At 39.2% G+C, this 109,539-nt stretch overlaps 5 protein-coding genes across 10 annotated transcripts; 2 read left to right on the top strand and 3 right to left on the bottom strand.

Moving 5' to 3' along the window:
• Positions 1-24,659: 24,659 nt before the first annotated feature.
• Positions 24,660-34,268, bottom strand: amfra (autocrine motility factor receptor a). Its single transcript, XM_036575963.1, has 13 exons — positions 33,232-34,268; positions 33,040-33,132; positions 32,569-32,733; positions 32,165-32,317; positions 32,022-32,062; positions 31,741-31,873; positions 30,286-30,419; positions 30,042-30,152; positions 29,606-29,796; positions 29,385-29,488; positions 29,139-29,273; positions 27,601-27,791; positions 24,660-27,249 (listed from the first exon to the last, which is right to left on the bottom strand). Exons 1-13 carry the CDS (start codon positions 33,481-33,483, stop codon positions 27,051-27,053), a joined length of 1,902 nt encoding a protein of 633 aa, XP_036431856.1. The 5' UTR covers positions 33,484-34,268; the 3' UTR covers positions 24,660-27,050.
• Positions 34,269-35,569: 1,301 nt separating this feature from the next.
• nfatc3b (nuclear factor of activated T cells 3b) lies at positions 35,570-49,527 on the bottom strand. Of its 2 annotated transcripts, none has more exons than XM_036575961.1 (10): positions 49,072-49,527; positions 45,448-46,606; positions 44,640-44,802; positions 43,203-43,402; positions 42,835-43,007; positions 41,533-41,673; positions 41,341-41,396; positions 41,035-41,161; positions 39,845-40,645; positions 35,570-36,345 (listed from the first exon to the last, which is right to left on the bottom strand). In XM_036575961.1, exons 1-10 carry the CDS (start codon positions 49,157-49,159, stop codon positions 36,275-36,277), a joined length of 2,979 nt encoding a protein of 992 aa, XP_036431854.1. In that variant the 5' UTR covers positions 49,160-49,527; the 3' UTR covers positions 35,570-36,274. The 2 variants fall into 2 exon arrangements, with proteins under 2 accessions (XP_036431854.1, XP_036431855.1); XM_036575962.1 differs by having other exon boundaries at positions 39,845-40,642.
• Positions 49,528-50,338: 811 nt separating this feature from the next.
• Positions 50,339-62,060, bottom strand: dus2 (dihydrouridine synthase 2). Of its 4 annotated transcripts, none has more exons than XM_036575956.1 (17): positions 61,986-62,060; positions 60,907-60,976; positions 60,478-60,623; positions 60,207-60,252; positions 58,710-58,801; positions 58,517-58,560; positions 58,298-58,358; positions 58,074-58,121; positions 57,863-57,928; positions 57,638-57,708; positions 56,460-56,546; positions 55,856-56,024; positions 55,590-55,711; positions 53,300-53,446; positions 53,027-53,114; positions 51,805-51,878; positions 50,339-51,716 (listed from the first exon to the last, which is right to left on the bottom strand). In XM_036575956.1, exons 3-17 carry the CDS (start codon positions 60,601-60,603, stop codon positions 51,446-51,448), a joined length of 1,512 nt encoding a protein of 503 aa, XP_036431849.1. In that variant the 5' UTR covers positions 60,604-60,623; positions 60,907-60,976; positions 61,986-62,060; the 3' UTR covers positions 50,339-51,445. The 4 variants fall into 4 exon arrangements, with proteins under 4 accessions (XP_036431849.1, XP_036431851.1, XP_036431852.1 ...); XM_036575958.1 differs by having other exon boundaries at positions 61,972-62,036; XM_036575959.1 differs by lacking the exon at positions 61,986-62,060 and adding an exon at positions 61,237-61,287.
• Positions 62,061-76,576: 14,516 nt separating this feature from the next.
• On the top strand, positions 76,577-88,781 carry LOC118811618 (cAMP-dependent protein kinase type II-beta regulatory subunit). Its single transcript, XM_036575955.1, has 11 exons — positions 76,577-77,139; positions 78,430-78,465; positions 83,256-83,308; positions 83,484-83,567; positions 84,717-84,823; positions 84,920-85,073; positions 85,398-85,499; positions 85,587-85,661; positions 85,841-85,909; positions 86,571-86,706; positions 86,935-88,781. The coding sequence occupies exons 1-11, from the start codon at positions 76,878-76,880 to the stop codon at positions 87,066-87,068; spliced, it is 1,212 nt and encodes a 403-aa protein (XP_036431848.1). The 5' UTR covers positions 76,577-76,877; the 3' UTR covers positions 87,069-88,781.
• Positions 88,782-89,140: 359 nt separating this feature from the next.
• hbp1 (HMG-box transcription factor 1) lies at positions 89,141-95,271 on the top strand. Of its 2 annotated transcripts, none has more exons than XM_036575953.1 (11): positions 89,141-89,192; positions 90,713-90,893; positions 91,012-91,222; positions 91,501-91,624; positions 91,883-91,994; positions 92,766-92,881; positions 93,133-93,289; positions 93,433-93,577; positions 93,822-94,109; positions 94,455-94,596; positions 95,100-95,271. In XM_036575953.1, the coding sequence occupies exons 1-11, from the start codon at positions 89,178-89,180 to the stop codon at positions 95,115-95,117; spliced, it is 1,509 nt and encodes a 502-aa protein (XP_036431846.1). In that variant the 5' UTR covers positions 89,141-89,177; the 3' UTR covers positions 95,118-95,271. The 2 variants fall into 2 exon arrangements, with proteins under 2 accessions (XP_036431846.1, XP_036431847.1); XM_036575954.1 differs by having other exon boundaries at positions 89,182-89,347.
• The last annotated feature ends 14,268 nt before the right edge of the window (positions 95,272-109,539 follow it).

Genomic DNA, 109,539 nt, shown 5'->3' with positions numbered 1-109,539 from the left:
TAAATGATCGACATCAAGGAAACTAAATAAATAATTCTACAAAGAAACAAAGTACCTGACACACAAACTTGGATACAATTTTATTAAAATTATTTTCTGAAGGTTTAAATTACTGGGGTCATATTAACCCCAATGATAAAGATATTAGTAAATCTGAAGATAAAAGGGGGGCTATTATAACAAAATTTAATAATTTCAATCTATAGTTCACATTCATCAAGTATGGATGATGTACACTCTCAGAAAAAGTCACTCGGTAAATAACCTCAAGGGTACATCTTCAGTACCTTTAGTTAGGGAGCATAACTGTTGTGTTATATTCTATAGCAATTATTTTCTAAGGTTCATTGATTGATATCCCCTGTTCTGACTCCAGGCTTTTTATTGTACTTTTCTATTTAAAAAGAGCTATGAAAAGGAGCACCTGAAGTAAAAACTGAATGTAGTGTACCTTTCACATTTATGGTGCAGAATTGGACCTTAATACCATTGTTGTACCTTTGAAGGTATATTTTCATTGTTTGTACCTGTACAGTACCCTTTTGCTCACAGTGTAACTTAGACAGTATTCCAGTGCAAACTCACCAAGTCTAAGAAAAACCTGTCCAAACTATTGTTTTCTAGGTGCACAGGTCATAAAAATTTAATTGGATTTAGTCCAGAAGAGGCCCACACACTAATCATAAAAACCTGAAAACAGTTTAAGCAAGATATTTTATAGAGATATATAATCACGAAAAAACAGTGCAAACATTTCAACCACACAAGACCAGTTTTTTTATTTGTGTGATGGCATTTTCTGAAATCCAGTCTGGCAGTATCTTAGCCATTACAGTCAGGTCAGATTGTATGAGGTATTAAATTGTATGAGGTGGGGTCTGTTCCAGTGTTCTGGAGGGAACCTGGGCATTTTTGGAATATGTCTTATGAAAGTGATGTCATGAAAGAGCAAGTCGAATTGAGAACCGAATTGTAAGACCAGACAGAGGACAAAGCACTCAAAAGCTATTTTCAGCACCACCGGCAGCATGACTTTGACATGAATTTATCATTTTCTTCTAAGGTTTTGTCTGTATCACAGGAAAGTCAATGTGATAAAGACCAATTATGAGACATTAAGCAACATTTTACAAGAGAGAAATATACACAGTTAATGGAAACGGCTATTCTGGCCAGTGAAAAATAACGAGAGAATGGCAGAATGAGTGTGAGAAAAGCGCAGTCTGTCTCTCTCTCTCTCTCTCTCTCTCTCTCTCTCTCTCTCTCTCACACACACTCTCTGTCTCTCTCTCTCTCCTCTCATCACCTCCTCCTCCTAATCAATATGGCCAGGTCAGAGCACAACATGCACGCTTTTGCTCGTAACTAAAGAGTGTGTAAGGCTTTTAAAAGCATTGATTCTTGGCCGATCGATGGGGACTAAGGAGAGTTTTCCTGCATAGTGAGAAGGCACTAACGGCCAGCTGATGGGCAGGAGGGCTGAATTGCAAAGGTGTTGTTTATATTAACACTCTTGATTCATCAGCTTGAGGTCAAGGCGTAGGGAAGAGGCTCTCTGTGATTACCCAGAAATCTCCCTTAGATCTAATATGTTAAGTATGGAGAAGGATTAGGGCTTAAGAAATCCTATTTTCTTTATATATATATATATCTTTAAATAATCTAAAATCAAGTCAGCTTAAGGGACGTCTTCATTCTTGATGTCATTACTGAACAAGATTTTTCAACTCTTAACTAATAACGAGCCCTCCTCCCGTGTATCCTCCATAACCAGCCTCACTGCATCAAACGCACACCTCCTCCAGGCATTAGCAAATAGATTTCATTTAAGGCCCAAAATGTCCAGAGACACTGATGGCTCAATTTACTCAATAATAGATGGGGAGGCAGTCTGTAAAATAATATTGACTCAAATGCCGCCGCACAGTGCGGCGGCCCAGACAGGCGTTAAGAGACGTAGGTGTTTTAAACAGGCAGCTGGGCGAGCGCCTCAGGGCTCCTCTCTAATTGAAAGGATCATTAGAAGCAGGAGTTGCCTCAGCGTCCCTCAGCAGCGCTCCTCTTCAGCGCGCAAATATGCTGTGCGCCGCCAAGCCACTCCAACTAAATATGAGACTGCCGTTGTCACACGCCACGTTCTATAAGGCTGCACGGAGCAGGGACAACAGTGCAGCCAAGGATGATTGGCTAATTAAGAGCTGCCATCTTGGATTGTCTGTTGGTGCCTTGGTGCCAGATCTCGTTTTAGTCCTTTGCAGGGAAATGTCTGGTCTAAATGAACAGGTACACTAGGAAGCAGGACATAATCAGGCTCACTTCTGCACAGAGAGAGGGAAAAATGATAAGCTTGTCCTGATGATCTGTCACGTCATCCTGATGATCTGTCACCCAGAGCGTCATGGAGATTACTGCTTACACTAAGACATATCTGGAGAATAATAGAGGCGTAATCACTGTGCTACATGCCAGCTTGTCATTGGTTTGCTTTGTTTTGGTTCCTGCTGAAGCTGAAAAATACAATTCCAGCATCCACTTTTCACATCAGACAGGAGCCCCTAATTCCCAGCTTATTGTGTTACTCCAAATGTGCATGTTGGAATATATGAGAGTTTTTTTAGGCATTGCATATTTCGTGTGGCGATAAGGCATCGGCTGTGTGTGCTAATGTCATCTCATCGCTGAGGCACTTGGTTGAGGTCAAGGCTAGTGAAATTGGAATAGAGTTGGAACAGCAGTGCTGGAAGGCTTAATAGTCCTGTATCACACAGTGCTCCTAATCTTTAATGTACTGCACCCTCTGAAAACAATTGACAAAGAGCGCTTCTGTATTCACAGGGGCAGCCTTGAGTTATCATATTAAAAATACATTTATTCTAAGTCAATTTTCAGGATTGTTTGGCAGCACTGGAAACAATAACATCACAGAGGACTGCATATTCCTGCCAACACCCTGGGGTGGCACTATATTTCTTTTTGATGTGATTAAAAGACAATGATGAATATGTTTTGTTTGCCACTTGAATAATGTCTAGGAAAACAGAAGCATGGCAAATAGTGCATTTGTGAATGGATTCCCTCATCCTAAATGGAAAGCCGCAAATATACAGAATTGCCTTTTTTTCCTACTTTGAGTATTTTTTACAAATTTATTGTATGTCTTATACAGGAAGGTCATATTAATATCTGTGCACAGGCGTCCTGTTCTGCATAGGCTTGTTTCTAAGATTAAAACCAAGGTATTACCGTAATTACAGAACAGTGTGGCATAATAAATTACGCTTACTCTTTTTTCTCATCAGGTAAATCCATAAATCACCGGATGGTCTTCCCTCTCCCCGCACGTCCCCACATGCGTTGGCTGTTTGTGTGTGTACTATGCGGAGGTGACAAGGAGAGCCTACTTAGCAAACAAACCTGGCAAGAACCCACAATGAATAAATAATCAAAAGCTATTGTAAGCAGTCAGAGTGATGTTGCCACACTAGTGACAGCTTTGCCGTTTACTTTGAAAACGCTTCCTACATAAAAAGCAAGGAAGTGCAGAAGGAAGGCATGTCACCTCTACCCCAGTGAACTTGGATGGAAAGCAGGGAGGTGGCACCCTCAAAGGCTGGTTTTGCCTCAGGAGCTCGAGTGGGACCCACTTCTCCTACAGAAACCCGAACAAAGGAAGCAGAAAGTCAAGGTTCAGCCGCAAAAAAAACAGTGTGTCTGTATGTGTGCCGCACTTTATTCAGTGCTCACTGAAGACTATAATAGATGACATGATTCGAAGAAAGCCTTAAAACTGTATGGATTTTTTTCAAATGCACAGTAGCCCACTGAGGCGTCAGAAATGCATAATATAGCAAGAGAGTGCTGTGTAAACATCACCGCTGTCATATAAAAACCTTGTAACTCCATTTTATTATTATTTTTTACATTGTTTGAAAATGACAGCTAATCTTTATGCTATGTAAACAAATTTCACAGCAAATGGCTCAAAACAAATACTATAACCTACTATTGGTCCATATTCATTATGCTACCTTAACAGATGTTAAGTTAGGGATGTTTCTCATTGTATAAAGTTACCATTTGAGACAACATACATGTCATTTTGGCTGCATGTTCTTCATGTTGTGTCAACATTGCATTCTAAATGGATTAATAGAAATACTGAAAATTTAAACCTGTCTGTTCAGTTACTTAAACAAATGCTATGTTATGGATATTTTTCCTTCTATAAAGTTGCAGTTTCAGATGTTTCATAAGCCATTTCCTTACAATAGTTAAAATATCCATGTTATGTTATCTGTATCTGTATGTAAGTTAAAAGCAATTTTCTTTCTGAAAACTTCTGATTCCTGTAAGAGAAATTTTCTATATATTATACGAGAAGAACATCTACCAGTACCCATTTCATTTTTTTTATTGCATGAAAATTACATTTTCATACTTTTATTCACATCATATTTGGATCTTCTTTTGTTTTGCTACACTTAGTACTCATAAGTGAGATTTAATATAATAAGTGATAAAAAAAAATCATTTTTAGCCATATGGTTTGATCAATTAAAAAAAATCAGATTTGTACTCAGTGAACATATGGACCTCAGGACATTCAGATACAGACAATAATGAAATAGTCATCTTTATTTTTTATACATTGAAAAATATGTATATAAATGCATAGCAACATTATATTCATGTTATTTTGGACGTAAACATGTATCCGTTTTTTTCTAAAAATCTGAAACTGATGTGAAATGATTCCTGTAAAGGGAATGTTCCTCCATCTACAGTGGATCTGGAGCCTGCTGGCTGTTAGTAGTACCTGCCTCATATCTGTGTGTTGCTCCTGCTGAGGAGAGCCTGAGGTCCTACAGCTGTCAGGATCAGTGTTCTGGCACCCAACCCTTCCACTTCACCCCCTCTCCTGCTCCTTATTGGCCCTTTAATCCTCCTAAACTACACTGTCTACACCCCTGTTGCCTGCTTCACCTCCTCCAGCAACCATCAGACTGAAAAATACACACACACACACACACACACACACACACACATACAATATCATACACACGTAACCTCCAACAAACCTCTGAGAACTGCTGCCACTCAGGTTGTTAAAACACTGACACAAACACAGGCTCAAAAATGACACTGCTTTGATGTTGTTTTAATCAGTTTCTCCCATTATGTTACTTAACAAATGCATGTCAGTGAAAATGAGTCAGCTGTGTTGTTTCAATAAAATTAAGTGAGTTGTTAGATTTCCTTCGTAAGTGTTTGTTTGGTCAATGTAATCTTGTTGAGTAAAGCACAAAATTTTTCTCATTGGCTCCTAGCGTCATCTATTGGCATAGTGCTTTTCTTGTTTTTTTTTTTTCTCAAGCTTTTTCATGTTGTCTTTCCTCTGGCCTACCTTCCATTGTGTGTGCATCTTTCTATTATACTCCATAATTAACCAACCAGTCACAATGTTGTTGACTGTGGTGTCATGTAATCTACTGCTGAGCGTAATTCTTCAGCAGATCAGTAGCATAGTGATAACCAAACAGTGTAGATCTAACTTGAGTTTATGAACTTATGCTCTTTTTCTACTTTCATTAGTAAAACATGACCATTTTAAGGTGAGCATATACTACACAATTTCTACACAAATATAAATGTTTTCTTCCTTTTTCTTGATGCTGAAAAAAAAGGAAAAACCTGTACTTAATGCTCATTTAAACTGGAAATTAAATAAAAGGTGATCTCTGACTTTTGTATTGTGTATGCATACACACACACATACACACCTACACCTCTCCATGCCCCCTGCCATGCCACCCCACGCCTCCATCCAACTCTCTCCAGGTGTCTCATAGTGGCATATGTTCTCTCTCCACTGTTTGTCCAACAGACTAACCCCAACACACTCACATGCATGTATTCACACACACACACACACACGCACACATACATAGTTCACAAATCCGACGCCAAAATTGGTGCGAAGATCAAGGGACATTACCCTTTCAAACACTATCAACATAGCAGTCCCAGACTGACCATATGTGCTCATGCAAATGGATGTTTGTTTGTTTTTAATTCACAGCTAAAACAATCTTTCAAGCAACCATTCACTCTCATCTAGAGGATCTTGAGTGAGATTAGCAGTATTATTTGAAAAATTAAGCTAACATGGTGGTAAAACAGAGAGACCCTAAAAGACCACCAAATGACCTTCATTAGCCTGTAATAAGACATTAATTATCATTTAGTTGTGGTCATAACAAAACTTCACATAGCTGAAATAGTAACTGTAGAGACAAAGGAAAGAAACATTCTTAACTTGAATGTTGGTGTAACAAGGACAACACAGGGCCATTGCTGTGAAGTACTGTTCATATGAAGCATGAAAAGCTATCTGATTGCTAGCGGCACCCCTTGTGGAGAATCATAAGCCTACTAAACGTGAGTGAGTGAGTTACAAGCCAGGTCCAGGGGGTGCTTCACATCTAAAAATAATTTATTCAGAGTCATTTTGGATCTTTTTTTTTGGTCCATATGAAAACTATTACACAATGTAAAGGACAGTTGGCTTTATGAATTAGTGTAAAAATAATTAACACAAAAAAAGAGCTTTTCATACAATAGTAACCATGTGTCAGTATTTTTGTCTGTTGCTTCTTCAGCTGGACAAGTCACCAGAACTCAGCCACGGAAGCAGCAGTTTTGCAGCCTTCCTCTCCTCACTCTCTTTCTCCTCTCAGGCCTTCGGGTTTAAAGCATTCAAAGTGACAGAGAGAGCGTGTGGGTGTTACCCTGTAACAGCTCCCTTGACTCCTCATATTTACATCTAAAAAGTGAATCCTTAATAAGGAATATCAAAGAGGTGTGGATCAAAAAGATTTTAATAATGTACTACCTGCACTTGGGATGGGAGTCTTCATGTCATCGAGCTCATAAATTCCGAATGAAGAAAGGTAGACATCTATCAGCACACATTCACTGCAACAGTGTAAAACTCCTCATATGCTTTGATATAAGCAGGAAGTATTTTAAGAAATCAAGCATTTTTAGCTGTACCCATACAGCCAGTGACACTCACTAGTGGCGTCTTTGAAGAACTGACTTTTGGGAAATAAAGGTAGGTCATGGTTTATGTTTTTTCCTCCAGTAAATTCTGCTCCGCCGAGTCTTTTTCAGTCTAAAGCATTATGTTGATCATTATACTGATGCATCTCCAAACCCCTGGCAGTGTAAACGCTGAGCTGCAGTGTTTGCAGGGACAGACACTGAGTGGTCCGTCTCTACTGAAGATCACGCAGCGGGGACACACTGCCACAGGCAGCAGAAGGGTGGCACACTGCAGTGCAGGCTGTTTGAGCCTAACACTGTCTGCTGATACCTCCATCCCTGCGGATCTCAAACCTTTATCATCAGGAAAGTAACAGTGCATTTTTTCAGAAGGCCTAATAGCCGCAGGAACATCAACAGAGAAAGAGAGGCAGACAGAGAGGTTCATGAAGAGATGCTGATCTAAAATTTCGAAGTGTGAAGGAGACATACTGCGACGCCGCTCATAAAGGGCTGAAAAATCATGATGACTGAGAAAAAATCGTTCATGGCGGCAAAATTATCTGCCAGTAGCATGAGATTCTTGATAAGATTACATGGACTAAGCAAAAATATCTTGAAATAAGATTAACAGGAATTGCTTGGTAAGATAAGTAATTTCATGTTGAAAAAGTATGTCTTTAAATAGATGCCTATACTCAAGGTATATAAAAGTGGTAAAGAAAAAGGTAAATAAAAGGGTTTGATGCAGGATGTAAATATCATTAAAGGGCCCAAATTATGGAAGATTTTCCTCTCTTTTTTGAAAGAAAGGAGTCTGATGTAGTATGTAAAGTTAAAAACATACCCTATTTCACAGAGTCCATATATATGTAAACTAAGCTGCAAAAACAGTCCATTTCAAATTTGCTGTGTTTGTGATGTCACAAAGCAAGGACATTTACATATATCCACTTGCTCAGTCAACAGCTGTCTAGCCCACCCATTCACGTGGGAGTTATAAGGAGGATTCAGACTTCATAAGGCGATCAGAAAAAAAAATATCAAAATGGTAGAATATTGGACCTTTAAAAAATGAGCCACTTACTCCCTGTCCCCAAAAAGACAGGCTGTTTAAAATTCACTGCCATGAAAATCAACTCATTTAGATGTATCTTCCTGTTCAGCCTACAGCAGTTTAGCCCCGCCCATTCACACTGAAGTTATAAAGGGTGCTTCCGTGTGAACTGCTTTTTAAATGAGGCATAATACAGGGCAGCCAATATTACTCTAATGTAATGTCACTCTATGGGCATGGTAACAAAAACAGACTGTTTAATTCTAAAGAATAAAGAGAGGTTGGAAAATGGTCATGTAAAAATGAATCATGACCATTTCTGTAGCAAAACCTACATAAATGTCACAAAGGTGACCTCATTGAAAACAATAACATACAAAAAATATAGGTTATGGGCCTTATATTATTCTATTATTGCCTGGGATGCACATTGAGTATTTAAAAAACAAACATGATGGTCTGGAAGAAAACTCCACCTGTTACTCCAGCCTACATGCACATTTAGTAAAGCAAATATGCTAACACTACATTCTTTAGTCTACAATGAAAATATGCACTAAGTTAATTGAAAATAAATTGCACGTTAATGTTTAATCATCATTCCAAGAAGTGTCATCTAGAGCGGAAACACAACCAACATCGTCCCTCTCTGGACTCAATTAGTATTGTCTGATGGGCTGATCTGTCCAAAGGTTCAGATGCAAATAGACCAGAGCAGACGAGCCCAGACTGGGCACAGGTGTTACTTAGCATGGGGTCTGTCATGCACATCAAAAGGACACCCCTGACACTCCACATAACTTACAGATCCTTATGCTGCCACCAGAAAGAGAGAACAAAAGAACGGGCTTGAAAGAGAAATCAATAAGCATATGGCAATTAATAAAACATTTTCCAACTGAATCAACTACAAAGGCTTTTTCTTTGTTCTTCGACTTTTCCAAAAGCCACGGGCTGTAGAATGGGAGACAGGACCGGAAGGATCAATTGAACGTTGGTTAAAAATGTCACTTTCCTGTTCAATCAAATTCCTTTTCATGACTATCAAAAGAAAGGTCTGCAGCGACAATACTGTGGGTTTGGTATACCATCGCTTACGACATTTAAATGTTACAGAGACCAAAAGAGACCATTTGAATGGTGAGGAACGATGATGTTAAGAGACTAAGGACATGAATAATGGTCACAAACATTTGATTCCAACAACTAACTGCTCCACAAAGCATCCATGTCCCAAGACTTTGAGCGACCCTCCACGTAAAGGTGCCCGCAACCTCACCAACCTCATCATGTGTTTTCTCTCTCTCACGTATACTTACATTCATGCCTGTCTCTTATCCAGGATGAGTCTCTGCTATGGGGAAAGAGCTTAGGATAAAGCTAATCATGCATATAATTGAGTTTTGACTCTTGTGTCCATGGGGGCCTGACCCGTGGTTATCAGGATGACTGGGCCATCACCTGTGTGATTAATGCATGTAAATGAACACTGCTTTGTAATTATTGGGGACCTTCATTCCATCCATCACGAGATGTTGAGTTTGGGCTCTTGATGGACAGACGCTAGTCACTGATAAACATCGGACCACAGACTGTATGGAGAAGAAGGCCTAGAGGAGTATTCATGCGAGGTTACCAAGGTGCACGCTTAGCTGAAGGAAAGTACCCGAGGAAAGTACAAGAACAATAGGTGTGTGAGCAACAGCTGGAAAACGTCAAGGCCAAGTAACACTCAAAGGGAGGGAAATCAATGCGGTGTGTTTGGGTTTTAGACAAGGGCACACTGTCACAGCTTTCATATTCGAGCAAAGGCTTCACAAGCAGTTTAATTATGAATCACAAGCTTGGGCCATACAGGAGCACGACAGCTTCAGCAGCACAGCAGCCTGAGTACCTCCTGCATAATTTAGCACTTAAACAATGCATGGCTAGAGTCTCTGCTCAAGCAAAGTCTGCAGTGTCAGATGGGTTATAGGGTTACTGCCCTGTTCTAGAGGCCGCTTTCAATGATTATATTCTTTTTTATTCTTTAGTGGGATAATGATGTCTAAGATGTACAGCAGGGGTTCAGACACTGTTTCCACAAACGTCCATCTTAGAGACTGCATGTGCACGGATAGACATTTAAACAAATGACAACAAATGTGGTGCACAAAAAGCCATGAAACTCTGTCCTAGGTCAAAGTGTCCAATTACAAAGTGGGTTATGAACTAAAGTACCCTTAATTTGAAATCATTACAATAAAAAAAAAATTATGACAATGAACCTGTGCTGTTTTGTTTAGCACATCATAATGTATTCATTGGACATACATATTTGAAGAGACCAAAATTATTCTTGTATTTTGTGGTCCACTTACAATGTTTGTGTGGGTTTACCACAAGCATATTCCATTTTATATGACCATTTTCCAGCCTCTCTTTAACCCATAGATAAAACCTAGACTGCTTTTTTATGGTGCCTTGCACATTGAAATATACAGTAGAGGATGTGTTCACATATCCAACAACAAAACATGGAATTTGACCAAACTTTTGCATACAGTTGTATGTAAATGAGCTCTGTTCTAATTGGCTGTGCTGTATTGGGGCTCATTCAAAAAGCAGGCTGGGTTCAAATACTGGGCAGGGCTAAACTGCTGTAGGCTGAAAAGGTTGATGTATATAAATGTGATGCTTTGTGTGACATCACAAAAACAGTGAATTCAAAACAGGCTGTTTTTCGCAGCTTGGTGTATATATATGGACTATATGAATGCTACATCAAACTATTATTTTAAAAAAATCAGGAAATTACATGAGTCCTTTAATGTAAGTATTACGTAGAAGCCACAATTAAAGGACACAATCAAGCATCAAAGAACCCAAAGGTAGCCTAACTGACTTTGAGGCAACAAATGCTCTCAATGTGGCATATAGAGATGGGTGATACTTATTTTCTTTTCGATCAGAAACCAAGTAATAACAAAGCTAACATCCCAACCGACACTGGTACTTTTAAAAATGCACATTAAAACTTACATTTGAAAGCCTTTGCATTAGTCTTAAATGAGAGGACACTCAAACTGTCTGTTTAGGGCAGGATTGCCCAGTCGTATCTGCAAAGGGCCGGGGTGGCTGCCGGTTTTCAGTCCAACAAAGCAGGAGCACACATGATCAACAGTTTGAAGACTGAGCAATTGATTGAACAAGTAGAATCGACATTCCTGCGCGTTTGGAATGACAATCTGCAACCACACCGTCCCTTTGTGTGTGAGATTGGTCACCTCTGGTTTAAGGAAATAACTCCAAATGATTTGTCATTATAGAAAATTCACTGTATCTCATGTGGTTGTCTGTGCCTGTGGGTGTTTGTCTGTGTGTGTGTGTGTGTCTGTGTGTGTGTGTGTGTGTGTGTCTGTGTGTGTGTGTGTGTGTGTGTCTGTGTGTGTGTGTGTGTGTGTGTGTGTGAAGTAGAAAGCGGAAGGAAAAGTATTTCCTGTCCTACACGTTTCTTAACTATTATCATTTTTATTACCATCAGTTTACTGCTAAATGAATTCTCAGAAAGAAATGTTGGATCTGACGTATTGATATCTCAGTATCAATCTGCACACCCTTACTCAAATAGTTTAATATTATAAAACATGAAGTGAGAGAAAACACTAAATGGTGAAGGGCAGTGGTAATTCAGTACTGAAAAATACTGTTCTAAAACACTGAAGAAAGGAGCCGGCAGAATGCTGCCTTCCTCAGATTCACACAAAGCTGAGTGATACGTAAAGCTCCCCTTCTATTATTTGGGCTCACACTGAGGATATAATAGTTGTATTTGCAACACAAGCCATTTAAAGGGTTCTCATTTTAAAAAATAAATAAAAATATATGTCATATATAAACATAAATGTTTCACAAATCTCTATTTGATGCTTTAACAAGGAGGAGATACTGATATATTATTACTGTCTTAGAATCAAATGACATTTTCTCAGAATTCAGCTTCTCAGACACCAGATCAGAAGAGTGGAAAAATGTAATCCAGTGATTTTTTTGGGGAATTAAGCTGGGCTCAGTGGGCTTTCATTAGAATCCCCTCATTGACCACTTGATACCATCCAAATTAGATTCAAGTACAGATTAGAGACTGCATTACTGAGACCATTCAGGGTGTGCTGGAAACCTCTCAAGATTTGTAGCCTTGTTATAAGGCTACAAACTTTGACATATGGTAAGCTTCACAGTTAGCTAGTAAACCTGTCTAGCATGGTGGTCTATGAAGGTCTTTCAGAGTGTTATAAAAATGGCAGAGAACACATTCATTAACACAGTTAGATGAAAAGGCTATATGCCAGCAACACTGGTTTGTCATAGTCACTTTACTGGCTAAAAACTCATCTAAGACTAATTTTATCCTTACCTCTTTTCCCAAGGCAGGAAGAAAGCTAATTGTACATGATAACATAAATTAGATTTGAACCACAGCCCACCCAACACCTCTCTGCAGCCCACAGTTTGGGAGCCACTGATGTAGACTGACACTACTGAAGGGGGGGAGCTACTTTAGCTCTCTATTGAAATCTTTTTGCATACATAAATAAAACACGTCTCTAATCAACCCAAGCTTTGGTTCGAACATATGGCAAACACAAAATACCCAGTGAAAAAAAAGACACGTGACTGATTGCCACACCGTGAACAAACCAAAACCGAATCCTCGATTACACTGAACAAGCTCAGAAATCTTTCATCGCCTCATAATTGCCGGCAGCGTAGCCGCATCCTTTATGAGATGTAAATCCTGCCACCCTCTTGTCATGGAGGGAGCTAAAGGAGCAGCACAATCTGTTTGTTGTCCTGTTCCCGTCTGGCGAGCTTGACATTTCCCCCTTCTGCTTTTGTCCCTCGCGCCTCTCGGAGGGCCCAGCTCCCCTGGCCCTGCTCGGGGCCTGTATTAACTATGCATCTCTCCCAGCACTCCCCAGCTAATCTCATCAGAGCACAGGATGCTGGAAATGTATGTAAATCTACATCTGTTGTGTCCTCAGCAGGGAGAGGCTGCTGGAGCACCCACTGAGTACAATCTCCCAGCCCACTGCCAGCAAGCAAGCAGAGACCATGACCTCGCTCGGTGTGTAAACATGCATGCGTCCACACGCGCACACACGCCTACCCACCTCTGTCTCCTGTGCCCCTTTCCCCAATTAATTAGTCAACATCTTTGGTAGCCCAGTGGAGTCCTCTGACACAAATCGCAGAGCAGTTGGATAGTTCTGTCACCTACATGAACAAGCAGGCCACGATCTCCAAACATCTTCAGATTTTCAGCACAAGACTCTTGCTAACACTTCACAGTTGGCCTTCGCCTCACTTAAAATCAGTACTAACTATATATCAGCCAGCATAACAACTAGTGCTGGGAGACATATTGTCAACACCAGTTTGCTGGCATTGGTCTAATCAGTTTTAGCAGTACTAACTAATACTAACTAACAAGTATTATAACCATGCTAACATTTTATTCCATAAAATAGCGGCATTCCATAGAAAAGATGAAGCCATTTTTTTCAAAGGCCTGTATACTACTTTTTGGTTTTTTTTGCATTTATTTTTTTCACTGAGGTTCACTTCTCAACTAACTTTTGTCTGGTTTTGTGTACCATAATAAAAACAGTCATAATTAATTTTAACACGACCAGTTTTTAATCTCTCTTTATCCTTAGAATTAAACAGGCTGCTTTTCTTACTGTGCCTTTAAGACTGATGTATGCAAATTGCCATGCCTCTGATTGGCTATACTGTATTGTACCTTATGCAAAAAAGCAATCCAAGCTGAAACACTCCTTATAACTTCAGCATGAACTGTCAGAACTGAACTGCTGTAGGCTGAATAGGCAGATACGTAAGTGAGTTAATTTTTGAGAAAAAAAATAGTGAATTCAGAAAGGACTGTTTTTGCAGTTTACTAACCACATATAGACTGTAAGAACTGAGGAGTAAATGCTACATTTTGAAACTTTAACAATGTTTATATACTATATCAAACTCTTTTATTTTAAACCAGCAAGGGAAATTTAGTTTTCCATGATATGGGCCCTTTAATCATTTTTGTGCACTTGAATGCATGTAATTCGCTGGCTCTGGAAATCAATAATATTGTGTAAAGTTCTTTTTGATGTAGTTTTAAGAGAAGATGGAACAAAACGCAAAACAGTCCAGTGAAAACAAGCTATGTCAGGTTTTTAAGACATTTTTAATTTAGAGCAGCAGTTCCTAACCCTTGTCCTGGGGTACCTTTTGCCCTGGATATATTAGTGTTTTCCCTGCTCCCAAAACACCTGATCAGCTAATCAGCTAATATGGGTGTGTTTTATGTGGGTGTGTTACAGCAGGAAAACACAATAATGTACAAGACAGGGGGGATCAGGATCAGGGTTTACTGTGGTCTACAGCAGTGGTGACTTCATCTGATACTAACATGGCACAATACCTCTTTTTCTCCTACGATATTGTTATTGGCTGACACCCAGACCAGTGCAGTATTTTTTCAATAAAAGCTACTAAGCTTTAAAATGAGCTAATTTTGATTGAGGCATTCACATAAAGGGGAATTCCAGTGATTTTTATACATTTCTGTATAATTGCATCATAAAATTATACAGAAAGTAATTCAGAGTATTTTGATGTTAAATACTTTTGTTTTCAGTTGTGGTGATAGGAACCAGACATCTGAAGAATTTAATGCCAACAGCTACCACTCAGAAAGTTATTATATGAAATGGTTATGAATGAGCCGCCTGATGCCTGAGACTGTTTTATGATATTTCTGCAATAAGATTTAAGATAAAAACAGAAGGCACGTGTAGGTTCACTGGTTGTTTTGGACAGTAAATAAAATGGCTATATTTGTGTTGTCAGCGTTGAGACCGCTGGTTCCTATCACCACCACTGTAAAGAAATCTGAGTCTGTAAGTTTCTCTAGAATTAATCATTTGAAATTAAACCACTTTGAATGATTTTGTGTACATCTCAATAACTGTGTTACGCAGTACTTGTAAAAATCGGTGGAATTCCTCTTTTAGATAAGCATTTAAAATTAAGCTATCACGTTCAAACTACTCAAACACTCCACTACCCCATAGAAAGAAATACACAGCTAACAACATCACATCATACAATGTCAGTATATTTCAGAATAAAGTTGTTCCAGGGTTGGATCAGATTCATTCATTTCCCTCCAATACCTAATCCAGTATTTTCTGCTTATAGCAGCCCAATACTGATACCCACTGATACTGATATACCTTCTCTGTCTTTGATATATTTGTAAAACATGATGTTGAATTTTATTAGTAACTCTCAGCACCACCTAAAACTAACTATTTGCTTTTACTTGCTTTTTATTAATCACTCCAAGAAGACCAGAAAAGCACTGAAACGCTTTTCAAACGCATTTAAAAATTTTCAAATTCAGCCTGTCTGTCACTACACAGTAAACTGAACTCATCAAACTTATTGTAGCTATCGTGCCACACTGTTAACCAAACACTCAACCCAGATTAAACCATTAGATCGCGTTTTACACTTCAGAGAGGAGAGTCAGGGATTACCTCTCTATCGACTTCATTCTGCTCTTGAACATGAAATAATGATTTTCTGCCAGTCTAATTACAAAGCCAACATCTGATCTCTGCAGCATCCGATGGGGATTAGCTCTAGCACAGGCATTAGAGCTCATTACCAGCTTGAGTGCAGAATTATTACATCTTGTAATTGGATGGAGTTTGGATGTGGTTTCTCAAATAATATTGTGACTGCAAGCTCGGACAGAGAGTTTATCGGTCAGTACATGAGATAGAGGGAGAAGTCGAAAGGAGGAGGAGGATTTCATTAACATTTGACCTACAGAGAACTAAATTTGCTGCTGCTGCTGCGTTGGAGGGAGGAAATGATTAAGATAACAGATGAAATCACAGACAGATTCAGCCCTCAGCAAAAGAGAGTTAACTAGCAGTGTTATGATTCATTAACTGAATTGACACATCAGTCAGAATTCCCAATAATTTACACACATCACTTCTCAGCTCACAGTCTATCAAGTCAGTCTTATCTTGATCCTGTATCAGTTTGAAATCCAATCAATCTAGCAACATTTTTTCTTTCAAAGAGACCAAAGTTATATTCTGTACCATGTTCAGAACTAGGTCATTTGAGGGTGAAAGAATGATGAAGCTAGCAGGTTAGCACCTCTCTAACTTAGCATACTTTTTCAGCTCCACAAGACACACAGTGTCAATCACACACACACAAACCTCACAAACCTAACCAATGACACCGTTTGAAGCAGTGATTTCTGAAAGATTCTAACAAATATTAAACATGCTATTTAAAGTCTTATCTAACATCTTGGAAAACCAAATTTTCTTTTTGTTTTTGTTTTTTAGAGCCTTATTCAGTATGCAAACATTGTTAATACTCTCTTTTCAGTCCATATAATCTATATATGCAAACTAAGTTTCAAAACAGCTAGTTTTGGATTCTGTTTTTGTGATGTCACAAAAACTGGTGCATTTACACATATTTGCTTATGCAGCCTACAGCAGTTTAGCTCCGCCCATTCATGCTGAAGTTATAATGGGTGTTTCAGCCTGGACTGCTTTTAGAATGAGGCACAATACAAGGCAGCCAATCAGAACAGAGGTCATTTACATATGTCAGTCTTAAAGGCACAGTAACAGAAACAACCATTTTAATTCTGCGGGATAAAGAGAAGTTGGAAAATGTTAATGTAACATTAATTACAGCTGTTTTGCTGCATAAACCTACACAAACTTTACAACTGGACATCGGGGGGAAAGAATGAAATGCAAGAAAACTGTGGCGTAACAGCCTGTATACTTCAAGGGGATAAAGAGAGGCTGGACAATGGCCATGTACAAATGAATCATAGGTGGGCCTCAAGAACTGAATAAAATACAAGAAAATTATGATATGATCCCATCAATGTCACTGTCTGATCCCATTTTTTACCCCACAGATAAGTTAGACAGAACAGACAGGTTCAGTACTGACCTGATCTTCAACTCACCGTGATGAACACAGCTATAATGAGGCCTGCAGTGGATTCAGTACAGTCTGATCAGCTGCACAAACAGGCCTGCTGAGTGTAAATACAGACACACTGCAGTACTGAGGCAGGCAGGCCTACATGGCTACACCTCCGAACTGGTGATGCTTTCCTTTAAGTGAAAAGTAAGTGTGTCCACGCTGGTCTACTGCAGGGTTTGAGTACATAAAACGTTTGTTGTCAGTTTCTTCTAGACTGGTTTCGTGCCCATCTTCAGAGCCGTTGACGTTGGCTTCCAGAAAAGCGAGAGAAATCAGGGAGAAAAAGTGTAGACATGATTTGTGATGATTCTTCCTCTCAATCTCGAGAGAGAGAGAGAGAGAGATGGTTGAAGTGGTCCGTGTTGGGGGCCGTATTGATTTCCTCCGTGTAAAAGCCCTCCGGGGAGCCGTTTTAAAAGTCGCCGAGCGCAGCCCGAACATCTCTAACTGACGGGACAGATGCAGCTCACGCCACATAAACATGAATTTTTCAGCAGTCTGTCTGTTTTGAACTGGGGGAAAATCATGAAGGTAGAAGAAAATGAAGTTAACCGGAGTGAATTGCACGTTTCCACAGCAGTCTGCTCTGATTCTGGACCAGAACCGCAGCGCCTCATCACACAGGGCGAGCTAATACTTTTATATCTGCGACAGGACTGTGGAGACCTCCAGTGACTCAGTTCACCCATATTACAGGACAGTACAGTCAAATAACACTACACACGGACAGGCTATCCCTCACTCTCAGCACGAACTGTTCTTTACTACCAGAAAAAAGGTTCTGTGGCCTCTAACGACAGCAGAACCCCTTTTGGTGCTACATACTAGGGGGCAAATTCGGTCTGACAAGTGCGGGGGAACATTAGGAGGCTAAAGCTTACATTATAGCAATTCTACCCTAAAACTGAGTGCACAAATTAAGGCTACAATAGGACTTATCATATTGATATCCCATGCTTTAGGCCTATATGTCAATGATACAAAACAAAAAAATAAATTACGTAAATAAAAAATAAATTATTAACACACTCTCAGAAATAAAGGTAGTAAACTGTCACTGAGGCAGTACCCCTTGTCATTGAGGTGGTACCCTCAATGGTACATCTCAGTACCTTTGATCTGGGAACATAATTGTACCATAATCCATTAAAATTATATTTTCTAAGCTCACTTCACACACCCCGTCTCGTCTCCACACTTTTTATTTTATTGTTCTGTTTTAAAACATTAGGTAATGAAAAGGTACAAATACAAACTTTTTACCTGGAAAAAACTTATTTAAGGGTCACAGTTGGACCTTAAAACCACTGTTGTACTTTTGAGGGAACATTTACATTGTTTGTACCTTGATGAACAAAAAAATGCACCTGCACAGAACCTTTATTTCTAACAGTGCACAAATAATAACACTGTACATATTCAGTACACAGATTCAATTTTGTTGCCTATTAAAATGGTATTTTTGTTCTTCCATTTAGCCACTGAAACTCTTAGTCTGATCTGCATGTTGCTATAAACATTTTAGCAAAATACCCCAAAAGTGATGAATATGATGATGATTAAGAAGAAAATGGAACAGCTTTTATTAACTGTTAAGCTTTAAGTCAACAAATGATGATAGGACAGTAAATAAGTGCAGTAAACAATTCCAGGACAGGTTAGTGCTGTGTTACTAAACAAATCAATAATCCATTTTAAGTTTAATCAAAGTTTTAAACTGTAATCGATATCTATGAAACGATTGACTTCTAACAGCTCTGTTGCAAATCAGCTGCGCACTTTTGTTGACAAACATCCCACAGCCCCCAAAATTACACGTCATTTCAAAAAGTGCAGGAGACATGTCCCCTCCACCCCCTAAATTTGCAGCAGTGGTTGTACAGAAGCATAAAAGGTTTTTCAAAGAAGCACATACAGCAGGTATATAGATATACATCAAGAACCATTCGACCATGTAAAGAACAATTTAAGCATTGAAATGGTTACTTCAGTTGTCATGGTTCTATGTACAGGCATTGCCTTTACTAAAGAACCCTTGAAGAACCCCCTATTTAAGGGTGTAGTTAGTTTAGGTTTTTGGACAGGTCATCCTACCACGTCTCCTCATCCTGTTGCTAATATTGTTACTCACTGTAAGCTTGTCTATTTCAAGTGCAGAAAGCTGGATAAAATGATTATTGATTAAACAATTAAACTGCTCTCCTGATCTTCAAGGGAAATGGAGAAAACCATTATCTGTAACATGCAGATGAGAGTAAAACACTTAACCTTGTATAAATCTATCTTTTGTCCTTGGTCAGTCTTTATTTGCACTGAAGGTAGACAATCTACAATTTGGAGTAAGAGGATAATTACAAACATTACAAGTGAAGCATCTAGCGCTAGTTAAGAGACCACTGTTTTATTACATTAAAGGAAGTGAAGGCTGTGTTAATAAGGTTTCCACAGTGGTTTGTATCAAACATGTTTGCATTTGTGGTTCAACAGCACCCAAAGTCATACTTGTCATGATACATTTCAGCACTTTAAACCTTTTAACTCGTCATTGTGGATGTAAAAGTAATAGGAAATCAATGGAAGTGGCAGATATAATACATGCATATGAAAAACAGGGACTAAATGATATAGATTTCCAATGCATCCAGATGATGTCCACTTTAATTTGAATTGCAAATATTAGTTGCTGCACATAAGCCCTTTTAACAGTATGTCCATATTGATTGGCTAAAACAAGCAATGAGATTGTTAATTTGATTCTCTCTCTCTCTCTCTCTCTCTCTCTCTCTCTCTCTCTCTCTCTCTCTCTCTCTCTCTCTCTCTCTCTCTCTCTCTCTCTCTCTCTCTCTCTCTCTCTGTGTGTGTGTGTATGTGTGTGTCTTCTCCTTTTAAAGTTTTAATTCCAAAATTTACTGAACATCTCGAAGCCCGAGAAGTCGGTCCTCATTTTAAAATGAAATGGAAAAAGTACAATCTAATACTGCACCAGCATTAGCAATAGGCTCCTAAAATTTCTCTCTTGACTGTGTACTGGTGTTGAATTTAGTGATGCAGTGTCTTTTATTAGTCTTTTCTTAGATATTGAAAATAATCAGTAGGCCTCTTGATGTATGACACAGATGAAAAATGGATACAGTGAAGGTAAAAGGAAACAATGAGTAAAAATAAGAAAATACAGTATATATACCTTAATATAAATGTATGTGTCATGGAGAGCAGGAGATACACTGCAATAAGAAAAGTGGAGTGTCTTTTCTACTACACACATCTTACTATCAGTTTATGAGTGTGTTTAAAATATCAACAGATAGAATAATAGAAGAAAACATATTAAAAAGCTTTACATTTTTCAAGTTTTCAAACAGCTGCTCCATTCTTTTTTTCAAAATATCAGTTTTATACCAATATATTATGAGGTTACAAAAAAAAAAGATTGTAGCCTTACGAAAAAGCAAAATGTTACTTGATGTTATTTGTGTTATATTACTATAAATATTTACAATCCTTAGACTGGAGGATATGGGCAGTGCGACTTCTACCTGTGACATCTACATTCGTTTACTCTTTCTCCTTTTCATCTCAGAAAGTCCATCCTGAGCACTTTTGCAGCTCACCACTGGCCTGCTCTGCTCATTTAGGTTGGCTAAATTCCTGCACCTGTAATCACCATGTATGGATCTGTATCGCCCTCTATTGGCCATCATCATTAAACACAGCACAGGCTGGAGGGAGTGAGGCCTACTCAGGGCTCTGTCTGATGGAGGAAACTCTTTATCCTGACTCACTAGTACATTTTATTATACCCATCTGCATGTTTGTGGTAATTTTCTTCAAAATTATGTTAGGGGGAAAAGCCCTGGGCTTCACCACAATTACTGCTACAGAAATGAATGTGACAGAATCCTGACATTTACAGTCCAAACTGAAGAACAGGGTAAAAGGGGGCTAACAAAGTATGCAGAGAAACAGATGGACTACAGTCTGTAATTGTAGAACTACAAAGTACACCTATATAGTAAGTGGAGCTGATAAAATGGACAATGAGCGTAGAAACGAGGTGGTCATAATGTTATGCCTGATCGTGTATATTATGATACATATATAATACAGTGTTGATATGTATGTTTGTTAAAACCTACTCCCAACAACTTATACCATAAATGGGGGCATTAAAGAGAAATCCAGAATCATCTATAAATGGTTATAAACAGTTTGCTTAGGTGCCTAAAACTTTTGCACATATATATATATATATATATAGAGAGAGAGAGAGAGAGAGAGAGAGAGAGAGAGAGAGAGAGAGAGAGATATGTATGTATCGCCTGTGGCCCTTCACATTGTGTGTAAATTTCATGATAAATGGACGAAAATAGTCCAAAATTACTTGGGATAACATCTGATTACATTGTCCTGCATTAAAAGTAAAGTATGCTTTTTCCTTCTCCTGTAAAGTTACCATTTTGGAAATATGTTTTGTTCCGACAGCAGCGATGGCCTGGTTGACCTTAATTCTATTGTTACATTCTCTGAAAGAGGCTGAGTGGCTATGTGGCGTACACCATGTGAGCAGTACAGGCCTGAATGGTTTACTCCTACAGTGAGGGGGATTGGTGGCCCTGTTAACCTGTGGGGTATTTTGCTGGCATAATTTTTGATCCACCTGCACCCATAGAGGGAATAGACACTGCAAATCAGTACAAAGTTATTCTGACTAATTGCCATGTTTCTATAGTAAAACGTTTCTATTTTGATGGGAGTGGTCACTTTCAGGAGGCCAAATGTCCCCATCTACAGGGCACAAGAGGTCACTTAATAGTTTGATGAGTGTGAAAATAATATAAATGAAATGCTATAGACTTCGCAGCTACTAGGTCTCAACCTAATCAATCACTTATGGGAGATTTTAGACTGACATGACATCCTCTCCATCACCATCATCAATTTGGAAGAATTGTGTTTCATCCCACCAGTACAGTTCCCCAGAAGGAACACTGAAGCTGTTCTGGTGACTAAGACACTTTGTTTTTCTTTTTTCATCAGAGATAGCACAATACTGTGAACAGACACACAGGATCACTAACATACAAACAGTTCCTGGAATAAGTAATCAGTATCCTGTTACAAAGATAACAAAGTGGGTCGAAAAGTCTGATCTTATGTGTGAAGCATTACTACATTCTACACCCCAAAAGCAATCATGCAGCTAGATTACGCCATTTCTTCTTTAAGCCTATTGGGAGAAGACTGGTATAAACAGTGCGGTGCCAAAGATTAATCTTAAACATGCACATATGGTTAAGAAGATACTGTATGTTTTAGAGAACTGGATTAAGCTTGCGTAGGCCGTATGTAACCTCCTAATCTAAATGTACAGGATTTAAAAAGATGAAATAGATTAAACAGATTAAATATACTTCCAGGAAGTGTTTTTTTAGGACACATCAGTAAAAACAGAAGCTGTCACTTTACTTACTTAATCTGCCAAAACATTCCAAGATGTTTTGAAAGCAGTTCAAAAATTAATATAAAGAAAGCAAACCCATTTAATGGCCCTGATTAAGTAAGTCAACAACATCCTGGCCTCTTGATTTATATAAGGATGCTGCTAAGAAGTAATTTTGTTAAAATATTCAATATAAAATTGCTGTTGTTATTTTTATTCAGTGTCTTTTAACTATCCAGAAATGAATGACAAATTGTTTAAGTTCACCTTAGAAGGGAAACAAAATTGGTAGAACACAGCAAAAAAGATATCTTTCCAAATAAAATCACCTTGCTAGTCAATGTACTCTCTATGGCCAAATCTGGTGTTTCAGCCACACTGTTGCTAACAGGTATATAACAATCAGGCACACAGCCATACACTCTTCATAGACAAACACTGGCAGTAGAATGCATCGTACTGAAGAGCTCACTGACTTTAAACATGGCACTGTCATACGATATCACTTTCGCCACAAGTCAGTCAAATGGAAGCCGAGTGCTGAAGCACCTTGAGCATAAAATAGGCCTGTCCTCTGTTGCATCACTCAATACAGAGTTCCAAACTGCCTCTGAAAGCAACATCAGCACAAGAACTGCGCATCAGAATTTTTGTGATATGGGTTTACATGGCCGAGCTGCTGCACACAAGCCTAGGGCACGATACGCAATGCCTAGTGTCAACTGGAGTGGTGTAAAGCATGCCACCACTGGAGCAGTGGGAACGTGTTCTCTGGAGTGATAAATCACCCTTTACTACCTGGCAGTCTAATGAACAAATCTGAACCACTACCTACCGGAAAGCATAGTACCAACAGTAAAGTTTGGTGGAGGAGGGATAATGTTCTGGGGCTCTGTTTCAGTTTGAGCTCACTCTCTTAGTTCCATTGAAGGGAAATAACATAAATTACATTATGGGTAATGTTACAACATACAAAGACATTTTAGATAATCATATGCATCCAACTTTGAGGCAACAGCTCAACTCCACTGAACACCTGCTGGACTGGAACATCGAGCCAGGCCTTCTTGTCCATCATCAGTGCCTGACCTCACAAATGCTTGACTGAACGGACACAAATTCCCAAAGACATACTCCAAAATCTTGTGGAAAGCCTTCCTAGAAGAGTGAAGAGTGATATTAATGCCCATATTCATAGTTTTGGAAAGGGATGTCCAGTACAGGTAAGTGTGACGGTCAGGTGTCAACAAACATTTGACCATATAGTGTATCTGACATTTTTATTGTTTTCTGTAAAAAAAAAAAACAAAGCTTTTTTTAGACCTTTTGAAATTGTGTTGTTTTACCTAGTGAAATTCTCTTGTTCCACTAGCAGATAATTTAGCTTGTTTCAAGCACTAGTTCATCAAACAAGCAAAATGACCTGTATGAAATCATGAGATCATTTTATTAGATAAAATTACATAACACATGGAAAACACACCTGGATAATCTTACTGCATTCTTACAACAGAAGAACAATATTTCATATATTAACAGGGCTGTTTTCACCTGCCATTATTGCTGTGTAGAAGGGCAGAAATCAGTAGTCATCTGGTCCTAAGTCAACATCTCTAGGTGCAAGCAGCAGGTGTTCTGAAGTTCACAGAATGGCAGCAGGCCAGCTGATAAGATAACTTTATGTACTTAACATTTTATGCAGTATATCAACTCCCCTATAAAGAGGCCTTATCAAGCCTGTTTGTGGAAATGTAATTCCACACTGGATCCACCAGATGTCTCCGTGAATGAACCTGACGACCTGCAAATACTAAAAAGTATACATGCTTGACTGTATGGCTTAAAAACATAGTATGTTTCAAGGAAAGATTCCTCTGAAGGCTGTTCAGGATAACAGGCATGATGTTTGGGTTCAGCAGATTTTAGAAAGGCTATTCATCCAGGTATAGCAAGTTTATGGACAATATTTCATGCATAAAGACCTGTCTGCTAGGCAGGCACGGACAGGCAATGACTTGACAATGACACACAAGAGACTTCATTAAAAGCCTCTATAGTAGCTCTGAATTTTATTTTGTACAGGGTCATTTCACAATTACTATACAGTCTTTATTACAAAATTATTTACACAATTCAAACAATCCTTGATCCACTGTTGAATTTAGGCACAAATGAAAAAATCATGTATACAAAAAGCATTCAGATAGTTCATTCAGATTTAGAATAGACAGCCAGAAGTGAATCACATTTTTCTTAACTGTGATAAAGTGAATCATCTAAATCAGTTACAGAAATACTGATCTAAGGTGCAGCTGTGCAACCACAGCAAAGAGCCCCAGAACTGACCCAGGGTTAGAGAAAAAGCTGTATATGTTAAGAATACTTATCACAATCTTGAACCTCAGGTAACAATCACCTGTAGCTCAGTCTTTGGGAATACTTGGTTAGGAAATTTAAGACAGATACATCACAAACAGTGACTTCATGCATAGAGAGAGGCAGCAAGAAGACCATAAAAGAAAGACAGAACATAAAATGGTTGGTAGTTGTGAAATGAAATGAGAAAAAACATCTGATAAATAGGTTCACAGTGTAAAACAGTAGTGACAGCACATCACTACATAGACAAGACCAGTTTAAAGACCTCCAACTCTTAACTGAGGTCGAAAAAATGCTGTAGTATCAACGCTTTTCTAGTTAGGCATACCTGGTTAATAGCTTGCTACTAGCATCTTGCACCACCTTGTAAATATTTTTGTTCACTCCAAAAGTTAGCTTAAAAACAAGTGATTTATTATTATCATCATCATCATCATCATTATTATTATTATTATTATGAACACTGGGACTTTCTGCCTTGAGCTGCACTCGGAAAGTCAGACTGCAGAACTCCCCACGCTGCGACTGCTGGCATGCAAAATGACCCTAGAGTAAACCTTCAGCTTGATGTAATTTAAGATTCTGTATTGCTTAAAGTTCATTAATTAAAATAATTAAACAAATGCTCTGAACTAACAAGCAAAAAAGAAAGCATCTTTGTGGCATGTTGAATTAGAAATCTGCCAAACATAAAGCAATCGAAGTATAACTCAAAACGGAGTTAAAATATATACTAAAGCTTTCCTGTTTTCCATCTTAACTCATATCTCCCAACACCCCAATCAACTGTGTGCACCTCACTTCCTCTCTACACGTACCACAAAACAGAGAGCACTAACATGGCACACAGTAACATTCCACCCCATCAAGTCTACAGTAATAATCATCGAAGATAACCGAATGCAAATATGAAAGTTGAAATATTAGCCTAGTGTAAAAACACTGACAAGAAATGATAAGACAAAATAAAGACAAACAATATATAAACTCTCTCCAATTTTGTTTGCACACTTTTCCAAAGAGACACTGAGCAAAGCTGATCGAGGCTATGGGCCTCAGCTGGCTACAACTGCCAGCTTGTCGTCTTCACAACACCATAAACACGGACTGAGATCAGACGACAGGCATTCAAATCATTTGAGCAGTCTCCGATTGCTTTAAAAAGATACACCAAAGCCTACAGCACTATCCTGCGCTGTCAGATATTGTGACATTAAAACCATGAAGCAAATTAGGTCTCAATTTTTAGCCCAGATTTTTTTTTTTCTGAGTCCATGAAGTTTCATCTAAGCCAGAAGAGCATCTGTTCGTGGAGATGGAGCAATAGATAATTTTAGAATGCACGCAACCATGGAAGAAGCTGATTACTGGCCACAGCCCATGCTTAACAAAGGTCCTAAAATGTTAGCAAATGACATTTAGATTAAAATCATCAAAACTAGATTTCATAAACTGATTCTAAAAATCACATTTTACAGAACAAAACAGTGTCTACACAAGACCTAAATGAAACATTCCCAAACTAAAATCAATAAAAAGTATGCTTGCATTGCTATGGTCCTGAACGGACCTACAATAAATGATGCTCGTGCTGCGTCGGTTTCTGACAGCCCATTTTAACACTAAAAAGGACTCTGAAGAACCACCAGGCTTTAGATTTGTAATTCTGTCCCGAGGTTCTCCAGGTTCCTTTATGAACTATAGTGGCAAGCCCATTATTCTTCAGACAGATGAGAGACTTCAGGTAAAAATGACACATGCATAGACTTTTCCGCAGAGCACAGCCAAGCTGGTGCGTCACATATTAACATTGTGCAATAGATAAGGGTTAAGACTGAGTAGACACTGAAACTTTTCTGAGACACACCCGAGCTGCTAGAGACACCTGTTAGACACGGCTGTACCACAGCACAGGCAAGTGTCATGCACAATTTTGTTTGACTTAAGATGAGCGTGACCAGAAGATAATTCCCTGTTGTCACAGAAACAACCATGGGAAGGTTTGGAGGGGGCGTAGCTGGATGTGCACATATTGGCTGTCCCGCCTCAGAGGGGTGCGTCTGGCTGTCTCTGCATGCGGCGCTCAGCTGCAGCTGCTAGCATCCTGCGACGCACGGTCATAGAGTCCGAGCTAGAACGTTCATCCTCCAGAGAGGGCACAGTATCATCGCTCTCAGGCATAGCAATTGCAGCTGCAGCAAAGGATGAAGCAGCTCCTTCTCCAGAACTTTTGTTCAGATAGCGTCTGACAGAGAGAAGGTGAACCAAGATTAAGAAAAAGTGCCAAAGATAGCATACAATTACTTTGGCATTAAAGACACCTAAATTAAATTACAATGGAATTACATCACTTAACCCCTGAATCTCCAGGAACCTGGCCACATAATACAAAACACCTATCTGCTGTTTAAGTAATGTAACACGGTAAACAACAGTTCTGCTTATTAAGAGTTTGGTTTCATTCATACACATACTGGATAAATAGTCCAGTCCATTTATTAATGTAAATAAATGAATAATGAGCTTAGACTTTAAGGGGTTAAAGTCAAAGTCAGTTAGGTAAGAAATTAAAGACCATTAAAGACTACAAGCAGACCTGCGTGCTCTCTGCAACAGCTCCTCCTTCCTCTGCAACAGCATCCTCTGTCTCTCTTCTGCAGACTTTGAGAAGCGACTGCCCCGGACCTCAAAGTCCTCCGTCTCTGCAGCAGAGACCTCTGGACCACCGCTGGCTCCCGCTGGCTCCTCTGGGGTAGGGTTCACTTGTATGGGTGTGCGGTCTACAGGCTGAAAGCAACAGTATAAAGAGATAACTGAATTCTAAGATATAAGTGATGTCTGGTACGATAGTACAACATTACATTAGCATATTCTCTTAGCTTGGGGTGCAATTAATTAGGTCTTATTCTCTCTCCAGTGTAATTCATGCCTTTGTTAGCACTTGATCACATCTCCTCATTATTCTGGCACACGACAGATGGTACTGTCAACTCTTCTCCTCAGTTCAATTATTATTTTAAAATGTAAGGCATTTAGCAAAAAAAAATAATAATCATAATAATAATTGATCTGTTTTTCCCTCACTAACACTAACTGAAACTGGGGGTAGCTAAAAGTTGTCAGAGGAATAGAAATGCATCCCTCCAACTGAAAAGTGTAATGGTGTCCACCAGGTATCTCACACCTCTACCAGGATGAGGCACTGCTTTATGGTGCTGCAAGCTGGCTACATCTTTGCAGTCTTCTTTGTTCTTACACTGTCGCTTAAACAATGTACTTCATGAATACTGAGCCAAATCCTTCATTTAATTCCCATGCATAAATTACCAATTTCAGAATATGTTGTAATATGTACTGTTAGTTCATGTGGATGATAAGGAAAGTGATTTTCACTGCTTTTTACAGTTCACTCATTCTTGGCCTGACAAAATTATAAGAGCATAAAGTATTCTGAAATCCACCATACACAGGCTCTTGTACACAAGATACTTAGTATAAGGGATTCACAATCAGAATTAGCCAAGATTGGAGTCTGCAGACGTTTGCTCAAAAACGAAATCAGTAATCAGCAATTTTGCTTTTATTTTGGTAGATAATGAGACAGTGAGTAAGAGCACTTGCTCTGTATTTGAATGCTGCTGCTGCTACACCTACAACAAAATCCAATACCATACTTAAATAATTCTTTGCGCTAAATAGCCAGTTGTTTCTTACTTTCAATGTAGCACTTGTGTTTGATTCACATTAATTAAAAAAAGCATCTGAATTAAAATAAATTTTTAAATGCCAGCTTGGCAAAATAAAGGGCAACTAATGTTGTTTATACAAGAAGCTTGGCTAATAAAAATGTACAGCAAATGTGCAAGCGTTCATCTGACCCACACGGTGTGAGCGTCTGATTTAAAACAAGCTACACAAAAATCTACCGATGTGACTAACAAAACTGGCATCGGAATCGGCCATAAAAATTCATGCTTGGTGCGTCCCTACTTATTACAGGGCAAGGGGAATACACAAAGGTTAGGGTTTATGATCTCCCATCTGCAAAGACTAGAACTCCTACTGCAATTCCTGCATTGCATTATGAGTCTCTCTCACGCTGCAAGCTGTGCTCTAATAAAGTGTGGGGATTACCTGAGCAGGGAAAGGCACCTGGATCCTGCCCTCCAGGATGTTATCAGTGGTGACTTCCACAGAGCGAGTGAGCTGCAGATCCTGTAGGACCAGGTGGTAAGGAACCTGGGGAAACATCTCCTGGATCTGATGCGCCTAAAGGAACCAAGAAAGAACAGACAGAACAAATATCTTAATTTTAACAAGTTGAAAATGATGGAACAGAAGTCACAACATGACTGCAACTATTCAAATGTGATGTCTCACCATCGCGTTGAGCTGAGAGTTGTTGGCCTGTGCAATGCTCAGGATGTTGGGTGTATGCATGACCTCCACGGAAAAGCTTGGGAGCCAGCTAGCAATTCGGGAGCCTAGAAGACATCAGAAACACTTTGTCTACCAGGCGGACAGCAAGCCAAAAACAGGCAAATATTCAGTACATTAAGATTGTTTTAATAATCAAAACTGTCATGAACGACTGCTTTTACCATCAAAGTGAAAGAAGTGGTTATGTTGGTTGAGGTGAGGTCTGGCATCAGCCCCGGGACCTGCAGCCATGTTGTCATCCATTGGTGCCCTCTGGCCCTCCTCCCTCTCTCTCCCACCTTCATTGATGTTCAGTGACATACGACACGTTGGACAAGAGGTATCCTGCTCCAGCCATGAGCGCAGGCAAGAACTGGACATATACAAAGATATATACAGATCAAAAAAATGTACATAAGAAGGACAAAAGGCACACAAGCATACATAAAACCGTTAGGATAAACATTCCATTAGTTCAAAAATAAGCTACAAGAAAACACACAAATTACAACAAGTATATCCGGTCATTGTGGATTATGCACCATATCATCACTGTAGGAAAAAACACTGTATAAGCCACTACTATTTTAACTCCCTGCAATGCTGCATATGGCTTACTTGTGGAAGAGGTGTCCACAGGGTAGTTTCCTTGCTGAGGTCATTGAATCCCAGCAGATTGCACAGTCATCGTTATTGGCAACCAGCTCATCTGGGGTTGCTACTGCAAATCTATACCACGATGAAAAAGGGAAAACACACACTTCAGTTCAAGGACTATACATTTTGCGTTCATGTCAGTGTTTTTCCAAACTGAAAACACAGCACAGACTACATCATGTGCATTGGAAAAAAATGGCCTGACCTGGACTCCATGTTGTCAATGACACGCAAGTAGTTCTTGTGACGACGGATTCTCCGCTGCACCTCATGGAAGAGATAACGCAGCTGCATAAAAATCACCAGACTTGCCATGGACAGCCAGATATTCCCAAAGAGCTGAGAAGAGAGATCAGAGGTCACATGTCACGTTTTCATATGACTGAGTGCAGCATCTGCACAAACTGAGAAAAGTGAAGGGAAAAAAAATAAATAATGCAACAGCTCTTTCAGAGCATACATAAAAATCCAACCCTAAGGCTAAGAAAAGAAAGAACGGTCATAAGTACCACACTATGCATGTGCTATATGCCACATTAATGATGAATGTTTATAACTGAGCTGAAACAGAATGACTATCGTACATGAAAACAAGGCCATAATTGTAAGCCTTATCTGCTCGATTAGAGGCCATTTATGGAGTTATTCAATCCAGCCCTCTAACTCAGACTAGCATATGAGTCTAATCTGTCCAATTATATCAGCCTCTAACTCTTCTGAGCAAGCATACAGCTAAAGCTGGAGCACTTAAGAGCAGTTCCAAGAGTGAATTTTGATGGCCTTAGTCTTAAACTGATAAAGAAACTCAATTTATGTACATTCACACATACATACACACATACACCTGGGCAAAAAAAAAGGGTCAAGCCCAAAATAAAACGATTTTTACTGATAGCTTTGGCCTGGTCAGAGTCCAGATTTATACTCTTTACACAAACTAGCTTGGCTACAGTTTGAAGTCAACAATGCTGACTCTTATTTCTGTAAAAGGTTGTCTGCAAATTCACACTCAAATCTTTAATGAAATCAAAGGGAAAAGCTATCCCAAATTACCAATACCAAGTTACTTTATATATTTGTTCAATGATTTGTCATTGAGCCCAGTTAAGCTTAATGTTGTGCCATTTTGGGCTTGGCTCTTTTTTTGCCCAAGAGTGTATGCATGTATCTTATATATATATATATATATGTTAGTTCATCATACATTCTATTTTATGATGTTACCTTCGAAATAAAGGGTAACACTACTGTAGGGTGCTGCATGTAAGGCTATATGACACATATGCTTGTCCTATAAATGCTTAACCCCGTCATCGGTCATAAAGGCAGATCAAAACTAACAATAAGCTTTATTAAACATTTATGTAGGATTTATGTCAGTTGTCACGGCAAGCTTATGTAGGAGTCATGCAGCCTTATGGACAATACCCTACAGTAAAGTGTTACCAAATAATGCAACTGGACTTCACAGCACATTAAGATGTCATTACGCAACAGCTTCGCACAGGTGTTGAATTTCACTAGATGTGCTTTAATCTTAATTTATGCTAAACATAGTCCAACAAGCTCAAGTGTCCATCAGACTATGAATATGATTAAATCATAATGTTTAGCATTCTATAAAATGAACTGCTTTCACATCACTGGACATGTCACTCACCAGCATGTGGATGTGATGCATCAGGTCAAGGCAGAGGAGGGCAAGCTCCATAATGAAATCTGTGTAGTAGACATAGGAGCCTTTGCTCTCCCAGGTCCCTTCATGATTCAGGTCCCACAAGTGAATAGAGTACCTACAAAAACAGTACTAAGGCCTCAGCGCTGTATTTCTGCATGCACAGAAATCTGAGAGAGAGCTACACAGCTCAGATTTCATAGTCAACAAATGACATAACATAAACGGTATGCTCGTAATGGATACTGCGCTGACAAAATGCTTACCTTATGATAACATGTCCAGTACGCACCGTAACAAGTAAACACTGGAAAACAGACAAAGATTAAGGTTTTTTTACGTACAAAAACAACTTTATAGATTACAGCATTATAGCGTCACAGAGCATCTCAGAAACCGGAGTCCTTACCTCAGCCGCCATAAACGCCACCGTATGCATGCCATGAAGATGCCCAACCAGGCCACAGAGAGTAGCTAGGACTCCACAGCAGAGCAGCATGGACACTAGCAGGGCCAGTACTCGCACATGACTGGTCATGGGAGTGGTTGGCGAGAAAGAAAGCTAAGAAACAGAAATAGAATGAAAGTAGGTCCAGATCAGGCGCATTTCTGTTAACTTCATAATTCCAAATAAAACAGCAGCAAGGGTTTTACTACTCTTGTGCCAAATAATTTCATACAGGTGTTTGTGCTAAAGTTTCTAAAACACTACAGTCTAAATGGAGTCCAAAGGAAACTCTCTGACTTTTCCAATGCATTTTGAAAGGTATTTCCAGCCAACCATCATTTCAAAGTGACTCTAGAGTTACTCACATATTCAAACCGATCTTTACAGAGCTGAACCATGAGATGGAGAAAGATGAGCACAGCGAACCACAAACACCATAGCACTACCTCCTCCACTGTCTGCACATTCAGCACCCCAAAAATAAAGATGAATTTATAGAAGATGAAGTTCCAGAACTTGTCCTTCAAATGCTGTTGGGACAAAGCAAGCAGAGAGGCACAGGAGATCAAGTGAGAACAAAGGCTTTTTGTAAAACCCCTCCAAAATATACATTTCCCAGCACAAAAACTTTGTCTTTAGACACTGGGACATCAAGGTGTAGGCAGAAGCAAATGATGCAAGCTACCTGAATCAGTGAATGCAATAACATGTTCAACAGTAGCACTAGGCCTAATGCAATTCTGCCTTCATTATTACTAGTGCATTAACATTATTTATTAACTGGGCACCCATATTCCCACAAGTCCTATGCCATGCACATGGGGTTTCGCTCCTACCTGTTTCTCGCTGACCCGCAGTGGGCCAAAAACGATGCACTGGATCATCTTGGCGATGAGCATGAGGATACAGCAAGCTGTGTTCACCATCACCTGAGGAAGATAGACAGTTCAGTATGTTTACCCCTCTGTTCTTCACCGAGACAGAAAGAAAGCAAAGAAACGCTTTCAAAGACAGACCAATACACATACCCAAACAAATAAGCTGTCCGATATGAGATACAGCAGCACACTGGAGGCTACATTTTCAAAGCTATCGGCTTGGTCCACTTTAATGTCCTCGATGGTGGCGCTCTGAGAGTCTTCCGCCGCTGAAGGCGAAGGCTCGGGCTGTGTTACGGCTGTGTAGGCACTTAGGATCGACCCGGCCAGCAGAACCGCGCTCAGCGCAGTGTAGGTCTGCAGGCTAGGCCAGGGAAACCTCTCCAAAAACAACAGAGGCATAGCGACACCGTCCAGTGTGCAACGAGTCACTTCCAAATACAAGTTTCTTTTGTGTTTACTGAACAAAGATGGTGAAAACTGAGCTCTCCTCTCTTGTGACAAGCTCTCGGATTAGGGTCACGGCACGAAACCCAGGACGGCTGGCCAGACACGCCGAACAGGGAGAATAATACGGCTGTTCACAGCTTTCTTTTTGCACGTTACTGTCACGATTGTAAGTCACTGAACTACACGAATCCACCTTACCATGTCAGGTGACGGAAAGCTATGCTAGTCAGTCACCTAGCCAGCCAGCTAGCGCGCTCCGTCTGTCTGCCCTGTCTAGTCTTGTCTACGTGCAAACGACGGACCCGCTCACAAACACACGGAACATACCCACATTTACTCTGCTGCTCTTGTCCGTTTTAAAGCCCATCACTACAGGTTAACACTTGTTGGTTCAGTACCGGTGACAGTTTAAAACAGTTGACGGTTCAGTGGTAGGTTAGGGAGTCCGTGTTGTTGGTTAGCTGGTTAGCTGCTGTCAGGCTAACCGCTCCAGCTCCGCGGCCGAAATCGTTCATGTGTTTTAAGCGGATTAATCCAAACTGTGCTGGTCGGACAGAGGACTCGTTATTCACACCGATCTTCGGTGAAGACTCTCGGGCTGTGAGCCGTGGGCCGAGCTCTCCAGAGCAGCTGTCTGTCTATCTGTCTGTCTGTCTCTTTGCCTGTCTGCGGGTTATTTCTCTTCCAGTTGTTTCTCGGACCTTCTCTCTGTCTCTCCTACCTTTTCCGGCGCTGCTGACGTCACGAAAGCCTCTTCCGCTGGTTACGCAAGAACGCAGAGCTGCGTGTCACTTGGCTTTCAGTTCAAACTTCAGAAGTTTTTCAGCCATTTTCAGGGTGTGTTCATATTCGTATTTCAGACACTTTGACATTTTCAGACACGTGCAGTGTGGTTTTAGGTGTGAAAAAATCACTAATCAATAAACAAGACTTAAAGACAGAAATAAATAGCCCCGCTACGACATCCAGGCTACAGAGAAGCTCATTCACATGAGCCATCACTCTCTTCAACAGTTAATCATTACACATGCACTATATTCCTACGTCTGAACTGCACTTCTAAATATACTGGTTTATAGTATCACACTCAACTTTCCATCCTCTGCAACTACCATCTCAGACCAGTTTCTTCTAGCAACTCACTTACCTGCCTTATTACCCCACTTACCTGACTGTTACCTCACTGATCCCGTTCTTTGCCACTATACCTTTAACTGCTGCTGCACTCAGCAAATTAACTTAAGACAAATTAACTTAAGACAACTTTGTACAATGTAAGGTTAACAGGTATGACTGTGTGTGTGTGAGAGAGAGAGAGAGTGAGTGATGGCCTGAGTGTATGGTAGGAATGCATGTTTTATTGTTTTTATTTAATACTGTAAAATGTTTGTCAGATACTGTGCACTGTGAGCTCTTGTAACCAAAACCAAATTCCTTGTATGTGTGTAAGCATACCTGGTCAATAAACCTTGATTCTGATCAGCAACGACCAGCTGGCTGATTACCAGCATAACCAGCATATGTTATGTTTTGGATGCTGGTATGCTGGTCAATCCACATGACTATGCTGGGTGACCAGCTAAAACAGCACCAGGTCAGCGTAAGCCAGCATAGGTCAGTTTAGACCAGCTGGTCTCTGCTGTCCTTTTTTCCTCAGCAGGGAAGACACAAGTTTGGATGTTATGGCTGATGGAACTACCCCTTATAAAATTTGTTTTTTAAAACAGAGACCATAATAAAGGCTTAGGATTGACTTGTTTTGCCTTACACACCACTGGATCATTCGATCAAGCTCCTGACATCAAAATTTGCTTCCAGTTATTAAAACTCGTCTGAAGGAGCAAATAGGGCTTACAAATGGGCTAAAAATTGTGTAGTGTAGGCTTCACACAGTATAAATCGGGTCTGTTTGAGTTGAGCTACCGTAGAATTGTAATTTTTACTGTAATCTTATCTATTCAATGCCTACAGTGAGTTTGTTTTGGCATCAGTACAATATGCCTTTTCATTTTTAAAATTAAGAATAAAGAACCAGAGAAAGTGGCAAAATAAGCCTTTATGTTCAATGAACAGTTGAAAAAATATTTTACATCAAAGCTGCAAGGCATTGTGAATTTCTGTGCATAGTAAAATGTCACATACCTTGATGTTTCATCACAATTCATAAATAGAAATCTGCAATCTGAAAAACTCTCAGATAATAAGTGTCTATCAGTTAAAGAGCTGTGTATCAGAAAACGTCACAAATTCATGTACTCTTTGCCAATCATAACTAACCCATGCCAAATTAAACAATAATTCCAAAGATATAATAAACAATCACAACCTGGTTACACTTTAACAGTGTAAGATCTCCTTTGCAGCTATCTTAGAACATTATGATTACAAAACCTTATTGCATAGAGTTGAGTCATAAATACCCTTAACAGTCAACATTTAGTGAAGAGTTAAACATTTTATACTGAATGTCATATTTAAGGCACCTCAACAAAAGGCACATCTAGTCTCAGGTCTCAGCTGGAACATTCACATTTTCCACAAGTCCAGTTCAAAACACATCATATTGCTAACAAACAAAAGAACCCATAATATATAGCGCTGCTTATAAACAAGTTTATATGGCTAATAAAAAAGTTATTACATTCTATTCAAGAGGTCCTTTGAAAGGCAGGCAGAGTATATAGGCACAGTATGTACAGTACAGTTTGATCACGTCAGAGCAACCGATTCGGTAACAGTGCAGCTATGGCACGCTATGAGCATCCCCTGCAGGGTCCGGACTCTGGAACCAGTCTCTGACAATGATCTCACTCACTGAAAGAAAAAAAAAAAAAGAGAAGTTAAAAATAAATATTTCCTCTTCACTTTGGCTATTTGACCATGTATAGTTAATAAGATAAAAATACACAGAGAACATGGCTTAAAGATACTCTTACTCTCTCTACAAATGCTGAATAAAAATGGCTTTGGAGAAACATCTGCAACGTTTTAAGGCACTTACCTCAAAATGCTCAAAGCTCATAAGGACAGTTTTCTGAGCATGGATTAAAGTAAGCCCAAGACTGTAAAGTATATATACTGACAATAAACATCTAGAAATTCAATGCCTGGCTTAAAGGGCGACTTTTCTGATTTTTTTCAAGGTCCTGCATAATTAAATAGTTCAAATGTAAACAAAGTTATTTAGAGTGGTTTGACGTGAGATGCACCACTCTAGAGAAACTTCCCAAATCAGAATTCAAAGTGGTGGTGATAGGAACTAGATGTCCAAAACATTCAAAACACTACCTCACAAAGTTTTTACATTAGTTGGTTACGAATACGCTGTCAGATGCCTAAAGTCACTGTTTTATGATAGTTTTGAAAAGGTTTTGGCCTAAAACTTTTTTTCTCTAATCTAATCATGTTGGAGAGGTAAATGCAGGGCACTGTAAAGCAAAATAGTGTCCAAAGAAAACTGTTTTCAGATTTACCACTATACAACATTATATATAAAAACTTGCATGTGTAGTTTCACTGGTAGTTTTGAAGTGTAAATATAATGGCTGTATTTACATTGTATAAATCACAAACCCCGATTCCTATCACCACCCCTGCAAAGAAATCAGTCTGTATGTTTCTCTATAGTGAACCATTTCACATCAAACCACTCCAAATGACTATTTTACATCTCGAAGACTAAACTCTGCTGAATTTTTGAAAAATCGATAGAATCCCCCTTTAACATGTATATGGAAGTTCTGCTGTTCTTGTCTGTATGTTTTCTGCAGTATTTTAGGACCATCCGAGGGCAGTGTTGTTCCTGCAGTTGGTCTGGTTACCTCTGTATGACTTCCTGTAATTCTGTGCAAGCCCCTGTGAAGCCTCTGTGAATCTTTGTACAACCACAGCTTGTATGTGTGGTGTGAAAACACAACTGTTTGAGTTATGGGACACTATGAGATGTTACTTTGCTACACTTGTGTCCTTACAGTTGATTTGCACAGATCTGCTCAGATCAAATGTCAGACAGATAAACTCAGACTGTGGTGGTTCTAAAATGAAAATTCACAAGGGTCTATATATAACATCAAACAAAACGCCTACACAGAATTGACAACGCAGCACGAATGTTGGTATCTTTATATCTTATCTCATTCCTACCAAGGGTTTTAGACATCTCCTGAAAACGGAAAACCTTCCCCCAGCATAATACATTATAATTACACTATAATCCATTTCAATAAATACTAAATACATTTCTAGCAACAGTAAATGTACATCTTCAGTAAGATCTGTTCACGAGAAAACAAAAGACAACATACACGCAGGTTAACACATACGCCTGCTGGCAATGAAAGGGACTATGATGAGGAACAACGGTACTCAGTCATCAGGGGGGCATAGCAGTCCACTGCACCTGTCCTCTCCAACACACAAAAGTGGAGCTGAGACATGGTGGCGGAAAGCCAGGTTGGGTGGGCGTATGTGCTCTTTTGCAAACACAACAGTAGGACAGAGTAGGGAGTACAAGAATACACTTCATATGATTATATTTGCAGTAATTAGACTAAAGTGACAGATTGAAAGTGATTATCTGAAGAATCCTCAGTCAAAATGTAACAATTTTAATCAAATTGTGGATCAAGGTCAAATTCCAGGGTAAAAGATTAGAAAACCAATCTCATATCTGCCTTAGAGGTGCTTGTCAGGAGATCTTTCATAGTGAATGTGTAGTTTCATGAAAATGCACATGAACAGAAAACAACAGTATAAACAAAGGTCAAATCAGTGAAGGCCAGTATTGACAGGCTATCCAGTAGGGGGCCAATATCCTCTGCTATGTGAGGATCTCGTTCAGTGCTAAGCGCAGGAATGTCTTGTCCGAACCATGCACGTCTATCACTACAGTGGCTTAACAGCTGTGCACTAGTAACTACAGAAGATTAAGCTCCACGGTATATATAGCTCTCTCACTGACTCGATGCAATGCTACATACAAGCCCGTATCCTCTTTCCCACCATGCTGCAGGACTGTAGACTATAATTAGGCCCAAACCAAACAGGTTTCCAAACACTCGGGGTGGCAACTGCTGGACTCTGCTTGAGAGTAAACAAAAGTCACAAGCATATGGCTTGTCCTTTATACCATTGAGTTGGGTCTGAATTTATATGAACACACGGCCCAGTAATTACTGTCTTAAACACCTGTCACAAATATACCTTTAATTGGAAAGAAGACCAGAAAAAGTAACAGTAAACTGGCAGGAAGGGGTATAACAGCATGCATATTATTAATCCCTTTCATTAATTCAGGGGCTGTGAGACAATACATGATTTACAATTTATGCTATATGTGATAAAGTGTCATGGTGCAAGAACATCAATACATATCATATTCTGAAATTTGTGTATGGTTACACCTAGACTTGTGCCTGGTGGTGGTAATGGTCCCCAGTAATGGTAAAAAACAGTTTATTGCCAGTTTAAACACCTGTCATTCTTTTACTTACGTATTTCATACAATCCCCAGGAAAACACTAGTATTCCCACATAATTTAACTTTGAATCGTTTTGGGTGGTATCCTACATTAATACTATTTGTTGTACCTAACATAAATGAGTCTGTTGTAGAAATGTGGCTGTTGAGCTGCGCTGCTTGTGCTCTGTTCTGCGGGCAGATATCATGTCTGTATAAAATAATGCCTCGATACTGCGGTGTGTTTCAGGCCATTCTCAGGAAACAGCTTCTCAGGAAAACACACAAATAAAAAAATTTCTCAGCTTTCATAAATCAAGAAAATAAAAGAAAAACAGGCCGTTTACAAACAGCTTTGGGTGAAATGGCATCAGAGGAGAAGGCTTCAGGCTAAGCTAAGCAGCCTTGAATGGTAGAGTTTGTATGACATTTGCAATTCCATACTTTATCACTAGAATTGAATATGAATTAGTTTTGTTGCCAAATTAAATATGACACTATACTACAACACAATTTTTACTGAACTGTGTTTTTATTATTACTCATATGCTATTATTGTTTGCTATAAATGCTATAACTCATCACTGTTTTCAGGGCCAGGGGCTGTCTCAACATTAACAGACGAAAAGTGTTGCATTTATTCATTTTTTGTTCAAATTTTTTTATTTTATAGTCGTTATAACTGTTAATATCTTTATTATGGATACAACCCGTTCCCCAAACCCCCAACACAGAAAAACTGCTTACCCAGGTTATTGTCCACACGGTTACTTGACCAAGAGGCCTAGTTACACCCGTAATCTTCCCCTTACTACAACATCTACTACAAGAAACAAGGATCATTTAGGCTCTTACCGTCATCAAGAGTTATATCCTGTAGCCCAATGGACTGGAAAGTAAGCTCCTTCTCTTCCGCTGGTTCTTGTTTAATGTTAAGCATCTTTCCATCCAAGGAGTGATCTTGTGAAGCTCCAGGACCCAAAGAGGTCTCGGGCCCGCTTGTCCCAGCTGCCTGAGGAGACGGAGTTTTGGTAGACTTCAGGTTTATAAGGGCTTCTCTGTTTAAGGGTGAGGTAGAAGGCACTACTGTAGAAGCTAAAGGTGGATGGGAGACAGGAGACTCTAGGGAGGAGGATGACTTTGGCAGCCCATCCAGATCCACAGGATTGGATATATAATGGTTGGGGCTACTTAGGTCAGGCTGGTTTGAACCTGAGGAAGGGCTAAGGTAGCCCTCGTTATATCTTGGGGCAGAGACTTGATTCACAGGATGAACACCTCCAGTAGAACCATGATGTCCAATTCCCAAGAAAGACGCTGCATGCTCTGACATAAGGGGTGACAATTTACCCCCACTGGCAAGATCACTGGGAAGACTGGACTGTCCATTGTAGGATAGGTTCTGTTGAGGTCCCTGGTATGAGGGCTTGGAGAAATCCAGAGATGGTGGGTTGAATATTGAGTGAAACCCAGGTCCAGTGCTAAGGCTACCATCTGGAGGATGTCGATCAAGATAGGAGGAGCCCATTGGAGAGTAGCTCAATTGAGTTGAGGATGGAACACAAACTGGACCTCCAGAGTAAAGCCACTGCTCCAGAGGGTTGACATGGTCCTCTACATCATCTCCAACATCACATTCCTGCTTTACCTGCACTGCTTTAAAAGACAAAGCTTAATTAATCCAAGTGTTTGCACAACAGTATGGTTATTTGTAGAGCAATTAATCTCTTAAACTCTATTTTAGGTGTGTTTTGAGTCAATGGGTTTGCTGTCAAAACTACTATCTGTAGTAATCAACCATGTGCTACAGATTGGGCAAGAAATGCTGCAGTATAGACAAATAACCCCTTAAACTCTTTATTTAGGTTCAGTAATCGCTGATACTGCCGGCTATGTTAACATTAGACGCCTTATTCAAAAACAATGCTACAAGACTTTAGCAATATGTTCAGCATGCTCCCTGCTGGGAATCTCACTACCATAATGCCAACCGTGCAAGTAAAACATGTGACTTGCACTGGCTATACCTTTTAGTGGGTCTTTACCTGAGACATAGTGGAATTGCTGAGCAGGGCTCCTCTTTCTCTTGCCATTGCTGATGTAAAATTGTACCTGAGTGGAGGCCGTTAAGATCCTCTTATAATACGGAGGGATCTTCACCACAATGCTCGTCTGCAAAGGTCAATAATTATGGTTAAATTTCCATCCTTATTTTACCTGACTTAATAGACAGACTGTATATTAACATAACCTATTTTAACAATTATACTTAAATTCTGTTTTAGTGATACTAAAAAGGCAAAAGCAAAAAAGAAATTGCTAAATAGTTCAATTAAAGTAAAGAGCCTTACATCTGTACTCTTTTCACAAACTATTTTTGCATCCACCTCCCACTGAGTTTTGCCATCTGGAATGGATAAAAGGAATATCAAGGCTTTTTTAAAAGAGACATAGGCCTTGTTTTGAAAACAGCACTTGAATAGGAGCAGAAAAACAATTCATATTTTATGATTTAAGAAGGGAGCTCTGTGGAAGCCTCTTACCAGGGCCCTTTTCTAAGAAGATGACCTTCGACTCTGGGGTGATATTTGGGCCTTTGATCAGCATCTCCTGACCTCCAGTCACAGAGCCAGAGGTAGGGCTGAACTGCTCTATCTGAGGCAGTTCCTGGGCTGACCGCTGGGCTAAAGATTGAAGAGAACCAGCAGCAAGTGAGTGGGACACAGCTACATGTTACTGTGACCTTTCTTACACAGGTACTACACAGGGATAAAAAAGCTCTCTTACTTCTTTGTTGGTTTTACAGGAGACACAATATATATATACATATATGCACAATATGTATCAGAGTCAAGTCAAGGTGTATTTATGTAGCGCTTTTTACAACAGGTTTTTACAAAGCAGCTTTACAGAAAAATCTAGGTCCAAGCCCTCATGAGCAAGACAATGGTGACAGTGGCAAGGAAAAACTCCCTAAGAGCAAGAGGAAGACACCTCGAGAGGAATCAAGACTCAAAAGGGGAACCCATCCTCCTCTGGTCGACACCGGATAGCAAACAATAACAAAAGAGCAATATGAACAGAGAATAAGATTTTGAAATGAGTATAGAATTTAAAAAAAACAAAAAACAAAACATAAATAATTTTACTAAAAAAAAACAAAAAAACAAGAACAGATCAGCCTTCAACCATGTCAACAGTTAATCAGTGTGTCTTAATACACTGTAAATCAGAAGTAAATCACAGTTGCAATTTATAGTAACAATCATAATATGACTATTTTGACCTTATTATCCAGCTGTACTTGGAACTTTTTTTTAGCAATGTACCAATACAATGTGTTGTATCGTTCAATATGAACCTTTCAATTCAATAAGAGCAGGCATTAAACAATACATTAAATGGACTGGAGCAAATCAAGGACTCGGTTTAATACTGAGTATACAGTGGGATGAATAATAAATGAAACAAGCAAGCCCACAGTTAAGGCAGACAGTCACTCCTCTGAACATATCGCTTTCTTGTTATATCAAAATTGAGAGCAAGGAGGAAAACTACACTCCTTGTAATCGTAAATTAGCTCTGGGATAACACATTAGCTTGTGGTTAGCACATAATATAACTATAAAATATTGTAGTTTAATAATGCTGACTGCTCTAATACACTGAAAACGTAAACATTCACATACTAATCTTAGGCAGATTTTCAGGCGCACTTTATTAATGCTGTATCACTAAAAGTATTAATTTGAGACACCACAGTATTTTATTGAAACAAAGTATGAATATTGTGAATCGTTACACCTTTGGACTTTCTGCTCATGTGTACAGGATGATATACTCACAGCACTCTATAGGTATGGAGGCCACCTGCAATGACAGCACTGTCCCACTGGCCTGGGGAATATGCACACGGAACACAGCCCGCACACGTGTGTTCTTGCGTCCAATGTCTGTCTCTCCCTTCCGCAGCTCAATGTCAGAGTTTCTGAGCTTCAGAATCCCAGCACAGTCGATGCTTCAAAGGAAAAAAAAGGAGTACCTCAAAACAATGAGCAAAAAAAAAAATAAGGGGGCCCAATATTGAAAGGAGAATGATCATACTGTCTTATACTAACTGAAATGGTAAAGCCTGCACACAGAAACTGCCTATTATCCCTGGGAGGGAAACAAGTCAGGCTAAATATAAATCACTAGTGTTTACGACGTGTACCTGGCGGACATGTTGTTTTCAGGGAGAAGGGGAATTTCGAGAATTTTTGTGCTGCCAATCAGCATCTCCTGGCTTGGAGTGGCCACCGTTTTGCCAGTAATCCTGTGCACCTGATAGAATGCGTGTGGTCTCACGTGACGATCATCTGCTGTCCCAATGAACATCTGTAGACTCACTGGTTTTTCACTGTAACCTATGAGCTGTGAACACAGAGGAAAGACACCATTGTTAAAAATAAAAGGCTCCAAATTGCTGCCATTGAAAACACTTATTCAGTTTAATTTTGACAATGTACCGTCTAAAAAGGTTAATTATAAACATGAAACAGACAGTAATCATTTGCATGTTTGTGCCAATTTCTTATGGTGAAATCAAGTGTAATAACAAAGTTATACACCACCAATCAAGATAAATGCATGACACAATCACCATAATCATAAAAATGGAGGTGCTGTGAAAAAAATGCACAGATAATCTAAAGCCTCATCCGTCTCACTACCAGTAAGCATGGTTAGACAGATGCCTTTTAGGTAAAAAGAGAAAAAGAAACTGGTCAACAAATGCAATGTTAGGTCTTCTTAGGAACAACTTAAAAATAGTTGGATTAGTCTACACCACAAGGTGGATGTGTGGTTCAGTGAATCACTTTGTAGTCATTCCTCTACTGAACAAGCCCAAAGTGTTCTAAGAAGATGCAAAACTCCGAAACTAGAAACTTGTAAAGAAACTGATTCTCACCGATATCACAAATGTAATGCAGATCTCACATATTTTATGGCATTTTATGAGTAAGTCACAATCAATCAACTTTCTGTTAGTGATAAAAGGAACACCCTTCATTGCAATTAAATTCAAGTTCCATCTTGTATGGTATGCACTGAAAATGCTCAAACGTCTATAAAGCTTTTAAACGAGTATCTCCCGTACAGAACCTTCTGTTTCTCTCTAACAGAGCCTTATTGAGTTGTGTTGTGTAAGACAATCTAACAGCACATACACTGTATGTTTACTAGTAGAAGGAATAACTTTTACCTTACTAAACTTCACCACAGCACTACTCATCTCCCCACAACAGTTTACATCAAAGTGAACCATTTCAACATTTGCAGACCATTACTTAGCACTATTTTGGCAGTAGCCTTTAGCTGGCAATAGCAGCATTACTAAATTAGTGCCCTACGCAGGCCAGCATCATATTTGCATACATTTGTGAATATTTACATACAGTGCCTGGCACAGTGTTTGGTTATGAGAAATAAAGACAACCTCTGAAAGATGAATTAGCGCCTTACATGTTATCTGATGTAGGAAGTAGCTACTTCTTGCCTTCAGGCTCTGATCTGGATCTGTTCTGACCTATGCTCATACTAGCTAAAAATAATCACTGGACTGTCAATGTCAGTGGACATCTGCCATTTGGGGGAAAAGAAGCCGTACCTTTACGATAGGGTGTCTTCCACAGGCTGATTTTATTGCTCCTCGACTGCCCTCTGTCTCATAATGCGCTCTGTGGTGGGGTTTGGGCTGTATCTCCAACTTTAGCTCACACTGCCCATACTGACTGGGCAGAGGGGAGTCCAGCGGGGGTAAAGATGTGGGCCTGAGAGACGCATACAGAGAAGTAGAGTGAGATACAACAAAAGATTCAGTCATTCATTAAAGACTCCAAGACTGTCATACCAAAACCTCAATTTTTGAGTTTTTTAATTTTTTACAGGGCCTACTGTACTTTCCATTGTGTGATCATTTCAGGATGAATGGATCAACAGAAATGGCCCAAAATTCTAGAAGTATACTGAAGTTAAAAACGATGTTGCCTTCTACTATCAATCTCTAAGCATAATCATGATATTTCCCCAGCTTCTGATACAGAGTTCACATTATCTATTAAATTTATCTCACATTTTCCTCAACACTAAATGTCTTTCTAATCACAACTTTGACATTAACCCAACACTTAAAACTAAGCTCACTACTGGTCATTTCTACTAGATAGTTTGTAAACAATCAATTAAAAGGTTTGTCAGGGAACCAAAAGTAGTTATTTTATAGCAAGGCTGCCAAACCCTTCTTCTGGTGATCTGCTGTCCTACAAAAATTAGTTCCAAACTACAGCTTACCACATCTGCTTGCAATGTTCACATGTTTCTTGCATCTTTAGATTTAGGTGGATCAGGTATGTTTTCAGAGTATAAACTAAAATAAAGCAATAATTATAGATACTGAAGCAGGATTCGTCCTCTACCTGAATAAAGGAGTTTGCGTTTGTTTAGGTTTTCCCCATGCAAAAGCTGGAGGGACGGATAAGAAATGTTCCACTATGTCCTCTTTCTTCAGGGTGGGCAGTGATACTTCTAAGTTTGAATCTAGAGATGGAGATATAAAGCTGTGATCTTTTAGCCCTGGATCTCCCTGCCCAGGCAGGAGGGATGTGGATTCCTGATTGTGGTAAGTCCTTCTGGTTTTAGTAGGAATGTCGATCTCAGACGAACAGGCCTGGAAGGACGCAGCCATCGCTCCAGGGCTTCCCAACCAGGTCTCATCTGTGACGCTGCCCCGTGGAGAGTGAGACGGACTTGGGCAGGGAGAAAGATGCGGCGAGGATGATCCTGGTACAGCCTCAGCGCTGGAATATGGCCTCTTCCCATACGGCGAAGTGGGACGAGAGGAAGGCCTGGAGGAAGAGGACGAGTGCGGCCGGGGGCTAAGCCAGGTTTCCTCTGTAACGCTGGCGCGTGGTGATTGGTAGGGTGACTGGTGGGGCGAGAGAGAACGGGTATAGAGGCGCTGCTGCTGCTGGTATCTGAACCAAGAGTCTTCTCCGTATGCACAACTGGGTGAGCCAAAAGGGGACACCATAGGGGAAACCTGTGGGGATGCCTGGGGGGACGTAAGCGGAGAGGGCAGAGGAGAGCCCAGGGGCGACATGAGTGGCGAACCCAAGCGAACGCGGGCCGCTGCTTCATTCAGCTCTGCCTCCACGTCATCGTAAATGTGGGAGAAAGACTCGCATGAGGAGGCATCCGAGAGCCAGCTGCGGGACGACAGGCTGCTGCAGGGGCTCGGGCACAGCGCTGCCGTATCCCTGTAGGATGGGTCCAGAGTCAGGTACAGCTGGTCACGGGATGCCAGAGGCCCAGAAGCTCCCTGCTGCTCCACGTGGTGTACCCCATCCTGGAGGCCACCCATGGTGTCCTGGTGACAGCTGGCTGGGATGGAGGTGATCTGGATGCTGGGGCAATCGAACACACGGCTAGGGGAATCCACAGCGCAATAGCTGGAACTGGGAGCAACATGGCTGGAGGGAAGAGGGCCACCCTGAACCCCTGGAGGCTGCTGGACAACAAGCTCCTCCTGGAGCGCAGAGAGGAGGTAGCAGGGGGCACCATTATCTGCTCTGCCGTCTACAGCAAGATGGAGAAAGAAAGCATGAATAACTGAATAAGTACACTGACACCATGATGAACTCTATCAGACAATCTTAAAGCAACACTCCAGTGTTTTTCAAAACAACCTCTATCTGCCACACATGTAGTATACTGTTGATCACGTCCCTGCACTTAGAAACATACAGAAAACTTGATAACTTAAACATACTTATAAGAGAACCAACAGTTCAACAGCCAACATGACAATCAGCCGTATGCAGGGGCAGACGTTGCCTATTATGCCTGAACACATTATTTCACAGTGTGAAAATAACTAAAAATACAGAGCCTGTGATCTAAGTGGCCACATGCCTTGGAGATTATTTTTGTGTTCTTCTTCCCTTTTTTAGGTTGGACAAGGAACTTGTCGGAATCTGTTAATTGTAACCATCACGACAGCTAATGTAATTGCATGGTGACCATGGTGGTCCCCTCTTCCAGGTTGGTCCACCTGGCATCTCAGTAGCTGATCCATTGGCTATTTTTATATTTATTTATTTTACATTTTTTTTATTTCACTCTATGAAACAGTTTTATATAAAAGAAGGTGCTAAATGTAAATACAATGTTATAAACACATTTCTATTACTGTAGTCACAAACACTCAGTTTTGGCCAGAAGATTCATTAGCTTAGTGGCCCTAGGGGTCAATGCAAATTTTTATATCGGTCTACTCGTGTGCATGCGAGATAAAGATTAGGTTGGCATATTCTTTTGAAGTTAGGTTTAACATTGTAAATATATAAAGATTTACTATCACGCTAGTTTCTCATGGGCACTTGGTAGGTAATAACAAAGTACTAAGAGAGTCTCTTATTAAACCAAATCAGACAACTGAGCAAACGAAATGCTGTCAACAGTGCAACAGCAGCACTATAAATAACCACATACACACACATGACCAAACACAGGATGCAGGGTGAGAAGACAGAAAGTCTTCAGAACAGACTGATAAGCTGTAGAGGAAAGAGTAGTGAGAAACTACACTCAGAACAGAAGAACAGTTACACTAGAGAGAATCTATTTTGGAAACAGAAGTGCCTTAAAGAAATTGTGTGCTGAGCCCAAAATACAACGCTATAATGCATCAATCGAAGGGTGTGAATGAAGTCCTCTTTTGCACTTATACTTTTTATACATACTCTGCACAACCTTTATTAGCCTGTGTGTGACACTGGTGTAATGTATAAAAATAGGCTTTCCAAAGAGGACTGTTTTCACAAATCTCTATGAATTTATTACAGCAGTCGAAACAGGCTGAAGTAAACACTCAACAGACTCTCAGTAACATCTCAAAAACATATGAGGGTTAGGATTAGACTGCATAATGGAAATATAATGTATTAACAATACATATACTTAATGTAAGTAATGTATCAACAGTACATCTTCAAGATATTTACTTCAATGTATTCAGATGCTTCACTACTGCTACTTCACTGATATGTTCTTGATGTGTTACTGACAATCTGTTAAAGTGTTTATTAATCATCTACAAAGGACCTCTCCAAATAAAGTGTTACCTTATTGTAGCAAACTGTGGAACTGGAATTTCTAACACAGCTTGCATCAGCACAGACAGCCTGAATAGGAAGTGCAGCATGACTATGAATTAAAAAAACTGATTCTGTACATCAGTTGTACAGCCGTACAGTACAGGTACAAATGCAAACCGGTATTTTCTTTTAGGGGCTTATATAATGAATATATCACTACTTAAAAAATATTACAACACTTTGATTCAGTTTTAAGTGAGCCCGTAAAAAAAATAAATAAAAAAAAGATTTAATTCACTTTATAATCAAGAAAAAGGATGGCAGTGTTAAAACAGCCTAAAGGCTCATGTGAAAAACACTACAGTAATAGTTCTACCACTTCACTTCAGTAGGTCAGGAACTACTTTCACTGAGCAGACTACTACTGTGGCATTGCTAGTGGTAAAACTTGTTTTGTGGTGACAAAACTAGAGCATTTTGTACTGGCTAAGGGCTACACTGAAGAAACTGAGGCTGATATTGTACATGCATAACCGTAATGACTTCACTGAGGGTCACCGACACCTTAAAGATGTGAAGATACGTATATTTACACAAAAAACAAGTTTTTCACGACGCTCCGAGGAGGGACTTCTTACAGCGGGATTTCTCAGCTAGCCAGAAAACAAAGTCAAGCCTGTCCAGCAGCAGAAGAGCTGAGGGGCGACTTCCACCTGGACGGCTCGGTTCTGTAGTTTGGGCTCAAATTATCCGGCTAAAGGAGAAATCCTGCTTCGTGAAAATCGTCCGAGCAGAGCAGGGCTTCCTCTTTAAGAGCTGTACAGTTGGCAGGCACGAACAAAGGAAGTCACAGAAGTGCAGAGCCAGCAGCGTTTGCAGAAAACTGCTCGGCGTTTGTGTTGAAGTGGGAGCCATTCGAGTAACTTTGAGAGCTCGTTCACTAACCTGTGTGGCCTAGCGACGTCAGTTGAGCGTCCTCCCCAAACATGAGTCTGAAATCCAGCTCCTCGCCGCCGCGGTTCGCGGTGGTCATCGCATGTAGAGGGAGGGACAGAGAGAGGTCAGACTCACTAAACAGCGCTCTCTTTAAAACTCGCAGCGCTCAAAGTCGTCTAAACACACGGCCTTCGCATAGTTCGCTCGATGTCAACTTTCTGAAGAGCAGTTTTGGGCTACAGGGCAGACATGGTGCCAGCGTGCGAACCCGGAACACACTCCTCCTCCACCACCACCACCTCCTCCTCCTCCTCCTCCTCCTCTTCAGCTCCTTCTCTCAGTCAGCTTGCCCGCATCTGCTGGAGTCTTTTCCTTTCACACACTCAGCGCCGCTCCTCCCCGTGAGAACCCGGCGCCGTGTCTTTCACGAGCGCTTTGCTGTCATCCAGCAGTTTGACCAGAACTTCGCCGACACATACAGACTCGCTCGTGAGCGCGCGACTCCAGACGTGACGTCAGCACGCTTGACAGACAGCGCTCGAGAAACACAGACACGCACACACGACCTCTATCAGCAGTATGTGCTGTGTTTACAACTAACTCCCTTTCCTTATCGACAGAGAGATAAAGAGCCGAACGGCAGAGCGAAGGCAGCTCCACTATGATTTCAGACACCATCACTTTTACACAGCAGAGCTTCTACTGAATCACTCATCTGACAAACTCGCTTTTCCCTTTAACATTTCAAAAACAGCTGGTTAAGCTTTCAACGCATCCCAGAGGAAAGAAATATGTTAAGGAAGATTCCCTGTTGATCTCACGTAATTCTCCTAGACATAGTGAAGTTACATTCCAGATTACTGTCAGATTTATGCAGCTTTCTGGATGTAGGCTGCTGAAACAACTCTTGGATTTTCTCACTTGGAGCTAAACATTGTCTCACAGATGACTTCACTCTTTCTTTTTGACTGCTTCATCTCACCCCAGTCTTTGCTGAATAATATACTGACATAAGGAAAGTGGAAGATCTCATCATTTTGTTCTATAGCTCTCTTTTCCATCTCAGCAATCTTTCAGCAGTCTATCAGTGTAGAAGAAAAACTCATGCTTTCCTCACTCATCTCTAGATCCTACTACAATGAAAGGTGCATGTTAATGTCCTCTGAGGAAGAGTTCAGAAATCAGTGATCCTTCATTAGTAGAGTATGGCACTAATGCACTGTATCTGTAGTAAGACGTGTTTTATTTTTCCTAAGACAAAGAAAAGATTTTAAGAAAGACATTTTTCCTTCAGGACTGATAAAATGTTTAATTCAAATAAAATTTGATTAAATACACACAGTACCCCGCTTTAAAAGTGTAGGTAAAGTCAGAATTTCAATGTCTAATATATAGGACCTCCTAATATAACTATTCAAAAAATCCTGTCTGAATGTCCTCTCCGTCATAGTTTGGCAATCATTTTCAGCTTTCATGACACAAACGGCGGCTGAGTGATTAAGAGACAGTTGACTGCCCCCTTTTGGTCTGTGGAACAGTGTCTATATTGTTTAGAACAGTGGATCTCAAACTGGTCCTCAGGCAGTCCACATTTTTGCTGCAACCTAACTCAAAATGCATAATGATGGAGCAAAATTGTGGACTGTCTGGGGGCCCTGAGGACCAGTCTGAAGACCTCTGGTCTAAGGGGCTTGTATTTTTGCTCAACCATAACCATACGATGAAACCTACTGCTTAGAAGACTGTTTCTTAAACCTGGTTGTGAAGTACTTCTTCCCTATACAATTAAGTCTGTTCCCTGCTCTAACACACCTGTTTTAATTTAGCAGTGAGTTAAAAAGCCTTCCTGAGTAAAAGCAGGAAAAACACTAGTGCTAGGGTGTCCAATCTTATTCACGAAGGGCCAGTTTTCATTCCAACAAAGCAGGAGCACTCTGAATTGACTGTATGAAGACAGAGACCAAGTGATTCAACAAGTGGATTCATGTGTGCTTCTGCTTGTTTGGGGACTGGAGTCACATTGGCCATTTGTGGATAAGACTGACCATCCCTGCATCAGTGGTACTCCAGAACAAGAATTAGGAACCACTATCTTAGAATGTACATCCTGCCTCTGACGCAATACTTTAAGAAAGATCTCACTCCTCTTTGAATGAAAACCAACAAGCATGCCCAAAACACACACTCTGTCTCACAAATACATACAATCATACAAAAAGGATTCCCTATTAAAATAAGGAGGAAAGTTTCAGGAATAACATGCAAGTCTTCATCTGACATCTCTGTGTAGAGATGATGTGCTGCATTGTTACAAATGAAATGCAGCCACGGTCCTCATAATGAGCTTATAAGGTTAGCAATTGTTGTCTCGTCATGGTTGTGGTCACAGTACAGTCTGACCACATGAGCCATTTACTACCGTCATCTTGTCATTTGACTCCTGTTCCTCTTTCTGCGATGGCTCAGTGATCCGTCTCTTCCTGTTTGTTGAGTCTGTAATGCCACTGTCCTCTGAAACGCCCTGTTTTCTCTCCTCTCTTTTTCTCTTGTTCACCAATCCTGAATTCTCTTCTCCGATACGGCCCTCAGGTACCCCAAGTGTACGCAGACATACAATGGCAGCAGCTTGCTCAGCAAATTTCTTTGACTTCTCCCTGAAAAGAAAGTAATAGGATAAAATAATTATAATCTACAATTATAATCTTAAAATCCTAGAATAAATGTTTGTCTGTCAAAACTCACCACAAGGTGGACCGATACTTCTTATTTGCTACTGTAACTGTGGACTGAAAAGCTCTGTCTTGGGCACGCTGCTCCTGAAAAGAAAAAAAAAAAAAGAGGAACCAGTTTGAAGAACCGAGATACAAGTTTATATTTTATATGATTTGCAGTAACAAATTAGATTCAATAGCGTTTTAGTACTAATTACAGTTAAAGAAGAAAAACGTAACCACATTAAAATGATTTAGGAAAAAAGACTTAAAAACTGTCTTAAATGAAAAAAAAAAAAAAATCAACTAAACTGTGTTGCAATTTCATGGCATAAATAATCAGTGCTAAGTACATGTGTGATTCATTTATTCATTCGTCTTCTCAATCTAGCACAACCTGTACCAAGATAAAATAATTAATGAGAAGTTCATAAGCTTTTTATTTTTTGTCATTTAATCATAAACATTTCATTAAATAACAGTATTTACCATAGAAATTCACACTTTGTAAATCTGTCCCCTTGCATAATGCTAATTTCCGCCAGCACATCAGTGAAATGTGTTATTCTAGCACCAAGCTAATGCTGATGTTCTCACCATAAGTTTACATTGTGGCAGTTTTGTGAGACATACATGTAAATTTATTTACTTTGCAAACAAATTCATGTTCTTTTGTAGAGTTTGTTTAGAATGGCTTTGGCCCATTTGCTTCATATCCACGCTATTTGTTACTGTAAAAACCTAGAGCAGTCTCTGCTGTTCTACACTGCATGCTTAGTCATAAAATAATCCAGACTAAAAAGATTTTAGGACCAATTTGACATATTTTAAAGGCTACAAAAATGTTTTATTCTGGTATAGTTTCGGTGAAAATATATGCTTCTCAGAATGATCTGCCTGTCATATATGTCCACACATCTTTTAGGACTGTGTGTTAAATAGTAAAAAAAATAAATAACTAAATAAATAAATAAATAACACCAGAGAACTGATCTCACATAACATAAATAACAAGTTTATTTTAAATATTAAAATGTGGCTCCTAAAGTTGATTAAAAAGTTGTATGTGTACTATACACACAACTAGAATCAGTATACAGTACTTTTTAAGTTGTTATTACTTTACTGGAAGCTGGACAGAAGAGAATTTTTAATGCGTAATTCCAGTGGGCAGCTGTAGTGCTCCATTACATTCGCACCAGTCTGGAGTTACACTAAGTAGAGATGAGAAAGAGACAGCATTTGAGACTCACCGTCTCATACACAGGCTGCTCCAACTTCTCCTTCCGACTCCATTCCAGCAAATACATCTTTGGAGTGATCTGAGGGGGATACTCTCTTCTGTGTCATGAACACATAACACAGACACACAAACACTTTCTTTAACACAAATTATGGTTCCTCACACTAACAGTGATGTTATACTTAAAAATACAAGTATTTGGACCAACATAAGTACTGATCCAGACACTTTTATGATGTAGAATTCTAGCGAACCGTTAATAAAAAGAGATTCTGGGACAAACCTTTCAAATTTTACTGCCATAGTGATGACATCACCATCCAACGTAGGCTGATCTGAAAGACTGCTACTGTTAGCCTGAAGGTAACTCTTTCGGGCCTCCAGATCAGCCTGGGCCTTCTTGTAGAAATCAGTCATTCCAAACACTTCACTGAAAAACACATGGACACATAAGAACACGTGAAGACATACTGCAGAAGGTTCACATTTTGAAATAAAATTCTGGATTACAACATAACTAATAAAGCTAAACAGATTAGCTGTCACACCCCAGCCCCACTGGTGGAACCCAGCTGTGCCTTGCTTGCTGAAATGGGCCTCAGTCTGAAAGCTCATTAGGGTACTCACATATTGCCCTCAGCAGGTGAGCAACTGCATACCTCCGACATTGATATCAATAGCAACTACTGTTCTCAGTGAAAACATCTCACTCAGATACCGCCGATATCCACCAGCAGACAACACCAATATGCTACAGCTTCCAACTCAGAGTCTCTGGATGGAATCCAATGTCGGGGGAGGGGTAACGATTTTGAAACAGAGATCAAACCCGCGATACAATCGTCCACAGTCTTGTGTACTACAGTTTTCTGTGGCTTTTTAATGCATTATCTATCACCGGTCCTTAACAAGAGGTGGGGTATTTATGAATACTGCACAACCATGCTGGTATAAACAATTAAAATCTGCCTGCACTAAAGTCTGTAACAAATTTTCATTAATTTCACATCACATGAAGAAGTTTACTTTGTTTAGGAAGAAGTTACATTCTGTGTCATGACAGCATATTTCTTGTGCAAAATAATGATTGACACACCTCTCAGCCATTCACATCTCACTCATCTTTAAGCGTTATTTAGTGCAAAAGGAAAAACTGGCCAACAATGTGTTAAGAACAATGGTGGCCAAAAAATTAGTCCTAACTATTAGTCTTATTAGGTTACTAAGGGACATTTCATTCCTAAACACACTATTCTGACCATCTGGAGGAATGTTTTGTTTTATTCCTGAAGCTGAAACAGTTGGAAAGAAGAATTAATCTATGTGGAAGACCACACTCACACACATATGTTCAATGTCAAAAATATTAACAGGCAGGAATATACTGGCTTTAAGGCAAGCTAAAGTTTTCTGTGTTACTGTATTTGAAAACCCCGATTTTAACATGGTGTCTAACAATAAATGCTGTTACAGAACAATGTTAAGATCAGTTACTATCAGCTCTATTGTTAGCTTTTTAGCTCAAACTTCCTCCTTATCAGCCATGAAAACCAACAGCTTTAACACCTAGTCGGTAAAAGAGTCCCTGGTTGATAAAAAGGTGCAGATCTGGGATTCTTTGGCATAGAGTAATATGGTAAACTGAGAATGTCTGTCACCCTGCTGCTTTCACACATTCACTCAAGTTTGCTTGAGTGGGGGAGCAGATTGCCACCGACATCTCAGGGTCTTTGTTACCTTCTGGCTCTCCCTTTTAATTAGGCTGTATTAGTTTTAGGCCAGCCAGAGTCACTGCTTGCACTCTATATACTGTTTTTAAACACTCCTAACAGAACTAACTCTGTTTTTTTTTTCTCCCTGAGCTGAACAACTGCCCATCCTGAGTAGGCTGATGCTGTTGCTTTATCTGCCTTGATCGGATGCCCCTGCTTGCCTGCCTTCTGGACCAGTTTAACCACCATGGAGCTTCCTGTTGTTCAGTGCTGTGCAGAAAGACATAGACATCATATCACCTGCCTTACAATACGTTGAGTTCTTCTCATACCCACACAACCAAATTATCATTACAGGCTTCTAACAATAGTCATTTACATTCATGGTTTCTGTAATACGCTCGTAACAGTAGTCACTGGATTTCATGGCTAACAGTGACTGTTTCTCATAGATCTATTTCTTATTGACTGATTCTCACAGATGTATTTCTCACTGTTACTCTAATAGCAGCCCCCCCCAAGCTGGGACTTGTCAAATTTCAAATGGTCAGTGTTAACAAAAGCATGTTGCAATTTGATATGAATCATTTCTCACTCAAAGCTCACTGGAATAAGCAGAGACAGAATAAACTGTCAACCGACACCGTATTTGTGTTCTTGAGCAGTACAGGTGATGTTTTACAATAATTTGAATTTTATGAAGAGTTTTGTTGGAAATGCAGGCACAAAGCTGTTGATACAGAATCTACATCAAATGTAATTGGAAATTTCATATGTAATGAACTATGTAATGAATAGTATAGTAATTGGCTATAGCAGTTTCCACCATAAGCCTTCTAAATCTCTCAGTAGATGCTTTACCAAATTTCTGCACTGGTCTGTGCAGCATGGAGCTGTTTGCCCATCGGGGATTCCACCCTGTCCTTTAGCATCTGGCACAGGCAGTATTTTGTGTTGAAAGTGTTGTTGTCATAGCGAACAGCCTGCAGACAGACAGAGACAAAACTGACTATTGTAAAAGCTCTTAAATATTTTGAATTTGAGGCATGAGTAGATACAGAGGCCACATCATGGAGAGAGAAAACAAAGAAGTTATTAAGCAAGCTCCTGAAAGGCCCACCACTTACATATTTAATGTACTCCTCCATAGCCTCGTCCACTGACACCGCCCCCTGGCTGCGGAATATTGAAGGGTTCCACATTGCAGCTCGAGCCAGCATGACAGAGGATGCTCCTGTTGCCTCTCGGAACTTCTCAATGTCATCATATGTTTTAACATGATCTACAGAGCCACCACTAGCAGAATGGAAGAGAGCAGAAGCAAAGAAATACAAAAAGAGGAGAGTTACATGGAGATGCACGTACAGACTGCAGGTAACAAAGCATTTTTCACTCATAATGTTGACAGGAGCATAAATATCCAGAACAGAGCAAACCTGTTTACAATTCTGAAACACTTCTGCATGCAGAGTGGAAAATGCAACTTCCAATGTTGATCTAAACCAGAACTAAACTAATATAAAATGTAAACAGTAGCAGGAAAGCATTTAAAAAAAAAAAAAACAGGCCCTCAGTTAAACTGATAACCCAGAACTCAAGCATGATCAATAGAAAATCTGTAAGGCGAGGACTATTGTATAGTCCTCACCTCTGATGAGCTTTTCTAGTTTGCTGAGAAATCCAGCTTTGTAAACTACACCCCCAAGTTGGTACTAAAAGGCCAATACTCACTTAGCTATCACTGGGATGGACACACTTTCAGCTACAGCTTGGATGTAGTCACAGTGGACCGGGTGTCGTGGTCTCTCTTCCTTCATCCTGAGAAGCAGAAATACAATGACTGATCAGCGATCAAAACACCTTACATGCCTTATGTATGCTTTATGCATACTTACTACCAGGGTTGGCTAGTATGAGTGGGGCCAAGCTCTCCCACTCTTTCAGAGAAAAAAGGCAATAAAATAAGGTTTCATTTTTAGCATCCACATTGTTTTACTTGCTGTCAACAAACAACCAGAAGCTGATTATTTGGAACTTCTGTGGGTCTAAGATCAATAGCACCACCATAAGGCCATAAGAAAAACATGAACTGGCTAAGATGGGGCTGATTTACTAGCCCAAACTGTAGATTAAAGCAACAGAGCCTATCTGTGATTTAATGCCAAATGCATTGTGACATATTACACGCCCTCTAAATTCATAACCCATTTTGTTACTTAACAAAACTAAGCTTGCAAAGTCTAGCTAAGCCTTTCTGCCGTCAGTACTAGTTGGAGCAGAAGGATCAGATACTAAAATCTGATTGGCTGAGACATGCTCAAAGCCCCAGTAAAATACTGCATATGCACACATAAACATTTTGTTCACACCAAGTCAGATGCAGTCAAATTATGAGCATGCCATGACACGTCAGTGGTTAATGCAGAAGCATGGTAATATGATTCCTAAGAAGCTTGTGTTTGTCCACTACTACAATAATATTTATTGCTAACCACTACCCTTATGAAATTTGCAGTATTATGTTAGCTCCTAGCCAAGAGTAGTGCTACAGCAGCTGTGCACAAACATTTGAAGCTTATAAAGGCAGGTAACAGACATTCAAGTAAGATATTTTTTACTTTGTATAATGCTGTTTATATAAATAATTCAGTAATGATTTTAACTTAAATATCATGTGACATTCATGTTGTAGTTGATAAAAAGTGTGACCAGGACCTAATTAGACACCTCATGTCACTGTTTCATTGCTGTAACTGGGAAGGAGCTCTCAAATGTGATGATACAGTGATAGTTTAGTGTTAGTGTTTGTTTTTCTCCCATTCTCCCCAGTATTATAACAAAGCATACATGTTTAAAAAAAACAAACAAACAAACAAAAAACAAAAAAAAAACTCAAATGGACAGTTTACCTGCCATGGACAGCTATGGCTGACACCCCTGTTTTCTCAATTCTCTTCACCAAATTCACTGTTTCTTCTAGCTGAAAAAGGAGATAAATGTTTATTAGTACAGAGAAATGTACTCAGTACAAATGTAAAATGTCAGCATAAGATTGTCTTTTCAGTATGTACAGTATATGTTACACAGTACTTTAATTCTGAGATATCTGATTCATGCAACCTATGAATACTCACAGTGGAAAGGATTCGGATCTTACAGGTCACTGGTTTTGAAATTCCTCTCACAAGAGTGGTCAGAATCTGCACAGAACAACAGAGTCGAAAAATGGAACCGTGAGCACCTCAGTTACCTTATGATTCTCAGCAGTTATCACTGCTGTAGAGCAAATAAAGCTCAGTGCATGGTGAACCAATGTACCACTAGAGTCAGACATTATTTACTTACAGCTTCAATTTTGTCAGGATCAGAAAGAAGCGCAGATCCCATTCCACCCTGTAGGTGAGACAAACACATCTTACACTGATCCATAATAATAATAATAATAATAATAATAATAATATGCTTTCTGGGTGAAAATCTGCATAGATTATATTCCACACATAAGAAACAGTGATAGTAAAATGCTCTGAGATCTAAGATCTACTAGCTTAGTGACATGTAGTTCTCACCTTAGTGGAGTATTCCTTTGGACAGCCCATATTGACATCAATAGCTGCCACATCATTCTCCCTGTTCAGGAATATGACATTAATGGGCTTATTCGCTAGACTTTTAGGATGTAAGAAAATATGTGACGCACAATACTATTCCTTTCCAAAGAAAATACTATCCTCAATTGCCATACAGCAATTAAAAAGCAACCCTACATTGGTCTTACTACAACTCACACAAGCTGGGCCACTGCCAGGGCTCTCTTTGGATCTGCAGTTCCCTAATGGCAAAAATCAAAATGAAAATGTGTCTTAAAAATAATGAACCATAAAAAAGGAGCATTTTGACAAATGCAAAAGTAGCAAATATTTAATTCCATGTAAAAGAAAAGAGTAGAAAACAGAAGTCATTTTCTGTTCTAACACTTACCATCTGAAAGACCACCCGGTCCTTTTCTTTACTACAGGTCCGGAACATCACCCTCTCATCTGGAGCTATGAAGTCCACTGTCTCCAAACCATCTAGCAAAAGACACAGCCCCTCTTATACGATGTACACTGGTGCACATTTCTAAGCTCACCTCGAACTGTGATTTTATACACAAAATGTAGAAAAAGTACCATTTTATAATATATTCACAGACTGAATATGCTGTTCACATGTAATGAATGAAGTAGCTTATAATTGGCTGTGTGCCAGTGTATATGAACATCTGCCAAAGTGTATTTCAACTGTTAAAAAAATGTTGAGCTTTTTTATTAATCAGTTTTTTTGTTTTTTTATTTTTACACAATTTTCTCCACAATTTAGTCATGTCCAATTCAACCCGCTAGTTAGGACTCCCCCAATCACACGATACTACCAACGCTAGGATACTACCAACCGCCAGATCTGTTACGTCAGCTAACAGACGCCTGTGCTGATTAGCATCGCGTTGAGTGATGGGGGGAGAAGGAGGGGCCATCCTACCCACCCAGAGAGAGCGAGGCCAATTGTGCTCTCTTGGACTCCTGTCTACGGATGGCTGTAGCATCACCAGGGATCGAACTCGCGATCTCAGGTCTGGAGAGAGACTGAGCAGCACTTGCACAAAGTTGGCTAACTACTACGCAAAAACTAGTGAAGTTGTCCCAGCTGAATTGGCTTTCTCTTAGTTCGAAAGAATGCCTAGTTGCAGTTACATTTGTGATTGATCTGATATTTATTTAACAGGTGAGTACTGAGAAATATTTTAACAAGGAGCCACATGAGGAAGAGGAGAGACTTGTATCTTGCGTTTGCTGATGTGTACAAATTCACAGAAAGGTTCTCTGTGGTAATAAAACTAGCTTAAACTTACTGAAACACAGAGAGGTAATGTTGGACATTTCACTGGCCAATTTTAGAGTAAAAGACATTACATGAGTTTACCTCATGTTGTTTTTGATATGTGTTTAACCCCTTTTGTCAGTGATTATGGTTTCTTCTGTCAGTCATAAAACACTACAGTTCACTGTTATTGTCCTGCCAGAGTGTATATAAAACAGCTAGTAGGTTGTAGTGTGACCTCTTTGCAGGGTAAAAAGACTCACAAACCGATCTAAAGTGTAATCTTTTACAACAATAACAGATGCCACATTAAAACAGACCATTCATTTTTACATATATTTATGTGACAGCAAATAGGTTCACAGGGGAAAAATACTCATGCTCAAATAAAACAAAGACATAAATTAAGCCTGTAAATAAGTCTTTGTGTTATTAATAAATTAATGTAACTGACATATCAAGTCTTGTAAATAAAAATTGTGTATTTGTGATAATTTCGTAATTTCGTTAATTATTTATGCTTTAGAGTCTGTGTCTTTCCCCACTTTCACCCTCAGCACCAAAGTTTATTTTAAATTTGTAGGAAACACTATGAAGACAGAAAGAAGACAGACTTACCATTAACTACCCTTTCGCACTGAATCATTTTTAGATCAATCAGTTCCTTCAAGAAAACAAGACAAATCCTGTCACAACAAATACTACAAAATCAAGTGGCACTCACATCATAGTATTGTCTGTACTTCTAGTTCTAAACACTGTGTATGCAGGGAACTATATGTAGTATGTGAAGTATCTACACAGGCTACTTCTTGAGACACACAGACATCAGTGTGTTAACCAAACAGGGTTTGAGGTTATAGTACACTTCGACAGCATGAGTTCTCACCTCACAGTAGACAATATCAGCACCATAGTCTAATGCCAAAAGCCTCATGGGTAACGTGCCTACCCGTACCATAGGTGCTAGAATAAGCTTATTGCTGAAACTCAGCTTGCCCACAGTGTTAGCCATAATGTTGCTTTCCTCAACCCCTAAGGACAAAAAGAGATCATGCTCAGTGCATTACAGTAATTATCACCAGCCTAAATACTTTCTGTCACTATTCCAGCTGCAGCTCTGGTTTGCACCAAAACACTTAAGGTAGCTCATTACCATTAGCAATACAATGGTCTCCATACCAGTTTGCATTATACAGAATCGTTTTAAATCTCTCAAATTTCACAAATTATTAAAAAATCTGCATAATGCAGACACTGAGATGTAAACAAAGTCATTCAGAGTGGTTTGACATGAAACAGTTTTAGAAAAACTTACCAACTCAGATTTCTTTAGTGTGGTGGTGATAGGAACCAGGGGCCTCAGAGGACCAAGGGTTAATGTTTGTCTACAATACAAAAACACATTTTACTTACTATCCAAAACAACTACTGAACTTACACGTGTCATCATATGTCAAGTTTTTATATGCACTGCGGACAATGGTGAAATAGCAGCAAATTTGAAAAAAAAAATTTGAAAATACCCTGCACGCAGCTCTCTCTCTCTCTCTCTCTCTCTCTCTCTCTCTCTCGCAGGAAGGCCAAAACCTTATCTCAAAACTATTATAAAGTAATGTCTCAGGCAGCATTTCAAGTAATAGCTTACTGTGAGGGAGCTTTTAGAGGATTCAGTTATTCAGTCGCCCGGCTCGCATCACCATCTCTGTGATCAAAGAATTCCAGCTCTTCACTTTTATCTAGGATGTCATTTCACATCAAACCACTCAGAATGACTGTATTTACATCTTCATCACTGAATTACATAGAAATGTTGAAATACTGGTTAAATTGTCCTTTAATTCAGTACCTGATGGCACATAATTTGATACTTCCATGTAATCTACAATGTTTGTAAAGCGTGTGGAATCAGAGAAAAACTGTGCTGATTATTTAAGGGGTTCTCGTGTTTTGTGTTCTTCTTCTTCTCCCAGACTTTGCTGTCACAAAACTGACAACAATAATAATCTCTCGTTTTCACTATAGTGCACATAATAATCAGGGCTAAGGTGTCTGTTGTTAAAAAAGAGCAGACTAAACATTATAATCAGTCTAAATACACCGGGGTATAACATACTGTGCATTTTGGTACGTGTACTCTCTCTAATACGCACCTAAATTAAACAGTCAGTGAGCTCTGTGTATGAGAGAGAGAGAGAGAGAGAGAGAGAGAGAGAGAGAGAGAGAGAGAGAGAGAGAGAGAGCTAATTGCCATTTTAGCAACATTAATAAAGGCAATATGTACCCTACATTAATTCAGACAGACTGACACATTACAACAGCCCCACCGTCAGTGATGTGACGTTAATAGAAAGACTGACATTACAAGAAAACAGAAGAGTACCTGAATAAACTCACCGGCATCAGAACTGAACCATCACAGCTACTGACTGCACTGCAAACACGTGGTCAGCCCTGGGTTCCTGATTTACGTCATCAACAAGCGACGGCGATGTTTTTGGCTAACTCTCAAACTGCTCTTTCTGCCTCCATAGTGCAAACTACGCACTACGAATAGTGCACTGCATGTACTTTACGAGCCGTTTGGGATCGAACCTTGAGTGTGTGTGAAGATTTCTCAATTAGTCCGCTGCGCGTTCGTTAACAAACGAAATTAATTTCAGAGATCAACAATCAACACGGAGGTCTTTAAAGAAGAAATCTGTCTGGATTAAACCGATGTTAATCATGGAGGCTGACAAATATCTCAAAATAAATTCACTAAATATTATATCAGTATAATATAGACAAGGAATTCCCCCGTTAGCTGTTCATATAGCCTGATATTGTGTTTATGTGATGTACTCAACCGCAAACTGATGACATAACTGTACATCCCAACATCCACTGCACATCGTTTATATTAGCCAAAAGTCATTTGTATCAATAGTGAGTGGGAGATTCAAACCACAAATCTGTACGTGCAAAGAACAGCAGTGAAAATGATGCGATCCTTATTTTATTTAAAGAGAGGCAGGAAAAGGACGGAGAGAGAACAGCAGTCACTCTTGGGAATTCCACATGAATAATAGTCTTGTTAGATGTTTCCAGTTAGGCAAACAGATGTTTTTTTCAGTTCAAGGCTGGAAACGACAATTGTACTTGACAATTCCTTAATATGTAGGAAGTGTGTAGTTTGTGGTCAGTAATATCAGTTCATCTGCTCTGATCTCCCTGCTGAAAAAAGACCACTGGGATTAAAACCTGATGCATTTCCTTTCTAATGGGAATTGGCTTAATGGTTACCATTACAGACCACTAGTGCCCTGTATGACACTTCTAGATCCCATTAGGAAACCATCAAATGTATCTGTTACACCATTACTATCCTTTACACTGTGATATCACCCATCAGGAAAATGCAAAATACCATTAGTGACTACTGGACAACAACAGGAACAAACAGAAACTTCTAATAAAGTAAAAGATAAAAGTTTCTATATATTTTTTTCAGCAGGGCTATAATCTGCATAAAATGCATGACATGGAAAGGAGAGAGGCATCTTTGCCTTAATTGGAAGGAAGTAGTGGCTTCGCGCATATTATTTTGAGCTTGTTTTGACCTGTTGGACATGTTGCTACCCAGTGCAAGCATAACTTTGCTTGTTTGCAAAAAGTTATTTCATAGCCACTTGGTTCTACCTAATGGAAATTGTTTGCCTTCAGTGTTTTGTGCTTATGATAATTTTAATAGACATCAGTGTCAGACTAATTAATGACATTCTATTAAAAGATTGGTTTACCAAGAGTGACACTGGAGTATGTTCACTTAAAATGAGTTAATGAAGCAAAAATGTTACAAAAATGGTAATAGGACATTAGAGTCATAATTAATCTTTTGGTACTTTTACTTTCAATACTTAAGTACATTTGAAGGGAAATATCTTTGTACTTTTACTCAAGTGGAGGTCTGAAGGGAGGACTTCTACTTTTACTGAGTAATATTTTACCTTGGGTATCTCTACTTTAACTCAAGTACATGATTTATGCACTTTGTCCACCACTGCATTTTTCCATTCACTCCCATAGGACCTTAATCTTGATGATTTATGTGAGTAAACTCAATTCATTAGATACAGTACAGTTCAGTTATCAGTTGAGACACAGATCCTAGCAAACCACATGTTCTGACATGCTTGATGACTTAGTCTCAGGTGAAGTTTTGACCATAAAGGCTTCTACCAACAGAGACTTAGCAACAAAGTGAGGCAGAGCCATAACTTTACTGACACCACAGAACATTGGCTAGTTCAGGAACACAGACAGACCAGCACTGTGTTCGGACGTTCATGTTTAAAGACATACATAACCAGCGTGTGGAGATGCTGAACACAGGTATTTTTCTGCATCAGATTATCTTCCTGGGCATGTGGCTGACTTCTGGTAAGACTCTGTTGTGCATGTACATATTAATATATGCATTAAAAAAATAACTCTCAATTTAGAAAGTCTTAAATTGAAAAAAGAAGTTTATGTCCTAATGATATCCCACCAAATAAGACACCTAGGAATATAACATAGAGTTGTATGCAAATGTTTTGGCACCCCTGGTCAAATGTTATATATTTTGTTGATTTTTGAAGTGAAAAGAAATAAACACAACCACTGCAGCAAACTACTAAAAAAACTACTTTTTTATACTTCATATTTGATCAACTTTAAAAACAGAAAAAAAGAGTAATTGTGTCATGTGCAAAAGTTTAGACACACTACAAAGTTAGAACTTAGTAACAGCCCCTCTTTGGCAGATATCACAGCTTCCAAAAGCTATAAGTCTTTATATTCTCATTATATTAATTTTCACCCACTTGAAAATGCTTCTAGTTCTCAGACATTCTTGTGCCATCTAGCATTTACAGCATGTTTAAGATCTACAGATTTTCATAATGTCAGGGGACTGTGAAGGTGATTTCAAAAGCTGTTTGCATTTCTTGAAGTAGTTTGTGTTGGATTTTGACAGATGTTTTGGATCATTGTCCTTCTGTAGAAGTCAGCGTCTTTTCAGCTTTGGTTTCCTGACTCACTGTCACATTTGCTTCCAGAATTTGCTGATATTTAGCATAATCCATTCTTCCATCTACCCGTGCAATGTTTTCTGTGTCACTGGCAGCCACACATCCCCAAAGCTTATAGCCACCCTCATGCCAGTTTATAAGTTATTTGACAGTGTTCTTTTCATCAAATGGGGCTCCTTTTTGTTTCCAAACATACCTTCGGAAAATGTGGCCAAAGAGTCCTATTTTTACTTCATCAGTCCACAGTCCATACTATGTTTTGCACAGTTCATTGAGTTTTGTGATGAGGTCACGGTTGAGGTTTCCTTCTAATGACTCCATCATATTAATGCGAGCAACACTGCATAGTACCCTGAAAAAAGTGCTTTGAATTTACGTGATTCAAATGTGTCAGTAGGTTGATTTTATTCATGTGCAGCTTAGAATTTTGTACAATCAAAGCACAATTTTGTCAGTATAGAACAGAGCACCATCACTCAGAGTGTCAGAGTTTTCTTGGTGTTCCAGATCTTGCCTTGACTTCCACAGTTCCCCTTAACTGCCATTTTTAATGACATTTCAGAGAGTGGAGTTCCAAGCTGTAAGTGCTCTGATTTTTTTACAGCCTGCTTTTGCTTTGCAGTCATCAATTAACTTCATTTTCAGATCCTCTGCCAGATGCTTAGAGATGCCCACATGTTGTTTGTTAGCACACAACTTCAAGTCAGAGAACTTGTTGCACTCAGAAATTGTCATCAGCTTTCCTAATGACAATTCTTGTCCTGCCTAACTAGTGATAATGAGGTAATTAAGGCCTGATGAGTTAACAAAGTTCATCAAAAATAAAGTAACTGACCATTAAGATTTATGTTATTTTTAAAATTAATTTGCTGCATATGTTGTGTTCAGTTCTGTCTACTTCAAACATCACCGAAACATGTAATTTGGCCAGGAGTGTCCAAACGTTTGCATCCAACTGTATATAAAGATTTCTTAACTTTTTAAGAAATTAAGATGATTTTTCATGACTTTAAGAAATATATTTTCTAAAATTAGTAAATGTTATTTTTGATCATTGTTTAAGTCATGAATTGCACAATCAGCTTGTTGGTTTCAGGCCTGATCTTTGGTTTGACGCTGGAAGGACTGCCTGCTGCAGTGAGACTGAAAGAGAACAGCCCAGCTGGAACAGAAGTCTTCTGCTTTGAAATCGATCTCTCCACAGGAGCGAACATAGCCTCCGGGTTCCCTCTGATACTCAACTCTAATCCCCTTACTCTTGATTTCATGGTGTCCATGGTGAATTCAACACATGCCAAGGTGCTTTTAATACATTATAGAAATTAGAGCTCAATTTTAATATATATATATATATATATGTGTGTGTGTGTGTGTGTGTGTGTACGTTATATATGTATATATATATATATATACGTGTGTGTGTGTGTGTGTATATATATATATATATATATATATACATGCACACACACACACACACACACACATATATATATATATATATATATATATATATATATATATATATACATATATATATATATATATACATATATGTGTGTGTGTGTGTGTTTAGAATTATTTGGGAGAACATTTTGAGTTGAGCAGAAAACTGAGCCTAAAGTAAGCTCATAGATAAACAGAATTGATTGTTTACACTCAAATGAAACACTGTAACTTTGGATTCTGTATCTTCTAGGTAACTGTGGCAGGTTCCCCAAACCTGGACTTTGAAAGTCCATCTAATCACTTTGTTCTCCAACTTCTTGTGGTGGACAGTAGTAAGGACTTTGATCTGCAGACCTTGACCATTATTCTGACAGATGTAGATGAGCCCCCAGTTTTCTTGGATGAAAGTATGGACCTTTTTTTTCACTTGTGTTCATCGGTGTGTGTGTTAATTTAGCATTAAATAAACGTCACTGTGGTTTATTGCTATAATAGAAAACCTCTCATTCTCAGTCTCAATGCTGTACATAGTGGAGAAGTCCCCTCCAGGCCAGATCTATCAGCCAATTGTCTCCGACCCTGAAAACAAGCTCCTAACTGTATGTAAATATAAACTTTAGCTTTGTGTAAATTCACATATATTTGACATTGTAAATCAATGTCCATGTAAAGAATTTTTCCCTTTATCTAGCCCATATCTCTCTTTGTTGCTGACCATGTTCTGCACAATGTTTCTTAATAATGGATCACAAATACACACAACTGCATTTCTATTGCAGCAAACATTGGTTTGCAAAGGTATCTTTTGCTGGGTTCCATGTATGTAGCTGTAATTTTACATGTGATTTCCCACAGTTCACTTTGACCCCTCTGAACACAGCATTCAGCATTGACCACAGTAAAGGCTCTGTTTTTACTATGAAAGAGTTTGATTACCTAACCGATCCCAGGAGGTAAGCACACTGCAGAATCTACTGAACCATCTCAAATTAAAGACACAGCGAATAGATTGGTTTTGTAGACATAAATGAACCTTTGTCCTGACACATTTCAGTTGAGATTCACTGTTATTTTCACAGATTTTCAAACTGTCTGTTTAATTTGATCATTGAGATGTAAACAGAGCTATTCTGAGTATTCTGATGTTAAAGAGTTGGTTGTAGAGAAATATACTGACTTATGTGTTCTTTACAGTGGTGGTGACAGGGGTCTTGATGCCTACAACTGAAATATAGCCATTTTGTTTCCTATCCAAGACAATCAGTGAATCTACACGTGCCTTTTCATGTACACAAGTTTTCTTTGTATGTTGATAATGATAAAATAGTGGTAAATCCAAAAACATATTTTGAACTATATTATAACCATTTCTCTTCAAGTGTCTGGTTCCTATCACCACCACTGTTTACAATTCTAACTTGGTATGTTTCTCTAGAACAAAGCATTTCACACCAAACCGCCCTGAATGACTTTGTTTGTTAATAATTGAGTTACACAAAAAAATTTTGAAAAAGCTGTGGAATTCTCCTTAGTGTAATTTAATCCAAGTAAACCATTACCTTTCCCCAAAACTTCAAGTTTTGTTTTCAGGCAAGGGTCATCTTTTTTGTCCTTTACTTATTTTATTCTTCATCCTCACTGGACAGATATTCCTTTAATATCTCTGTAAATGATGGAAATAACACCTTGTCCAAGCCTTTGTTCATCAACATAGTGAACCTCAATGATGACAAACCTCATTTCCTGAAGTAAGTGACCACTGTTATTTTGAGTTTTATCATCTATTAAAAACGTGACCTCATGATGGATTCGTTTGGCAACTACACATAATCTATACGCAATATTTGCACATAGATTTGGTATACAGTGTTTGTATTTATTGATTTCATCACTGTAATCTGCATCACACTTTTGGTCCTCCTTGCAGTAAAATCTTTTCCTTTGTAGCACCATTACGTCCTTTACTGTTCCAGAAGAATCGAGTCCTGGCCATATAATGGCCAACATCACTGCTGTTGTACCAAATGACTCACTTTATAGCAGCTTCATCTTCTACACCATCAGCGCCAACAACTACCTCGCCATACACAAATGTAAGGTTGATTCATGTTGTGTATGTCTGTGTCATATGTGTGATTTTAAAAAGTAATGATAAAACATGCTAAATGCAGTCTTTCACATTGTTACCTGTTGGTTTTTACACCTTTATGACCTTTGGACCTGACTAATTTATTTTTTTTGCATCCAACATCCATGTAAAATATGACAGTAAACAGTAAAGAGCAAGACCCTGCACAGTGATGATGCTCTTTTATTGCAAAAAAATGTGAGATTTTCATCTTTATTTATGTGTAGACACTGGATTGGTCACCATTGCAAACAGGATGGATCGAGACTCTGCACCACTGAGAGATGACCCAATTATCACAGTGACTGTAATGGCCAGTTTCAGTCCTCCTGGACCTCCTCTGTCCAACTCCATCAGCCTTACTGTTACTGTTAATGACATTAATGACAACCCACCCATTTGTTTTGCTGACAACCAGAGGTTGGTAAATAGTTTTTTTTAGCATCCCAAGCCTACATAAAGAAGACACACAATAAGAAATTAAAGGGGCACTCCAGCCAAATAAATTTCTACATCTATTGTAAATATGCCTACTCACATTCTATTGCAGTGCTGTAGACCGAGACGTTCCAGTTTAAAGATTAGAAAACCCCTGTTGTGAAGATATATGTTGGAGGTGGATGGAACTTTTGAAAACTACAAGCACTTTGGTGTGGATACGTTTGGACAGGTTGCTTAATTTCTTTTGCTCGCTGGCCAATGAAAAAGGAAGCCAAATGAAGGAAGCCTATTATTAATGCTAAGCAGCCAAATATTACATTTGTATTTATTAATTTCAACATGAGTGCTTGTGCTAGCTGTCAGGATGTCTTTATTGCCATGGGGGGATTCACAATGCATGACGTAATAATGACTAAAGAATACAAAACTGTGATTCTGTCAAAACAATATGGCTGAGAGATGTACTGTGTTACAACAGCCTTAAAAACATTCTTAACTTTCAATGCAAGTTAATTTTAGTCCAGGCAGTTTTGGACCATTTGTATTGGTCTGTCTATCATAACATTTTGACATGATGTAAACTGCAGTTGGCATTTTCAAATTATGCTTTTATGCTGGAATGCCCCCTTGATATTATTTTGTGTAGCTATGCGGCCCATCTTACTTGAGGTAATAGCATCCTTGGTATTTAGATATCTGGCTGATCGTCCAGGAGAGAGGTGCCTGAGACAGAGGCGAAGGGAGCTCTCATCGCTACCATCACATGCACTGATAATGATGTAGTCCCTTCATTCACACAGTTCATTTTTACTGAACTCTTTTGTCTGGGTTGCAACCAGCTGTTTGTCCTAAGGTCAAATCAGATTATAGTAAGATACCTTTTTCAAAATAAACATATAGATCATTTGCATGTTGGCTACCCTATATGTCAACTTTCTAAAGACCAAATGCAATCATAAACTTTGTTTCATGCCTCATTGTGGTCAGTATGTATTTATTTACATGTGTGTGTGTGTGTGTGTGTGTAGATGTATAAACATTATATTCTGAATTACTGAAAGCTGATCACAGTTATTCTCCCACAGTTGAACGGCAGTTTGGACTTTGAAGATCCTGGCAATCTCTATGCAGGCAATGAATACAGCCTTTTGATTATAGCACAAGACAGAAATGACACAAATTTAAAAGGTAAATTTGTGTGGGAGTTTGAAGATCCTTTTCATCCATTTAGAGTGAAAAGACTCTATCTAAAAAGTGCCCTACATGGATTGGTTATATTTCCTGCTACTGTTAATCTGTTTGACTTCCATCTCTCTTGTAGGAGATGCCTTCGTTTATGTGACTGTGTCTCCAGTTAACGAGTTCGCACCTATGTTCGATCCTGTGTTCTATTCCTATACTATTTCAGAACTTCTTGGAAGTAAGTAGTGTGTCTTTAACTCAATGTAAGTGGTAGCTTAACTCAGTACTTTAGTAAGTTGATTTGCTAATACCTTACATTGTTTACCTCTGATGTGTATCTTGACCTATAGGTGGCGCCATTATTGGCTCAGTCAATGCCACAGATAGGGACTTGCCCCCAACACCACTGCTGTACTCCATGGTCTCTGCCAGGGGCTCAGGAGGCCTGAGGAGTATCTTCCATTTGGATCCTAAACAGGGCCAGATATCTCTTCTCACCCACCCCGACTATGAGGACACCCACACTCACACTCTGATCATCAGGGTGGTGGATGGAGATCTTATCCGGCCTCGGTCTGCCACAGCCACAGTGAGTGTCAAAGCAAAGGGGTAATGCTAGTATGAAAATTTGCCCTGAGAGCGACTGATACTCTTAGCACTTTTTGCACAATACTATATTATTATTATTCTCTCTTTTTTGTCTTGTATGTCGAAGTGTCTTCTGTACTTTTATCTCTCCTCTTTCAGGTCATTATCAATATCACAGAGGCTAATGATGAGCCTCCTTTGTGTGGACCCAATAAGACGAACCTGGTAGTTCCTGTAGACCTGCGTGTAGGAGCTACTGTCCAAGGCTTCAGCCTCTTCTGCACAGACAGAGACTCTCCACCAACTTCATTTATCTACTCCATCTCAGGTTAATATTGCATTAAGCTGCATTATACTGAAGATATTTGTGATGTAATCATTTTAGTCCAGTGTTGAACTCCTGATCTCTTCCTTGTGTTTACAGCACACATAACAAACTCACAAAACTAACATAATCTTCCAACCTAATATCTAACAGCCACATCTGATGATCACCACGGATATTGACACTGAACAGATGCAATACAGAAAAGAACAGAAAACACTGAAGCATGTTAAAGCACCTGCCCATCAGCTTTGTTTCGAGCCAACAGGTTTAGGGTTTACTGAAACTATTGTCCATATTAATCAACCACATGCTACAAAAGCAGCAGCTTGAGATTCAGTAGAAAAATACTGGAGTACTCATTTAATCACTAGAACTCAAATTAGACTCCAACAACTTTGCTTTATATGCTGACTGTAACCGTTTGGAGATATTTACATACCGCTTGTGAGTTTGTGTGTTTGTTTGTATCTCTATGCTAATTATCTTTTTTCAATCTATCTTAGGAGCCAGCAATGTGAACAACCATTTTGGCTTTTCACCCAGTGCAGGCTCAAACGTGAGCCGTCTGATCCTGAAAGAACCGTTTGACTACAGCAGTGGCCTGGACACACAGTGGAGTTACACACTCATTGCTTTGATTTCTGATGCCAACCTGGGGTCAGCCCCCATCCAGACTGGCACTGTCATCATTAATGTGCGAGTAGTGGATCCACACCTCACCACTGTCATCACTACAACTACTGTAGGTTTGAATCAATTTACAGTAATTTCTTAAAGGACAGGCTACTTTCAAGGAGAGCAGAATTTCTATTGAGAATAAGAAGGAGCTACAAACAAAAACTTAATGATTTTACAGAATATAATCTAAATATGATCTCTTTTGTCTGTGCACATTTTCAGCCCAGAATCACATACATCAATGTGGAGAAGAACACATTTGATACAAATGACTGGTATGTGTGGTTTGTCATTGCTGTGGGCAGCTTCCTTCTCCTGGCCATGTTGGCTTACCTGCTGTATAGGTGCTGTACATACCTCTCAACTAAAGAGCACCTCTGCTGTGAACCTACACTGATAGAAGACACAATGGAACTGTGAGTAAGCTGCTACATTTACTTTATTAGAGTGTACTGATTGTATAGCATTGCTGTCAAAACCTTGTAACTCCATTTTATTATCTTTTATTTTGTCACACCAGTTTCATGATGAATGGGCCAATAGAAATGGTCCAAAATTACCTGAAATAAAATCCTGCTGCATGAACATACAATAGAGTTACGAATGTTGTTTCCTTCACGTTTAGAATACATATTGATGGGGCGCATGGGGAAAACTCTTTTTTGTAATTTTATTTCATTCACACTGGTCCTCACTGTTACTGGTTGACAGTTTTCTTCATCTAATTCTTCTATTAATATGTTTCATGAAATAATCACCTACTTAAATGAAGCTTCGAAATTCACAGTTTTATTTTGGCTCTTACCGCCTAGTTCAGTCCACTGCTGCTCCTATAAAACCACTGACATCTCATGAATTAAGCAAGCAATTTGCCATATCCCAATAACAAAATCTACCAAATTTGACTGTAAAGTGGGCAGCTACGTGGTTTTCAGTTAATGACATGTAAATAGTCACAAAACGTACAAGCCCAATGCCACTTGTGAACATGTCCACTGAGGAGACACTTCAGTTCCAAAGATTTTAGTAACACTGAGATTAATAACTGCATCGAGACACTGATTTATCAGTCTACTCAGGCTTTAGCAGGAACTTCAGTGTTTGTAAAGAAGCTGCTTTTGAGTTCTTCTTTACATTATGTCTTTACATGCCATGCTCTGATTTTAAAATAGTTAATAAACAAGACTTGATGGTGTTTCTTTTTAAAAACTGATATGTATTTTTTACATTTAGTGGATAAGTATTCTAAAACTACTCTCCTAAAAATGTAACCAGTAACTGTATTCTGAACAGTGACTTACTGAATATTGACTGACAAAATGTAACTTAGACTGAATACAGATACCTAATTTCTGTATGAATATGTATTCACAATTGTTATTGATATTCCGTAACATCCCAACACTGTGCATCCTTAAACATAACAGTGTATAGTGACAAAGGTCTGTTGTAAAACTAATGTTATAGACAGCTTGTCTTACAAAAGAAATGATATCTGCATTTAACATTTCATGATAATTATGCAGTAAAGATGTAGTAATCTAATATTTACTGTTTTTCCCCACTTCCGCAGCATTGAAGACAAAGGTAGGTGCACAAAATGTATATAATGTATACCAAGCCAGCATGCAAAGCACACTGTTATACAATAATTGTTGTCTTCAATTCACTCAACAGATCCACCCAAGCAAGAGATATTAATGGTGAGTTCTTGTATTCTGAATGGATTTTCTTTCACATATCTTAATGATGTGATATTAATCTGCTTCTCTTTTCATAGGAGGTGACAAATATCAACACCGTCTTTAATGGAGAGGAGGTAGATCCTGGTAAGGCGGCTGACATTTCCAGTCACAAATAGCAACCTTTCTGTTATTGTTAGTAAATGGTAGTTTCATTATTTTGCATGAAACAGCCTATAATGGAGATGTTGAAGGCATGTCCTTTGTGTATCTGCCTAAGACTGTGTTGTTTGGCATCTGTCAAACAACACAGTACATATGTTATCATCTTTTAAGGTCTGTTCAGATCCAATCTGTTTAATTCTGCTTTTTGTCCAGTTTCAAAAAGGGTGTACGAGTATAACAGCAAGTCAGGTGCTCGACGCTGGAAGGATGCCATCATTGTTTCTGAGCCTGCACTGATCCAGCCAGAGAGCAGCACTCTGGTCATCTCTGACAGGCCAGCTAATGCTGAGTCACCACCACGCTCTGGCCAATCAGAAAGCAGCACTCAAGCTCGCTCTGACCAATCACCAGCAAGCATACAGCCCCACAGTGGTTCTGATCAGTCCAATGTACAGAGAGTTGTTAGGCACCAGTCATTCAATGCAGCCAAATCAGCTCACAAGCCTGAGTTTCTGTGATAGCAAATGAGATGTCTGAGTCTTTCTGTACTCAATCTGAAGTGGAGATAACTGAAAAACAGTAATCGTTGTGCTAATTATGCTTTATTCTTTATATAGAAAATATCTAAATGGCTTGTTAAGAAAGCTTTCATATAAAGCTTAATATAAGGTAGAACATGGTGATATTAATTCAAGCATATGTGTGGGCTATATGGTAAAGGAGTCATCTTTCATTGTAATGTTCCTCCTAAAACAAGCCTAAATTTTACCTGGCAAGCTCCTGCTTACCTCATCGTTCAATGTACAAATAATTCTACCTGAATGATCATATCATGCTTTCATATGCCTCTATGAATTGCACTAATTTATAAAGATTCAATAAGGAATCACTGCTATTGAATAAAAAGGGTTTTCAGACAACAATAAAAGCTCAATTTACATTTGGGGAGCTTATGAATCAACAATTGATTTTAAATACAGTTGGTACAAATATTAATTAAATACACAAATGAACACTATACAACTGAAGATGAGTAGAATTGACATTTTAGGGTTCACATTTCTCTGCATTATAAGACTAGAAAGGTTAAGTGGGAGCTTATATATTTATTCTGATCATACTCATTCTGAACAGCAGATGGCAGTCTTGACCTTGAGTTTTCAGTTTCTCACGCCTAGGCGTTCTAGGTCAGTCTTATAAATGTCCCTATAATTATCAAATCTGTTGCAATACTATCAGCTCATTTTTACACTCTGAGGATCCTATTAATGATAAAATGGTAGGTCACAGTACATAAGCAGCAAAACCAGTGTCAAGGTTATGAGAGCTCAGCTGTCACTGAGATTCAGCATCACTCTCTCACTCATTCGTGCCGAGTCAGGAAGTCTGCTTCAGCTAGAATAGAGCTTGTTTTCATTACTGTTTTCATAGCATTGATGTGTGTGCTCAAGCATAACGCTGGAGTTCTGCTATTTGTAATACTGTATTTTTTTACTCACACATTTTGACAGGTCTTTTATGTTCGTATGAGTTGTCATTTGCTCCTGTGCATGTAATGCACTCTGCAATGATACACTGTATATGATCAGACAGAATCAAGTTCAGCAATTATTCAATAAGACAAATCTAATGTTGTATAGATTCTTGGGCACAATCACTCAAACCATGTTTTGCGGTTTTGCAGCCTGTCTGAGCTTTTACTTCATTACAAACTCAAGCTCTGTCTCATTAAGAACTTGACTTCTTTTGCTTGTGTGTGTGTGTGTGTGAAACTATGGACACAGCAGAACCCTGACGTTCTGGAATAAACTCAACTTACATTCTAGAATTATTAGCCACCGTATCCAGCTGTGAAACAGCAGCTCATTAGCTGCTCTGTCAGGATGCTCTGGCTGCACCATGTTTCAGCAAAGCCACTGGTCTGCAGGATGAATGCTGACAGATGTGGGACACAGAGAGAGAGTAAGAGAGCTTTAATGTCCTTCTGAATGTCCAGTCTAATAGTAACTGTGTCTTGCTTCAACACATCAAAACAGCTTAGGGGAAAACAGGCCCTAAACTGATACATAGTCTATTTACCTCCAGGCCCTAAACTGCTATATAGTCTATATTCCTCCAGGCCCTAAACTGCTATATAGTTTATATAACACCAGGTCCAAAACTGCTATATAATCTATATACCACTGGGCCCTAAACTGATATATAGTCTACATACCTCCAGGTCCTGAACTGCTTCATAGTCTACATTTCGCCAGGCTCTAAACTGCTATATAGTCTATATTCCTCCAGGTGTTAAACTGATTTATAGTCTATATTCATCCTGGTATTAAACTGCTATATAGCCTACCTTTCTTCTGGATTTAAACACTTATATAGCTTATATTCCCCTAGGCCTCAAAGTGCTATGCAGTCTAAAATCCCAAGCTGCTCTATAACGTTAGCCTATATTCCTATAGTCTACATACCTCCAGGCCCTAAACTGCTATATAGTCTATATACCTCCAGGCCCTAAACTGCTATATAATCTATATTCCTCCAGGCCCTGAACTGCTATATAGTCTATATTCCTCTTGGTCTTAAACTGCTATATAGCCTACATTTCTTCTGGTGTTAAACTGCTATATAGTCTATATTGCCCAAGGCCTCAAACTGCTATGCAGTCTATAATCCCATGCTGCTCTATAACGTTAGCCTATATTGCTCTAGGCCCTAAACTGCTATACAGTAACTAAACTGCTCTGCATTTACAATACTTGCACATTTTCACAAAAGTAGCCTTAGCCTAAAGCATTTTGTTCTCTGTCTGCCTTCCAAACACTGGCTAACACCCCAAACTAGTCTGTATACAAAACGAACACGAAAAATGCGCGCACAGCAACAGCTCCATCATCCGTACCAAATCATAATTAAATGAACTCATACGTTTTAAGAGCTGAACTGGACTCGCCACGCTGGTTGCCATTCAGAGCTCCTCTTCTTCTGCTGCTGCTGCTGCATACGCAATCCATGGATGGTGGTTGCTATGGTTTCTCAGGTCACATGCGTGGGTTTGCCGTGCGTTGTTCTTTTTTCCCACCCGCATTCCGACAGGCCCCGCCTCCTGCGCTACGATTGGCTAAGTAGCCTCCCCTGCGAGGATTGAATAAGAGCTCATAGGCACCAGCAGCTCGCTGGTTGGTGTGATCCAGAGCCATGGCAGAGACATGGATGACCTCCTGACCAATCCTCGCAGGGTGGGCGGGGCTTGTCGGTAATCGGGTGGGGGAACAAATAAATAAATAAATGAATAACGCGTTTCCTGTAGCCAACAGCAAAAAAGATGCGAGCTGTTGAAATTTCTGCCATTTTTATGCCGCCAAATTAGGGAACGCTGTCAGTTCGAATGGAAATCGGTGCCATGGAGTTGTGAGAGTGAGAAATACCCAGCCTGGTTTCTCTGTTGGGTTTTTTTCTTTCTTTCTTTTTTTTGCCGCTGCATTACTACGAGCTCACCCGACGCAGGTTACCGTTCATTAGAGCTGACGCTGCCAGCGCGGTTTTGCTCCCCGGTCCTACTGCAGTTTTGCACCCCTTTCCTCCGGAGCCCTGGTATCAGGAATGAGTATAGAAATCCCCGAGGGGTTGACGGAGCTTTTGCAGAGCTTTACGGTGGAGGTGCTGAGGAATCAACCCCGGGATCTGTTGGAGTTCGCCCTGCAGTATTTCACCCAGCTGAAGGAGAGCGAGAGCAGGGGGGCCGCGTTCGGCAATGAGCAAAACTCGGCCGTGCGAGCTGGGAAAGCCGTCAACTTCATCGAGGAGGCCATGCAGATTGACTCGGAGAACGAAGAGGACGAGGATGACGATGAGGAATTCGTAGGTAACAGATTGGGCTTGTTAAAACGTTAATTTTTTTGCTAGGCTATCATTTTACACGAGGCGGGGTACTTACAGTATAACACACTACGATTTCGCAAAGACCTCGCGTGGTCTGCAAATGTGAGGTGCATGATGTAGTAGACGAAGCCGAATTCAGGCTTCTTATTCGCCAGCTTCTCGTTCCAATTTTCCCGTTCCACCTTAAATAGTGCAGCGGTCATTATGACGCCTGAGGCGCCAGAATGTAACTGCTGCACCATTTAAGGTGGAACGGAAAAATTCGAACAAGACGCTGACTTCAGCCTCTCGTGTGTAGTAAGCTAATAATGCAGCCTGAATCCCAGGCTACAGTCCACAGACGGCCTCCATCGGGCCTAATGACAGGAGACTGCCGATTATCTACCATTTAATAATGCTATCTCGACACGAGTGCGAAGCTAATAGTGGTCTTGATTCTTGCTTTGGTGGTCGAGGGCGTAAATATGATGATGAGTGGTAAATGCAGAGCTCACTCTGCAGAGGCGGTGGGAGTGGGGGGGGTAGGGGAGGGGGGATGGAGGCTACTACAGGCGGCAGCAGCAGCAGCAGCATCCTCTTATATGCTGAAGGATGCTGATCTCGCCCTGCATGTACTGTGCCTCAAAAGAGCTTTGGCCTTTAACGAATAGAGTCTGCATTCATCCACTTGTGAGATGGATACGCTCTTTTTGTCTGTCTGTGTGTGTGTGTGTGTGTGTGTGATTCACACGCGCTGCTCTTCCGGGCCTGCTCTCTGACTGCACAGCTGCACTCCGTCTCGTCCTGTGCTCATCCACACTCCTCTTCTTCATTTCGTAAACATTTGGCAGAAAACCCTAAAACTGTCCTCGAGTAGCTTGTCAGGCAAAGCCATGCCAATTCATATGATTCATCTCGGCTTAGAGACTGCATACTGAGGAGCTCACTGGAGGAGATGGTCCACCAGGACAAAGGTAGCTGAATAGCATGGTGGCTAAACCTCCTCATGCAGTTTTCATGAGGGTACATTGTGTCAGACCTGGGGGCTTTTTATTGCCATGGAGGATGCTTTATTATTTCTCTGAATTTGAATGGCAATTAGAGCGGCGCCAACTTCAAAGCGACCTGAATCCAGGTTAAAAAATCTGAATAACACTAAATATACTCTGGACTAAATGATCTAGGCCTGCATTTTTTCTTCTGCTTATTTCTTCATTTTTTCTGCTGACACAATAGGTGCATCCAAGCATGTTTCTTGTTGCTCTCATTGACCACTGTTGTCCTTTCTTCACAGCCCCAGTGATAAACAGATTCATAAGGCGAGCTTCTGGTAAGTGATATAAGAACTTTCTGCTGAAATGCTTCCATTTAAATACCTGCTCCTGAGCCATTAGGAAAACATTCTTGAAATTTTGACAGCAATGCAGTTACTGGAAATTTTGGGCAGACTAGGCATCACGACAGTTCTGTTTTCTTTCTAGTAATAATATATTTGTCTACTGTCTGTGCAGCACTGTCTTAATGCAGGTCACATGGAAATCTTGAGTATTCTTCCACCAATGTTTCTGTGATGTCTCAGTTTCAATATGTGCCACAATATAGTCATAGTCAGATCAAAACTTCCTATTTCCATTAATTTTTTACATCATTTGATCACACCAGCTTTCCTTTAACATTGTGAACACAACATGGTGAATAAACAAGTAGAAATGATCCACAATTACTTATAATAAAATCTGATTTACATACACTTAAAGTTAGAGGAATCATTTTTTCAACATTTCACTGAAATGGTAACAGTCATTGGTTTGATGTGCAATAATTAATCAAAGAGAAACTTACCAACTTCTTTACAGTAGTGGTGATGGAAGACAGCGTCTGCAATACAAATAAAGCCATTTTATTCACTATCCAAAACCACCAGTAAATCTACATGTGTCTTCTGAGTTTTTATATGTAATGTTCATAATGATAAAATAGTGGTAAAACTGAAAAAAAGACTCTTTTTGGAAACTGTTTTATCTTACGATGTCTTGCGTGTACCTGTCCACCATGAATGGATGTAAAAAAAAGTTTTAGGCCAAAATCTTATCTCGCAGTATGTTGTAAAACAGTGTCTTAGGCAGTGTATTCATAGCCGTTTAACCTAATAACTTTGTTTGAGGGAGCTCTAAGAGGCATTAAACTCTTCGGATGTCTGGTTCCTGTCACCACCACTGTGAACAGTTTTGACTTGGTAAATTTCTCTAGAATGAAGCATTTCACATCAAACTACTCTAAATGACTGTACATCTTAACTATTTAACTATTTAATTATGCAGACGTTTTGGACAATCACTGGAATTCCTTTTTTAGAACACTTTACCTTCTGTGAAGTTCCTGTTTTGGAGAAACAAAGTTTTGTTTAAACAGCGGTGATATTTTGTTTGTGTGTGGCTCTGCTTCTTATAATCCTGTGAGATACAGGCCGGCTGTATCTGTTAAAGAATGCAAATAAGAGTACGTGCGGTTTGTGCAACTATTGTAGATATGTTTTCTGGAAAGAGAAGATTGGGTTTGGGACACTTTAACATGAGTTTACTGATCTGGCTGACACTTTCAGAAGTGTTGTTTAGTCAAGGCTTGATTTGTTCAGTCTGTGAGAGGAGCACAGCGGATTCACGAGTTGAAACTTCAGGCTTGATGTAATCCCACATCACTGGAACCTGAATGGTTTGCCTAGTAAGTGCTTTAGCTTCATCTTCAGCTGCAGGATGAGATGGAGGAGATTGACTTTTATTACACACAGCGATGGAATGAAATAAAACAGCAGGGGAAGCTAGTGTTTAAAAGATTTTCCCTCAGAGTCATCTGTTACACTCAAGAGGGAGGGCAGTCTTGTGTCAGCCACTTTCTTAAGAAAACATTCTTCATTAAAGCAAACCTAAAGGAAAAGGTATGGAGAAAAGTTCCAGGCTCATTTGGACAGCTTTTTGTCGTATATATACATATTAGGCCTATGGAGGATGGTTCATCTACTCTAGTTTTAAAAGATCCCCAGTTCATTTAATAAGTCATAATTTATGTATGTCATATTTAAACAAGCGCCAAAGGATTCTGGTTCACATCAAATTGACACAGTGCTGTGAGCCCTGTGTAGGTCAGCAGCTATCCGCGTAGATTAAATGATAATGTGCATTCCTTCAGCAATGCAATGCATGTTTTCTCCAAGCAATCTCAAACTGAAACAAGAGACTAACTAAAATTGTAAAGCTGCATATTTCATACTGTACAGCTCTTCTAAATGTGCCTGCCATAGCCAAAACTCACATCCCATTCCCATAGCTCAGCTGCAGAGCTCTCACTTCATATCAATGTAAAAATATGCTGTATAAACACTTACATTTTGGCTTATAAAGGATACGTCCTTAAAGATCCAATCAGAATTTCTCCACATAGTACCACAGTGACCCCAGGACAAGCTACAATCATATATATATATATATATATATATATATATATATATATATATACAGCAGCTGAGACACACACATATATATATATATATGTAACATCAAGATCATGCCTACAATTGAACTGTAGTGGAAATTGCTTACACTCTTAAAAATGAAGGTGAGGCAAGTTTATTTATACAGCACATTTCATACTTAAAGGCATACAGCAGTTAGACCTAGGTTCAGTCATAGCCTAGGTCATTACTGCAGTAACACTCTCCTGTTAAAACTTACTACCCATTTTTTTGATTGATTTATTTCATGCATACCATAGCAAGATAATAGCATCCCCACATGTTTACATAACTGAACATTTGAGCATGTTGGGTTATGCGATATTCTACATTAATGCTACATTCATTGTAACAACACAGATGAGACTGCTAAAATGCAGCTGCTTAGCTGTGCCGGTTGAATTGAATGCGCTGGTTGGTTCAGGACTGCAGGCAGACAACATAATATCGGATATTATATATCAACCACTTGTGGTGTAGTGTACATTTTAGGACATCTTTAGACCACAGTATTAGGTTTCAGATATCAGAAAAATAGCATCAAATCTGGGAAAAAAGCGCTGTCGTGTCTCAGCTGCTGTACAATCAGGCTAAGCCAAGTGGTTACAGACACGGAATTGTACGTATTTTTAACTAGATTAATTACAGTTTCATGGCCAAATTAAACATATTTTACAATAAACTACAACTACATATTTTACAGAACTGTTATATTATTCTCTTTGACAAAGAGTATGCTTCAACTTGCATGCTATCATTGTTTGCTCCTGAATTCCCTTAGCATCTCAGAATGACTATTGATTATTATTATTATCATTATTATTATTTGTTGTTCTTTTTGTTGTTGTAGTAGTCGTAGTATTAGTATCTCTGGACACATCATCACTGATGCTCTTGTAAGCATCAATGAGATGTACTTACAGAGATGATAAAAATAAAAATACTAGCAACCCCCCCACACACACACCCCAGTCACACCACACCCTTTAAACAGACATACAACAAAAAAAAAAATAGCATACTGCATATTTTACTGACCTCTTCCTGAAGCACAGTACAATTTGTACAGCACTTCTGCTGTTAGTGTTGGTTATCCAATGGACTGAGTATAGCTGCCCTTCTTACAAACACAGACTGATGAGATAATCCATCATTACACACATTTTAGAAAGCTGACATAAACTAAACTATTTCCAACATGTACAAGCTTTTGGATTTCATCTTATATGAAATATTGAACACAGATTCAGTAGAAGTAGCTGCAGATCTATTAGTTTCATCTCCTGCCGTTTCTCCTGAACTTTCTTTGAGACGTGTGCACAAAGGATTTTGGACAGAAAAGTGTGAGGAATACTCCACTAGCATCCTTGAAAACTGAGAGAGTGTAGTCTTCATTTCTCAGCTGTATTCAAAGGATTCTTCTGACTGGAATGGTCATTGATGACATAGTGGTCTAGAGTGTAGCCCACAGATACTGCAGCCTAGCTTTGGTAACACAGCTAGTGTGTTAGAAAAGCGAAAGCACTAATTTCTGCAGAGTTGTGGACTGCCAGAAAATGAATCTGACACCTTAGTTTTTAAGCAAACTTCTCTCAACATATGGTTTAAGAGAGATATTACACCCTAACTTACGATTCAACTGAAGTTCATCTGGTGCAACTGGCTACTGATCCAGTTAATCACAGCCTTCAGGAGCATCTGAATATTGGGGGGGGTGTTGGAACTAAACACTCTAGAGCGATAGATCTACAGGAGAGGACTTGGGCACCCCTGTTTTATATTATATGGATTTTTTTAACTTTAAAAAGGTTTTTTGTGCTCACATTTCATTTACAAAAATACTTCTTTAAAGAGCCGTCTGTTGAAAGATCCTTCAGCTAACCCAAGTGGTTCTTCTTTGGCATTAAGAAGGTAGTGTGAAAGAGGAATTAGTAAGTGCTGTCTTTAAGCATTTTTTAATTTCTGAGCTTTTGTCATAGAAGTGCAGCAAAGAAACTTGCTGTGTGCAGCAGTTCTTGATTGGCATCATGCCCATTGCTGAGAACCGACCGGTACTGGAATTCTAACCTCAGCCAATGATTGGTGTACATAAGATGTGGATCTCTCATTGAACTGACCTCTGGAGTTACACACAGGCTGCAGCGGGCAGAGATCTGTAGAAGTCAGGTTGAGTTTGGTATAGATTTGGCTGTGGAGCACATACCCGGGCCCGATCGTGGGAGGGGTATCGATCCAGACAGTGGATGCTCCTGTCATCCTCTGTGCTGGTATTAATAGTAGGAACACTGGGGGCGTGTGGCAGAGGAGTGCAAATGGGCCTCTCATCTCAACAGTCTGAGCTTAATAGAAGAAAAGAGGGAGACAAAAGACAGGCAAAAAGGGAAGGAAGCTTAAAGTGTGGGTATGAATAAAGGGATAAGGCAGATTCATTCAGTATTTTGAGAACAGACTGGTGAGCAAAGTCAGATAATTGCTTTTTTAATATTTTTTTTCCAGGGAACAGATGAGTTTAATGCTTTTTATTCTCAGTATGTCTGGATGTCCCCACTTACCCACCACATAACCTGTAGGCTTCGTAGTCCTATCAGTGTGTTTTTCTCTTCTGTTTCCAGTGTGTGCAGAGGCATTTAACCCAGATGAGGATGAAGAGGACAAGGAGCCAAGGGTGAGGGATTGCTTATTGTGTTATTGTAACATGCTTCAAAATCAATGCTTGTAAGCTGTGTTCTTGAAACTTTTTAAGCACATTCCTCCAGTTGTCTTACTGTTTTGGCTTGGTGTTGCACATTTCTATCAATGTACTCATCACTCATCCTGAAATGCCCTTGCTCTCTTTACAGGTGACTCACCCAAAAACAGATGAACAAAGGCAGAGATTACAAGAGGCCTGCAAAGACATACTTCTTTTCAAAAATCTTGATCAGGTAAAGACTACAATGCGCCGCAATGCTGCCTTCCTTTTTCCACTCTCATCTTTCTAGCTTGATGTTTATTGTGCTGTCATAACAAATCCGAAGTGGTGACTTTCAGGGCTGACAAACGATTAGCCTTAAATAACTACACAAAAGTGCATCGAGATGAATTGTTTCACAACCCATTGTGTGAAAGTAACCATTTTGCTTTTTTGTCTTATTTGTATTATTTGCTCAAATCTGACCCTAAAAAATTTTAACATTTAAAATTCTGTTATAGAGATACAAATGGAGACTTTCAGTGTGGGTACATGAGCACAGGGTTCACATGAAGATGAAAATCATGTAATTGTCATAGAGTGAACACAGTTTTGAAATTTTTCCTGAAGAACTGGAGGATAGTCGAACTGATAAAATATATGGACACGACTGTGGAATGATTGTGCAATCTCATATATCCATGTTTGGTGTTCAAGTAGTCTGTTAATAATAAATAATGAATAGAGGGTATTTGGGTTTGCGTGCATTGTTATGTGGTGGAGAAGGTATTTTTAAAATTGTTGAGGTCTTAAAAATGTGTTAAAAAGCATTGAATTTGATTTTTAAAAATTTGCAGCAACGTTGATTATGCTTGTAATTTCTGTTTAATAGTAGTGTCGGTGTGTTTTGCTCGCTAACGATAAAGTTTATTGGATGAGGATAAAACGTTTTTAACTTTAACGTGCACTAACCTAATAAGATTTTATTCTGTGTAATTTTGGTGTTAAATTAAATTAAACAAATAGAGTTACTATTCTGATTGCAAATTTGTAATACACAACGAATAAATGTTAGTGCTTGTTATTGAAAATATGTAAACAATCAAGTGAGAATGGCAAAATGATGGTATGTTTTTTATTAATAAGACCATTATTGTATTGTGTTTGGCTAATTGTAGAAATAGATTTATCATTTAGTTTGTGTCCTTATGTTTAGAAGTGTGCTCATAACTCATGAAGTGCTTTGTTGACAGTTATGTGCATATTGAGCATTGCCACATTCAGTGGAGGTGTTGGTGTTGTGCAGCATATGTTCTTATTGTTTTTAAATGCTGTGCCTTCCTTATGACTCTGACAGTTCTGTGAGCTGGAAAGCTGAGTGTCTGTTAACTCAACTTTGCAGGAGCAAATGTCACAAGTATTGGATGCCATGTTTGAGAAGACGGTTGCTGCTGGTGAACACATCATCGATCAAGATGATGATGGAGACAACTTTTATGTCATTGAGAGGTGGGAACAGTATGGTTTCTATTTCATGAATAAAATATTGCTGTTTTCAAACATTCAGGAAAACTTAAAGAATCTGCTCATGCTTAATTCTTGCAGAGGGACTTTTGACATCCTTATGAAGTCAGATGGCACCACCAGAACGGTTGGCTCATATGATAACCGTGGGAGTTTTGGGGAGCTTGCCCTGATGTATAACACCCCACGTGCAGCCACCATTGTTGCTACCTCACCTGGAGCCTTGTGGTGCCTAGTGAGTGACTTTATGATTTAACATTGTACATTTTAGCTCCCTCTACTGTTCATATAAAATGCTAACATACTCCCACACAAAGAGACTGCTGGAATGACTTGTTGGCCTAATTTCTCTAGAATGTAGTGTTTAGATTCTAGTTCAGTCTTGCTGGAATGTTCATTAGACATTTTTGTAGCATTTACATTTCAATTGCCATATGATGCTTGATCTATTAAAACTTTTATGTTAAAGAAAATAATAATGTTGCCTAATGGCCGCAGTTTGAAGACAGAAGAAAAAGAATTTTTTACTTCACTTTTAAATAAATGCTTTTGTTTGCAGGACCGGTTGACGTTCAGAAGGATAATTGTAAAGAACAATGCAAAGAAGAGGAAAATGTATGAAGCTTTCATCGAGACCCTTCCATTGCTAACATCCCTGGAGGTTGGAACCACTGCCTCTTTTAAACAAGCATTATTAGGAGCAAAAACTGGGGAACTCATTTTAATATATATATATATTTTTTTTCAGGTCTCAGAAAGAATGAAGGTGGTAGACGTCTTGTCGTCTAAAGTGTACAGTGATGGAGAGCAAATTATCGCACAGGTTAGCCCTTTATTCTACGGTTCATGTTCAGTTCTTTTATAGCTTGAAAACTGGCCCATTGAATTTGAGTAGCATTGTTAGTAGTTATTCATAATATGTTGTGAACTATATGATACAATATTGTACCAAATATTATGCCTTACACCGTAGTCCTACATGTGTTGTATTTTGCTCCATAGGGTGACCTAGCAGACTGTTTCTACATTGTAGAATCAGGTGAGGTTAGAATCACCATGAAGAGGAACCGGGTAGGTACTTTTACAAATTTCTTACAAATGTTGAGGCAAAAAGTGTTAATGATCAATGTGCATTCTACAGTTTTTTATGTTTTTTTATTTCACCTCAGTTCACTGTTCACCCTAGTAACTTATTTTAATAATTGAAGCTTTGCATAGACATTTTCTTAACAGCTTTCTGAAAGTTCCTCCAGGAGGCTTACTCTGGAGGTTAATAGGGCATGAATTCACAGATAACACTAAAACCTCTACAACACATCTGGTTTCAAAAATCTAAAGCTCTCAGTTAAATGACTCATTATTTAACGTGTGTTCATTTTTTAAATAACATGTCTTTTTGTTATTTTACACTTGTAATCATGCTGTATATCTCATGTATTGTGAGACATACAATCACGTACCAGAAATGCTGAATAAACCCTCTATATTCTTTCTAGATCGAATCTTTAATCTCATAAATGTTTAGAAGAACATCCAGAGGACATGTTTTGTTAAAACATGTTCTGGAAGTGGGAAATCTTAGATAGTTTAAAGCTTTTACCCCATTAACTTTTATCATAAGTTGTTCAAAATTATTACATAAAGCCTGGGTCATCAGTACCTAATCAGCCTTTAAACAGTAACAAGGAGATTCTGGTGTATTAAACATTACCATTGTGATCAATTTCAACAGTTGAAAACAGATTCTGAAGAAGACGAAGTGGACATCGCCACATGCACCAGGGGGCAATACTTTGGAGAATTGGCTCTTGTCACCAACAAGCCAAGGGCAGCTTCTGCATATGCTGTGGAGAATGTCAAGTGCTTAGGTACTCTGCTGCTTTTAATCACTTTTAAATGCGCAAGAAAAAACAGGAAAAGTATATTTGTATCAGAAACCTGTAGAGATCAAAGTATACATTAACGAAAAATACTGTACCACACATATGCAATATGTGGTTGTATGACAAAAAAATGTACCAGTTCGTCCACAGAATTACTGCTCTACTTACTGCCTGTTACTTTACTTACTTTTGTGTGGACTGTGTTTTTCACAGTAATGGATGTCCAGGCATTTGAGAGGTTATTGGGACCCTGCATGGACATCATGAAACGCAACATCGCTAACTATGAAGAGCAGTTGGTCACCCTCTTCGGGAGTCACACAGAAATAGAGGAGCCAAGTGCATGAGATTAAAAAAAAAGTAAAAAAATATACTAATTGACATGCAACATAATGAAAAGATGAAATAATGGTGAGTACAGGCCTTTTTACAGGCCGTTGTTCAGATGCCATATGATCATAACTTTTTGAAGTTTTTGAGTTATTGTTTTGCGTTCACAGAAGTGAAGCTCTGGTGTGTCAGTGATAGTGATTTTTACAAATGATAAGCCAAACATGTAGGATATTCTTAACAGGTTACACAAGGTTTAAAAAAAAGTTTGTTTTTTCATGAATACGGTGTTTTGTCATGCTGGGAATTTACTAAATTTATCCAGTTATTGGGTAATGTCAGTTTTCTCCACCTTTGTTATGTATTTTGTTCACATGTATTTGGGTGGAATGAGTTTTTATGGTGACTTTTACTTTCTCTTTTGCAGTCTTTGACAGCAAAAAGTTGCAATCTGCTGTAATCATTTTTCACATATTTTGATTTTTTTTCCTCTGAATTCTGTTAGGTTTTTACAGTGCACTTGTTAATGTGTGCAACATATCTCATTCATTATAGCTCCAGGTTTTTTTTCTTGAACACTTACTTTAAAAGAAAGAGCAAATCTCACACACACATTTTAAAGGGCCCTGTGTGTGAGGGCGGGGTATGAGGGGGAGACAGGAACCAAGTCCTGGTCATTTGTATTAATAAAAGCATAAAAGCTAGTGGTATGACATTAAGATATAAACATGTAATGGCTTGATTACATGAGACAAAAGGGAAACAGAAGTGTGTGTATGCTGATATTGCACTTTGATGCTAGCCTCATAAAAAAATAATTGCACAGTTTTATGCTGAAAATGATTACAATGTACACAGTATTTTAGAATTTAGTTTAGAGCTCACTCATAAAAAATACAATTCATGTAATTTTTTGTAGTATTTGAAATATAGCTTATTTATTTTACCTTTTACCTTTATGCTTTTGTTCAAATTTGGCATTTATTTATCAATCTGAGTGTTTCACAGTAGAATTAGACGTTTGACGTTTGTGAAATAGCCTCTCTTTTAGCCATTCTTTTCTACAAACCAAACTAGAGTGTATGTTTGCTTTTGGTAAAATGAATAAGGAATATACATGATCAAATGCACATTAATGCATATCGCTTTAACTACTCAAATATGCTCTTTTGCCCTTAAAAACTTTAAATTTTGCTTCTGAACTGCAATATGCTTCACCACATTTGGTCCTGTTTTCCATTCATGTTTAAACTGTCCCTTTTTCTCTATTTGTATTACAATGTTTTTACTCCACTGGCAAGTTAACCATTTTAGGATTTTTTTCTTCCAATAACATTGATGATATTATTTATTTCTTACCGTCTACCTCCACACACAGACATCACACCGTTACCCCCCGCGGGAGCCTACAGCCCCCCCCCCTCCAAGTAGCTGGCCTCTACTGAGCGCTTTTATTGTAGGCTGTTTGTGTAGTTTTATCATTTTATAAAATTTAGCTTGTACAACTGTTAGAGACTTTCAGTTGCACATACTGTTGACCTGTGTTTTATATATTTAACATGTTTATGTGTCTGAATCACCACCTCAAAAAGTAGCTCTTTGTGTTGCCAGTGCTCTCTACTTCATCAAATTCAGATTTAAGGTCTACAGACTCTCAATGCCAGAGCATCCAGTACTATTGTCAGTGATATTTGACTTTCCATCAAAATAAAATACACTTTTGTATTACATTTTAGTCGTGTGGTTCATTCATTATATGTCATATGAAACTGGAGCCTGTAGCAGAAAATAACGTCATCTGAAATAAACGAGGATTTCAAAGAAGAAAGTAACAGTCAGTTCTTGTTGATTGTTCATACTGAAAGCAAAACAAAAGCTCAGTCCAGTAACAAAGGAGACGACAGCGGTGTTGGTGTGGCCAATGAATGGCACGCTTAAGGTAACGGGCAAGAGACAGCGACCAATGATCTTCACAACAACAAAGCAAGCTACGCCTTCTGCAGGGCTCTTCGGACCGGCCAATCACGCGTCGAGTCTGGTTGATTGACGTTCGGCTCAACCAATGAGCGCGAAGATCTAAAAGTAATCAGTACTGCCTGCTCGGAGAAGGCTAGAGATACTCGGTAATGGCGACAGGCTTGGTAAGTAAAAAGTTAGCGAAAGATTACAAAGGATCGAAACATGGGCTCTAATCCGTTGAAATCGGTATGAACACGGTTGTAAACTGTTTTTCCTTCCGTGGCGATTCGAAAGGCTGTCATTCATTCCTTCGTTTGGAAATGACAACTTACTGTAGGTGGGTTTTTTTCATAGTGACGTTTGTTGTTTTGCTTGTGGTGGCTTAGTAAGTTAGCTAGCCATTGAAGTTAGCGAGCCTAGCTCTGCTGGCTAACCAGCTATGTCCCAGCCGCGGCTGCCAGCTGGCTGTTTGTCCGAAAGAAAGTGAGTCGTGTGAGGTGGAGAAAACGGAAAATAGTTTTTCCTTTCATTCATTGCAGGACTCCTTGGAAGGGCTCCGAGCGCCATGTCTCAACTTGTTGACATTCTTTTGTTTACAAGTCCGCGGTGGTTCTCCACCGTACGAAGTTCTGGCTTTTCGACAACACTGTGAACAATAGATTTATCCGGACTTCTCCTCTCTGTCCTCTCTGTCCGGAGACCCTCAGTGTGAGCTGTTCATTTTTACAGCGAAGTACTTTTGACGGTATTGTTTCCGTAGCAGAAGTACTCTGAGTCTCAGAGGGGAAAATCCGTCCCTTTGTTTAATTAAACTTGAGAAATAAACGTTGTCTTTCGTTAATTTAATGTTATCGATGGATGAAAATGTTGTTCGGTCACCAGTGGACCCCCGTCTACAGTGACCAGCACAGAGAGCTGTGAAAAGCGAGTTAACAGCTGATATTTTTCTTCCTGTGTGTGTTTGATCCAGATTGCAAGTTAAACCACTTAAACCACTCGTTTTTCGAAACTGTCCAGAGATCGCCTCGCAGTCAGTTTGGTTTGTTGTCGTTGAGTGAAATGTAATCGTGGTATCATTACTTCGGATTACATTTCTGGTTTTATCTGACTATTATTGATCCAGTGTTACGCAGTTCTGAATGAATGAGCGCAGCAGCGCATGCGCAGGGTCTTTAAAGTTTATAAACAAGGCTTGCATGCAAGAGGGTCACATGACAGCCCTTTACGAAACGGGGACTGAGAGTCCTCAGACAAAGAACAGCGCTTACGACGTGCTGAATCTCACAGATTTGCTTTATGAAACTATCGTTGGTTGCTTTTTTGTTTCAGGAGCGCAACACCGCTGTTTATTACAAGCATATAGCGACTGTTATTACTGCGCTGTTTTAGAGCAGGGCCGAGGTTGCACAATAGCCAGCATGGTTGTTGTTGTTGTTGTTGGAAATGTATGCTTTCCAAAGTAATCTCACAATAACGTTACTAAAATAAAATAATTATATTTTATTGATATGTTTATTGTTTCATTTGTTCGTCAAGCATTAATTCATTCATCCGTGCGTTAATTCATTCATTCTGTGAAACGTGTAACTAGACTGTCATAGTGCCCCAGATACCTTTAACAGTAATTTGTGGTGTATTTCCCATTCATAAAACTTACTTCCTGCGTTACCAGGCCACGTTAATTATTTTAATCTGTTTAAAGCCTGGCCAGGTGACATGGCATAATATGGTGTGGGAAGTGAAGACTCAGTCAGTGCCCCAAAGAGTCCAGAAATCCCAGACACATTGCTCAGGCATGGACGAGGCCTTCGATTTGCTCAAGTGTAACGAGGACCTGCCCTCCTCACCAGGTTGCCCCTCCAGTGACAGCCACATGGAATATGGTAATGCCATGTTACATTTACATACTCTGTTCATTTATGTTTATATCAATATGTAGTTATATATGTTTCTCTGTCTCTGTATAAATGCTCATATGATCTTGCCCTACTTGTTTTACAGATGACCTGCCAGAGCTGCAGGAGGTGCAGGATGACCAGTCGTCCCATGCGGTGTTCCAAGTGACTCCAGGTGTGTCTCATGAGGAGAGGACAGGGCAAGGCAGGAGCCTGCAGTCAGAGAGCAGCTCCTCACACACCAACTGGCTGACAGAGTTGGCCAACATCGCCACCAGCCCCCAGAGTCCCTTGCTGCAGAATGCCCCCCACAACCGGTGAGTAATGTTTAGGATTTTCACAATAAAGATTCTACATGTATATGTCATATATGTTAAGAAATGGTGACTTCAGTTGAATCCATTTTGGGCCACATGAAAAAATGCAGCAATTTTAAGTTAGGCAATTGTAGACCTGCACCATGTTATAATTTTATCAGTCATTTAATTCCTCTTACAGAAGTGTCCTAAAAGTATGCTTCCAGTAGTCAGTCCCATTACCATATTTTTGAAATACCCACTCTTACCCAAGTGATTCATTGTGCTGTGTCTCGTAGGTCCTCTCCTGTGAACATCTTCGCCAGCAGTAACAGTTTACATTCCTATGCCCGGCCTCCTTTGGCCTCCAGCAGCGCTCCCAGCCCTGCTCGCAGCCACATGAGAGAGCGCCGCCGTGTGCGGGTACAGCTTACGGCAAATGTTCAGTCATGAATTTAGATACAGATTTGCAAAACTTAAAAAAATAGTCTTCCCATGTGACTGCTGATCTGTTATGTGTATAATTTTGCTTACTTTAGTTTCTTTTAACTATGACAATTATGTTACATTATATTGTTATGTTATACCTTAGTTTCCATCTTCCATCTGTGATAATTACATCACAGTCATTTGAATATTATTGTAATTGGTCATCTGTGTTGCCGTTTGAACCCATTTTAGGCCAGCAGCGAGTCAGAGTCGGGAATATTCTGCATGTCCTCTCTGTCAGATGATGATGACATGGGGTGGTCCCATTCTTGGCCCTCCACTGTTTGGCACTGCTTTTTGAAAGGTAAAATACTTACATACTTGTTTTGAGGTGGAAAATTGTCCTGGCTTCTGATAAGGCATTTAAGATTAAGGGTGGCTAAGATCTCATAAAAGTATCACACTGTTGTAACAGGCGCAGATAAGGTGTTCCTTCCAGCTGTCTGGGAAAGCCCAGCTGATTTCTGTAACTCCCTCTAATGTGTTAGTTGCACACCAGCCATTTTATGAATGAGCAGTTGAGAGGGCAGTAGTGCGGTAGCACTCTCTGCTGGTACATATGCACCACTACAACAGACAAAGAGCAAAACAAGTTTAGAGCATGGCTCACGGGAGGGGCGCAAGATGTATGGTCTCCACCCTCAGCTTTTGAGGCACAAAAGTTGGCCTTGGCCCACCAGAAAGTTACCCTAATTCCGCCCCCTTACACAAAGAGAGAACAAACATTTGCATATAGTCCATATTATTTATTAAATTAATTTAGTTTAGTTCGTGTATTTTAAGTATTTTCATTATGTAGTATAGTGTTATGTAATAAAATATCTGAAAAAAAACTAGATTTGAAACCTACCTACCTTCTTAATTTGTTTATTGCTTTGTTGTTTTGGCCCTCAGACCACTACAAATATTGCATTATTGCCCCCCTCCCCCAAATGCTCTAGTTAAATTACAAGAACCCACAAATATTTAAGATTCAGTTTATTTTCATTGACAAAATTGGAGTTTCTCTGTGTCATATGTAAAGATCTATACATACATTATATGAAAGGCCTTTGCCGTTGTCTTGCTTCTGTAGGCACACGTCTGCGCTTCCACAAAGGGCCAAATGTGGAGTGGCAGGATGTAGAGGACCTGGCTGAGTCAGAGGATGAGTCCGATGATGAAGGAGGCATGCACTTCAGTCCCATTAAGGTAATATAGTACTTCATATGAATTATGTCATTCTTGATAGTATCCAGTGACAACACGGAAGCTAATAATGAGCTATCTCTGTTGGAATCAGTCATCTTCACCTTAAATAGATGACCAAGCCACGCTCATTTTAAAGTGTGCTCTGCCTCTGAGTCCACTGTACAGTGGATCGAGATGGTGTAGTTGTTTGCGTAATTTTAATGAATGTTGTGTTGCAGCTGACCTCAGGAACACTTAATCTTACTTTGCAGAATTATGGATCTGAGGGGTTGAAGCTTGTGGCCCTGGAGGAGACTGTGTCTTTTGGTCAGTCTGTTCTGAAATTAACTTTTGACCCCGGTTCTCCAGAGGCTGGACTTATAACTGCTGAGTGCCAATTGGATCATCCATTTTATGTGAGGAATAAAGGTAAACAAATGCAATTGGTGTCAAAATTATGACTTATAACTGATTTTTTCAAAGATTTTTTGCAAATACGTACCCTAAGTTAACAAACACTGTAACATTGGAAAGACTATAGACTTTAATGAGTGTGTGTGTATGTGTTGTAGGGTGGTCCTCCTTTTATCCGAGCCTTACTGTGGTGCAGCACGGCATCCCTTGTTATGAAATGCAGATTGGTGATTTGTGTCTGCCACCAGGACACCGTGATGCCATCAACTGTGACGACTCGACTGTTTTTGACACCTTCAGGAGGTGAAAAACTGTTTTTTGACTGCATTTTAGTTGTACAATATGTACAATGTAAGGATAATAGTAGTTGTACAAATGCTGTCTTATAAACAATAAGTTAGAAGTATTTAGAAGTGTGTGTGTGTTTGTGTGTGTGTGTGAGTGTGTATGTGTGTATATATATATATATATACACAACATGATACTTTGTGCAGATGGCTAAGGATTGCAGTTCTTTAAAGTGTGCGGTATGCATTTCACCCCACAGTTACGATTTTACCCCTCTGGACTCCTCTGCTGTGTATGTGCTGAGCAGTATGGCACGCCAGAGAAGAGCCTCGCAGTCTAGTGGGGGCACAGTGAGCCCAGACTGTGACAAACTGGAGCGATCTGGCTCCTCCCACCACTCCTCTAGTAGCAAATCACAGCGTAGCCACTCCTCAGGGAGCAGTGGAGCCACACCCACCAAATGCAAACGGCCAATGAACGCTTTCATGCTTTTTGCTAAAAAGTATCGAGTGGAGTACACACAAATGTATCCTGGAAAGGATAACAGGTAAGAATGTGTCAACAGTAGTAAAATATTATTTGTGAACTTATTTAACATATCCAGTTAATTTAGAAAACAAGCAAGTCAAGCATTTCTAAAACTGCAAAGGCTCCTTGACTGTTCATATCTCTAAACTGAATGCATGCATTATAAGATTCAAATGTGATGATTGATTTTTTTGGTAGCAATGTTCATTGTAAGACCAGTAAAAGGAATACTATACTTGTGCAAATGCTAGTATTGATCTGTATTTTGTTTTATAAAGCAGCAGCTCATATTTATTATCCTGACTTACAAACTGAAAAATCTACTGACACCAATAAAAACCTGTTTGCCTCTGTTTGCCTCCAGAGCCATTAGTGTGATTCTGGGTGATAAGTGGAAGAAGATGAAGAACGAGGAGAGGAGGATGTACACCATGGAGGCTAAAGCGCTGGCTGAGGAGCAGAAACGCCTCAACCCTGACTGCTGGAAGCGCAAGAGAACCAACTCGGTGAACACCTCTATTGCACTATCCTTTTTGAAATAACAAGATAAAGTGATCTACTGATTTAGTTGTTAGAGTACTTAAATATAGCTCTCAGTGGACAAAATGGACAAAAGCAGAGGTATTCTTCCGTTTTCATTTGATTTTTTAAAATGAAACATGAAAATTTGCATTTAGCTATATATTAATAATCTAACTGTTTAGATTTAACTTGTAGTTAACCCCACAGCTACCTGAGTACAAAAAGCCTACACAAGTGAAGAGATCAAAAGCTCTCGACACAGTCCTGGAGAGTTTGGTGATCAAATATATCTATAAATCTATCTAATATTGCTCAACTCTTCAGTTCAATAGCAGATGTAGCTGGTGTATTAGAGTAGGGAAATCACCAAACTGCCCAGGACTCCAGACCTCTAGGACCAGAGCTGGACACTCTTTATATAGATGTAAAATCTTAGTGGTATGAAGTGTTGCTATTTGTTTATTTTTTTATTTTTTTGTCTTCTCAGGGCTCTCAGCAGAACTAGCCTGAGGAGCGTCGCAGACTTATAAAACTGGACAGAGAGAAACCGACCTATAGACTCCACCTATCTTGCCTTCACCTATAAGAGTGATGGGGCTTAACTGTGATGCTAAAAAAAAAAAGAAATAAAAAAAGAAATAAAGTGATACAACTTCAAGTAAAAGGAGATAAATGAGGTAAATAAGATATAAACAATATAAAAACATATAATCTAGTAAACTAACAGTGCTTATATTTTTTCTTGTCTTTTCAAAAATTATGGAAATGCCTTATTCTTCCAAAGTAAGAAAACGCTCAGTTCTTCTTTCAGGTAATTTCATATTTCTAGGCTTGAAAGGTGAGACCCTGTGGTGCTATTTTAGTGAGGGCGAAGGAGCAGTATATATGAAAAACAAAGTCTATTTTTAAATGTAAAAAGGGGAATTTTAGATGTTAGCTAGCTTGTTTTCAGCTGTTCATATTAATTATATTTGTATAACTCAATATTGCACAGACTTGATGTATTGCAAATGGACGAAAACTGTTGAATTTCATATTCGTCAGTGATCTGGGAAGGGTTTTATTCTGTAGACACCTATCCAGCCTAGACCATATACTGTGTGTGTGTGTGTGTGTGTGTGTGTGTGTGTGTGTGTGTGTGTGTGTGTGTGTGTATGTGTGTGTGTATGTGTGTGTGTGTGTGTGTGTGTGTGTGTGTGTGTGTATGTGTGTTTGTTTGTTTATGTTTGTCTGTGAGAGAGAGAGAGCAAGTGAGAGAGAGAGTGAGCGAGCGAGCGAGCAAGTGTGAGTATGTTTGTGCACCATCTAACCGGCCATATTACAGTGTATATCAGGCTACTACACACACACACACACACTCATAGACACACACACACTCAGACGAATACATTTACACACAGAGACACATTCTCTCTCACACAGCACTTCAGGGCCATGCCTTCACTGTAAGTGTTTTTGTTTTTGCACTTTATATACATACATAACCTTATACAACCAGTAAATGTATACAAGCTGAAAATTGTGTATAAAATTATATATATCTTGCTAAGATATATTCTCTGACACAATCATGGCCAAACTGTATAGGTTGTTTTGTGCTTTGCAGGGTTGCCATTGCATTGAAAAAAAATATGAAAAAGTAATTAAAAAAATGTTGTTGATAATGTACAGGTCCACGTTCCCATCCAGTTCTTGCACAAAATTATTCTTGTATCATATTATAAATAAAAATTTTAAACTTTCTGTCTGTTCATTTTTTGCTTTGCTTTGTTGCCATTTATTATCACCAAGCCACAGTCATTCAACATACTACTATAAGACAGTGAGCAATAACCCTTTGCAACATTCTTGTAACCATGGTAAAAAACCATTAGGGCTGTGCCTTCAACATACGGTGGTACTATGAGAGGAGACTGTGGTTGAGGGAGAGGAGAGAACTCTGAGAATTTGGCCTGGAGTTTCAGGCAGCCTCTGCTTGGAGCTAGGAGGCTGAACCCACAGTGGTAGCACTGTAAAAACTTTGTGATGGGAAAATGAAGGTAGAGATGGGAATTTATAGGGTATTATACTGGAAGGAGGAGGGGTTTCAGTCGTGGTCCTCCCCTGAATTTCAGTTTGTCCGTAACCCCATATGGTGTTAAAAGCTGCATGTTGTGTAAGACCAAATTTCCTTGCTTTCTCATGCATTTTATGTAATGTGTAAACATAGTCAAAGTTACAAAATGTACCATTCAGCACCCAGTCCATTTAGTACATATCGTCACTGTCCAAAAAAAATGACACAAGTATCTCCAAAACAGTAACTTTACAGGAAAACGCAAAACGTTTTTAACTTTTAATGTAGGTGAACGTAAAAAGATTTTATTCCAATTCATGTTGTCCATTCATCATGAACTTTTCACACAACATAAAGGACAGCGACTGCATTCAAATAGTGTAAAAAAAAAGGAAAGGAAATCTCTATTGGGGAAAAGCATGGCAAATTAAGCTGCAAAAACAGTCTGTTTTGAATGAATAGTTTTGTGATGTCACAAAAAAGTATTTGCATACCGACCTATACAGCCTACAGTTTAGTGCATTCATGTTGAAGTTGTAAAGGGTGAAACTGCTGTTTCCAAGAGACACAATATAGGGCAGCCAATGAGAATAGAAAAAAGTTTTAAAGACACAGTAACAAAAACAAAGAAAAAAAGAGGTTGGAAATGGTTATGCAAATATGTGACTGTTTTTAGTACATAAAACCAAACAAAAATAGTTTTCTGGGAAATAATACACAAGCAAACAAGCAAAATATAGGCTATGGCTCTTTAAGGAAAATTTTACCATTCCATCCTGTTATCAGTTGGACTACAAGCACATTATTCTTCATTCCTCTCAGCTAATTCTAACAATAGATTCACAATAAGATAGTGGTGTGTGTGTGTGTGTGTGTGGTGTGTGTGTGTGTGTGTGTGCTTAGCTGTATTTCCTCTCTCCTCAGTGATGTCAGCATCTTTTGATCTGCTGTGCAGTGTAAGGGTCGGGGCTGTCACTCTCATTAGTGTGGTGACCGTTTCCACAGGAACTTCAACACATCAAAACAAATATGCACATAGAGAATCTAATCAGTGTAAGGCTCTGAGGAGCTGGGGGGCCTTCTGTTGGGCTCACTGTGCTTTGAAGGCTTTAATTAAATCTTTACCCCGCAGTAGACCTCTCTCTAAAGAACAAAAGTCCACCAATTAAAAATGAAGTAAGTCACGGAGGGGGAATTGTTCAGCACAAAGGCTTTCATTTAACATCGGCAGGTTCCTTTTATTCACATGGCACAAAACCAGTCTTCAGAGAAACAGTCGCATCAATACTCAGAGTTTCAGAAGCTGTACAGTTCTCTGTGTCTGCAGCCACACACCACCCTCAGCTGGCCTGACGGGAGACCATCAAGCAATATAAAGGATGCCACCTTTTTTGCCCGAAACCTTTTTTCTTCATGTTAACATGACTGAACAACCCCTGTGCCGGCTGAGTGGACAGGAGTCAAATTAAAATCGAGATGAATTCAGTGCTCCTGCCTTCAGCTTCTCTTTGTGCTACACCATCATGGCTGCCAGGGGGCGCTACAACAACACTTTCTCTGACTGTGTTTGAGGCTGGAAATCAAGCAGTCCATATTTTATCTACTGTCTAAGTAGTTGCTGGTAAAACTAGCACTGCATGAGGAGTTTCAGGAGTTTGCAGTGTGAGGCGTGTGAAAATGTTAACACAGTCATTTGGAACTGGCAGCACGTTTATGTAATCAAGCGGAAAACACTGAAAGACAGAAGCTGAACACTCAATAGGGTTTTTTGGTAAAGAAAATAGTTATATATAGAACCATGAACACTCAAAGAACCCTTTGCATGATTAAATGGTTCTTTGCATCATGAACAGGCTCTTCAGATTGATGGAGAATGTGATGTAGATGGTTCAATAAAGAATCTTTTTGAAAATGATACTATGTAGCACCCAAAAGGGTTCCTCTATTGTTACAATGTCAAGCTTGTAATAATAGAAAAACCCTCTCGGGTGCCACATAGAACCACTTTCGAAAAGGTTTTATATAGAACCATCTATACCACATTCATACACATTTTCCATTAATCTGAAGAACCCTTTCATGATGCAAAGAACCTTTCAATCAAGCAAATTTCTTTCTTTGAGTGTTCATGGTTCTATATATAACCTATTTCTTTACCAAAGAACCCCTGAAGAACCATCTTTCTTAGGAGTGAAATGTTTAGACTAGGGGTGAGCGAGAACACTCATTTTCTTTTCCTTCTGATACAAATATCAAGTAACATCAAGGCTAGAGTTCCCACATGGATACTGCCAAATGTCTTTTGGGGAATTCTTCGTGATTTCTACAGTGAAAAGTAGTAAATCATCAAAAATGACATACCTTCAATTCCAGGAAGCCCTTAGGGAAAATTCACATGTATTTTACATGTGAAGTGTGCAGAAACCATGTGTTAACAAGTAATCACGCATTTTTTCACATGTAGACATTTTCATGTGTGATCACATATTTTTCACATGTGAACACAAGTTTCTCCACATGGGATAATACATTTTTAACATGTGTGCAAAAACCACATGAAATTCATGTGACTTTTTTGTATGGGAAGTTGGGACAATATGTGAAAAGCAAGTAAAAACAGAAAGCGGTGAACTGTAAATCCACTTTGACCTGTTATGTAAATGAAAAGAGTACAAAGACAAGGTATTTATGTTTAAACACAGCAACTTAAAATGAATGTTCAAATGAAATTCAAATATGAAATTCATATGAATTTTTCTAAGGGCAAGTTCCAGAAAAGTTGTCATGGGGAAATTTAAGACTAGGTACATTGTGAAATATTGAAAAAAAAAATCTTGAAAGGTTATTCAGTCATGCTTGGGCATAAAAGGACCATTCAGGAAAGGCCTCATCCTGTATGGGTAAGGAGAAACCTCTATGTGTAGGAAAAAGCCTAAAACTGTAACTGAATGCCTGTGACCTTCGACTCCTCAGACCGGCATGCTTCAATGATGGATATCACCGCATGGGCTCAGAAATACTTCGACAAACCGCCATCAGTAAACACAGTTCATCGCTGTATCCACAAATGTCAGTTAAGACTGTACTATGCACGGTGGAAATCCTATGTCAACAGTGTTCAAAAACACTGCCGACGTTTCTGGGCTAAAGCTCATCTTAAATGGACTGATGCACAGTGGAAACAGGAATTGTCATCTGACGAGTCAACCCTTCCGACTGTTTATCAAAATAATGGACATTATGTTCACTGGTCCAAAAATGTAAAGGACAATCCAAATTGCTGCCAGGGCTACAGGGTCTGTCATGGTATGGGGGGCGTTGGCGCCCATGGCTTTTAAAACTGGATCAGTTGGTGTCTTCTTTTCCCAAACAGTTATTTAGTGCTGAAATGTAATGTTGCACACTGGTAAATATGATCCTGTCCTGACTTTTTGGAATGTGTTGCAGGCATTAAATTTGTAATGAGTGTATAAAAAGCAATAAAGTTCATAAGGCAAACCTCAAATATTGTGTTTTTTTTTTACTGTTTTCTATTTTAATACAGGTCAAACAAAATTTGCTAATCACTGCTTTCTGTTTTTATTAGCATTTCACATACTGTTCCAACTGAGAGTGAGGTTTGTAATACTAGTGCGGAACCAGTCCTTGCACAAAGACACATTTAGCAAAGTAATTGTGTTTTTTGAGGAAGAATTCCAATAGCACTCAAGTAAAGTACTTAAGTATAATTACTCAAATATTTTCAACCCCTGCCTACACATTTATTTGGTACAATAATTTTTTCACTTTTTCACTATCAAAGACATTTACACATTTAGTTTTATTAAAAAACACAGATATTTAGTTTTCTGCTTAACTTAAATGACCAAGGCCCACTATTGGGCCCAAAGTTTTATTACACACTTCAATAACCTAAGAATAGCTCAGCCAGTTTGCACTGAAGTCCCTGTAGTTACTGAATAATAAGGCTTAGTATGTATTAAGCCGTCTGCCCTGCGATGGACTGGCGACCTGTCCAGGGTGTATCCTGTCTTCCGCCCAATGACAGCTGGGATAGGCTCCAGCACCCCACCGCGACCCAGAAGGATAAGCGGTTTAGATGATGGATGGATGGATGGACGTAATAAGCCTGAGATTTTAAGGAGTTAAAAAAAAACTTTTAATCTTTATTGTTGTGCAAGACTTGATTCTCAAAAAGAAGCGCCAGAATTGGAAGCATCGATCCGCCCACCCCTAGTTTAAACACATGAGGGCACCTCGCTGGTATGAAACTCCATCAGACCCAGAATATTTAGGAACAAGGATTAGCCAGAGCCGTTCCCAATCTCAGTCCTGGGGACCCATGTCCCTGCACAATTTAGTGTTTTCCATGGTCTAACACACCTGATTGGGCTTATCAGCAAATTACCAATGCCTTTAGGACTTGAATGAAGTGCATTAGCGGAGAGAAAATATGAAAGTAGGGCTGGCTTTTATTGGATAACAGGAGCAGAAACAGTGCAATAATGTCATGTATTATGTGGTCTGAGAAGAATGTTGCCAGCTTTTAGAGCAGTGCACCATAATTAGATCAACTGAAAACAAAGCATGCCATACAATGTAGTGTCAATGGCCTGCATTTTGAGAGTAAAGAACCAAAGAAACCTGGGGTTCATACCTTAAACAACCCTAAAACAACCTCCTCATGAAATCTGAATGATCTCTGTAGAGTGAACCCTCTGTGGTGCATTTTAAGACAGACACTAAAATCTGTTCAGCCCCTAAACAAATAACGGAGAGAAGCTGCGGTATAAAGTGTGCTCTTAAAAATAAAGACGCCAAAAATGGTCATGCTATAAAAGAACCACTTTTGGTTCCTTAAAATAACCTTCAAATGGATAATGAAATGTTTCATAATGTGAGTGTGAAGAACCTATTTAAAGTTTAAAGAATCTACACATAATGTAAAGGTTTGAAACCAATTAAAGGTGATTCCTAGAACCACATGTCCAATCTAAGAACCATTTAGGAACCATTATTTTTAAGAGTGTGATAATCTGTGCACCAGCATCACTTCCTACATATTTTTATAGAAAAATTCCACTCATTTTTCAAAATGTCTGCACAAGTCTGTCACTGAGATGTAAACAAAGTGATTCAGAGTATTTCACTGTGAAATGGCGCATTGCATAGAAACTTACTGATGATAGGAACCAGGAGTTTTGATATCTACAACACAATATAGGCATTTTCTTTACACGTGTCTTCAGAGTTTTGCATATAATGTTAATAGTGATAAATTAGTGGTAAATTGAAAAAAAATGTTCTGCTTTACAACAACCTATATGTACCTTTTAAAAATGTTTTTGGCCAAAACTGTTGTAAAACAATGTCTCAGATATCAGGCAGCATATTCATTACCATTTTATGCAATAGTTTTCTATGAGGTAGCTTTAAAGGCATTGAACTTCTTCAGACGTCTGGTTTCCAATCACCACCACAATGAACAATTCTGATTCAGTAAGTTTCTCTAGACTGGAGCATTTCACACCAAACCACGCTGAATGACTTTGTTTAGAACTTAAAGATTCAACTAAGCAGAATTTAAAAAAACTGTGGAATTCCTGTTGAAGTGCTGTGTAACCTCTGAATAACAAACCCATGTACACACACACACATACACGCTGTGTGTCCCCTGTAGCCTGTGCAGTTGTGCCGTGTTGGCTGTGGCAGTGGCCGGCTCATGTTTATGCATGGTCAGGGTCCTGGAGCTGCTCAGAGCTCAGGAAGGGCACACACTGAGCTCCACATGTACGATGCAAGTCCCACTGTTATTCCTGCATCCTTAATACAGACAGCCCAAGGTTTCAGTGCTGATGTGAATGAGCAGCTATTAGCTGAATAACTTATGTGAAGAAAGCATGATGTAAAAAAAAAATCAGTTCTTTATGTTTAGTTTTTTTATGTGAACACTAATAGTGTGAAATACAATTGAAGTGGTGCAAGAATTCATATAAGCTGAAATTGCACTGTGTTGCTCTTACATCAATGTCATAATTCCATTTTTAAATTTGATCAATATTTGATAAGGCCAGCAGCGCTTTATTTTGCATCAAAATTTCATGATGAATGGGTCAATAGAAATGGTCTAAAATGAATTGGAATGAAATGCCTTTTTGTTAACTTATGTTAAATGTTAATACAGTTTTCTTTTGCTGAAAAGTTGCCATTTTGGTGATATAAGCCTTTGAATTAATGAACATGTTACTTCAACATACTGACCATACTGACCAGCTATTAATACAATGATGCGCTGCCAAGACAGTCTGCTGATTGGCTGTGTTAGGAGGTGTTTTTTACCCTATCAGCATTTAGGCTATGCTCAGTAATTCTCAGAGCACTTAAGTTACTTTCATTCGACAGTCATTTCAGAGAGACGCAGCTAGCTTTCATTATGTATCTGGTCTTTTGAGAGGAGCAATTTGGGGAACAAATGAATAATGAAATGAACAATTAAGGACAGAGGGAGAGAGAGTGTTAGAGAGGGAAATGTCAGCGGGTGCACCCACCTAATCAGAGCCTGCATCTGCACCTAGACTGCTTCGTTAGGAACAATTAGGCTGCAATAATGGAGAGAGAGACAGTGGACAGACTCTATGTGCCCTGCCTAGCAATGATGGAGGGAGAGAGAGAGAGAGAGTGTGTGTGTGTGTGATGAGTGTTGTACGTTTATTGCATGTGTAGGCAATGAAGATTTATATTTTTTAATTGTGCCGATTGTTCTCTAGCCAATACGTTCTACTGAACTATCTGGACGATTATATTTCAGACATTGACAAAAACAGGGACCTTTTTTTCTTTTTTGGACAGCAACAATATATTTAACAGAAAATTGTGGAAGAAATGTGAAATTTTATAAGTATCTAGTGTGTCCACTCTGTGCCTTTATTACAGCTTACATTATTTTCAGGAGACTTCCTTTCAGTTTTTTAAAGAAATCTGCAGCGAGATTTTTCACACCTCCAAAGTTCAGTCTTAGAAGTTGCTTACATTTTCTGCTTCTCCCGATCCAAATAATCCCAAACACATTCCATGATGTTGAGGTCTGGACTCTGGGGTGGTCAGTACATTGGGTCTCATTCACCAACCGTTCTTAAGAAGAAATTTCTTCTCAAAACTTCTGCAGTTCGCACGAAGATTCTGACATTCACTAATGTTTTCTAAGTTGGGATTTGTTCTAAGGTTAGAAGAGGTAAGTTTCTTAGTAACGTTCTCAAGAACAACTTTGAGATAAAACTTATAAAGATATTGGAGAATGAGGCCCATTGTTTGGAGAACACCAAATATTATTTTTTTTTCTTTTTCTATTATCTTTTCTCAGCTTCCTGACAGTTACACATCCATTCAGGATGAGTTGTCGTCTCACATTTCTCTCGATGATGAAGGCTTTAAGTACTGTTTACCTGACAGTGACAGTTTTGAAGGTCTACTAGGTCTTGCACAGTTGTTTGGAGTCTCAGTTTCTTTACATCTTTTAATATTTTTTTAAAGTCCGTTTGGAAACCCCTGTTTCTTTTTCACTTATTTTCCTTTTAATTTCTTGTTCATTATGTAAGTTAATCTTATATTTATCTTATATCTCCTCAGATATGTCTACTGAAAAATGGATGACTTGTATTTAATGGTTGTATCACCTGAAAATTAAATAAATGAAGAGCTGTCTCTGACTTTTGTGCAGTACTGTATATTTAAAATATAAAAATGAATATATTGTACTACATTTTAAATATACTACTTTTCATATGCAAATGCATTGTTTACATACAACAAACAAAAAACTGATTTGCATGTTTATAGAAGGTCACAGAAAAGTAATAGCTAACAGAAACAAATAGAATTCAGATTAAAGGAGAACTCCACCGATTTTACAAACATTTTTCATAACTACATGGTTAAGATGTAAATAAAGTAATTCAGAGTGGTTTGGTGTGAAAAGCTCCTTTCTAGAGAAATTTATGAAGTCAGGATTGTTCACAGTGGTGGTGATAGGAAGCAGACATCTGAAGCATTAAGTGCCTCCTAAAGCTCCCTCACAGAAAGTTATTATACAGAATTACACTTATAGATGCCCTGCCTGATGCCTGAGACATTGATTTATGATGATTATGAGTTTTGAGAGAAGGCTTTGGCCTGAAATGTATTTTTAAGATACATTCAGTGTGGAAAAGCATGTACAGGGAATTCTGCTTCCTATCACCACCACCATAAAGACAATCCAAATCTGAGTACATTTCTCCACAATGCACCATTTCACATAAAAAAAACTCTCCTTTGACTGGCACTGAATGCATTCCACCTAAAAAGATTTATTCTTTCTTACAGTCCCTTCATTACTGCGATAATAAAAGCAGATTCAATTTTACCAACATTGCAAAGCTGTATATTCACAGCAATTATTATTTTTGTAGGCAACTGATTCCAGCAAGAATTCAGGCAATACATTTAAACTAAAATGAAACAAAATAATGCAAATATAATGAAAAGCCTGACACCAAGACTTCCTCTAGTGTGATCATCTCAGCCTCAAAGGCTTCAATTATAATCCTCAAAATGTTAGCACCGGTGCCTGGCACACTAACCCAGAGAGAGGAGCTTTGTCTCCCTCCTCTCGCTCTCACTGTACACTCTATAATCAAGCCAGCACTATTACAACCCAGCTCTACTGACATTTCAGAGATACAGCAGGGTCAGAAAAGACTGTCTGAGAGAGAGAGAGAGAGAGAGAGAGAGAGAGAGAGAGAGTTTTGAACATAACCAGTGGGGTCAAAGGTTACAGTGGATAATGAGACCAAAAAAGAACAAAACCTTCAGCTGGGCCACTGCAGAGAGGAGATAAAAAACTCAAAAGGTTGATCTTTCTCTCTCTCTCACTCTGTCTCTCTCTCTCTCTCTCTCTCTCTCTCTCTCTCTCTCTCTCTCTCTCTCTCTCTCTCTCTCTCTCTCTCTCTCTCTCTCTCTCTCCTGTCCTTCTTTCTCCTTCATATCCTTTATATCTTCTTTTTCTCTGTCTCCTTATGGACCTGCGGACAGTGAAACTGAAATAAAACAGCTTTCATCATCTGTGCAAGTGCATGTAAGGTTGAGAAAAATACACTGAAGAAGTCATTTGTGGGTTTCAGACAATTGATCTGCAAAAAGAAAACATGATAAGAGTCTTAACAGCTGTTAAAGACAGGAAAAAGCTCAGAAAATGGAAGGTATTAAACTGCCAGTATGTGAAATGTGACAATTAGTTAAATGCCAATTTGTCAGCTTAATTGGATATTTAATTTATCCCAGATTTACTCCCCATCACCTCTCATTTGTCCTCTGAACAGAAGCATCCAAACCGCTGAACTGCAAAGTCCCTGAGTTTTGCTCATATTTTTCACTTAATATAAATGGCAGATTGTTGACATTTCACTCTGGGAGCAGCAGCCAAATCATTAAACAAATTCTTCCAGGTTACACAGGACTGTGTTTACATCACGCATTGCTGCACTAATGTATTCCCCAATTTAAACATAAGTCAGACAAAATAAGCCCATGACCTACAGCGGTAAACAAGGTCAGCTTCAAATGCACCTTTTCTTAAGGCCATGCAGAAGATGGTGCCTTGTGATACGACTGCAATACAATTACTTTCCATTAGCTTTAAGAGTACCGGTGCCACAGGCCATGAACACGGCTGTTTCGTACCCCTCGTCATTGCCTGCCTGTCATTGTCAGAGAAGAGGAAACATGATTTCATCAACCATGAGTATATATAGACAGTGTATTGATGTCTTGTCATTGGTAATTGACCAGTGGAAAAAACTCATTATGCTGATATTGTTGACCTCGCTCATGTGTCTGTTTATCTCACCTTCCTGTTGTTGTGATCATTCAAACTGACAAGAAAATCTGCTAAGATTAGATCAGAAACGAGGGCTGATGGACAAGTGATGGATAGGTGAATGACTAGGAGAGATAGTGCACACCAATCGAACGCAGTAGTTGTCAAAAAAGGGCAAAGTCAAGGAAAAAAACAGAAAGAATGAGAAGAAAAGAGTTATTGAGCATTCCAAGCAGTCATCATAAAGAACAGTACACAAGGGGGGTTCTTAAGGGCTCTTTAGTGAGCAACGATTATATATAGTATGTTTGTAAATTAAATGGTTCTTTTTATGTGTGCCTTTCTAAGTATGCTACAGTCTCTATTTTCTCGATTGTATCAATTATTATTATTATTATTATTATTATTATTATTATTATTATTATCTCTCTAATAGATTTCCTGTGATATATAGCTCTGTAAAGAGATGGTTTGGGGAAAAATAAATGTATACAAATTTCTCCTTTCCCCAAACATAGTCAATCAGCCAAGTGGACCTATGAGGCTAATGCAACAAACATCAGTTATTAAGGCTATTATATTAATCCTGAAGCTCCAGTGTAAAACTAACTAAGCAAACTTCAGACACCAAGCCTGTCTTGGTTAATTGTAAACTGCGTATTTTTTTAAAATAACCTTTTAAAAAGGATTCTATCTACAGTACTGTGTAAAAATCAGGGACCACTCTTCACTTATTTAATTTCCAGTCAAAATGGCCATAAAGTATCTCATTCATTTCTCATATTTCTGGGATGATAATCCATTTGCATAATAAAGGGGAAAATAAAAAACACTTGGAAGAACAAGTTTCAAGAGAAAAATCAAGTTCCACTCTTTCTTCAGATCTGAAAAAGATCCACAGGTGTTTCTATCCATCCTTCCACTGTGAGAAGACAACGCAACACTATGAGTCTGAAAGGATGTGTAGCTGTCAGGAAGTAGAGAAAAGGTAATAAAAAAAAGAAAAAAAAAGAAAATGTGGTGTTCTCAGAACAATGGAGTCCAAACAATGGGATTGAACAATGAACAATGGGATTATTTGGATCGTGAGAAGCAGAAAATGCAACAAACTTTTAAAACTGGTCTTTGGAAGTATGGAAAAATATTCCTGCAGATTTCTGGAGACAGAAAGCAAGTCTCCTGAAAAGAATAGACGCTGTAGTAAAGTGAAAAGAGTGGATACAATACTGAAAAAAATATATATTTATTTATTAATCCTTTTTGTCCTGATGCTGAAAAATGAAGGTCTTGTACTTAATGGCTGTTAGACTGAATCCTAAATAAATGAAGGGTGGTCTCTGACTTTTGCCCTATACTGTAGTAAGGCTATATTTACAAGTCATGAATGTTTTTTTGGTACTATATACAGCACTTTCGCTAAGAGCATATTTAGAGCCACATTTTCCATTTTTACACACACTGTGACCGAGGACAGGATGCCGTCAACAATGTGTTTAACATTCAGCTGAGAAAGCACAGAGACCAGCGACTGAATAAGAATTAAAACTGAATTGTTGAAGTGACTGTGCTCGCAGCCAATGAATCACCACTTACACAATACACCCTCATTCACACAAATCATCTGTTGCAGTACACAAAGCAATGAGCTGGTAAAGGTAAGAGTGACCTAATTCAGCTAGAATGTCACAGCTAGAATATGTTCAGCCGTCTCAGGGCAAAGGGAATTTTTTCCTCTCTTTTTTTTTGTTTACATTTGCTTCCAGACACAACAGTACATCTTCCCTATGTTTTGTCTGTTTGGAACACTGATGTTTTTGTTAATTCCTGGCACAGAAACCTTGATTAATTACATTCCTCCAGCCAATATTTATACGTTTCTACATCATTTCTTACTTCAGCGTATTTAGTCATTCTCGCTGGATGTCCTTGTCCCTTTGGCACAATATCTGTCACGCACAAATCAGTGCTGATGAGAAGCTGCATGTGCTAGTGTCATAATTTATGGCCTTGGCTAGTCTGTCATGGCATTGGGATTGCATGGCGAAGGTTATTAATGTTGCGCAAATGGACACATACATCATTAGGCAACCATCACAGAGGACGCTGGGGATAGGCTGCTTCTAAACTCAGAGCTAATAAGAACATGAGCATGAGACAGCAGCCTGGCTGTAAAAGGAAAACAAAAGAAGGTAGGGGGAAGAAAAGACCGGAGGTGGACGAAGAATAAAAGAAATTTAAGAAAAGGCCCAGACGCGTGTTCTGAATGTTTTTGTCTATAGGCTATAGGCGGAAATGCTGACTCAGTGCTGGCAGGAAATGGAATCTTTTTCCTCAGAGTTTACAATGTACTTTATGGCTGCTTTAGATGAAAGCATATACACCATAAAGAACTCAGTGTTCAAGAGGCCTTTTATAAACTTCACTTCTGAAAAGTCCTTAAAGAGCATGGAATGCAGATGCACTAGCTAAGCATTTTCTTCCATTTTTTATTAGGTATACTGTTTCTTGTATAGTTAATGTAACATCTCTAATTGCAATTATTTGATTGCCTAAACAGCAGAAAATGCAAGCTGAAACCAAAACAGAGCATTCTTGCACAGGGTTTTACTGTTTTTTAAAGTCTGTGATGATGTCTTCTTTCTTGCTGCTCCTCCAGAAACGTGTGTGGCTGATATTATGCAGTGTTAATTGCTGCGTGACTGCTGCAAAGTGAGCCACATATCATCCTGTTTCACATAAACAGTTTCCACAAAGGCCATAAACACAGCAAGCCGAGGAGTTTATATACCCACGCCCGGGCCCACAGTTTATCTTGCGGACAGGCTGCATGGACGTACGTATTTGCAGATTGATGGTGCACCCTCAGCATCATTTTATGGGCTCCGTCCAAGCCTGTTGGAGGAATGAATCACTGGGGCCTATGTGCAATCATTTCACACTGAGCCACTGCCACAGCACCACGGAGAACCCAGCCTTTATCAAGCACGCTGCGAGAAGGATGGCAGCAAGACCGCACTC

The sequence above is a fragment of the Colossoma macropomum genome, unplaced genomic scaffold (genome assembly GCF_904425465.1).
Source record: "Colossoma macropomum unplaced genomic scaffold, Colossoma_macropomum, whole genome shotgun sequence".
In the NCBI taxonomy this organism is placed as follows: Eukaryota; Metazoa; Chordata; class Actinopteri; order Characiformes; family Serrasalmidae; genus Colossoma; species Colossoma macropomum.
The sequence above is the reverse complement of the archived record's forward strand: the minus strand, read 5'-3'. Positions and strand labels throughout refer to the sequence as shown.

What these genes read in the sequence shown, in the direction of transcription:
- amfra (XM_036575963.1), bottom strand. Translation starts at nt 33,483, where the DNA reads ATGCCTCTGTTGTTTTTGGAGAGGTTTCCCTGGCCTAGCCTGCAGACC. An exon ending in TGGCGTTTATGGCGGCTGAG is followed by an intron (nt 32,063 to 32,164) that starts GTAAGGACTCCG and finishes TCTGTTTTCCAG; the next exon opens with TGTTTACTTGTTACGGTGCG. An exon ending in CCACTTCTTTCACTTTGATG is followed by an intron (nt 29,489 to 29,605) that starts GTAAAAGCAGTC and finishes GATGTCTTCTAG; the next exon opens with GCTCCCGAATTGCTAGCTGG.
- LOC118811618 (XM_036575955.1), top strand. Translation starts at nt 76,878, where the DNA reads ATGAGTATAGAAATCCCCGAGGGGTTGACGGAGCTTTTGCAGAGCTTT. An exon ending in ATTCATAAGGCGAGCTTCTG is followed by an intron (nt 78,466 to 83,255) that starts GTAAGTGATATA and finishes TTCTGTTTCCAG; the next exon opens with TGTGTGCAGAGGCATTTAAC. An exon ending in AACTTTTATGTCATTGAGAG is followed by an intron (nt 84,824 to 84,919) that starts GTGGGAACAGTA and finishes TAATTCTTGCAG; the next exon opens with AGGGACTTTTGACATCCTTA.
- dus2 (XM_036575956.1), bottom strand. Translation starts at nt 60,603, where the DNA reads ATGGCTAACACTGTGGGCAAGCTGAGTTTCAGCAATAAGCTTATTCTA. An exon ending in CTGATATTGTCTACTGTGAG is followed by an intron (nt 60,253 to 60,477) that starts GTGAGAACTCAT and finishes GTTTTCTTGAAG; the next exon opens with GAACTGATTGATCTAAAAAT. An exon ending in TCCATCCCAGTGATAGCTAA is followed by an intron (nt 56,025 to 56,459) that starts GTGAGTATTGGC and finishes CCATTCTGCTAG; the next exon opens with TGGTGGCTCTGTAGATCATG.
- nfatc3b (XM_036575961.1), bottom strand. Translation starts at nt 49,159, where the DNA reads ATGACCACCGCGAACCGCGGCGGCGAGGAGCTGGATTTCAGACTCATG. An exon ending in CTCCATACCTATAGAGTGCT is followed by an intron (nt 41,674 to 42,834) that starts GTGAGTATATCA and finishes TTCAATCTTTAG; the next exon opens with CCCAGCGGTCAGCCCAGGAA. An exon ending in GGATATAACTCTTGATGACG is followed by an intron (nt 36,346 to 39,844) that starts GTAAGAGCCTAA and finishes TTTTTCTTTCAG; the next exon opens with TGAGTGAGATCATTGTCAGA.
- hbp1 (XM_036575953.1), top strand. An exon ending in GAGAGCGCCGCCGTGTGCGG is followed by an intron (nt 91,625 to 91,882) that starts GTACAGCTTACG and finishes AACCCATTTTAG; the next exon opens with GCCAGCAGCGAGTCAGAGTC. An exon ending in GTTTTTGACACCTTCAGGAG is followed by an intron (nt 93,578 to 93,821) that starts GTGAAAAACTGT and finishes TTCACCCCACAG; the next exon opens with TTACGATTTTACCCCTCTGG.